General features: G+C 45.8%; 1 protein-coding gene and 1 long non-coding RNA gene across 4 annotated transcripts; one reads left to right on the forward strand and one right to left on the reverse strand.

Annotated features, from left to right (window-relative positions):
* Nucleotides 1–20,927: 20,927 nt before the first annotated feature.
* LOC119951524 lies at nt 20,928–90,326 on the reverse strand. Of its 3 annotated transcripts, none has more exons than XR_005457641.1 (4): nt 89,750–90,326; nt 26,872–27,041; nt 25,823–25,915; nt 20,928–21,703 (listed from the first exon to the last, which is right to left on the reverse strand). It is a non-coding gene; the product is annotated as an uncharacterized LOC119951524 (long non-coding RNA). The 3 variants fall into 3 exon arrangements; XR_005457642.1 differs by lacking the exon at nt 89,750–90,326 and adding an exon at nt 83,451–83,662; XR_005457640.1 differs by lacking the exon at nt 89,750–90,326 and adding an exon at nt 46,845–47,033.
* si:dkey-87k14.1 (leucine-rich repeat transmembrane protein FLRT2) lies at nt 42,806–101,127 on the forward strand. Its single transcript, XM_038774719.1, has 3 exons — nt 42,806–43,145; nt 94,256–94,590; nt 94,948–101,127. The coding sequence occupies exon 3, from the start codon at nt 95,387–95,389 to the stop codon at nt 97,364–97,366; it is 1,980 nt and encodes a 659-aa protein (XP_038630647.1). The 5' UTR covers nt 42,806–43,145; nt 94,256–94,590; nt 94,948–95,386; the 3' UTR covers nt 97,367–101,127.
* Nucleotides 101,128–144,179: the final 43,052 nt, after the last annotated feature.

Raw genomic sequence — 144,179 nt, forward strand, 5'->3', positions numbered from 1 at the left:
CTGCACTATTCCCATATCACTAAATTCCCTTTGTGCCCCAAAAATCGATGGATCTCAATCTTGAATATGCTCAACGACTGAGCATGCAGAACCTCCTGCTTCAGAGAATTCCAATGATTCACAACCCTCTGAATGAAAACATTACTCCTCACCTTGTCCAAGACAGCCAACCCCTTCTGAGACTGATCCCATGTTCTTGATTTCCCAGCTGGGGGAAAAATTGTCCCAACATCCCAATTAAACCCTTTAAGAATGTTCCAAGGAGATTACCATGCACTCTCATAAAGTCTAGCGATTATTGACTGACTCCACTCAACCTCTTCTTATAGGACAATCCTCTCATCCAAGGATCAGTCTAGTGAGCCATCTTTGCCCACCTTCAAAGTCACAGATATCCTTTCTAAGGCAAGTTCAGAACCATACACAACATTCCAGGTGTTGTCTCACCAGGGATTGCAGTAAGATGTATTTACTCTGATATACCAATCCATGTTTAATGTTAGCTAAAAAAAATATTTATTTCCAAATTGTTTGGTGTCCCATGTTAACCTTCTGTGATTCATGTACAAGTACACCAAGGTCTCTCTGAATACTAATATTTCCGAGTCCCTTCATTTAAAATATACCCTGCTTTTTGTTTCGCAAACAAAGTGGATAAAATCACATTTCTCCTCATAATGTTCCATCTGCCATGTTCTTGGCTGTACACTTCATGTGCCGTGCCCATATCCGTTTGCAGCCATTTCATGACCTCCTCGTTGCTTTCTTTCTCACTTTAATCTTTTAGCATCAGCAAACATGGATAGATTATGACACTCAGTCCCTTCATCGAAACATTGATCCAGTGATGTCACATCTCATTGTTTACAGCCTGTCAACCTGAAAATGATCCTTTTAGTCCTACTCTGTTTTCTGTTAGGTAGCTGACCCTTAATCCATGTTCATATATTACCCTCAATTCCAAAAGCCCTAATTTTATATAACATCCTCACATGTGGCACCGTGTTACATGCTTCTTGAAAATCCAAATGCTTGACATCTATTGTGTTTCCTTTTGTTATTGTCCCCTTTACGGTCCCCATGGAGAGCAGAAACCAAAATGATGAAATTACTGAAAACACCCAAATTAAGATATCATTGAACAAGATTTATCTCTTTTTTTTAAAAACGGATAGAAGAGAGACTGCCTGACAGAGTCAGTAAGTAGTTCACTCTATTGAATGGCCTGATTTTCAGCCACAAAGTTCTTCTATGCAGTCTTCCAATCCTTTTCTTTCAAGGATTTATCCCATTCTCTGCAGGCAGCAGCAACCAAATAAAGAGTTCTATCTGCACGATGGCACACGGATTTCCGGAAAATGCACAACTCTTAGCTCCGGTCAATTATGAATCCCGTTTATCTGCACAGAACGTGGCTCATTCTGGGCATTCAATCACTGGGAAGTGAGAGAAACAGTGACAGCAGATCTAAATGTGCATTTCAGCCCCTCAAGAATCCAGCTCTGCTTGCCAGCTACCTGCCTGCCTGCTATACTTCCTCCATATTTCAACTTCTTTCCTGTTGGTAGTTCTTCCAGGTCAAATGGTACCAAGTCACATGTTATTTCTTATTATCCAAAAATTATAATTAATCCCTTTACAAGTGATACAAAGTTCCTTTCAAACATTTTTAAAATAACAGAGTCCCTGAACATTTTGAGTAATTACAAATTTTCCTTACAGTTCTGCTCCCAGGTCAAAAGTCATCACAACCTATCCACCTTAGCTGTTGAAACCTCTGGGAGGCAGTGGCATAGTGGTATTGTCACTGGGTTAGTACCTGGAGTTAATGCTTTGAAGATCTGGGTTCAAATCCCACCATGGTCAATAATGAAAATTTAAATCCATTAAAAGTCTGAGGATTACTATGAAATTATCGTCAATTGCTGCAAAACTCCATCTGATCACTTATGTCCTTTTGAGAAGGAAACCTGCCATCCTTGCCTGGCCTACATGTGACTCCAGATCCACATCAAAATGGCTGACTCTTTGGGATAGACAATAAATGATGGCCCAAGCATGAAAGAATAAAAACACGCAATGAGATTGGTTAATCATGATTTCCCTATCATAAATTGAATCTGTATCAATCATAGTATGATTTTCAACATTTCCTGTGACTCCATCCGCATAATAGGTTATAGCAATATCTGGTCAACAAGTACCAAGATAACTGGTCTAGAAGTTTCCTGTTTTCCCTCTCCATCCTTTATTAAGTAGCGGAGTTATGTATGCAACCTTCAAATCCACAGGGACTATGCAAAAATTCTAAAAGATCAAAATCAAAACCAATGTTATTCAGTATCTCTGAAACCACATTTTAAAACCCTGCAGTATACAGCATCAGGTCCAAGGTTTAGTCTCACTAATTTCTTAAGTACAATCTCTTAACTAACAAGTTGTCCATATTCATTGGACCCTTGGATTCTCATTATTTCTAGAATATTTTCTCATCTGAAAACATAGGCAGAGTATTTGTTTAATATATCTGCTATTTATTTATTCCCCATTCAGAACTCTCCCATCTCTGCCTTTAAGGGACCCAGGTTTACTTTCGCTAATCTTTCTCCTTTTACAACCTATTGAAGCTTTCACAATCTATTTTTATGTCTCTCGCCAATTTAGTTGTATTATTATTTATTTTATTAAGGGGAAATTTAATGCGGCCAATCCACCTACCCTGCACATCTTTGGGTTGTGGGGGTGAGACCCGTGCAGTCACGGGGAGAATGCGCAAACTCCACACGGACAGCGACGCTGAGCAGGGATCGAACCAGGGTCCTCGGTGCCATGAGGCAGCAATGCTAACCACTACGCCACTGTGCTGTCCATATTATACTTTCTCCCTCTTTATCAACATTATTATAATGAGTTCTAATATCCTCACAATATTCCAGTTTGCTACTTGTGATTTGGCATATTTATCAGCGTCTTCCTTTATTGTGTCGCAATCTTTGACTTCACTTCACCTGAGAGCTATAGTTTGATCACTTTTCTGTGGAGATTTTTATTCTTGAAGGGAATGTATGCTGGTTGTGAATTATGAATTGGTTCTTTAAATATTTGCCATTGCTTGTCTACCATCAAGTATGTGAATCTAGTTTCTGAATCGACTTTCGTCAACTCCCACTCACCTATATTGTTTGGTTTGTTCAGATTTAAGATCCTAGTTTTGGATTTCACTCTCATTTGAAATTGTGATGTAACCTGTTCACTCAAAGATCTGAAGACGTCTGGAACATTTTATTAAGGAAGGCTGCTGAAGCCTTAATGAATGAAGTAGAATCAGAAAGTTGTGGAACTTTGCTGTCACTCATGACTCATTGGTCAAAAATTCATCTCTGAAACGTTCAGAATGTTCAAAGAATGGCTGCTGGTAAATGCCAAGTTATTCCAAATCCCTGAAGAGATACTTGGAACAACTGCCTTCATCTGTATTTTGCTATTTGATATGATGTGAGGAAAGATTTTAAATTCCGACATTGATTTTGTGATGATTTAAAAAAAAAAGAAATGATTATTAAACAAAGAGGTAAACAACAATAAAGTCAACTAAAAAGATGGCTAGAGACAGTTACAAAAACCTTTATTTCACAGCTGATTCTCCACAAACCCCCACATCTAATAGCATTTTAAAAGCTATGAACAAAATCCAGTAACAGTTACCACACCAGACAGTTATTTCACTTTGTGTTGCTTCTGAGGTAGAACTAAACAATAGATTTTTCAAGCCAGGCTTTCTTCACAAGCACAGCTTTCTGAGAGTTATAACGGCTATCCCTGCTGTTGGTTGTGGTCTTAAACAGCTACCCTTGCATAGGGTGAGTTCTTCTATATACAGTTTTTCCCTTTTGATCTTCCCTAAGCTGAACTGATCTCTTCAGAAGTCTACCTTCATTTAGTAAGTCTACCTTTTAGAATGTAAATGCACGTCAACATGCTCATGACATCACTCACAAAATGACCACCAGCCGTAGTACGCAGTTTTCTGTGCTGCGACACAGCATGAATGGCATCAGCCACATTTCCCGATTTTGCGCTCTTTTCCTTTGCTCTGAACTCCGCATATTCAGAGAATGCTTGTTCACTTTTTTTCACGCAAATGTTCGACATTTATCCCAAATACAACTTGATCATGAAGCTTTGAATTGACAGCAGAGGAAAGGTTACATGACTGCACTCTTCACTCTTAACTTTAAAGCTGTGATGAAAGAATCTACCAACTGCCCTTTTAGCTGCAGTGTTTTTCTGAACATGTAGCGCTCTTAGGTCTCATTAACCTGCTTCTTGCAGTGTGCATCAAACTTCTGCAGCACTATATTATATTTTGTTTCATCCTCATCGGCAGTAAATTCAAAGGAGTTATAAAGCTCTAATAATAATAGCTTATTGTCACAAGTAGGCTTCAATGAAGTTACTGTGAAAAACCCCTAGTCGCAACATTCTGGCACCTGTTCGGGGAGGCCGGTACAAGAATTGAACCCGTGCTGTTGGCCTTGTTCTGCATTACATTACATTATCTGCTCCAATAAACTCTCTTCAGGAGAGGCGGTTCAGTGACGCAGTGATTAGCACTGCTGCTTATGCCGCTGAGGACCCGGGTTTGATCCCGGCCCCGGGTCACTGTCCGTGTGGAGTTTGCACATTCTCCCCATGTCTGCGTAGGTCTCACCCCCACAATCCAAAGATGTGCTGGTTAGGTGGATTGGCCACGCTAAATTGTCCCTTTATTGAAAAAAAAAATAATTGGGTGCTCTAAATTTATTTTAAAAACTATTTTCAGAAGTTTGTGGCAATAAATGTTCCAGTGCCCCCCCCCCCCCCCCCCCCCCCACTGCAGAAATTGTCACGAGTGAGACAGAAGCTTTGACAGACCATTTAAAGGTCCATTGACCTCGGGTGGGAGTTTCTGACCTTGTGGTGAGGAAAATTGCGCCAATTATTTATTTCAAGGGTTCCAAATAAGTTTTTTAACATTTAAATGGAGTATGTCTCAAATTTCCTCCAAACACAGTAAACAGAACTTTACAAATTTAATGCTAAGAATATTCAAATCTGACACATGCTTGACCAAGTGACATGATGAAGAATGAATTTTCCTTGGAACGGTTTCATAAAATGGACGATAGTGAATACTTGCTAAACATCTCCTCCGATTCTCCTTTCCATTAGTGTTGATTCACTGTCGCCCATTTTGTGCCGTCACCCAAGATCAGAGATGGAGTAACCCATATCAGAGATGGAGTACAGCGCTTGCGACTCGCCGGTCAGGCTGACTGGTGGAGCTGGATGTGGTCCAATTCTTGGGCCACTTACCTGTTCCATGGGCTCATTATCTTCGTTACCATCTGTTTGTTGCTCTGTATCATAGCTACTGGTGTGAAATGCCTATGCAACCGTTTGGGTGCCACTGCATTACCACAGATGCTTCAGAGATCCGCCCTAGACTAAAAAGAAAAACTGGTTCCACCTACCCCTGACCTATATGAGGAAGTGGCATCCTGCCGGAGCCTAGTAGAGGAGGAGTACCTCCGCCTCGCTCTCATTTCCATCTAAAGTATCCTGAGTGTTATGTGATCATGGAATGATCAAAGGGGGGAATGTAGAAGTGGATTTCATTTGGAACTTCGCTGATAGGGTTAATATAACAGTTCTGAAAAGCTCTGTGAAAGAGATGTCAACAGGTCAAGAGATGAAATAAAGGGAGCGTGTTCTGACCCGCATCTGTGAAAGCAGAGAGGTCAAAAAGTCAAAGAATGGAATGAATGGGAAGCGTTACTTTATTGCGGAGATAGCGCAATTAAGCTCGTTTGACCAGTTGAAACAAATAAACATTGAAATGTAAAAGGAATGGGCTTTGGAGTGAGTTGGGCCAGATGGCCATGGGATAAGAAAAACCTTTGTAACAGCATTAATAGTGACTTGTGCTAATGATTATGTCAAAAATAACCTCCCAACCTCGAAGAATAATTCCATATATGTACATGTTCTGGATCCTTGCCAAATCATAGGTGTATCTAGGAATTTAAGGGGACCACCCCTAAGCTGTAAAATGTATAAAAATACAGTCCTTATTCTGGGATTTTGGCACTTCTCGAAGGTGGTTACCCGACTGCTTAGAGATTTGTCCCGGCCGTGAATAAACGAATATTCGTTACTGACGTGTTCGAGTGTTTTACTTCTGGACTGACGATCAGATACGTGAAAGCGCAATTCACATTTGGTGGCCCGTACGGGGATCTCTAGAGGGGTCTGCGCAACTAACCGGCGTAATCGACTGAGCTTGTTCAAAGTAGAGGACGAATTTGGCCCCCAACGTGAGTAAAAATTTCTTTTCCACCTTGGTATTCGCCTACTACTAGTTTGATCGTTGCTCAGCCTTGCCGTTGGTTTGTCGAGAAGCCTCTGCGAGATCCAGGTCAGTCCAGCGAACCCGTTTTAAAGAGGGTAAGTGAGTGAACCCTGCGGTTATCGTCTCTAGGGGCAGCCTGGGACTGCCGCCGTGATTCCAGGCAGCGTTCGCTGGAGTTATGGGCGGGGTTGCCAGGACTGCTAGGGGCAGCCTGAGACTGCCGCCGTGATTCCAGGCAGCGTTCGCTGGCGTTACGGGCGGGGTTGTCAGGACTGCTAGGGGCAGCCTGAGACTGCCGCCGTGATTCCAGGCAGCGTTCGCTGGAGTTACGGGCGGGGTTGTCAGGACTGCTAGGGGCAGCCTGGGACTGCCGCCGTGATTCCAGGCAGCGTTCGCTGGAGTTACGGGCGGGGTTGTCAGGACTGCTAGGGGCAGCCTGGGACTGCCGCCGTGATTCCAGGCAGCGTTCGCTGGAGTTACGGGCGGGGTTGCCAGGACTGCTAGGGGCAGCCTGAGACTGCCGCCGTGATTCCAGGCAGCGTTCGCTGGAGTTACGGGCGGGGTTGTCAGGACTGCTAGGGGCAGCCTGGGACTGCCGCCGTGATTCCAGGCAGCGTTCGCTGGAGTTACGGGCGGGGTACTCAGGACTGCTAGGGGACGATTCCGGGCTGTGGGCTCCGGACGGGACTGCCGCCGTGATTCCAGGCAGCGTTCTCTGGAAGTTACGGGCGGGGTTCTCGGAGCTTATCCCCCGGTATAACCCATACTTTCACCGAAGCATTTTACCTACTTACCCCTTAATGGCATTTGTGTCCGGGGTCCTGCGTTATTGAGGAAGTAAAGTAAGCTAATAACCACTTAAAATCTGGTCTTCTTGAGTTGTATTAGCTGTTTAAACTCGGCAGCTTTCCTTGTCTTTCCCATGACCGAGCTGTCTCTCTCTCTCTCTCTCTCTCTTTCTCTCTCTCCTGTTGCTGTTGCAGAGTGCTGCTGCTTCTGCTCCCTGGGTTTATATTCTCTTTCGAAGAGTTATTAAGTTTTAACGACCGTGTTGTATATGGGCTTGTTTCACTTTGATAGTTTAAAAGTATCTTTGATGTAAACATCTTACTACAACTAATTATTCATTTCAGGCATATCGTCTCCTGTCAGATTTGATTTAAAAATTGCTTTCGTTTTAATAGTTAACTTTTATTTCTGTGATTACAAATCGTTTAATTTTCCAATTGTCTACCGAATTAGATTTCCACCATGGGTAATACGGTAGACACTTGAAATGACTCGGGCAGTGCGCTCCAAACTCTGTGTGAACAATACCCTGAACATTCTAAGCAACTCCGACAATTGTCGGGGGCCCTCCATAAAAGCCTAGGCAAAGATAAATGGCCTCTGGGGGGACCTAAAGATTTGGGTCCTGTCCTGGAGGCCCAACAAGTAATCTGGAAAACCAATCGCGGTTCCACCGCAAAGAAATTAATTGCCTTGTGGATGGGGATACTGTCAGTCAGTGAAAGATGCCTCTATACTGGCTAGCTGGCAGGCAAATGCCTCAAAATTGGGTATTGGCCTCACCAAAGGGGGAATTGTTAAAACAGTAGAGGTCTTAAAGAGGGAATGTAAAGAATATAAAGAACGTAAGAATGCTACTCCTACCCCGGCGCCGGTCAGCAATGCGAAGCAAGGTTGGGAGGAAGGGGACGATGGGGATGAGGAACATCTGTTCAATTGCGGGGGACGTCAGAAGCCTCCCCAGTCTCCACCTAACGCGCCCATTCAGAATCCACCACCTTATGCACCACCGCCCCAACCAGCATATCAACCCCCGGCCATGAGTACAAGGTCGAGAACAAGGGGAAAAGGGAGACCATTCATGCAATTAGTCCAGTTAAAGGAGCAATTGGGAAAACAATTAGATAGTCTTTTCCAAGACCAGGATGAGGACGAGGAGGTACCTCCTCCTCCTCCTCCACCAGCCCTCGACCATCCCTCACCCCCACCATGCCAAGGATCTAGGGCCAATGGTCCGACAGGCGTTGGACCAGTCTGACCCCTCTCTTCTGGAACCCCAACTCCTCCCTGGCGGTCTCACCATTACATACATGTCACAACCAGCTACATCCCAGTCCATTCTTTTACACCATCGCGCCCGGACCGATGCGACTGTTTCTCCCCACGTATGGGCTGCGGATAAGTTTGATGTTGGTCTCGTCCCTACCCAGCCTATCACTATTCCTCTCCTCCCCGATGTTCAGCTCCCTTCGATCCGCCAATATCCCATTAAGGCCCAAGCTCGCCACTCCATCGATGCACTCATAGCTAAACTTCTCGACCAGGGCATCCTAGTTCCTTGTCAGTCTCCGTGCAATACCCCCATCCTAGCGGTGCCCAAACCTGGGAAACCAGATCAGTACCGCCTCGTACAGGACTTACGTGCTATCAATTCTATTGTTCAACCTCTCCACGCCCTTGTTCCTAACCCTGCTCATATTCTCGCCCAGGTCCCTGCAGATGCACTATTTTTCTCCCTTGTAGACCTCCAGCATGCCTTTTTCGCTCTGCCACTCGATCCATCATGCCAGTATCTCTTTGCATTCACTTATAATGGCCAACAATATACTTGGACACGGTTGCCTCAAGGTTTTATTCACTCTCCCACTCTTTTCTCCCGCTGTCTCCAACGCCAACTACAATCCCTCTCCTTCTCCCAGGGCTCCACTCTTGTTCAGTACGTCGACGATCTCTTGATCACTAACCCGACTGAGGAGGGATGTCGGGCCGATACTCAACTTTTACTCAATTTTCTGGCTTCCCTTGGTTACATTGTCTCTCCCTTGAAGGTTACGATTGCTCAGCCTACTGTTAAGTTCCTAGGTGTTAGGATATCTGCCACCTCTCGTTCCTTAGATCCAGACCGGATTCGCCCTATCTGCGATTTCCCACCCCCAACGACGGCCAAGCAGCTCCGTCAGTGGCTAGGCATGGTCAATTATTGCCGTCAGTGGATCCCAAATATTACTCTGGATTCCCGCCTCCTTACCCCCTACACCGATGAACCCGGTACTTTTTCCTTGTCCCCGGAAGCCGCACTGGCCTTTAACCGCCTCAAGGAGGCACTCCTCCAGGCCCCTGCCCTTGGTCGACCCTTATATGATCGCCCTTTTCAGCTCTATTGCACGGTCCTTGCCGACTGCGCCACAGCTGTCCTGACCCAACGCCACGGCGACCGCTGTCGCCCGGTTGCATACTACTCCTCTAAACTCAATCCGGTAGCCCTTGGCTATCCTATCTGTACCCAAATTCTTGCAGCTATCTACAACAGCCTGCAATCAGCTGCTCATATTACCCTCCAACAAGATATCACTGTCTATAGTTCCCATTCTGTTACGGCCCTTTTGGGACAGCTACAGACTCAGCATCTCACGATGGCTCGTCAGAACAAATATGAGATTGCTCTCCTTAATGACCCGAAGATCCAGTTTGCCCACTGCACCACTATCAACCCTGCTGACTTTTTGACGCATCCTCCCACAGACATGCTCGACCCAACTCATGACTGTCTGCAACTGTTGCAGGAAGTCTCCTCGGTTTGAGACGACCTCTCCGATATACCCCTCCCAAGTGCAGATTGTTCCTTTTTCACCGATGGAAGTTCTTCCGTCGGCGAAAGGGGGGATAGACAATCTGGCTATGCAATCATCGATCAAGACGGTGACGTAGTAGAAGCAGCAGCATTTGAAGTTCCCTTTTCTGCCCAACAGGCAGAATTGTTTGCGTTAATACGAGCATGCATATTGGCACAGGGAAGGAAGGTTAATATTTATACAGATTCCCGATACGCCTTCGGGGTAGTACATGATTTCGGGCAATTATGGAAAAACAGAGGATTTCTAACCTCCGATGGTACACCCATCTCACACCAGCAGTTAGTAACCCAGTTATTGCAGGCCCTTATGCTCCCAGACAAGATAGCGGTGATAAAATGCGCAGCGCATACAAAAAGGCACAGGACTGGTGGAAACGGGCAACAGGAGAGCGGACGAGAAGGCAAAAGAAATTTCTAAATCTGGCAAACTAATGGTGCCTAGAATGATGAGGCAGACTAAAACCCCCCCCGGAAAAGTCTCCCTCTGAAAAACCTATGCCAACCATTGCTGACATAATCCAAATGCAGGAGGACGCTCCTGCAACTGCTGTAAATATGTGGAAAAACTTAGGATGTATATGATATCGAAAATAAGCTGTGGGTCACCCCGGTAGGACAAACATGTATGACCGATGCATTAGCAGCCTGGGTGACCGAATGTGTACACTTTGCAACTCACTGTGGAGCTCGTGCCACAGGGGACATATTGTTAAAAAGCTGATGGCACCCACGACTGCAAGAAATGGCCCAACAAATTAGCAGTCGGTGCCTAATCTGTCAACACCACAACCCCGGTAAGGCCGTCCCCTGTGATCCTGGCACAACCCCCTTACCTGAGGGTCCATTTGAGACCCTACAAATGGATTACATTGAGTTGGAAAGATGTCAATGCTATAAATATGTGTTAGTCATTGTGGACACTTTTAGCAAATGGATCGAGGCCTACCCGACTACGGATAACAAGGCCTCGACAGTAGTTAAGGTGTTAATGCGAGAAATTGTTCCGCGATTTGGAATTCCAGCCCGGCTGAGCTGACAATGGTCCCCACTTCATAGGTCAAATCAATAAGGAATTCTGTGCTCTGCTAGGAATAAAGCAACAGTTTCATTGTGCCTACAGACCACAAGCCGCTGGAGTGGTGGAAAGGGCTAATCAGACTCTAAAGACTAAACTCGCTAAACTACAAGCAGACACTGGGGCCACTTGGCTCAAACTCCTGCCTTTAGCACTCTTCCAGCTACGCGCCACCCCCGCAGGAAAAACTCGCCTAAGCCCAGCAGAAATACTATATGGCAGACCCTTTCGAACGCCTTGGGACAGCAGTGTTCCACGGAATGTTCAATTTCATTACATGACTACCGAGATGGCTAATTATATATTAACACTAACTAGAATTTTGAAAGGATTACACTCCCGAGTTCGTGCCACCCAGGAAGAAGTCCCCTCCATTACTCATGACGTCTCCATCAACCCTGGGGATTATGTCCTAATTCGAAATTGGACACGTAAAGGTTTGGAACCTCGATGGGAGGGTCCCCTACAGGTTCTACTCACTACCCCCACTGCAGTAAAAGTGGAGGGCCGGAACGCATGGGTACATATGCACCATTGTAAGTTAATTAAGTATCCATGATGTTCTAAACTTTTCCTTTAAGTCCTAGGAACACGAGTACCAGGATGAGGCCCCTCTTCGCCGTCACAATACTCGCCACCCTGCTCTCTCTCGCTGCATCCGAAAGAAGGAGATGCCTGTACGGAAGCCGACACCCACCCATGTGCCGGGAAGGAACTCCACGATGTGGAACAACGACAGATCTCCGATGGATCACCACCGCTATCAGAAACTGCCCGACCACCGTTCCTCCCGACGACCAGAAGCGCCGATTCCTGATTACGTACATGGTTCTAATGTACGATCGCCGCACATGCAGGTGGAACCACCGGTGCATTGATAAGGACAGGGTACAAATTTTACCATCAAGGACTACTCACCCCTACTCGCCTTCCAGAAGGAAGCGGGCAACGCACCATGTGACTGCAAATTCATTTCTGTTTATGTCCTATGTCTATGCTAAGAAAGTGGGTGTCTCCTCTTGCTGGGTATGTACACAGGTCCCGACCCATGCCCATGGAGGCGTTCCCTTGATATCTGTTCCTTTCTCGATCGAACAGACGGCTGAATGGGTTATATTCTAGAACAGGACAGTAACTAGTCACTCTGCCTTACCAACCAGGGCCTCCAGGTCCTCCTCTGTAAACCACAGGGAAGCAGCCCAAGAATGGCTGAGTGCCGGCTACCCTTTGCGGGATTTTTTTTGGTTGGCGACAGCCATCTTACTCAGCAGATCGCACACCCCCGTTCTTCAATATCCAGAACCCCCAGACCGGAACGGTCTGCTTACTCCGGGAAGTACGAACTCCTGGAACAAATGTGTTAGGAACCAGTTCATGTAAGTACACTTTTAGTCTTACTGACTGGAAAGGCCACGCCATCATCAATAACATTATTAATCACAGGGGGCCCTGATTGGACTCAAATATGGACCTCCTCGATGGTAACTAGCCTCACCTCCTATAATGGCACCTACTTCATTTGTGGCCATAAGGCTTACCCCTGGCTCCCCACTGACTGGGCAGGGTCGTGCTACTTGGGTTTCGTTGTTCCGGGTACTACACACTATGCCCAGCTCGAACATCATCCCCACTTTCGAGCCCAGAGGTCAGTACCACCGTGGGAGGTGGTGACTTCCCTCTTATGGCCCCAAATAGGCGCCATCTGGTCCCTCAAGAAGTACACGCTCCTCCGCGACCTATTGGAACAGGTTGCAAATGACACCGCGGAGGGACTTAGTGAACTCAGTGCAGAGTTGGTAGCCGTACGAACGGTAGCCCTACAGAAACGCATGGCCCTGGATTACTTACTAGCCAAAGAAGGGGGGACCTGTGCTATCATAGGGACCGAATGTTGCACTTACGTTCCAGACAGTTCAGAGAATATCACGCGTCTGGTAACCCATATCAGAGATGGAGTACAGCGCTTGCGACTCGCCGGTCAGGCTGACTGGTGGAGCTGGATGTGGTCCAATTCTTGGGCCACTTACCTGTTCCATGGGCTCATTATCTTCGTTACCATCTGTTTGTTGCTCTGTATCATAGCTACTGGTGTGAAATGCCTATGCAACCGTTTGGGTGCCACTGCATTACCACAGATGCTTCAGAGATCCGCCCTAGACGAAAAAGAAAAACTGGTTCCACCTACCCCTGACCTATATGAGGAAGTGGCATCCTGCCGGAGCCTAGTAGAGGAGGAGTACCTCCGCCTCGCTCTCATTTCCATCTAAAGTATCCTGAGTGTTATGTGATCATGGAATGATCAAAGGGGGGAATGTAGAAGTGGATTTCATTTGGAACTTCGCTGATAGGGTTAATATAACAGTTCTGAAAAGCTCTGTGAAAGAGATGTCAACAGGTCAAGGGATGAAATAAAGGGAGCGTGTTCTGACCTGCATCTGTGAAAGCAGAGAGGTCAAAAAGTCAAAGAATGGAATGAATGGGAAGCGTTACTTTATTGCGGAGATAGCGCAATTAAGCTCGTTTGACCAGTTGAAACAAATAAACATTGAAATGTAAAAGGAATGGGCTTTGGAGTGAGTTGGGCCAGATGGCCATGGGATAAGAAAAACCTTTGTAACAGCATTAATAGTGACTTGTGCTAATGATTATGTCAAAAATAACCTCCCGACCTCGAAGAATAATTCCATATATGTACATGTTCTGGGTCCTTGCCAAATCATAGGTGTATCTAGGAATTTAAGGGGACCACCCCTAAGCTGTAAAATGTATAAAAATACAGTCCTTATTCTGGGATTTTGGCACTTCTCGAAGGTGGTTACCCGACTGCTTAGAGATTTGTCCCGGCCGTGAATAAACGAATATTCGTTACTGACGTGTTCGAGTGTTTTACTTCTGGACTGACGATCAGATACGTGAAAGCGCAATTCACACACTCAAAGAAGCCAATGACAAGTTAAAACTGAGGCAAAATCTTTTACATTTTTTGGCGCTACCCCCATGTGAATGATTTGACTTCTCTCTTTTCGTATGTTGTGTATTTCCAATATTTTTGTTTTTGTTTTCATTTTGTATTGCTTTGTATTGCTTAAGAAGAAAATAGGCCCTGCCAAAGTAAACAGCTATTTAAATGACTTGCCACATCTTCCAGAGGGAGACGTACCATGGTGTGGCTATTAAACGCTGTCCACAGTCATCTTATGTAGTCTTCTAAGCCAGGAATGCCCAACTTGCAGTCAAAAAGCTACATATGGCCCCAGAGTTCTGGCAATGCAGCTGACACTATTTAGTCAAAATTCTTACTCGCTGTTTTGTTCGTCTGAATTTTGCAATCTTGGGACATGCAAAGGCCTTTTCTTAATGTCATTACCTCACTGGTCTGTTGTAAATTGGAACATCTAAACAAGTTACTATCAATTATGTGAAAGATACATAAGTTAATGGCATAATTGATTTGAACTTTAAATGCGTCTGTCAAGACTCTCCTAACTCGAGACTTCCGGTTGCGGCTATGACCAGCTAAGTCGCACGTTTGGCTGCTCCTGCGAGGAAGGTGTTTTCGGGCCGATTGGAGTGCCCCTAACGGCGCTGGAACGACAATTCCTGGTGGGGGAAGGTTCCCAGAGGAGAACCCTGTAAAATTTATGGTCGTCACCCGAAGTGGGGCAGAAAAAAAAGCGGCAGCAGCTCCCCGAAAAAAGCGGAGGAAGAAACCCAAAATGGCGGCCGGCGGCGCACCCGAGGACTGGAGGAAATGGGCGGAAGAGCAGCAGGCCGTTCTCCTGCGCTTCTTCACGGAGCTGAAAGTGGAGCTGCTGGAGTCGATGAACGCGACGACCACCAGGCTGATGGGAGCCCAGGCGACCCAAGAGGCGTCAACTCGGGAGCTGCAGCAGGAGATGGCTGTGAGGGAGGAGGAGGCCACGGTCCTCGTGGGAAAGGTGGAGGTGCACGAGGCACTCCACCTGAAATGGCAAAACCAACTGGAGGCGATGGATACCCGCATGAGGCGGAAAAACCTGAGGATCCTGGGCCTGGCAGAAGGGCTGGAGGGGTCGGACCTCCCGAGGTACGTGGCAGAAATGCTGGGCTCACTGATGGGGGCAGGGACCGTCCCTTCGCCCCTGGAACTGGAGGAGGCCTACAGAGTAGTGGCCAGGAAGCCAAGAGCAAACGAACCCCCGAGGGCGGTGCTGGTTCGGTTCCAGCGACTCAGTGACCGGGAGAGGGTGCTGAGGTGGGCCAAGAGAGAGAGGAGCAGCAAATGGGAGAACTCGACGGTGAGGATCTACCAGGACTGGAGTGCGGAGGTGGCAAAGCGGCGGGCCCGGTTCAACCGGACGAGGGCGGTGCTGCATGCCAAGAGAATCAGATTCGGGATGCTACAGCCAGCGCGCTTGTGGGTGACCTATAAGGACCAGCACCACTATTTCGAGTCCCCGGAGGAGGCGTGGGCCTTTGTCCAGGAAGAAAAGCTGGACTCGAACTAGAACCAGGGGATACTTGGCGGTCGTTGCCGCTCTGGTACTTTAAGCTGGACACGTGGCTTTCTTTTGGTTGGATTTTTATTTGGCTGTATTTTTGGACCCCTTTTTTTCTCTTTACCAGGTTTTTTTTCTTTTTTCTGTTATTTATAATGTTATGTTGGGGGGGCGGGGTGGGGGGGGAGTACCGGGTGTATGTGTTTCTTGTGGGGGTTCTTTTTATCGGTGTGGGATCGGGGACGGGGGTGGAACTGAAGATGGAGGGGTGGGGAGTGGCAGGGCAAAAGCGCGGGCTTTCCTCTGGTTTCACGCGCGCGGGGCAGAGGAGGGAGGAGGGTGGGAGGAAGGGGCGTGGTCAGCAATGGCTCCCTTTCCCACGCTGGAGCGGTGTCAGGGAGGGGTGGTAAGGGGGGGGATGTCCCCCACGCCGGGAGGAGTCGGATTGTGGCAGGGGCAGCCAGGTCAGCGTAAACCAGCTGACTTACGGAAGTACTATGGAGGGTGCATCGCGGCTAGGAGGGGTCCTAGCCTGGGGGGGGAGGGGGAGGGGGAAGGGGGGGGCTACCGGGTTGCTGCTGAAAAGGCCAGGGAGGAGAAGTTGAGGACCGGAGGGGTGGGGGGAGGGCGCCATCGCCATGGGGAGCGGGTCAGAAGGGGAGGGCTGACTTGGGGCGAGCAGGTGACAGGATATGGCTAGTCGGCAGGGGAGAGGGGCGGGCTGCCCTTTGACCCGGCTGATCACTTGGAATGTGAGGGGGCTGAATGGGCCGGTCAAGAGAACGAGAGTAATCTCGCATTTGAAGGGACTGAAGGCGGATGTAGCAATGCTACAAGAGACCCATTTGAAGGTGGCGGACCAGGTCCGCCTGAGAAGGGGGTGGGTGGGACAGGTGTTCCACTCAGGACTGGACGCAAAGAACCGGGGGGTGACGATCCTGGTAGGGAAGAGGGTGTCGTTCGTGGCGGCGGAGGTGGTGGCGGATAAAGAGGGTAGATATGTCATGGTGAAGGGTAGGCTACAGGGGGAGAAAGTGGTGATGGTTAATGTGTATGCCCCGAATTGGGACGACGCTGGCTTCATGAGGCGCCTACTGGGCCTCATTCCGGACCTGGAGGCAGGGGGCCTGATCATGGGGGGGGACTTCAACACAGTGCTGGACCCCGTGCTGGACAGATCGAGTTCAAGGACAAGTAGGAGGCCGGCAGCGGCAGAAGTGTTAAAGGGGTTTATGGAGCAGATGGGAGGGGTAGATCCCTGGAGGTTTGGGAGGCCGAGGGCGAAGGAGTATTCCTTTTTCTCCCATGTCCACAGAGTCTATTCTAGAATTGACTTCTTTGTATTGAGCAGGGGACTGATCCCGAAAGTACGGGAAGTGGAGTACTCGGCCATAGCGGTCTCAGACCATGCGCCACACTGGGTAGATTTGGAAATGGGGGAGGCGCGAGACCAGCGTCCGCTGTGGCGCCTGGATGTGGGGTTGCTGGCGGATGAGGAGGTGTGTAAGAGGGTCCGGAAGAGCATTGAAAGATATCTGGACACTAATGACACGGGGGAGGTGCAGGTGGGGATGGTCTGTGAGGCCCTGAAGGCGGTGATCCGGGGGGAGCTGATCTCCATACGGGCACATAGGGAAAGGAGGGAGAGACAGGAGAGGGAGAGGCTGGTGGGGGAGCTTTTGGACGTGGATAGGAGATATGCGGAGGCACCAGAGGAGGGGCTGTTGGGGGAACGGCGCAGTTTGCAGGCTAAGTTCGACCTGTTGACCACCAGAAAGGCAGAGACACAGTGGAGAAGGGCGCAGGGCGCGATTTATGAATATGGGGAGAAGGCGAGTAGGATGTTGGCGCATCAGCTCCGCAAGCGGGATGCGGCTAGAGAAATTGGGGGAGTGAGGGAGAGGGGTGGGAACGTAGTGCAGAAGGGGCCAGAAGTAAATGGGGTCTTCAGAGACTTCTATAAGGAGCTGTATCGGTCAGAGCCGCCGACGCGGGGAGGGGGGATGGAGGGCTTCTTGAACAAATTGAGGTTCCCCAAGGTCCAAGAGGAGCTGGTAGAGGGGCTGGGGGCGCCGATAGGGTTAGAGGAGCTAGTCAAGGGGATTGGGCATATGCAGACGGGGAAGGCGCCGGGGCCAGACGGGTTCCCGGTGGAATTTTACAAAAAATATGCGGATTTGGTGGGCCCTGTGCTGGTACGAGCCTTCAACGAGGCATGGGAGTGGGGGGCTCTGCCCCCGACAATGTTGCAGGCACTGATCTCTCTGATCTTGAAGCGGGACAAGGACCCCGTGCAGTGTGGGTCATATAGGCCTATCTCGCTCCTGAATGTGGACGCCAAGTTGCTGGCAAAGATCCTGGCTACCAGGATAGATGATTGTGTGCCAGGGGTGATACACGAGGACCAGACGGGTTTTGTGAAAGGGCGGCAGCTTAATACGAACGTGCGGAGACTGCTAAACGTCATCATGATGCCGGCAGTGGAGGGTGAGACGGAGATAGTGGTGGCATTGGACGCGGAGAAAGCATTTGATAGGGTGGAGTGCAAGTACCTGTGGGAGACGCTGGAACGGTTTGGATTTGGGGAGGGATTTATTAAATGGGTGAAGCTGCTCTATTCGGCCCCGACGGCAAGTGTAGTGACGAATGGTAGGAGATCGGAGTATTTTGGGCTCCACCGGGGGACCAGACAGGGGTGCCCCTTGTCCCCCCTGCTCTTCGCACTGGCAATTGAACCGTTGGCGATGGCACTGAGGGGCTCAGGGGGGTGGAGAGGGCTGACAAGGGGCGGGGAGGAGCACCGGGTATCGCTGTACGCGGACGACCTGCTGCTATACGTGGCAGACCCAGAAGGGGGAATGCCGGAGGTGATGGAACTGCTAGCAGAATTTGGGGACTTTTCGGGGTACAAGCTAAACTTGGGCAAGAGTGAGGTATTTGTGATACACCCAGGGGACCAGGAAGAGGGAATCGGGAGACTCCCGTTTAAGAGAGCAGGAAAGAGTTTTAGATATTTAGGGGTGCAGGTGGCAAGGAACTGGGGGACTCTCCACAAGCTGAACTTCTCCAGGCTGGTGGAACAGATGGAGGAGGAATTTAAAAGGTGGGACATGGTGCCGCTGTCGCTGGCGGGCAGAGTGCAGTCCGTTAAAATGACGGTCCTTCCGAGGTTTTTGTTTTTATTTCAGTGCTTGCCCATCTTCCTCCCTAGGGTCTTCTTCAAAAAGGTGACGAGTAGCATCATGAGCTACGTGTGGACGCACGGCACCCCAAGGGTGAGGAGGGTCTTCTTGGAGCGGAGTAGGGATAGTGGAGGGCTGGCATTACCCAATCTTTCGGGGTATTACTGGGCGGCAAATGTATCGATGGTGCGCAAGTGGATGATGGAAGGGGAGGGGGCAGCTTGGAAACTAATGGAGAGGGCGTCCTGTGGCAACATAAGCCTGGGGGCCCTAGTAACGGCGCCATGGCCGCTCCCTCCCACGAGGTACACCACGAGCCCGGTGGTGGCGGCCACCCTCAAGATCTGGGGGCAGTGGAGGCGACACAGGGGGGAAGTGGGAGGTCTGATGGAGGCACCGTTAAGAGGGAACCATAGATTCATCCCGGGGAACATGGACGGGGGATTTCAGAGCTGGCACAGGGTGGGCATCAGGCAGCTGAAGGATCTGTTTGTAGATGGGAGGTTTGCGAGCCTGAGAGAGCTGGAGGAGAAATTCGGGCTCCCCCCGGGAAACATGTTTAGACATTTGCAGGTGAAGACATTTGCTAGACGCCAGGTGGAAGGGTTTCCCTTGCTCCCCAGTAGGGGGGCGAGTGATAGGGTGCTCTCGGGGGTCTGGGTCGGAGGGGGGAGGATATCGGACATCTACAAAGTAATGCAGGAGGCGGAGGAGGCATCAGTAGAGGAGCTGAAAGCCAAGTGGGAGGGGGAGCTGGGAGAACAGATAGAGGATGGGACATGGGCTGATGCCCTGGAGAGGGTTAATTCTTCCTCCTCGTGTGTGAGGCTTAGCCTCATTCAATTTAAGGTGCTACATAGAGCCCATATGACGGGGACAAGGATGAGTCGGTTCTTTGGGGGTGAGGACAGATGTGTCAGGTGTTCGGGAAGTCCAGCGAACCATGTCCATATGTTTTGGGCATGTCCGGCACTGGAGGAGTTCTGGAAGGGGGTGGCAAGGACGGTGTCGAGGGTGGTGGGATCCAGGATCAAACCAGGATGGGGACTTGCGATCTTTGGGGTTGGGGTGGAGCTGGGGGTACAGGAGGCGAGAGAGGCCGGAGTACTGGCCTTTGCGTCCCTAGTTGCTCGAAGAAGGATACTAATACAGTGGAAGGACGCGAGGCCTCCAAGCGTGGAAACTTGGATTAATGACATGGCAAGCTTTATTCAGTTGGAAAGGGTCAAATTCGCCCTGAGAGGGTCGGTACAAGGGTTCTTCAGGCGGTGGCAGCCTTTCCTCGACTTTTTGGCTCAGAGATAGGGTACAGAGGTCGCAGCAGCAGCAACCCGGGGGGGGGGGGGGGGGGGGGGGGGGGGGGGTGGCAACAACGGCTGTGGTGGGTTACTTATGGTTGAAATGCGGGCAAATTTGCTCGCAGTTCATGTTTGATGTTGATTGTTGATTTGTTTGTTTTTGGGGGAGGGGGGAGGGACAACGCGCGCGCAAGTTCGGGCGGGGGGGGGGGGATATTTGTTAAGAGGGAATATTTTGTAATATTTTATAGTTCGTTGGGGTAAATATCTTCATGTAAAAAATTCTTTCAATAAAAATTATTTAAAAAAAAAAAAGACTCTCCTAACTCCACCTTAATATTCGGCAACACTAACACCCTTGGCTCGTATTTTTCCCGTTTAAAAAAAAATCATTTACTGGATGTGGGCATCACTGGTAGACCTGCATTTATTGCCCATCACTAGTTGCCTTTCAGAAGTTGATGGTGAGCTGCCTTCATGAATCACTGCAGTCCCTGAGGTGGGTGTCGGTACACCCACTGTGCTGTTAGGGAGGGAGTTCCAGGATTTGACCCAGCAGCAGTGAAGGAACGGCGATATATATCCAAGTCGGGATGGTGAGTGACTTGGAGGGGAAACTCCAGGTGGTGGGGTTCCCACTTATCTGCTGCTATTGTCCTTCTAGATGGTAGCAGTCGTGAGTTTGGAAGCCCACCCACACCCCCACTTGCATCTAGCGGATGAGTCTTTTTCGTGCCCTTTATTGTACTCTATCAGATTTATTTCCCATCATGACCTTTGTTATCGGGCCTGCCTGTGCCATCATTTACTTCTGTTAAAAAAAAACGGCATTCGTTCTGAGGAAATTAGTGGCTATCGAATTATTCTTTGAGGAAAGATTTTCTGTGAGTGCCATATCCTACTCTAACTGTGTGCCTGGTAAGTACGAAAGAATTCAGATTGATCTGAAATGGTTTAACGTCCCAGTGTGCAAACAGTACTGACAACGAATAACACATCAAAGCAGTTAATGTTATTCCTCTAGGAAAACTGAGCAAAAGTCAACAGGAGAACAATATTAGGAAATACTGTACCATCTGCTACTGAAATCAATAGTTTGTGTTTTATTATTTTTGCTGAGTCAGATTTCCCTTGACAAAAACAGAGAAACCTTTCCCCTTTGATAGCTTCCTGCCTCCATGAAAACATCCCCCTCTGCACAGCGACTGTCACAACAGCAGGGCTGGTAATCTAATACGGCTGCTGGTGATTGTCCCTTTGAAATCTCCATTATTAAGCTGCGAGAATCTAATTACTAGACAATTTGCCCTCTCGCAGCCCTGTGACAGCAGGAGACTGTGTACTGAAGCTAATGCTTTATTTGGAAGTCACGTGATTCCTTAATTTTTTGGTTGCTATACAAACACTGCTCTGTAGGCACGTAAAGCTTTGTCCTTGCGCACATTCTCCACCTTTATCCCTGTCAGAGGCTGCCTTTGCCTGAAGATTTTTCCCTCCAAATTTCTTTGCACCTGAAAGCAGGAACGTTTGATAGGAGGCGATTCTGCTCATGCAACCTTCCTCTGGTATCTTGCCAGCCGTCTAATCCTTGTGACTGAGCCTCAAAGTAAACGTTTTGGCAGGGTAAGGAAAGAGTCTGCATTAAAAAAGAAAAAGGTTTCATGGCTTCAGAACTTTCCAAATTGCTTTGCAGTCAATTTTGGACTTTTGAAGTGTAATCGCTGGTGTAATGGAGGAAGCATATGGCAGCCAATTTGTACACACAAGGACCCCACAAACAGCAATGAAATAAAATAGGGCAGTCAGTCATTTTTAGTGATGTTCTCTAAGGGATTACCCCACTGTTGTAATCCCCACGAAGACCATGGGGGAGCGTTGATTGATGTCCCCATGGGCTTCATGGAGTACGAGTTCCCCCTATTGAACAGGCAGAGGTTCGCCCATGAGGGACTCACCAGTGAGACTTTAAATCCTGTGTCCCAGACCCGGACTGGCATTCCCAATGGTCTCGGATCGGGGTGCTAGCTTCCATGCCACAGATGCATGGAACATTTCTGTTCAAGAAAAAACATTTATTTCATTTAGCCTGGCCTCGACTGGAATTATTACATTGGTGATGGGAATGGAATTCCAAGCAGCCTTTACAGCACAGAAAACAGCTCCAGTAAAAAAACCCGTACATTTCCTTCTCTGGCAAACCCATGCCGGATGACGCAAACGTAAAAGACTGGACCCAGTATGCCGAGTGCAGGCGATATTTCGTTTGCGCCAATGGCATTGAAGGGGATGAGCAACAGAAGGTAAATGTCCGAACAACGTGCGGGACCCCGACGTTGGGCATCATAAAAGACCTAACTTACCCAGCGGCCCCTGACACTAAATTTTTGACGAACTTGTGGACCTGGTGCGTAACCATTATGAACCAAAGTCATCAATCATCCGACAACATTATTGTTTTAATGCAGTTGGGAGAACCCCCGGGGAGTCTGTTACAGCATTTCTTAGTCGATTGCGGAAGTTCACAGAATGCTGCAAATTTGGCCCATTCTTGAATGAGATGCTACGTGATAGACTGGTGTGTGAGATTGACAATGTCACAACCCCAAAAGAATTGCAGCGGAGTACAACCTAGACCTGAAAAAGGCCACTGAGATAGCCTTGTCCCTGGAGAATGCCGAAAAAGAGGATTAGGAAACGCTGGGAACATTGGACAGTAGTGTCCTCCGGTTGGGGGGAGGGTCCTTGCACAGAGAAGCCTGCATTTTCCAGTGAAGGCTTTCACATGCACCAACCCATGATTGACCGAACATTCTGTCGGGAACCCTTATAGTCTGAGAAACAACAGGATAATCCCAGATGTATCCAGGAAACTTCTCCAGAGGGATACAAGTGTCAGCCGTTGGACTGTTATAAGTGCTGCAAGAGGACACAACTTATGCAAGGCTCACAGAATCAGCGATATGTGAACCACCCAGTCAAGAAGTCAAAGCCAATTGAGGTCCATAGGTTACAGGTATACCAGTGGTCAGAGGAGGAAACAATGCAGTTGAACTGCATCATCACAGTTAAGGTTGCCCCAACAATTAAATGGCTGCTTGTCAACCATCATTATAGATGGAGGTAGATACAGGAGCTGTCATTGTGGAACAAATATTCTATCACCTCTGAAAGGATATTCTGCCGAGTGCCCAGGACAGTATTATCCTTTGGGAATACTGAGTAGTCATCCCCTGCCCAGGTCGATGCCCAATCCTGATGGAGTTCCATAACAGTGCCCTGGTGTTTACAAAACAAAGATCCTCATGAGAAACGTAGGTCAGGTGGCTCAGGCTCAACTCGGGTATTGAGGTCTTGGTGAAGCAATGCTCCTTGTGCCAGGAGGACCAGAGGCTCTAGCCTTTGGCCTCTCTACACCCATGCGAGTGGCCAGGAAAACCATAGGTACAGGTACACGTGGAGATCACTGCTCCGTTTTTAAGGTCAATGTTCCTAATCATGATAGAACCTCATTCTAAATAGAGGGAAATACATTGCATGGCCTCACCAATTTCTCATGTCACGAGAGAGATACTCCAGCAGAGCTTTGGTATTCACAGCATACCAGAGGCTCTCGTCTCCGACAATGGTGGAGCAGGGAGTTCCAGGCCTTCTTGTAATCGAATGGCATGAAGCATATTCGGATGATGCCATACCACCCATCGTCTAATGGTCTGGTAGAACGGGCAGTAAAGACTTTCAAAAATGAGATGAAGAAACAGCTGATTGGAACCATGGCCCGAAGGTTGGCTCGATTCCAGTTTAACTACCCAAGTGTGTCACACACCACAATGGGAATCACCCCAGCAATTTACTGATGGGATGGTGACTTTGCACCCCCCTAAACCCGCGAGCTCCAAATTTGACAAGGAGTGTGGTGTCCAGACAGGAGAATCAAAAGAGAAATTACGACACCAGGAGGTCTGAGAGATTGTTTAAGGCGGGGGCGTGGTATACGTATGAAACTTAGGGGATAGCTCCAGTTGGATCCCTGAGTAGGGCTTGTCTGGGCCTGTCTACTATCGTTATGTTTCAAGAAAAAGTTTTTTAAATGCAGCTGTACTACTTTAGCGGTAGGGTGCCTGCTCCAGTTGAAACCACTCCTCCAATTCCGATCACGGTAACCTCTGGAGCCAGGCTCCAGCCCGCAGGGAGTCCGAGGGTCATTTCCCGCAACAGTGAAGACTCGGGGTCTGATATGGAGGCTGAAGTGACTGGTCTGCCTCTACGGGCCAGTACTGAGGAGCAACCTGCATCAGTGACCCTCAGGCGCTCTGTGAGGAAGCAACAGTCACACACCCCAATCCAGCTCCACCTGCCACAGACTTGAGGTCGAGCGCTAAAAGGCAGAAAAGGCCTCTGTCACCTCAGCAACGGGGATGAAATGGACCTGAGGGGAGACGGATACTACAGCCTCTAGAAAGACCATGGGGGTCGGTTGATTGATCTCCTGGTAGGCTTCTTGGAGCACTAATTCCCGTATTGAGTGGGTGGAGACTCACACAATGGGTTCTCGCTAATGGGCCTTTAAATCCTGTGTCCCAGATCTGGACGGGCATCCCCAATGGTCCCCGGCCGGGACGCTCAGCTTTGTATGCCGCGGCTGCGACTTTACTTCTGTTCGAGAGAAAACCTTTATTTCAGTTAGCCTGGCATCTGCTGGAATTATTACACCCTCCATAATGTGGTCTGTCGCTACAGCCAAACCTAGATAGGCCGGAGTGGGGTGGGGCCAGGGTTGGGTTGCTCTGAGCATTCCTGCAATGCTGCACCAGGCCACCTCCAGTCAGCCTCTGGCAATTGGTCTGAAGTGGGTGTTAACTGAGTCAATTGCTACCCTGGCTCATGGATAGGTAGCCCTGCCAAACACCCATTCTGCCTATGGGAAATGGCCCAAGGATGGACAGCTTGGAAAACTGCACGCTGGCTGACAGTGCTATTTCTAAGCGCCTACTCCCCTCTTGCCCCAGCTGGGCCTAAAAATGCAGCACTCACTATCGAATCCTAGGAACCTGGAATGCCAACAATGCAGAAAGAGGCCATTCGGCCCATTGAGTGTGCACCGACCCTCTGAAAGAGCACCCTACCTCGGCAACTCACCCGTAACTCCACCTAACCTGGGGCAGCACGGTGGCCTAGTGGTTAGCACAACCGCCTCACGGCGCTGAGGTCCCAGGTTCGAATCCCGGCCCTGGGTCACTGTCCGTGTGGAGTTTGCACATTCTCCCCGTGTCTGCGTGGGTTTCGCCCCCACAACCCAAAAATGTGCAGAGTAGGTGGATTGGCCACGCTAAATTGCCCCTTAAATTAGAAAAAATAATTGGCTAATCTAAATTTATAAAAAAAAAAACTCCACCTAACCTGAACATAAGGGTCAATTTAATATGGCCAATCCACCTCACCTGCACTTCTTTGGAATGGGGGAGGAAACCGGAGCACCCGGAGGAAACCCACGCAGACTGGAGAGAAACTGCAAACTTCACACAGACAGTCACCCAAGGCCGGAATCAAACCTGTGTCCCTGACGTTGTGAGGCAGCAGTGCTAACCACTGTGCCGCCATCTTGCTATCTCGGTGATTCTCCATAAAATAACCAGTGGACCAGAAAGGTGAAGCCCATACAGATGTTTCTAAAAATACAAACATATTCAATGACATGTTTTACTTTACTGAGTCCAACTACCCGAAATGTCATTGTGCCCGTGAAAATGGTAGCTACCGAATGCTTTCATTGGATTGCTTCAGAGTTCCAGAAGATGGTGATGGTGCAGCTCAGCTTAGCAAACAGGAAGAAGGCTGGCCTGACGGGTCCCTGTATAAATAGACACTTAACAGTTCAACAAAAAAAGAAACAAACTCAAATATTGTAACAACATTTTTTTTTACAATTTTGAACAGGTCCAGCTTGTGAACATAAGTTACTTGAAAATGAAATGAAAATCGCTTATTGTCACAAGCAGGCTTCAAATGAAGTTACTGTAAAAAGCCACTGTGTTCCATTAAAGTAGAAATAAGGCACTGAAATTAATATTAATTTTACACAAGAGGATGAAATAACCTTAATAAGTAATCAATGTTGTTACAAAAAAATGTATCTTGTCCACACTTTCCTGTGTGTGGCCGGTCAGTACAAGTAAATCTAAACGTGACATCCTGTGACAGTCAGTTTCTTGACCAGAAATTAAGAGTCTCGGTTTTAGATAACAGGGAGAAAATAATATTATTACTGACTGATTTCGGGATACTCGTTCCAAATCATGTTTTTGCTCTGGTATCCAAACAGCATCCATCTTTAACTGTTTTACTTTATCACTCCCCATTTCTTTCATTATCACAAGCAATCTGCAAAATGTAAATCATTGTGTCACATGCGTATTATTTTTTCCCCCTGGGGAGTGAGCAATGCAGCAAGTTGGAAAGTTGTCCTTTCAAGTCTCAGCGTGGCTCAGTTGGCAGCATTCTTGCCTGAGCCAGAAGGTTGTAAGTTCAAACCTCACTCCAGGATTTGTGGACATAATCTCGGCCGCCACGTTTCATGCAATGCTGAGAGATGTGTTGCCTTCCAAGTGCACCATTAGCCCTATTTTCTAAGTTAGGTGGATTTACAATACTCCTAGTTAGAAACTAGGAGCAGGAATAGGCCATTCGGCCCTTCGAACCCGCTCCTCTGTTCAATATTTGAAGATGTTCAGAGAGTTCTCTTGACACCCAAGCCAGCATTCCTCCCCCCAACCATCATGATCGGGAACAGGTTAGCTGGCCGCTCACCTCATTTGGTGTCTGTGGGACCTCGATGTCCACAAACCGACCGCCAAATTCTCTGGCGACCCGACAGTGGCCCCACTTCAGAATAAATCATCGCTTGTGAGGTGCTTCGGGATGTTTTCCAAATGTGGTAAAGTGCAATGTAATTGCAATTTTGTTCTTCTCCTTGTCTCCTGAAAGGTCAAAACATTCAGTTTAGGGAACCAACAAAGCTGCAAGCAGTAAAGCAATAACAAAAACCACTTGTACAACATCTCTAATGTAGTAAAACATTGTTGCTGGATGTTTCACGGGTATTATAAACCAAAGGTAACATCAGGTCACATCAGGAGATTTTAGGTGAGGAGATCAAAAGCTTGGTCAAAGATGTTGGTTTTAAGGAGTGCCATGCAGTAGGAAAGAGGGGTAGTCAGGCAGAGAGGTCTGGGTAGGGCGGGGGTGTATACCAGAGCTTAGGATATGGACCACGAAAGGCATGGCCACCAATGGTGGGATGATAAAAATAGAGGATGCTCAAGAGGCCAGGATTAGTAGAAGCAGATATCTCAGATATTTGGGGGTTGGAGGAGATTACAGAGGTATTGAGAGGGGGAGGGATTTAAAAACAAGGATAAAAATGCTAAAATCAAGACATTGCTTGATTGGAAGTAAATGTAGGTTGGTGAGACTGGGGAGTCGGGGACTGAGTGTGAGTTAAGGCACGGGCAGTGGAGGTTTGGATGACCTCAAGTTTAGGAAGGTAGAACTCCAGCCAGGAGTGCATTGGGATAGTCAAATCTAAAGATAATAAAGGCATAAATTAGGGTTTCCGCTGTAAATGAGGTGAGACAGGAGCCAAATCAGGCAACATTGTGGATGGAGAAATAAGTGGTCATTGTAACGTGGTGAATATGCAGTTGGAAGCTCATCTTGGTGTGAAATATGGCACCAACACTGTAGTCAGACTGGTTTAGTCTGTAGGCAGGGAGATGGATAGATCCAGGAGTTAAGAAATGGAGGAAAGGAAGTGACTCCATCCTTGGGTTAACAGCTGGAAACTATGGGAAGAAGAAAAGACTAAAGGGGGTTCAGGAACTGCGACATTGAGGTCTTTGGAAGGAACAAATTAAAACAGGATAAGGCGGAATGTGTTTTGATGTGAGCACAGTCAGAATACAGGAATGATGTGATTGTAGATTAAGAGAAACATGGGAGACTAGGTCAGACAAGCACTCAACATAAACATTGATAGTAATGTATATTGATATAAGATATGCTCAACATACAAGCCATCGAAGGTAAGTGGGGAAATCAGATGGAGCAGTTCAAATTTAGCTCTTAATGAACACAGACACAAGCTAGCAACATATAGATCACTTTGATTGGCATGAAAAATGGTAAAGTGACCGATGCAACATGTTAGAGTTTGTTTGGGGTTTGCCACCTGCCTCATCCAGGAATGCTTGTGACTGTCATTTGTCATCAAGATGGAAGTGTTTCAGTCCCCAGACATTCTTCATTTGAATGAAAACACATGCAAAACGAACGACCCAGCATTATACGTGAAAAACACAATAATGAAACAAGTGGACATTTATGTGTTCATGGATATGTTTATGACATAAAATGTTTGGTGCTGAAGTAATAACTGATAGTAGAGTAGGACGATTTCTTCACTGAACTCTGGATGGTAATGTCACAAGCCATGTGCTGCATCACTGCAGTCCCAGAGGACCATAAGCTGTTCTCTCCTTTGAGAGCTGACTGGTGGTGATTTAAACTGAGCGTCAACACACCTCAAGCGAGAGGCAAGGTTGAGAGGGCAGGGCCTTCATGAGTAACTTCAGCCGGTACGGGAATTGAACCCACAATGTTTGCGTTGCTCCGCATCACAAACCAGCCAACCAACCAGAAGCATCCTTCTCAAAATTTGTTTTTGATTTAGCTGCTCTCAGAACACCGAGCCAATCTACCCATGTAAAGTTGTTCTACTCTTCGGAACAAATACAGAATGAATGCATTTAAAATGCAGTTGCCCACTCTCATGTTCTCAGTGGCATCTTTGAATGACATCAGAAAGAAATTTGAAAGTGCCATCTCTTCCCATCCCTCTCTAATTTCGCAACATCTTCCTTAAAATGCACATTGGACAGGGAGGTACACCAGTCTCACAATCAGGTTACGAGCAGTATTGAATGGGACTAGCTACACCACTTGTATAGAAACATAGAAAATAGGAACAGGAGTAGGCCATACAGCCTTCGAGCCTGCTCCGCAATTCATTAAGATCATGGTTGATAATCCAACTCAGTAACCCGCTTTCCGCCTATATCCTTTAACCTCTTTAGCCACAAGAGCTATATATAACCATCTTGAAAACATACCAATGTTTTGGCTTCAACTGCTTTGTGTGGTAGCGGATTCCACAAGCTCAACACTCTTTATGTGAAGAAATTTCTCCTCATCTCAGTCCAAAATGGTTTACCCGTATCCTCAGAGTGTGACCCCCCCCCCGGTTCTGGACTCTCCTGCCATCAGGAACATTCTTCCTGCATCCACCCTGTCTAGTCTTGTTAACATTTAATAAGCTGATATGAGATTCCATCTCGCTCTTCTAAACCCCAGCAAATATAATCCTAACCGAATCAAGATCTCCTCATACGTCAGTCCCGCCAGCCTAGGAATCAGTTGGTTGGACAGATGGTTCATGATGCAGAGCGTGGCCAACTCGGATTCAATTCTGGCATGCTGGTACAGTGGTGAGCATTGCTGCCTCATAGCGCAAGAACCCCGGTTCAATTCCGGCCTTGGGTGACTGTGTGGAGTTTGCACTTTCTTCCCATGTCTGCGTGGGCTTCCTCCAGGTTAGGTGGATTGGCCATGCTAAAATTGCCCCTTAGTATCCAAGGATCTGCAGGTTAGGTGGGGTTATAGGGCTAGGGTGTGCGATTGGGCCTCCGTAAGATGCTTTTTCACAGGATCGGTACAGATGTGGTGGGCCAAATGGCCTTCTTCTGCACTGCAGGAATTCTATGGTTCTAATCCCCGTACCACCTGAGGTTATTCATGAAGGATGGCCTTCTCAACCTTGCTCCTCAACAGAGGGAAAGCAGCCATAGGTCGTCTGGAACTATGGCGACTTTACTTACTAATGATGAAAATAAAACAAGGAACTTTGTGAATAATAAGGAAAGGGGCTGGAAGAGACAGTGAAAAAGTGAGAGAAATCATGAGGAAAAAATGGGGCAGAAATTGAGAAAATTGGATATGGGTCTTCAAAAAATAAAGCACATTGGGAAAACAAATGGAAGTAGTGGAAGAGAAATGAAGGGAGAGGTCTGGAAAAAATAGAGGAAAAGAGATTAACAATCCAAAAATACACAACCACACAGAAACAGGGAGAGAGAGAGGGAGAGAGAGAAAGCAGAGTGTATTATGTACAGCATGGGTGGCATGGTGGCACAGTGGTTAGCATTGCTGACTCACATCACCGGGGACCCGGGTTCGATTCCGGCCTTGGGTGACCGGCTGTGGTGAGCTTGCATGTTCTCCCCGTGTCTGTGTGGGTTTCCTCCCTCTGCTCTGGTTTGCTTCCACAGTCCAAAGATGTGCGGGTTAGGTGGATTGGCCATGCAAAATTTCTCCTTAGTGTCCAGGGATGTGCAGGTTAGGTGGGGTTATGGGGGTGGAGCAGGGCTGGGTGGGGTGCCCTTCAGAGTGTCGGTGCAGATTTGATGGGCCGAATGGCCTCTTTCTGCACTGTAGGGATTTTACGATTCTATGAAGTGCTCTATTCATTATTTATAATTTTGTTTACTGTATTTTTGTCTCTGTCTGTCTGGATTCTTTTATTTTCATCCGTGCCTTCATCTCCTTTCCTGTTGTTTCACTCACATGTTAACTGTGCCCTTGGCAGTCACGATTAAAATGTTCGGCAACAGTCAGCATGATGTGAGCTGACAAGAGGAAGGAAGAAAACAAGGGATAAGGAAACTCCGAAAGGTGAAAGAGAGAAGGGAAAAATAAAACAAGCTGGGGAACAAAGCAGAAATGATCCAAGCAATATTAAGAGAAGGCTGACATAAACAACAAGAGTAAGGACACAAATTGAGGCAGGTTGGAACAGAAGAAGGATTCTAAAAAAAAATGTAACAGCCTGGAATGTAGGCGGGACAGATTGCTCATGACGGGAAAGGGGATTGGACAGATTAGGAACAGTATACAGGGAGGTTGTTGGAGGCAGTATTCCAGTGGCAGTGCTCAGAGCTGAAGGAATCCAATCACCGCCTGTGAAGCAAGTGGGACTGACTCCTCTTCCTTCTATATTTGAGATCAGTGAAGTAGCAGCGTGCCCTTATATTTGCATTCCGCAGGAGTGCAGTCAGACAGAAGGGGAAGCTTATCTGGGAGCCAAGAAAATGCACAGCCCTGGCTGACAGTCAGAGCACAAGCAAATCAAATTCTATTGTACTGAGTTTCAGGGAATTTCTCATACACTATTACTGACTCTGCAGCCTTCTTGATGCAACAGACCTACAGGGAACTTGGCCAACAAGCACTGGCCCTGCAGCGCTCCATTTCAAAGTCAGGTGAAGAATAGTGACCAAATATTAACCATTGTAAACTTGTACTGAGCCAGAAAATCTTGCTCATAATTTAAGATTGTTGAAGCCGTATTGGTCCACTCTCATATTATGAGAGCTTAAGCAGTCACGAGGCTTTATAATTATAAACTGGAACTGTTTCCAGCAAGGTGATCTTCAAATAAGACACTTCAAGCTCAACACAGCACAAAGTAACAAAACGAAACAATCTGAGCTTCGTAACTCATGGCAAATTTTGCATTGAACTAAAGTAAAAAGTCGCATTGCACTAACTGGAATGAGCATTGATTTACTTCAGCCTTAGAAAAATGCATAGACTGATTAAAATGTGTTCTCCAATGGATAGAATTCAATTAGCTCTGAGCGATCAAGGTAGTTTCCGGAGATGGTGAGCCTTGATGAGATGCGATTCCACTGGAGGCAATAGCGATTGCCCTGAAAAACATGCTTCAAGGAGACTGGCTGTGAAACACCAAAGCTAAGTCTGCTTCCATTCTCATCCAGTGTTCAACTCTGTACTGCTTTCAGCAGGAGACGTGGTAAAATGACCAGGGGTAGAAGGCCTGAGTTTCCACTCCCCATTGTCCATATTCCAGGGTAACTGAGCCCAGCTGTAGCCCCTCTAATGACACCCCAATTGAGATCTGTTAACAGAGCACAGAGGTTTCTCAATGAGTATTGCTCAATACCACTCTGGATATGCATCCACTCATTGAGTCATTGCACAACCTTGCGCAGGCAAAGCATATCAATAACATCAGTTTTATTTTGTGGCAAATGTAGCGTGTGAGCTGCATACTTATGTGACTATTGATATAGTTGCATTTTTATTGAAATAACATCATTAGATATCAGGGGGTAAATCTAAAGGCGTATCAACTTTTGGGAACAGAAGCTGCCTAATTAATCACACAAACCATTACTTTTAATTGATCTCAATCTATCTACCCACCTTCTCATCAGGGGGTAAGGATTCTTCCATTCATTATGAATAACAACACTGCAATTGATGTGTTCACCATAAAATCAAATGAGAACATTTTTACGATTTAATTTACATTGTTGCTCCACACAAGCACCATCCTCCTCAAACTCTTCTCTCTAAATGATCACGAAAATTTCTGGTGTCTGCCTCATGAATTTCCTTGTTAAATTTGCGCACAAATCTATTGCAAAGACAGAGGAAAGAAAGATGTGCGTTTATGAAGCGCCTTTCACACCCTGATGGTAAACCTTTGGTGGGTAGCGATAGTTCTAATAATAGTGCAAAGTATTGTTATTTGGTATCATTATGTGCGCAAGGGATGTTGATGCTTGGCAGGCTGAACGATAATTTGTCAGTACTCATCAAACAGCATCGGCTTACTTGCCTCAGGTACATCCATTGGTTGGAGGGTGGTCACACACCCAAGGTCGTTTTATATGGTAAGGTAGCCGGAGCCAGCTGGCAGGGTGCCCAGAGCTTAGCTCCCTTGATGCTTGCAAGGATGAAGGCTCTGGACGTTAATTACTGCGTCTGGAGATCACTAGCTGATAAAAGAGGAAAACGGTCACATCTCCTATGGATTGGAATGCATGACCATGACCGGTGGTCACATGGTTTGGCAACCAATACCAATGCTGGAAAGAACAACCCACAGCACACTCGGTAGCTTCATGTGAGGTAGTAGTGGCGGAACCTGCCTCTCAACAGTTGGGCTCTTCAGCAATCAGCAGGGATGTGTCATATGAAGACACCCCAACTGAAATGAATTTATTTGCTGTGTGCCCACAACCTTTTGCTGGATGGAAGAATGCCAGAAAGGAAATCCACACCCTCAGGCATGCAATTAAATATTTTTCTGAAATGCGGCCACTTCGTAATGTAGGAAATCCGGCAGCCAGTTTGCTCACAGGAAGCTCCTGCAAAGAGGAATGTGATCGTTTTTTTTTGGTGATGTCAGTTGAGGGATAAATATGGCCCAGGACACTGGAGAGAATTCCTCTGCTCTTTGAATTCCAGAATTCCATGGACTTTCCTGAAAGGACATTTTGCATTTAGGGCTTCACCTATCTCCTTAATCAAATAAAGACAAAATACTATGGATGCTGGAGATCGGAAATAAAAATAAAAAGTGCTGGAAAACCTCAGCAGGTCTGGCAGCATCTCTGGAGGCAGAAACGGAGTTAAGGCTTCAAACTCTTTCGGAACTTGCTTCACAACGTTGGCTCTAATCTTTATTCTTATTGGCTGGGGCAATGAGTACAAGAGTTGGCAAGTCATGTTACAGTTGTATAAAACTTTAGTTAGGCCACATTTGGAATATTACCTTCAGTTCTGGTTGCCACACTATCAGTAGAATGTGGATGCTTTGCAGAGAGTGCAAAGAGGGTTTACCTGGTCACAAGGGTGTTGGTTGTGCACAGGTTGTGCCTGGTCTCAAGGGTGTTGGCTATGAGGAGAGATGAGGAGAGATTAAATAAACTCGGATGGTTTTCATTGAAAAAAGGAGGCTGAGACCTGATTGAGATCTACAAAATTACGAGAGGCACAGTCAGGGTGAATAGTCAGAAGCGTTTTCCCAGGGTGGAAGACTCAATTACAAGGGGGCACAGGTTCAAGGCAAGAGGGGGAAAGTTTAGGGTAGATGTGCGGGGAAAGTTTTTCACACAGAGGACGGTGAGTGCCTGGAACGTGTTGCCAGTGGAGATGGTGGAGGGAAGCACAATAGCAATGTTTAAGATGTATCTTTTTTTTTCTTTTTTTTTTAAATTTAGATTACCCAATTATTTTTTCCAATTAAGGGGCAATTTAGCATGGCCAATCCACCTACTCTGTACATTTTTGGGTTGTGGGGGCGAAACCCACGCAGACACAGGGAGAACGGGCAAACTCCACACGGACGGTGACCCAGAGCCGGGATCGAACCTGGGACCTCAGCGCCGTGAGGCGGTTGTGCTAACCACTAGGCCACCGTGCTGCCCTGTTTAAGATGTATCTTGATAGATACATGAACGGACGAGGAATGGAGGGATACAGATCATTTGGGCAATAAGTAGTAGGTCTGAATAAGGAATCTGAATCGGTGCAGGCTTGGTGGGCTGAAGGGCCTGTTCCTGTGCTGTAATATTCTTTGTTCTTTGTGCAGTGCTGATATTCAGTGTTATGCTCTGCGTTTTCCTTCTTCTTTTCATTTAACTTTTCAGATCGCATTCATTTCTTTGTCAGTTCCCCCCAAAGTAATTCCAATTATTTTCTGTTTGGTGCTGTTCCTTGTAACATTGATGCCTGCAGCATGTGGCTGTGCTCTGAACACATTTAGTAAACATTTCAGTTGTCCAACAATATCAAGAAAAGAATAGGTCGAGCACAAAATCAAACAGGGCACTTGAGATTTGCTTATTTTGTGCAGATATAACTGCCAGTGAAAACCTTCTTCCGTGGAACATTCTCTTGCAACTGCCTGGTTTGCAGGATAGGTCTTATGAGGAAAGTTTGAGGGAGCTAGGGCTTTTCTCTTTGGAGCGGAGGAGGATGAGAGGCGACTTAATCGAGGTTTATAAGATGATGAGTGGGATAGATAGAGTGGACATTCAGAGATTATTTCCTCGGGTGGATGTAGCTGTTACAAGGGGGCATAACTATAAGATTCAGGGTGGGAGATATAGGAGGGATGTCCAATGTAGGTTCTTTACTCAGAGAGTGGTTAGGGTGTGGAATGGATTGCCTGCTGTGATAGTGGAGTCGGACACTTTAGGAACTTTCAAGCGGTTATTGGATAGGCACATGGAGCTCACCAGAATGACAGGGAGTGGGATACCTTGATCTTGGTTTTGGGCAATGCTCGGCACAACATCGAGGGCCGAAGGGCCTGTTCTGCGCTGTACTGTTCTATGTTCTCTGTTCTATCCTACCAATCCCCCCAACTTTCGCTTCCTGGGTCAGGCTAAGGCGAATGAAAACTGTGCCTTTTGCTTTAATTTCGCTTTCACAGTTGATTATCTTCAGTGACACTTTCCATTGTTTAGTGCACTGCCAATCATTTCCAGATCCAAAAACCAGAATCTTATACATCCAGGAGTATGACACTTACTTCATACACCTTTTAAGTTGATTAATAAAATCCTCAGTCCACGGTGGACAATTTTGACTCTGGTTAATAATGCAATATGGATGATATTGAATAAAAGCAAATTACTGCGGATGCTGGAATCTGAAACCAAAGAGAAAATGCTGGAAAATCTCAGCAGATCTGGCAGCAGCTCTAGGGAGAGAAAGGAGCTAACATTTCGAGTCCAAATGACCCTTTGTCAAAGCTGAGATGGATGATCTTGATGCAGGCATCCATTAACTGCAATAGAAATTAATATAATTGCCCATTGAGTCAACATTGCCCATTTTAAACTGTCACACAAAGTCAAAATCCACCACACCCCCGACCCTGTAGGTAAGGTGCTGGGATTTTGAGCAAAACTGACAAAAACTGTTGTGAGGATCCGTTCTGCTCCTCGTGGGACCGAATTTATGGCTTATTGTCTCAGAGATTGTAATTTCTGAAATCTTTGCTATTTGGTGTTTTTATTCTGCCATTTTATAACATTCGTGTAAACTCAGCACTATAATTTGGTTGGATAATATCATAGGCAGGAACTTTTTCTTAAAATTTATATTGGGAGGGCAGCACGGTGGCGCAGTGGGTAGCACTGCAGCTTCACGGCGCCGAGGTCCCAGGTTCGATCCTGGCTTGTGTCACTGTCCGTGTGGAGTTTGCACATTCTCCCTGTGTTTGCATGGGTTTCACCCCCACAACCCAAAGATGTGCAGGGTAGGTGGATCGGCCATGCTAATTTGCCCCTTAATGGGAAAAAATTAATTGGGTACTTTGAATTTATTTTTTAAAATTGGTATTGAGACACCATTTCTCAGCTATACCAACAATAAAGGTCTTGATTCTGCATTCATATTGTTTTTATATAACAGGCACAGCGCCTCAGTATGGGGCACATGTTATGCAATCATGACAGGAAACTGGTTGGGCAGTAATTGGTTGCCATCTGAGAGAAGATGTATTCTGTGATCACAGGGCAATGAAAAATAGTCTCCTCTGTGAATCAACACTAAGCTTGCAAATGTTCATTCTACATATCAATTACCAGAATGTAGAAATGGAATATATCCCAACGTTGTGGGGATAGAGAATTAGCAGGTATAATGTAGACGGGAGCAGAAAATGCCCAAAAAACATTGGGCTGGATTTTCTGCCACCCTTTGCTGGTAGCGGAGATCCCGATGTGGTGGAGAATCCCACGTCAATGCCTTGGTCCCCCGCAATAATCTATACACCCTGCGACAGCAGGAGGATGAAAATGGGTCATTTAAACCCATTTGCATCCAATTAACGGCTGGACTCCTGATTCTTCATGCCTCCATGATGCTCCAGCCCTCTTGGCTGGGGCTCACACAGGCGTGGATTGGTACAAACATTTTCCAGCATGGCCTTGATGCGGTGGACCTTGTGGTGGGCTAAAGGGATTCATATTTAATGTGAGTTCCCCCAAAGTCCATCAGAGGGCACCCTCCGCCCACAGCACAAATCTTGCTCACCCCACCACCCAACCTCCCCATCAGTCTCTCCCATCAGACACCCCCATCACAAATACCCATCAGATCCCCCCATCAGTCATAAACAATGAAAAATCACTGCTTTTTCACTTACCTGTCCCTCACACCTGCTGCCTCAGACAGAGATGTAGAAAACAGCAGTTGGTACTTCATAGAAATCCAAAACCATATCACAATGCTTTAATCCCCCTCAGATCCTTTGATCTGTGTGGTTTCTATTCACTTTCAAAGATAAATATTTTTTGTAGGCTATAATTGACATGGAAATGGCTTCCAGACTGCCAGATGTTTAGATTGTTTATTTTGATTTCCCTTCAGGCCTGAATGTGTCTCAAATACCCTGCTATGAAGCTAACCACAATATTTATAAAGATCTAACAGATAACTACTTTCACTTATTTTTCTCTGCAGAAAGCACTTAACTGCTTTTAATGTGGTGATGGCCTGTCAATCACAGGTAGATGTTTAAAACCATTGTGGTTAGCTTCACAGCAGGGTACTTGAGATGCATTCAATCAAGGGATCACCTTGGATCAGATTGGGGCCAACAGCATAGGGTTCGATCCCTGCTCTGGCTCAGAGGGATTTGGGACCTGCCTTCTTGCCCTGCACACTGTAGAAGTGCTTGCACTGTGGGTGGAATACCCTTTGGGCAGAGAAGTCAAGAGGAACCAGCATAGGGAGAGCATTTTCATATTTAAGAAGCCTCTGGCCTGAAGCAGGCTAGAGTTCTCTCATTGAAAAACCTGCCTAAAAATCAGATAAGTTCAATGTTGATGGTGTGGCAAAAGTGTTGTGTTCTAACACACCCAATTTTCAACTGACGTTTGGGCAGCATAGCTGCTCCCGACGTGTGCCTATTTTGAGTGGATATCACAGGCTGGCACAGGGATTCTGTGGGGTTCACTGGTCTCTGGTAGAAGCTGGTTCTCTTCTTCACGTACAAACCCTCTGCATGTGTTATTTGAATGCAATTGTTCATTCTCTGATTCCGAATAGGTGAAAGGATGGTTAAAATGAGCACAGAAAAGAATGGGGGCAATCAATGAACTACTATGAGAGAAATTTAAAGATGTGATGATATGCTGAAATAAATGAAGAGGACATCAAGATAGGATGAAAATGATCAGGTTCATGAAAAAAGAGTGGGAGCGAATGAGAGAAAATGAGAAGAGAAAGTGTAACACCTGCCAAACCACATCATATTTGGCATTCATCCAACTGAGCAGGAATGTCAAATCTTATACCAGTCAGGGGCGAAATGTTCTTGTTGGTTACTGTTGCCTTGAATAAGATCAGCTGTATTTGGATGGGGCTGCAGCCCCTGCAACTACTATTTCTGCACAAAATTAATATCTCCCATTCCTTTATGGCATTGTATGCTCCTGAAGTAGTGACTGTTATAATCCCGGTTAGTGTTCTAACTGATTAGGAAGATCAAAAAATGGTCGACCTGTGAAACCACCTGAAGCCTATCTGACCTACACTATTCCATTTTCATCCATATGTCTATCCAGTGACCACTTAAATGCCCTTAAAGTTGGCGAATCTACTACTGTTGCAGGCAGGGCGTTCCACACCCCTACTACTCTCTGAGTAAAGAAACTGCCTCTGACATCTGTCCTATATCTATCACCCCTCAATTTAAAGCTATGTCCCCTCGTGTTGGTCATCACCATCCGAGGAAAAAGACTCTCACTGTCCACCCTATCTAACCCTCTGACTATGTTATATGTCTCTATTAAGTCACCTCTCAGCCTTCTCCTCTCTAACGAAAACAACCTCAATTCCCTGAGCCTTTCCTCGTAAGACCTTCCCTCCATACCAGGCAACATCCTAGTAAATCTCCTCTGAACCCTTTCCAAAGCTTCCACATCCTTCCTATAATGTGGTGACCAGAACTGCACGCAGTACTCCAGGTGCGGCCGCACCAGAGTTATGTACAGCTGCTGCATGACCTTGTGGTTCTGAAACTCAATCCCCCTGCTTATAAAGGCTAGCACACCATATGCCTTCTTAACAGCCCTATTAACCTGGGTGGAAACTTTCAGGGATTTATGAACCTGGATGCCGAGATCTCTCTGTTCATCTACACTACCAAGAATCTTGCCGTTAGCCCAGTACTCTGCATTCCTGTTACTCCTTCCAAAGTGAACCACCTCACACTTTTCCACATTAAACTCCATCTGCCACCTCTCAGCCCAGCTCTGCAGCTTATCTATGTCCCTCTGTATCCTATAACATCCTTCAGCACTATCCACAACTCCACCGACCTTCGTGTCATCTGCAAATTTACTAACCCATCCTTCTACACCCTCTTCCAGGTCATTTATAAAAATGACAAACAGCAGTGGCCCCAAAACAGATCCTTGCGGTACACCACTAGTAACTGAACTCCAGGATGAACATTTGCCATCAACCACCACCCTCTGTCTTCTTTCAGATAGCCAATTACTGATCCAAACCGCTAAATCACCTTCAATTCCATACTTCCTTATTTTCTGCAATAGCCTACCGTGGGGAACCTTATCAAACGCCTTACTGAAATCCATATACACCACATCAACAGCTTTACCCTGATCCACCTGTTTGGTCACCTTCTCAAAAAACTCAATAAGGTTTGTGAGACATGACCTACCCTTCACAAAACCGTGTTGACTATCGCTAATCAACTTGTTCTTTTCAAGATGATTATAAACCCTATCTCTTATAACCTTTTCCAACATTTTACCCACAACCGAAGTAAGGCTCACAGGTCTATAATTACCAGGGTTGTCTCTACTCCCCTTCTTGAACAAGGGGACAACATTTGCTATCCTCCAGTCTTCCGGCACTATTCCTGTCGATAAAGACGACGTAAAGATCAAGGACAAAGGCTCTGCAATCTCCTCCCTGGCTCCCCAGAGAATCCTAGGATAAATCCCATCTGGCCCAGGGGACTTATCTATTTTGACATTTTCCAAAATTGCTAACACCTCCTCCTTTTGAACTCAAAAGTCCTGTGGCGGAATTCTCAGTTCTTGAGACTAAGTATTGGCACTGGGGCAAAACTACTAGGACAGCAAAACTGGTGCTGCACCTGGACCAATTCAGCGACCATTAGGGGACTAGCACCGGTGCCACATGGTGCCGGACCCGGGGTTGATATTCAGGAGTCTGACAAGCTGCAGCCGCATATACACACAGCACTCCGGACACACAGTCATCTCAGTCAACAAGGTGGCACTAGTTATGCTGAAGCGTGCCCATCCCCTTAATGGTTTTGGCTGAGGCTAGAGGCCACTGGAGGGACACCAGTACACCCATGGCACTAAGTTCAAAGGCGGCAGTCAGTAGCGTGCATAGCTGCATGGCTGCCTTGCTGGCTGTGGGAATGGTGTTCCATGTCCATCCACCCTGACCACACAGCCCACCTCCTGGCCACCCCGCTACTGCCCCCAGCCTTGGCAGAAGCCCCCAGCCAGTGGTACGACTGTCAGTACACTATGGTGTCATGAGAATGTCACTTTAAGAAATGTCTGTCTGCTCATGTTACTTCAGTGATGTCAGAGTGTGGGTGGAGCTGAGTTCTGGCTCTGCTTTTTAGTTTCACTTTGAGAAAAGCTTGGATGTGTCTGTGTTTTTTTGGTTTTGTTTTTTCAGTGTTGGAGCTGAAGCCAAACAAAGCAGGTGCACTGTTGATCTCTCTGCCATGAAAAGACTATCTCTTGATCATTTGGTGAATTCAGAATTATAAATGTTTTGAGTAGTGAATGTAAACCTGATGTGCTTCTGTTAAAAGGTGTTTCTTTTGTCTTCTGGATGTTGTTTGGGAAGTTATTAAGGATTACTTAGTGTTGTATTCTTTGGGGTTGTATTTGAATTGATGGTTGCTAAGATGTTCACTGTATTTTTAAAAAGGTTAACTTGAGTTCGTAGAATAAACATTGTTTTGCTTTAAAAAATATTTTTCTATTTCTGCTGTATCACACGTGTAGAGTGGGCTGTGTGCTCCCCATACCACAATCTATTCAAAGTTGTGGGTCAGGTGAACTCCATGATACACTTTGGGGTTCTCTAAACCCTGGCCCATAACAATGGCAATGTTGGACACATTCTGTACCCACTCTGTCCTCCTCAGCAGCCATAGTACTGAAAGTTTTCACAATTTTTGAAAGCAGAAATGTACCTCCTCATTGGGTAGTCCCCCAGTGGAGGCAGAGAATCGCGGAGCCCCCAGAGACTACCAGTTCAGGCCTGCTAATGATACGCAAATGGTGTTTTACCGAACGTGCAGAGTACAATGCATTAATGGCACTGTTGAGACACTGGAGAATTGTGATTTAACATGAACCCAGCGCCCGCTGCAACGCCACAATTTTGGTGTCAAAACCAATTCTCCACCCAATCACATTTCCCGATTCCGGCATCGGCCGATGGAGAATCCAACCCATAACTTTTACTTTTTTATATAATGCGGTGGAACAGCGTCACATGAATGCTAATTAGTTTTAACAAGAAAAAAACATTTATTAAACATGAAAATATTGGATTATGATAGAAGACTCCTTTACCCTCCTTACTTCAATAATTCAACACAGATTTTAAGAGTAACATGGATTACAAAGTACATCTTGCGATACAATGGTCTCATTAACGCACAATGTCCCTTTTAAGCACACAAGATGAAGATGGCAAAATACACTCCTCTGTGAATTCAAGTGAATGCTGTGAATTTCTCCTCAAAATCCCTCCACATGATTCTGTTACCATGACCCACCTTGTCTCACTGAACTCTGGCTTCTATTCGAATGATTTCAATTTCTGCTTTCAAAACTTACAATTTCGAATCTTCTTTTAAATTCTGCTCCCCATCCGTTGTTTCCATCGAGATTTCACTTTCAGGTTTTACACCTCTCCTTTCAGATTTTCTTTGTCTTAAATACTTTTGCACAACTTGAATGTTGAGGCACTGGTATCCACAATTATTTCAAATGTCTCCAAACTGTAGTAATTTCTCACAAACCTTAACACTACTGCAAATATCTTTCTGGCCTCTCAATGTCTTTTCAACTCTTTGTGACTTTACTGTTACAGTAATCTGTTCTGACTCCCAGTTCCCTGTGTTCAGTTAACTTCAGACTTCTTGGAAAGTTTTCTTCAATTTTTTAGTTTCCTTAACTAGCTGTACTTTAGATTTCCAGCATCAGTTTTCTTAACTTAGTGTGGCTTTGCTTCCAGCAAGGCTGAAAGAGATGTTCCCCCTTCAGCCTTCTAAAACCAACTGTGATTAGAGCTGTGAGAGCTGCCTTCTCTCTTAGTACCTATCTCCAACTGCAATCAAATTAGCTAAACTAAAATTAAGAGTTTCACTACCTTACAAGGCCCCAGTTGCTAAGCAATGTCCGCACACCTATGCTGGTTTATTAACTCTTCACACCACAGCCCTCTCTAAGCACAATAAAAACACATTTGGAATTTAACCAACTCCCACGCAGACAAACATCTTTGTCGAGCACGAATCTAACTGTAGGTTTAACCCTTCTGGGCACAGAAATATTAAATGAAACCTACTTAAAACTAAACTTTATTTCAAATGTTTACCAATACAAATGTAAATCCCTTAAAACTACCTTTGTTTCCTAACAGGGCTCAGAAGGTTCCCATGAGGTTACGAATTCCTTTGCAATGGAGTGACTGCAAGCAAGGTTGCTCTGCTAGTGAACGGAGAGAAATAGTCATTATTGAGTGACTGATTCTAACTCAGCCAAGTTGCCTCTGCTGCAGCAGGGACACGCACTGAGGCTGCGGATAACATCCTCCTCCACAGCACGGTACCGTGTAACCTGACTCCACCCGTGAGCTCATCAGACAGACAGCCCTGGCAAAAGCCACCGTTTCAGGACCCTATGAGCGGCCTGCAAGAGTTCAGTTACACTCGTGTCTTGGTGAGATCAGCAAGTGGGCGTTCAGACTTGCTAGTCCGAGAGCGCTTGAACTTCATTCAGTTCCCCCAAGAACTCAACAGGTTTGCCCTCCCGGGAGAGTGAAGTGGATCTCTGTGCGAGTGCAACGAGCGGCCGGATCTCGGGAGCGGCTGCGATCGTTTTCAGGTAAAAAGCGCTCGTGCTGTCACCACTTGGCAGCAGAAAGGAGGCAGAGGGACCCCCGGCGATTGTATTCTGCTCCGGGTAAAGCTGCAGGCACGCTTCCACATTCATAAAGTGTTGAGTGGAGTTAACTTTAGAAGCCGGGTTAAACGACGCGCTCAGTCTTTACATTGAAGCACAGACAAACTTTCTATACACGCGGTGGAGGCGAGAAGATTTCTGCACCCATTTCTGAGAACTTTTAAGTAAGTTTTTACACCAATGCGATCACAGGCTCACCCAAACCCAGTACCGAGTGCAATTATCGTGGCCATTTAGTGTGACAACGTGACATTTCAGGAGTCTGTGATAAACGTGTGAGATTAATCCATTTCCCCTCTTTTCCCCCCAAATTGCTGTTTCCTTGAAGTGTCCTGCCGTCCTCACTCGCGTTTTCTCCTCGTGTGTGAACTATCCATCCCGCACATTCATCCACAATTTAGCATTTGTATCAGATTCCCATTTTTCTTTCAGTTCCAGGACTTGCACAGTGGCAAAGTCGCGGAACACCTAAAGTCATGGATTGCTGGCTGCAATAATCCCGGTGTGTGTCCTGGGATGGGACGGGAGAGAGGCTCGCGCTTTAGGTGTAGTCTATTGCCAGGACCGGGACCCACTATTCCTATTTCTGCTGTCTATTTCCGGCACTTTTCCCCTTCCTATTCCCACATTGTAAAGCTTGGTGTCTTTAAATAGAAAACCCTTGCCTGTCAAGGTCTGTCAACGCAAGCTCTAGGATTCTGAAACCAAAAGAGAATGTTTTGGGAAAAGCCAGCGGGTTTGGCAGTACCTGGGGAGAGAGGGAGAGGGAGAGGGGGGTGTGGGGGACAGGGTTAACATGTCCAGTCCAACGTGACTCCTCTCAGGAGCTCTGGGAAGGTAAACTCGCGTTTCCCTCTCCTCAGAGGCTGCCAGTCCTGCTGAATCTCCCCCCCCCCCCCCCCCTCCAATCTCCCACCTCCCCCCAGCCTTTTCTGTCAAACCTTCCCGCACCTTAAAAATTAAATCAGGGGCGTAGAGGAGGAAAGGAACTCATGGTTGTTAAAGACACACAAAAAATAGAATTCCCTAAACAAGAAAGATGGTCTGATAGCTTGTCAGAATCTTGCTGCCAGTGGAATCGCGCCCACAATCCGAGGCTGAGGTCACTAAACTAACCAGGCGTCTAAATTGTGATAAAATCAGCTGTTACAAACTGTTGCACAAATACACGTTTCAACTCTTAATGTGGTATTATCCATTTAGACAGACACGGATCTTGAACTAATATACCAGGAGCAAGGAACCAAATGTTTCAATTAAGATTTTTTTATGATAGTCGTGGAAGCTTTGTTACTTTCTTTTGCCAATGGTTAAAGCCCTTTCGATCCCCGGTGAGTAACCGCTGAAAGAAATGTCTTCATTGCCAGTCTCAAATATCCAGTAGAGTCAGGCAAACAAGATTTGGCCACTAAGCAGGGTCGTTTTTTGCTTTTGTTTTAAAGTTCCCTCAGTAATTTGACCTTTCATCCACTCAGTCCATTTTGTTAAATCGCCAACAAGGACTTGGCCACGAGGGGAATTAGTCTCTCAGTCCTGCCTTGGGACCGCGCACCCACAGCACCGATAAACTGCCGCTATCGCTGCTATTTCGTCCTTTGGCCACACGCCCTGCACAGAATCAAAACGTTTTCATCAAATAAGCTTGAGGGGCGCTGGGGTGATTTTGTTTTGCGTGTGTGAAAGAAAACGGGTCTTTAAAATGGTGAAGGGGGTTGACAGCGAATGTTTCCATTTATAAAGGGGAGTACAAAATGAGGAGGGGGTTGGCATCTCTAATGAATCTAATAAGGCATTCAGGGGAAATCTCTTCAGGGAAGAAAGTGGCGGGAATGTGGAGCTTGCTACCACATTGAGCAGTTGAGGTGACCGCCTTTGATTCATTTAAAAGGAAGCTCCATAAAGGAATGGTTGGGGTTACAAAGAACAAAGAAAAGTACAGCACAGGAACAGGCCCTTCGGCCCTCCAAGCCCGTGCTGACCATGCTGCGACTAAACTAAAATCTTCTACACTTCTGGGGTCCGTATCCCTCTATTCCCATCCTATTCAGGTATTTGTCAAGATGCCCCTTAAATGTCACTATCGTCCCTGCTTCCACCACCTCCTCCGGCAGCGAGGTCCAGGCACCCACTACCCTCTGTGTAAAAAACTTGCCTCGTACATCTCCTCTAAACCTTGCCCCTCGCACCTTAAACCTATGCCCCCTAGTAATTGGCCCCTCTCCCTGGGGGAAAAGCTTCTGACTATCCACTCTGTCTATGCCCCTCATAATTTTGTAGACCTCTATCAGGTCGCCCCTCAATCTCGGTTGTTCCAGTGAGAACAAGCCCAGTTTATTCAACCGCTCCTCATAGCTAATGCCCTCCATACCAGGCAACATCCTGGTAAATCTCTTCTGCACCCTCTCTAAAGCCTCCACACCCTTAGTTAATGTGCTGTTAAATTAGATGAAGTGAAGAGGGCAAGGTACAGCGAGCAGCATGGCCCAAGATGGACCGAATGGTCTGTTTCTGCGGTGTTGATTGTATATAATCGATGCAACGTAATCGGTTTAGCGAGCGGTACATATACATTAACGTTTTCGAAGAATGGTGCAGACAGTGAAAGGACGAGGGGGGAGAAAAGACACAAACTCCCGGGTGATAGATAACAAATAAACTGACTGACAATGAAACCCAGAGAGGAACCGCACTTACAAACTAAATCCAGTCTAATAAATATTAACACGGGACGCACAACAGAAAGTCCTGAAATAAGAGGAACTTCATTCATTTTCTTTCCACCAAAGTTGACGCATGAACTACTGGAAAAACATCAAATCCAAAATGCCAAGGCCTGGCTAGATAGTGTTCGCGCTGGTAATTTTGCACTCACGGGTTTAAGGTGGGCTCGGGCAATTAATACTTTGCAAAGTCAATATGCTTGATGGGCCATTGTGCCAATTTTAGACAAAAGGCAAAACATTTCACTTGTGGGAAAGGTGTCATTTTACTTTTATAAAATGTTGAAAACCCCTGCGCCCTTCGAGTTTATTTATTAAAGCATTTTGACTCTGCACATGGCCATAATTCCATAATTCGTGAAAGGCAAAATGTCGCCTGATTTGCCCAGCTGTGCTTTAATAAGGACTTAAAATATTTAGTGTTGTTCCGTGTGACAGCTTGGATTATTCCAGTCTGTATATAAAGCTATTTAAGGCTATAATGCACATGGAGTCTCCATGGCATGGTTGGATGACAGAGATGTTGAGAGTCTGCTGGGGTGGGGAGATTCTGTCCTATGCTGTGCTTTTTGTTTGGGGGGGGGGGGGGGGGGGGGGGGTTGGTAGCCTGATGGGTGGAGACAAGTTAATGACAACAAAACTCCTCCAGAATGCATTGGCCTGATGATTACCGTGGTGATATGGTGTTGTTTTCCTTCCCACCATTCATTGTTTACTTGTTTAGCCATGTGCCCGACAGAAGCCACACATTCCAAAAGCGATACGTGGTGCTGCTTTCTTTAAACTATTTTTGGAATCTCACCAGATTATTCCCCGCCACTTCTCCCTCTCTCTCTCTCCCTCACACATACCCATTTTGTTTGTATTTCTTTCGGGCTCTCGTACATTTTTTTTGACATACCTTGTCGCTTCCCTTTCACACATTAAACGACAAGTCAGGGCCAACTGTAACATTTCCTATCGATCCGAGTTCCCAGCAGTTCACCCTGTCAGCGCCCTTATCTCGGGCCAGTCGGCAGCGAGAGCTGATACATGCAGGCCATTTGTCTGGCAGCGAATCTGAGGCTGGCTGTGAATTTCAGAACGTGCTTCATCCCAGTCTGTGCTAAAGATAGCGAAACGCATTCGGGAGAGGACTTTTCGCACAACCTCAGCAGGCGCTGGGCATCATCAGGAGATACTCTGGGCCTCTGGCTGTGGAGATGTCCTGTGTCCCGTTAACGTTTGTATTTCGTCCATCCAGCAGAAGCTGCAGCCAATACTTCCTGCAGCTCCATCACTGTGCAACATGAGGTGACACTCCAGATGCCCTTGTTTTGTTTACTTTACAATAGTGTTCGGTAAAATCCATTTCAGATATACAAGTAATTTGTTCCCATCAATTGAACAATTGGGTCGCTGATATTGTTCATCTTAAACTTTCAAAGATTTATTCGCTTTATAAAATAGTTACAGCAAATTAATCCCACCCATTGGCACAGTTCACAAGTACACGTCGGAAGCTTTATACCACGGGGAGGCGCTAGCCTGGTGGTAATGTCACCCAGCGTGGTGCTCTGGAGATTCGAATCCTGCCACTGCAGATGGTGAAATTTGAATTCAATTTTAAAAATCTGGCACTGAAAGTCTAAAGTCCATTGGCGTAACCATGGGGTTCATTAATGTGGTAGTACAGTGGTTAGCACTGTTGCTTCACAGATCCTGGGCCCAGGTTCGATTCCCAGCTTGGGCCATAGTTTGTGCAGAGTCTGCACGTTCTCCCTGTGTCTGTGTGGGTTTCCTCCATCAACAATCATCAACAATGATTCCCAATTCCATTCTTCGCAGAGTAGCTGTAAAGTACCAATATGTTCCTGGTTCCATTATCCCTGTTGGCCATTCTGGTTCCATTATTCCCATTGGCCATTTGGCGTCATAAGCAGCCTAATTCTGCCAATGGCCCCTAACAACTGCACTGCAACAGATAAAGCTTACAAACAATCATAAGAACATTTCATCCCATCAATTTACAAAGAATGGCCAGTGACTATTTTACTGCCCACATCCTGCAATTCTGATTATTTTTCTGTCCCATTAATGTCAGAGAATGGTACATATTCCAACTTCTTTTATCACCTAATGACAACATAAAGCACTCCAAGACCTGGAATAGTATAAGTCCACATTTTAAGATGCCTCATGCAGTGTCATTTGCCTTTAATGTGGTGGACATGTTAGGGTCAGAATGCACACTTAGCATGGGGACTTTTGTTTTCACGTTATTTTACACCAGGGCCAATAGTGCGGGCATGATCTGATTGGTGCCATTTTTAAGTAGCCTCTCCCACTTACCAAAACTTTCTCCCACTTACCGATTCTCCCACCTGCATCTACTCTCTCCCTCTCGCCACCTCACTCTTGAGTCATCGCTCACAGCGAGGGCGGGGAAGCAGTGAATGGGGGAGAGAATTGTCCTGCAGGTGAAAGTTAGCGAAGGGGTGGTAAGTAGAAAGATTTAGCACGTTTCTTTTAGATTTTCAAATGTATTATATTTTACTAGTTGCTTCATTGCATTTACGAATTTAGTAATGTACATTGTTTCAACATATAGGTTATAATGTTTCCATTTTTTATGGGAAAAGTCCCTCAGAATGTAACTACAGCTTTTACATTGATTGTGCTGTGAAAATCTGATTTGCTTAAAGTTGCTTCATTTCCAGTTGTGCTTTTCACAAACACAACTACAACTGTAAGTGAGGGAGTACTGTAGTATACTTCACGTGCAGAGTAAGGTTCCCTCTATGTTGTCCATTAGCCATAGCCACCAAAAGAACCCTGTAACCAATTTGTGTGCTGTTACTGCTGCTTTCCATGCGCCAGTCGTCCTTGTGACCTCTCTGAAATTACCACTTTATTACTAGCTACCCGTTTTTGTGACTGGTAGACTGTTTCCAGTGGGGTTTCACAGGGCTGAGTGTCAGGGGCCCTTGCTATTTGTGATGGACATTAAATGTAGTGTGTATGATCAAGAAGTTTGCGGATGACACAAAAATTGGGAGGGTGCTAAATAATGAGGAGGATAGATAGCCATAGACTGCAGAAGAATATTAATGGACTGGTCAGCTGGGCAGAGCAGTAGCAAATTAAATTCAACCTGGAAACGTATGAGGGAGTGCACTTGGGGAGGCAAAGGATTTAACAAGGCAAAGGGTTTCACTATGAATGGTAGGAGCCTGGAAAGTACTGAAGATCAGAGGGACCTCAGAGTGAATATCTGCAGATCCCTAATGGTGGCAGGACATGTCGATAAGGTGGGGTATTTGCCTTTATTAGGTGAGGTATAGAATACAAGAGCATGGTAGTTATGCTGTAACTGTTTAGAACATTGGTTCGGAAGTACTGCGTGCAGTTCTTCTACCACAATATAGAAAGGATGTGATTGCACTAGAGAGTGTTCAGAGGAGATTTTCCAGGATGCTGCCTGGCCTGGGGGTTCTGAGCTATCCGGAGAGATTGGATAGGCTGGGGCTGTTTTCCTTGGAACAGCAAAGGTTGAGAAAGGACCTGATTGTGGTGTATAAGATTGAGGGCATAGATAGGGTGGATAGGAAGGCATTTATTTGTTTAGTAAAAGGGTCAATAACCAAGGGGCATAGATTTAAGGTAAGAGATAGAAGGCTAAGATGGGAGTTGAGAAACTTTTTCACCCAAAGGGTGGTAGGAGTCTGAACGCACTGCTTGGAAGGGTGGTTGAGTCAGAAACTCTCAAAACATTTAAGAAGTATTTAAATATTCACTTGAGCTGCCACAACCTCCAGGGCTGTGGGCCAAATGCTGGAAAATGGGATTAGTGTAATCAAATCTATGTTGACCAGCATGGACACGATGGACTGAATGGCTTGCTGTGCAGTAAATGTCCATGAATCGATGAAAACCCTCCCTGTCAATGTGGAGGAGAGGTTTTCATTTTATCAACATAGGCTGGGCTTAATCCAGGTCCCAGAGATGAAAGAAGATAGTATGTTATCTTTGTGGCACCCTATTTCTAGAATGCACTGCTTCTGAAATATACTTGCATTGTGTTTCAAACATGTCGTGATTTTGGAATAACATGAATTAGATATTAATTCAATCCTAAAATAGCAAAAAATCATCATGTAATAGATTTACTAGCAATCTTCTCTGTGGTAGCATTATGATCATATGTGCTCAAATTTAACCAGCATGTACATCCCAATCTTGTTATTTTAATAAGATCTTGCATTGTATCTAACTGATCCAGATAATTAAACAAATAAAAGTGCAAACATTTCTCCAAGTAGATTTTTCAAGATTAAATGTAGTTCAAAATCTTGGTCAACTGAAGCCTAGCAAGTTCTACTGACAACAATTAAGCTTCTTATTAGAGCTTCCCACAGTCTTCACTTAACTCAGCTGTAGTTATCTCACAGGAACAAATGAGCTTCATTGTGTAATTAGTTTGGAAGAATAAGCAGACAAACAGGAGGGTGCTTCTCGGGAAAACAAACAATCAATGTTCTGAAACTGCTGCTGTTGGACTTCAACAAGGCTCACAATGTGAATGAAGCTCATTACTTATCGACTTTTCCAAGTAACAGATAAAAGGAAAAAAATTGCAGTGATTAAACAACCTCTGGCCTTTACTGTTGCTACTCATGGGGCCTTTCTGTGCAAATTGCCTTATAAGAGTGACTGTACTTCCAAAGTACTTCATTGGCTGTGAAGCACCTAGGATGTCTTGAAGTTGTGAAAGATGCTATAAAATGCAAGTCTTTTTTCAAATCAATATCATCAGTGTTGTGGATTTTATCAGATTTCTTTAACTATTGTAACAGCTTCTAACTCTTCTCAAATGGGGGCCATTAGACAAGAATAGGCTTAAACAACAGGCAGCCTAAAATGGCCTGTAAAACAATTTATGATTGGGATTATCTTCATGATCTGACAAAGTTTCACCCCTTGCCCCCAGAGACAAGTTGGCACACCATTTACAGAACAGCAAATTCAGGTTTGATTCGGATTGTACTTTGCCTTCGTGCTTGGTGCTGAGAAATGACTCAGATAAACTTAACAAATTATATTTCTGGCACCTTTTAGATACGATGGAGAAACTCCAATCCGTTATAACGTATGGAAAGACAGAAATTATAACACAGAAACAGGCACTTTGAATAAATCATGTGAACATTCACCCTCCGTGTGCACAGATGGTTCTAATTACATCGACCTGCCCTGGTCTCATATCGCTTTATTTAGTTTTCCTTCACCCACCTTTAATCCAATATAATCTTTAATAACAACATAGTTTCTGCAACAGTCACAACATTCAGCATACCATATCCTACCCTTCTATAATCTGCCAATGTTTGCACTATAGCTATGGCCCTTCGCCTATGTCTCTCATTACTTCAATGGTTCAAGTCTGCTGGCTTTGGGTTCTTCCCTGCCTGAAAGAAAACTGTCCTTAATCAAATGGCTGGCCCTTATTAAATTTAGAAGACTACCTACACATCTGATTGGGGTGCAGAACGGACGTGGAGTTTCTCTGGGCTCCACTTACCTAGCTTTAGAATAACTTGCCTGGAATTGAGTTGATCCTCAGCTCAGCAATCTGATACCCAAGACACCTCGGGCCACAGTACTCCGTGCTGCTGATGATTCACCTGCCAGACTGATTTACTCATGAGGGACAAAAGGGTGGATTTGTTACTGGGAGACTGGAAATCAACGAACTCCGATCTGGAGAACCCTGCCAGCAAATATCCCAAAATTTCAAAGTAGATGAAAATTTTAAAAATTGTCAGTGTTCAATTCTGGATACCCATGCAGTCTTAGACAATTGTATTCAAGCAGTACCCCTGGGTGAACCTCTCGGCATGGGCAGTCTTGAACCATTGGTTTATGCTGATGGAACTCCAAGTTCCCTAAGTTTAGCTGAGCGAGGTTTCTCTATTTACGAAGAGACTAGGTTGACCACAAAACAAACTCCAGCAATAAAATTAAATCTAGTCAAACAAACAATGCACATCAATATAAGATATGTTATTTCTGACCTACATTAACATCCGGTTCCCCCAAGGTCTCATTTATAAAAGCCCAAATGGTCTTCCCACTTCCCTATCTAAATAATCTTCTCCAGCCCTTCAACCCTCTGAGAGCTTTGTGTTCATGCACCAATTTTGGCCTCAAGTGCACACTCCATTCCTTTTTGCCACATACACTACAGCAGAGTCTTCAACTATCTACATTCCAAACACCCAGGATTCTATCCTTCCCATCTCAACATTTTTCTCTTCGTTTAAGAGGCTTTGCTAAGGCCAACTTCCTTGACCAAGCTTTTAGTTGTCCCTCTTAATACCACCATCTGTGGTTCAGTGCCCATTTGTTTTTGATGACATTTAGGTGAAGTGTCTTGAGATTCTTTTTTACATCAAAGGCACTTTATATATGGAACTTGTTATTGTTATTTATGTGATCAATTGATTCGGATATTGATTTCAACATTATGTTCCCTCACAGGCCTTCAAACTACTGAGAGCAAATTAGCTCACAAATGTTCAAAGACTAGTTTTGTTTGCAGTGTAGTTTCACCATCCTAAAAACACCCTGGAGCCCTTCATAGAGGGGTGAATAGACACTGGGCAGTGATAGCTTCAGGGTAAGTGACTGAAACCAAGGTCAAAGAGATGGCTTTTTAAAAATGTGTTTGAAAGTAGAGAACGGGAGAAGGTTAGAGGGATTTTTTAGAGAGTTCCAAAGCATAGGATCTAGATTTCTGAAGGGAGTTTGGAGAGACCAATGGATGTGAAGGAGCAAGAAACAGTAGAGTGGAGGGTACAGACAGTTATCTAGAGCTAGAGAATATTGATGTGGAGATGTCGGCGTTGGAATGGGGTGAGCACAGTAAGAAGTCTTACAACACCAGGTTAAAGTCCAACAGGTTTGTTTCAAACATTAGTTTTCAGAGCACTGCTCCTTCAGGTGAGGAAGGAGCATTGCTCCGAAAGCTAGTGTTTGAAACAAACCTGTTGGACCTTAACCTGGTGCTGTAAGACTTCTTACTTGAGAATATTGGGCAGAGTTGCAGGGAAGGATTGAACCTCTGTGTGAGAACAGGATGCCAATGAATGTTGGTTAAGTTAGGACAGGGGTAATAGAGAAGGGTGACATGAATACCTGCTCGGTTGTGGATGGAAAAACTTCAGATGATTGGTATGGGCCAAGTGTTGGCAAAATGGGATTAGGGAGGCAGGTCAAGTGTTTTTCATGTGTTGGTACAGACTCGATGGACCAAAGGGCCTCTTCTGCACTGAATTATTCTGTGATTCTGGAGGTTGGAATGTGTCCCATTCCCAAAAACTGGAACAACGACCAATCACCATCCTATCAGTATACTCTGTCCTCAACATGGTGATGGAAGGGGTCATCGACAGTGCTATCGAGCAGCTCTCACTCAGTAATTAGCTGCTAATTAAGGCTCAGTTGGGTTTTGCCAGGACCCCACTTGGCTGCAGACCTGATTACAGCCTTGGTCTAAGCATTAACAAAGGAGCTAAATTCCAGAGGTGAAGAGATTTACTGCCTTTCACAACAAGGCAGTATTTGTCCAAATGTGGGAAACCCAAATGAAAGTTAAATCTATGAGAATCAAGGGTAAATATCTGGGGCACAAATTAACAGGAAAAAAAAAACATTCCTATTTTTGCATGTTTAGCGGGCTGTGGTATCGAGAACCACCCCGTTATCAAACAAGATTCAGTTTTCCTTTGGCTTCGACGAGGAACTCCCCATCGAGGCTACACTTACCTTCATTTTAAATGCTGCCCTGATCTCTGGACGCCCCACCGTGCTCTCTGGACACCTCAACACACAAACCTAACTCTTCAGCCCCCCTCACAAGGGCAGGGTACTACCGAGTCCTATCACTGACAGTGTCAACCTGGCACCAGGGTACCTTGGCACTGCCAGCCTGGAAACCTGGCAACAGTGTGGTACAGCCAGGGTGCCTGGATGGCAGTGCTAACATACCAAACTGGTAGTGCCAAGGTGCCCGGTTGCCAATGTACCACTCTGCCCAGAGACCGACCATCCAAGGACCTCTGTGTGGGGTCTCTCAGTTGCCATTATGCCTTGTCCACATTTGTGTGGCTTAATGCTAAATGGCACCATGGCGAGGTCGCCCAAGTGCAGGTATTCTATTCGGGGCCTTGGGAGAATCCGGCGCAGACTACCTAACTGCTCACTTAAATATGCAAATCTGGATCTCATCTAGTGAGGGTGAGATCCAGATCGCAAAGTCTCTTGAGATCTGGTGAGGCATCCCGAGCATTGCAAATCTCACGCAAGCTTGTCACATCCCTAGTCAGGCGCGACAAGGTCGTTTGATCGGGCCCCTAGTGTTTGAGGTGCTACCAAGCACAGAGGAAGATGATTAGGGTTGTTGGAACCTAATCTGTTCCTTTCTAGGACATCACCGTAGGAGTTGCTCAGGGCAGTGCTTGAGGCCCAACCATGAACTGCTTCATCAATGACTTTTCCTTCCATCATGAAGTCAGAACCGGGGATGTTTGCTGATGATTGCAAACTGGTCAGTACCAATTGAAACTCCTCAGACACAAAAGGTATCCATATGCAGCATTCAGGCTTAGGCTGTTAAGCAGCAAGTAACATAGATGCCAGGCAATGACTCTCTCCAATAAGAGAGTGCAATCTCCTCCCTTTGCTGTTCAATGGCATTGCAACAATTGTATCATCCTACGATTAGCATCTGTGGTGCGGGGCGCTTGGGGGTTGGGGATGGGTGGCTGTGGTTGGCGAGAATTATCAGCCAGAATCCGAACTGGACTAGCTACATAAATACTGTGACTCCAAAAAACAGCTCAAAGGATAGGTATTCTGTGCGAAGTGACACACCTCCAACCTCGGTTTGTTCTCACTGGAACGACGGAGGTTGAGGGGTGATCTGATAGAGGGATACAAAATTATGCAGGGCATAGACAGAGTGGATAGTCAGAGGCTTTTTCCCAGCGTAGAGGGGTCAATTACTAGGGGGTATAGGTTTAAGGTGCCAGGGGCAAGGTTCAAAGGAGATTTACGAGGCAAGTTTTTTACACAGAGGGTAGTGGGTGCCTGGAACTCGCTGCCGGAGGAGGTGGTGGAAGCAGGGACGATAGTGACGTTTGAGGGACATCTTGACAAATACGTGAACAGGATGGGAATAAAGGGATGCGGACCCAGGAAGTGCCGAAGATTTTTATTTATTTTATTTTTTTTTAAATTTAGTTTACCCAATTCCTTTTTTTGCAATTAAGGGGCAATTTAGTGTGTTCAATTTACCTACCTTGCACATCTTGGGGGTTGTGGGGACGAAATTCACACAAACACGGGGAGAATGTGCAAGCTCCACACGGACAGTGACCCAGAGCCGGGATCGAACCTGGGACCTCGGCGACGTGAGGCAACAGGGCTAATCCACTGCGCCACCGTGCTGCTCCCGAAGTGCAGAAGATTTTAGTTTAGATGGACAGCATGGTCGGCACAAGCTTGGAGGGCCAAAGGGCCTGTTCCTGTGCTGTACATTTACATAAGAACATAAGAACATAAGAACTAGGAGCAGGAGTAGGCCATCTGGCCCCTCGAGCCTGCTCCGCCATTCAATGAGATCATGGCTGATCTTTTGTGGACTCAGCTCCACTTTCCGGCCCGAACACCTTAACCCTTAATCCCTTTATGCTTCAAAAAACTATCTATCTTTACCTTAAAAACTTTTCTTTGTTCTTTGTTCCCCCAAGCATTTCGGTCACCTACGAAGTATAAATTAGGAGTGTGATGGAATAGTCTCCATCTGGCTGGATGAGTGTGGCTCCAACAATACTCAAGAAGCGCAACATCATCTGAGACAGAACAACCCTCTTGATTGGCACCCCATCCACCACCTTAAACATTCACTCCCTCTACCACCAGCCAGGGCCTGGGAGAGAAATCATAGATCCTTCTGCTTCTCTACCCTGCCCCCCCCCCCCCCCCCCCCCCTCCACCCTCCCATCCCACCTTCAATTATTGGGGGTGAGTGAAAGGGAGAGGGAGGAAAGATCAGAGTCCAGAAAGAGGAATGCAGGTTATTACACCAGGGAGTTTTCACACAGGTGCTGTGGGATCTGTAATCTCCTGCTGAAGCAGCAAGAGAGGTTTGACAGCCTGCGGGATTCTCTATCGGCGGGATCCTCTGCTTCGCCGGCAGCGCAGCCATGCCTGCGGGTTTCATAATGGCATTGGGTGGCCACAATGGAAAACCCATTTGGCCAGCTGCAGGAACGTCAAATCCCTCTGTCGGCGGGAGAGCGGCGTGCCGGAAAACGGGGCAGGCGGGACGGAGAATCCACCCCAGCATCTCTGTCCATGTGGTGCTGAAGGTGGGTGGGCTTTAACCTGGAGGCACTTGAATTTTGGAGCGAGAGGTGTTTTGAAGACAGTGGCCTGATGCTGATGGCTTTACTAATTCTCTACCACCTTTAACACCAGGTAGAGTCATTGCAGAATAGAAACTCCCAGCCCAGCCCTGAGACCGGCTGAACAGGAACACATCCACACAGCCCGTTGATGTTTGTGGTGACTGCTATCACCCAGTCTGATTCCCAATTACTCTTGCGCCTTGCCCTCCCTCGCTCTTCACCTGAGTCTGGCACCTCGCCTCTCCTGAAAGGGCGACACATCCCAGAGTGTCATGTGGCCCAATATATGACCACTCCCAACTGTCCACTGCAGGCCATGAGGCACAATACACATGACCCCATCCCCACCAATCATCTTCCACTGTTCCACAACATGTGACACACATCACTGCCTGCTCCTCCTTACCCATCACAACCAATCAATACTTCTGCAACATGTGACCCCCTGTCACCACCTTCACTGCTGCCGGACGTGAGACCTCGTCACCACCAACTGTCAACTGGTGCCTGCGATTTGCTTGGCGCTGCCAATTATTGCCTGTTTCCTAACCGTTCCCTTCATTTTATACGAGAAAAATTTTAATTCAGCCTTGAACTTCTGCATTTCTTATTCTGCAAAGATTAAATTGGGCATTCTAAGTGCAATCTGCCAGCAATAAAGACATGAGTCACTCATTTTCCATTTCTGTTTTCCCCATTAACCATGTTCAGTATCATGAGCCTGGGCCTCCCTAATGCATGGGTTCTAGTGTTCTGCACCTCGTATAACCATCTCTCCCGGGCCTTGCCACCAGCGCACTCTGGCAGCAATGTGCACCATCTATAAGATGCACTGAGGCAACTCACCAATCCTTCTTTGACAGAATGGCCAAAACCCATGTCCACGGAAGCTAAGGGCTGCAGGGACATGAGAGCACTGCCACTTGTGAGTTCTCCCTCCAAGTCACACACCATCCTGACTTGGAAATATATCACCCTTTCTTTATTGTCTGTGGGTCACAATGCTGGAACACCTTGTCTAATAGCACTTTGGAAGCATCTGTATCTCTCAGAAGGCAGCAGTTTAAGAAGGTGGCTCGTACCAACCTCCCAAGGACAATTAGAAATGGGTATTAAATGTTGGTCTTGCCAGCTCCACCCACATGCCAGTGAATGAAGTAAACAAAATCTTGGGAGGCCAGTAAAGAAATAATTTGAGAAGTTGAATCTGGAGGTGATAAAGATTGGACTGAGGGCATCCGTGCTGACGCGGAAGAGCATGGGTTAGTGGACAGGTGGGTGGTGCAGATGTGGAAATAGGGACTCTTGGTGGTAGATTAGAAATGGTGCTTGAAATTCTACCGAAGATAAAATAAAGACATTCAGGTTGCATTGAGTGAGCAACAAGGGAGAGATTTTAAAAGGTGCGCCACATGATGTCTTTATTCCTGCCACTGCAGTTGCACGCAACTCCTCTGTCTGTTATTTTACTGAATTAATTAACCATTTCTAAATAACTGGGTTCACTCCTGCATTGAAGTGGCGCACAAGTGAAGTTTTGTGACATTATTTAAAGAAGGTGAAATTTTACAGGAGGCCATCTTGACTACAACCTCTTAGAGACTCGTATATCTCTCTTTTTTTAAGTTTATTCATCGAACTGTTGCATGGTCGAATGACAAGTATGTTTAAAAATTCCAAAATTCAATGGAAAAAATAAACTTTTACGTGTGAAGAATTGGTGTGAATTTACAGCAAAAGGTGTAAATGGGGTACGAGATGCTATTCTGAAGGAGTGGGAACAGCTGTTCGCACTGCAAGGCATATCTACTTGTGAAAAGTATCAAGCATATTAATTAATTGATAGTAATTTTACCTTTATCCAGGTTCCCTGCATAAAAACAATCCATTTGCAGTTGCACTATCAAATGTAGATTAATGTATTGTTATACTGCATTGCTGTCGTGGCCGAATCTCATGAGTAGTTTTATTGAAATGCAGTTGTAAACAATCATATGTTAGGCCAGGTATCTTTCTCAAACTATATCAATAATTCTATTCCTTACATTGAGTGTTCTCATTGTTATAATTTGCAGAAAATTAAAATCAAATTTCCTTTTTTCTGAATTTTTGCTTTGTGGCATATAAATAAATAAAATAAATAAATAATCTTTATTGTGCATATTGCAAACAGCAGTTTATCTCTATTGTATTGATGGCAACTGACCATAGTTAAAAAGTAAGAACTTGAAGTAGCAGTATTAAGATGGAAAAGCATCCTGAGCTGCTTCGTAGATGTGTAAGGAAATGGAACAAAGCAAAAGAATGGGTTGGGACATGTCGAAAAGCTTCATCTTTTAAAAAAAATTTAGAGGACCCAATTAATTTTTTTCCGATTAAGGGACAATTTAGCGTGGCCAATCCACCTAACCTGCACATCTTTGGCTTGTGGGGGTGAAACCCACAAACACAGGGAGAACGTGCAAACTCCCCATGGACAGTGACCCAGGGCCGGGATCGAACCTGGGACCTCGGCAGCGTGAGGCAGCAGTGCTACCCACTGTGCCACCGTGTTGCCCCAAGCTTCATCTTTTTGAGAAGAACCTTAAAAGAAGAGATGCGGGTGGGTATTTTGTAGAGTTTCAGAGAGTGGGAGCTAGGCACGCCTCAGAGTGAGAGAAAAGTGGTGACCAGAGTGAGAGGATGGGAGTTGGAATGGCCTTTAATCTGGTTTTATTCTGGATTTTCTGGTTTTCAAGTGGGCTGTCCCCTGTGCAGTACCCAATTTGAAAGAAGTTAGGCAGCGCAGCAGAATGCCCCGTCGGCTGGATCCTCCGCTCTGCCGGCAGTGCACCCACATCCACGGGTTTCCCGACAGCATGCGGTGGCCACAATGGGGAATCCCATTGGCCGGCTGCCGGAATGAAGGATCCCGCTGCTGGCGAGGATGTGCCACATAGGAAAACGTGGTTGGCGGACTGGAGAATCCCGCCCAGGGAATATTCAAGTTTTGAAGATGGTAATTGTCATGTTTTTCGTAGAATATAAAAGACACCAATCACTCGAGGAATTGGGTAAACATGTGGGTTCATTTATTGGGACTAGGCACATGACAACAGGTAGACACGTGTAACTAAGATGGGGAAGTGTAAGACCAGGGAGAGATGTAAATATAAGGATGGTCATTTTAAATTTGAATTGTTGGCAGAGGTAAGTCAGTGTGGTGAACAGTTGATGTTTGAACAGACATTACTGGAGTGTAGTGTATGGAAGGTCAGTCATGAGAAAACTGAAGTGATCGAGTCTAAATGTGATAAAGGCAAGGATGAAAGTTTCAGAAGGGCAGAGGGTGTTTGCAATGGCTAAGTGAGAAAATGAAAGGAAAATGTAGCAGAAAGGTGGAAGTTGGCCACCTTTATGATGGAGAGGAAATGTCGAAAGGAGCTCAGCTCAAGTTTGAACACGTTGCTTAGGTTGGGAACAGATGGGCTCTGTCTGAGACAATGGCCAGGGCACAGGATGGAACCGATGCTGAGCATATGGAGCTTGTGCTGCAGGCCAAAGTCATGGCGTTCAGCTCTTCGCCAGGATGGTTTTGGCAGAGGATACTGAAACCCAGTAGAGCTCGATGTAGTCAAGCCAGATTTAGCCATTGCTTCAAGTATTGAAATATCTCAGATTGAACTCTTCCTCCACCCTACTCCATCCCTCTATTATCAAAATTAAACCAGTTCTGGAGATCACATTGAGCATGCCCTTGCTATCTGTAAATCACCGTGCATTCTATATCATGTGATTACTGTCAAACATTGGTCCAGCTCCACCTTGGAAGTGGGTAACAGCCAGGATCCACTGTACCAGCTGACAAGCATTCTAGAGGTCCAACATGTAACATGCAATTGTCCATCACGCGGTATAATCCTGTTGACTTCCTAACTGTGTTGGCACCCACTTAACAGCTGAGGGGTGGGTGGTCTGAAACTGAGAAACTGCTCAAGTATTTTATTTGGCAATAGGGAGATACTAGACTCCCAATACAACTCTTCCCCTGGCCTCCCATTTCAAAGTTTAAACATTAATCACAGGATCATTTAATTCCTAGTGAAGTATTCACATTTTCCCCAAGATGCAGTAAATAAAGTCGCAAAGCTTTGCACTTGACTTTTGGGGAAAAATAAATCCCCTAGTCAAAGGGTTAACACACAGATAATCTGAAGTACCTGGCTCACTGTGCTGGGTGTTTACCTTCAACCGACCAGGTGTCATGCTGTTCAGTTTGTGATGATGAATTGTTTAGATTTCAGCATTTGCTGTGCAACGTTGCGCATGGCCAAAAAGAGAGCTTCATTGTACCGGAGTTTATAGTTAAAACCTTGAAACAGCCAGGGGTTGGAAGCTGCCTGTGGCAAAAAATCTCGATGAATATTAAACAAAGGCACCTGACAGAGTTTTCAAATAATTGTGAAGGAACTGCACCTCAAAACCAAAATGTCAAGTATGCTGTAGTTATTTTTTTAAATTCGCTGTATCTAATGAATCATTTATCCTAGTTAAAATTAAATATTTAGAAGTTCGCACTGTATACATCAATAAAGGGTGTAAAAACTAATAATAATAATCTTTATTCGTGTCACAAGTAGGCTTGCATTAATACTGCAATGAAGTTACTATGAAAAGCCCCGAGTCGCCACACTCCGGCGCCTGTTCGGGTCCACTGAAGGAGAACTCAGAATGTCCAATACACCTAACAAGCACATCTTTCGGGACTGTAGGAGGAAACCGGAGCACCTGGAGGAAACCCACGCAGACAGGGGGAGAACGTGCAGACTCTGCACAGACAGTGACCCAAGCTGGGAATCGAACCCGGGTCTCTGGCGCTGTGAAGCAACAGTGCTAACCATTGTGCTACAGTGCTACCCTATAGAGGGTTGAATCAAATATCTGTGAATCTGTGAGACTTTTTGCCGCAGAAGGCTGTGGAGGCCAAATCACTGAGTGTCCTTAAGACAGAGATAGATAGGTTCTTGATTAATAAGAGAATCAGGAGTTATGGGTTGGAGGCAGGAGAATGGGGATGAGAAAAATATCAGCTATGCTTGAATGGCGGAGCAGAATAGGCCTAATAGGCCGGGTGGTCTAATTCTGCTTCTATATCTTATGGTCTTATGAGAAAGGAATAGACTATTATATTGGTATGGGAAGATGAATTAGGTGGGAGCAAGGTGTGTGCAACATAAATACTGACAGACCAGTTGAGCTGAATTGTCTATTTTTGTGCTGTAATTTTTATGTAATTCTAATTTCTGCACAGGTTTAGTTAACCTCAGTTTGTGGAATGACCAATTGATCACCATATCTTTGGGTGGGGAATCAGCCAGGCCTCCTGTTCTCTGCAGTATACTTGTTAACCACCACTGTTAAATCAAGATAAGAAGATTTTTCTGGATGGATTTTAATTCTGCTCTGTGCTCCTGAACTTGGAATTGCATTCCATACTTAAAAGTGTCCTCCATGCTCAAAACTCACTGATCGCAGAGCGCAGTGGGTTAGCTCTGCTGCCTCACGGTGCCGAGATCCCAGGTACGATCCCGGCTCTGGGTCACTGTTCGTGTGGAGTTTGCACATTCTCCCTGTGTCTGCGTGGGTTTCGCCCCCACAACCCAAAAGATGTGCAGGCTAGGTAGATTGGCCATGCTAAATTTCCCCTTAATTTAAAAAAATGGGTACTCTAAATTAAAAACAAAACTCATTGATCGTAATACTTGCTGCATCTCCTGATTTCTCCAATTTCCAAATACTGTTACGACTGAAATGTTTAGAAAAGCAAGCACGCTGTGAATGCTAGTGATGTTAAATAAAAGCAGGAGATGCTGGAAATACTCAGCAGGTCAGGCAGCATTGGTGTGAGAATCACAGAGCTAATTTTTCAGGTTGATGATCTTTTGAAAGGTCAGTGATCTGAAATGTTAACTCTGGAGAAGACTGTCCTTGCAGCAGAGTGGAGCTGGGAGATTGAAAATGGTGCAAGTGGAGGGACAGTCAGGACATTGAAAATACTGCAAGAGTGCAGTGAAAAATCTGAGTTTTTTTAATCTGTCCATGGGATGTGGGAATCGCTGGCTGGGCCAGCATTTTCTGCCCATTCCGGAGGGCATTTAAGAGTCAACCACATTGCTGCGGTTCATTTGTAGCCACATGTAGGCCAGATCAGGTAAAGGTGAAAATGAAAATCGCTTATTCTCACAAGTAGGCGTCAGTGAAGTTACTGTGAAAAGCCCCTAGTCGCTACATTCCGGCGTCTGTTCGGGGAGGCTGGTGTGGGAATTGACCCGTGCTGCTGGCCTGCCTTGGTCTGCTTTAAAAGCCAGCGATTTATCCCAGTGTGCTACTTCCTTCTCTAAAGGATATTAGTGAATCAGATGGCTTTTTCCGACAATCGAGAATGGTTTCATGGCATCCTTAGACTTTCAATTGCAGAATTTTTAAAAATTGAATTCAATTTCACCATTCACCATGGCGGGATTCAAACCCGGGTCCCCAGAGAATGACTCTGGTTCTCTGGATTACTAGTGCAGTGATAATAACACTATGCCACTGCCTGCCCCTAGTTTAGAGTTTGGAGTTCCTTAGGGGACAAGAGTGATGCCAGGAGAGTGGGATCAGCTGACTGGATGAATACAGTCAGATACATCATTGCTACTTTTATCCCTTATCGTTTGTAAGGTCTTATTTTGAAGCTTATCAGTTGTAAGTGTTTTTTCTGTAGTAACAAGGTTTAATTTAATTTAATTGGGTAAGTCATGGCAGGGAGCTCAAAGCTGTGGTGTGCTACTCCTGCTGTATGTGGGAAGCTACAACCATTTCCACTGCCTGGGGCCAGCTATGTGCAGGAAATATCTACAGCTGCAGCTCCAGGAAGCCTGCGTTTTGGAGCTGGAGTGGCGGCTGGGGAAACTTTGGAGCATCCGTGCAGTGGAGAGTATCGTGAATAGCATGTACAGACAGGTGGTCACACGGCAGGACAAGACTCCACCTGCAGAAAGGGAATGGGTGACCACCAGGCAGAGCAAGGGGACTAGGCAGGCAGTGCAGGAATCTCCTGTGGCCATTCCCCTGCAAAATATGTATATCGCTTTGAATACTGTTGAGGGGAATTGCCTCTCAGTGGAAATAAGCAACAGACAAATTTGTTGCACCATGGTTGGCTCTGCTGCACGGGAGAGAAGCAAAAAGTTTGGAAATGCAATAGTTATAGGGGATTCAATTGTAAGAGGAATTGATAGTCGTTTCTATAGCTGCAAGCGTGACTCTAGGATGATATATCGAGGAGGTCTCAGAGTGGTTACAGGATATTGTGGAGGGGAGGATGAACAGCTAGTGGTCATGGTACACATGCTACCAAAAACATAAGCAAAAAAACAATGAGGTCCTAAAAGCAGAATACAGGTAGTTGGAAAATAAGCTGAAAAGCAGGACTTCAAAGGTAATGATCTCAGGATTACTACCAGTGACACTTGCTAGCCAGAGCAGAAATAGCAGGATATATTAGATGAATGGATGGCTGAAGAGATGGTGTGAGCAGGAGGGTTTCAGATTCCTTAGACACTGGGACCGGTTCTGGGAAGGTGGGTCCAGTACAAACACCTGGGCAGGACCAGGACTGATATACTGTGGGGAGTATTTGCTAGAGTGGTTGGAGAGGGTTTAAACTAAAATGGCAGGGGAACGGGAATCTATGCAAGGAGTCAAAGGAGGGGGAAACAAGGACAAGAACAAAAGACAGAAAGCGGAATAAGAAAAGTGATAGTCAGAGAATTCAATGGTCTTAATCAAACAGAACCACCGTGAAAATAATGTGAACAGGACATGAAATATTAAAAAAGACATGCCTTCAGGCTGTCTGCCTTTACGCGCAGAGCATTTACAATAAGGTGGATAAATTAATTGTGGAAATAGATGTGAACATATGATATAGTTAGCATTATGGAGACATGGCTGCAGGGTGACCAAGATGGGAACTGAACATTCAGAAGTATTCACTATTTAGGAAGGACAGATAAAAAGGAAAAGGCAGTGGGGATTGCATTCCTGGTTAAAGAGGAAATTAACACAATGGTGAGGAAAGATATCGGTTTCAATGATGTGGATTCTGTATGATTAGAGCTGAGAAAAATCAAGGGACATAAATGTTTGTGGGGGTTGTATATAGACTCCAAACTGTAGTGGTGATTGGGAATGGCAATGAACAGCAAATTAGAGAAGCATGCAATAAAGGAACATCTTATGAGTGATTTGAATCTGCATATAAATTGGGCAGATCAAATTAAAAACAATACCATAGAGGAGGAAATCCTGGATTATCTACAGGATGGTTTTCTGGACCAATACATTGAGGAACTAACTAGAGAACAGGCCACCCTAGACTGAGAATTGTGTAATGAGAAAGGAATAATTTGCAATCTAGTTGTGTGACGCCCCTTGGGGAATAGCGACCAGAATGTGATGGTATTTTTCATCAAGATGGAGAGTGATGCAGTTGATACTGAGACTATTAGATAAAGGAATCTGCAATGGTATGAGACACAAGTTTGCTATGATGGATTGGGGAATGTTACTTAGAAGGATGACAGTGGATAGGCACACTGTCCCAACTGAGAACACCCCACTATGAGGTCGCTGAAGTAGCCTCTCTTTTCAGATCTTTCCAAACCCTTTTTCGGGCCCCCACCCTTCATCCCCCAACCTTCCGGAGGCCACTTCATATCCACCCTTCACCCACCCACTCTTCATACCCCCCCTCATCCCTCCTTTCATGGTCATGGCCTCCCCTCAGGCCCTGACCCTTGGCAGTGCCACCCTAACACCTGGGAACCATGGCACTGCCTCCCTACATTCCAGGAAATGCTCCTTCCAGTGCGGCAATGCCACACAGGCACCTTGGCAGTGCCAGGGTGGCAGTGCCAAGTGGTCAGCCTGGTTGTGCTAAGGTGCCTAGGTGCCAGGGGAGAGCCAGGGAGCCATCCTGCCCTTGCCCAACCACCCAAGAGCCTCCAATGGCCTGGGAGACCCCCATTATGTGTGCACCAGTACTAATCGGCACCTGCATGACCTATCTCTGGGGAGCTGGTTTGATCACAGGCCATTAGATTGAGCAGCTATCTTATTAATGGGCGGGTCCGAATCTCACCAACAAGAGCTGGCCGGTTAGATCGCAAACCGCTGAGTGCCTGGCACGGTTCCTTGTTTAGGCCTCTCCCGCTCTCTAACCAGCCCGCATGAATCCTTGCTGGGTGAAAAATGGTTCTCAAATCATGCCCAGAGGTACGATCGAACAGAATCAGCTTGGATTTACGAAAGGGAAAGCATTTTGTTTTAATTTAGAGGACCCAATTATTTTTCTCCAATTAAGTGGCAATTTAGCATGGGCAATCCATCTACCCTGCACATCTATGGGTTGTAGGGGTGAGACTCATGCAGGCATGGGGAGAATGTGCAAACTCCACACGGACAGTGACCCAGAGCCGGGATCGAACCTGGGACCTCGGCGCCGTGAGGCAGCAGGGCTAACCCACTGCGCCACCGTGCTGCCCTATAACTAGTAGAGTTGATGAGTCGGTGCCAGTGGATGAGGTTTATTTGGACTTTCAGAAGGCTTTTGACAAGATTCCGCACAAGTGATTAGCTTGTAAAATTGAAGCACATAGGATTGGGATAGTGTTTTAAGATGGATTGATACAGTATAATGTGGATAATTGTGAGGTTATCCACTTTGGTAGCAAAAACAGGAAGGCAGATTATTATCTGAATGGCTAAGGATTGGGAGAGGGGAATGTGTGTAAAGACCCGGGTGTCCTTGCACACCAGTCGCTGAAAGTATGCATGCAGATGCAGCAGGCGGTGAAGAAGGAAGTATTATATTGACCTTCATAGCGCGAGGCTTTGAGTACAGGAGCAGGGATGTCTTGCTGCAGGTGAGACCTACACTTTGAATATTGTGTGCTGTATTATACTCCTTATTTGAGGAAGGCTATTCTTGCTATGGAGGGAGTGCAGCAAAGGTTTACCAGACTGATTCCCGGGATGGTGGGATTGATATATGAGGAGAGATTTGAGTCAGTTAGGATCATATTTGCTGGAGTTGTGAAGAATGAAATCTATAAGATTCGAACAGGATGAGACAGGGTCGATGGAAGAAGGATGTTCCTATTGCTGGGGAAGTCCAGAACCAGTCTAAAGATAAGGATTCAGGGTAAACCATTTAGGACTGAGATGACGAGAATATTCTTTGCCTTGAGAGTGGTGAGCCTGTTGAATTCTCTTCCACAGAAAGCAGTTGAGGCTAAAACATTACATGTTTTCAAGAAGGAATTAGATATAGCTCTGAGGGCTAAATGGATCAAAGGATATGGGAGAAAAGCGGGAACAGGTTACTGAGTTGGGTGAGCAGCCATGATCATATTGAAAGGGTGCCACACTGGTTAGCACTGCTGCCTCACAGCGCGAGGGACCTGAGTTCAATTCCGACCTTGGGTGCCTGTCTGTGAGGAGTTTGCATGTTCTCTGAGTGGCTGCATGGGTTACCTCCAGGTGCTCCTGTTTACTCTCACATTCCAAAGATGTGCAGGTTAGGTGCATTGGCCATGATAAATTGCTCCTTAGTGTCTAAAGTGGTGCAGAGTAGGTGAGGTTACAGGGATAGGTTCGGGAAGTGAGCCTAGGTGGGGTACTCTTTCAGAGGGTCGTGCAGACTTGCTGGGCTGAATTGCCACCTTCCGCACTGTAGGGACTCTATGGAGTGGCCGAGCAGACTCGATGGGCCGAATGGCGTACTCCTATTTTCTATATTTCTACGGGCTGGATTCTCCTTAACCCTGCGCCGTTTGACGCAGGGGCGGAGAATCGTCGTTTACACTTGAATCGGGCCCGGCGTTGCTCCAGCGCACGAATTATGCAGTACGCTTGGAGGGCCATTGCCAGAGGCCCTCTCAGCGATACTCCGGTCCCGACCGGCCAAATTCCCGATGGTATGGTTCTAACCACGTCTGGCCGGTCGGGACTCTCGTGCGGCGATTGCGGACTCAATTCGCGGCTGCCCTGGTGGGAGGCGGGGGGGGGGATCAAGCACCGGGAGGTGGGCCTTATGGGTGGCCAGGGCGGTGATCGGGCAGGTCATATGGAGCATGAAGCTTCCCGGGTCCCTGCCAGCCCCTGCTGGTAGGTGAATTGGTCTTGATTTTTTTTAGGAAAGTCTGGAGTGAAACGCCAGCGTTTGTATGCCGGCGTGGGGGACATAATCTCATTTTTGGAGAATCCAGCCCTATATTTCCGTTTTATTTCTGAATTGTTGAAATTGCTTTTCCTCGCATTCTTCAAGATATGCAGAGTAACAAAGTAGTGTCGAAATGTTTAAATGCGCGTGCAATCAAACTACAACAAGGTGCTAATTCTCAAAGTAATGTGTGAAGAAACAAGTTAAACATTTTGGATCGACAGCCGAATCTGCAATTTCTTTGATTTGAATTTGTGGGACCATTACAACCTGGTCAAATCCAATTACAATGTACAACATGAAAAATACTAGGAGATTTGGCCGTTCATGTTGCTAAGTCAAGTGCTCATAATTAGAACTTTATTTACTCAGTTAATGGGACCAAAAGCTGCCAAATTGCCTCAAACTCTAAAATAGATGGCTGCAGAGATATTTTGGTTGTGATCTTTCAAAACTCCTTAGATACCATATCGGTGCTCATGGATTGGAAGGGAGTAAATGAAACGCTTCCATTGTTTGAAACAAGAAGAGGACGATGCAAAACCTCAGCAGGTCTGCTAGCATCTATCAGGTGGGAAACAGAATTAACGTTTCTATCCTGATAGATGCTGCCAGACCTGTGGAGATTTTCAAGTGTCCTCTCCTCTTGTTTCAGATTCCAGCATCCGCAAATATTTTGCTTATTCTTATAGATGGTTAGCCTGGCACCAGTAGAAATGGTCATTAGGGATACGATAAAGTACTTTGAAAATCACAATGTGATTATGTCAAGTCAACAATTATGCAAGTGGACTCGGCCTCCAAAGTTGAACGCAGAGAATCAGCCACTTAGTAAAACTACCCAAGTGTTTCTGGTAATGATGGAACCGTGCCTCGTGAAACTAATGAGCAAAAGCAGAGGCGCAAAAAAAAAGACCTCTTGCCTGGGAATGCAAAAGCCTGTCCGAATGAAAAGAATCGCAGAATGGTCACAGTATGAAAAGAGGCCATTCAGCCTATCAATTCCATGGCAACTCTCTGCAACAGCAATTCAGCTGGACATACACCCTCTCTCACCCTTTTTCCTGCAGCCCTGCAAATCATTTCCTTTCTGGCGCTCTTCAAAGTCCCTCTTGAAAGCCACGATTGAAAATGTGTGCTTTCACCAGACTCCGGCAGTGAATTCCGGATCCTAACCACTTGCTGCTTAAAAAAGCTTTTCCTCGTGTTGCCATTGGCCCAAGGTATACAGTAAAATAATCCATACAAAAATAGTTCCTTTGGATTCAAACCCGAAATTTCTCTGCTTCTGTTACAGAAATATTGCATGAAGTTTCAGTAGTGGGGTTAAGTGTTCGATATTAGCAGTCAGTAACAACATACACAAGTATATGTGAACTCAACCAGTCTTACTTAATCCTGTACAGTCGCTCTATTTGAATAAAACAGAACTGAATAATTGGATGTGGAACTGGAGATGGACCAGAATGTGAATAATGTGAACTCTAGCTTGTCTAAGTGTTACTATTGCATTTTTAATACCTCTTGAACTAATAGACTCAGTTTTACATTGTACTTGAAGAACTGGACTGCTGACAATGCATTTAGTACTCCTTTAGTACTGCACTAAACCTTCTGACTGCAGGACACCATCAACTAAGGCAAATTGATGGCACAAACGTAATTCATCTCATTCAATGGGATTGGGATAATTAAGTAGTAAGTCTACGGAACTGAAGATGCAATGTTACGTTAACAATTGTAAGGCACACTCAATCAAGGAACAAAAAAGATGTTCATCACGAATGGATGTTAATTTGTTCAATGGAAAGTAGCATAGGACTCAAACCACCTCCTGAATATATCTGGTCAGTATGAAACTTGCCAACGAGTTTTATCAAATACTGGGATACACCTGAGGTGACCTGATTATATTAGATGAGGCAACTTATTTTTGTCATCTAATGATCATATGGTAGCACACGTGGCTCGCACTATGACTTCACAGCGACAGGGTCCCAGATTCGATTCCCCGCTGGGTCACTGTCTATACGGAATCTGCACGTTTTCCCTGTGTCTGCCTGGGTTTCCTCCGGGTGCTCCGGTTTCCTCCCACAATCTAAAAAATGCACAGGTTAGGTGGATTGGCCATGCTAAATTGCCCTTAGTTTCTAAAAAGGTTAGGAGGGATTATTGGGTTATGGGGATAGGGTAGAAGTGAGGGCTTAAGTGTGTCTGTGCAGACTCGATGGGCCGAATGCACTATGTATCTATGTATATGTATTGTTCATACCATAATTATAACATAGCAAGCACCTTACTTCTAAAAGGACATTGACGGTGAAAGTTCACAGGGGAGTGAAAAGGATTATTCTGCATCTTAAAATTCTAAGTTATGAAGAGGGCCTCACAAGAGTTATTTTACTTTCCACTGGCGGAAAGTAGCTTAAAGCATAATCCATGTCTTCAGAATACTGACAGGCATTGATGATGTAGATTTAAGTAGATTGTTTAGCTTGGACTGCAGCCACCAAATCTAGAAACATGAAGGCAACCTCAACACACCTTAATAAACCTGCAGATGAGAAGAAACAGTGTTTTTTTCTCAGAGTAATGGATATGTTGAACAGAGTCTCAACAAAAGCTATTAATTTTGAGTTTACCAGCAAAAGGGCTGCATGAATATTTAGCTGGAAGTGGTGTTAAAGATTTGAAAACATAAAACAAAAGTGTCAAACATTCTTCTGAGAGAAAATGGTTACTTTGCTATTGAGATCAAAGAAATTCCACATGATGAAAAACACATCGGAGTAGAATATTGTAGGTTCAACACCATCTTAATGAAGCTCATTGGTTATGGGGGCAGTTCTGAGATTTATTTTGAGGGAGTGATTGGAAGACCCCAGAATCTTTCACAATATTGGCAAAAATATTGTCTTCCTGATTAGAGCGCTTGCCTTTTGTTATAACTTGATGGCGATAAGGTGACAGAGCCAAAGGCTCCTTGTGCCATTTGATTCTTCCTTTTTTACCATTTGATATTTTCAATGACGAAGCATTGTAAAAGTAATTTTAACTTGTGACCATAGTTTAAGATGGTCAATATTGGATTGTCTGCCTATAATGCACTGTTTTTTTTACATTGAAGTCTATGGAAAAGGAAGTCAGCTGGGGCGTAAAATGGGAATATAATCCAATATTGTTTATCATAGAATCATAGAATTTACAGTGCAGAAGGAGGCCATTCGCCCCATCGAGTCTGCAACAGCCCTTGGAAAGAGCACCCTGCTTAAGCCCACACTCCCACCCTATCCCCATTACCCAGTAACCCCACGTAACCTTTTTGGACACTAAAAGCAATTTAACATGGCCAATCCACCTAACCTGCACATCTTTGGACTGTGGGAGGAAACCGGAGCACCTGGAGGAAACCCACACAGACACGGGGAGAACGTGCAGACTCCGCACAGACAGTGACCCAAACAGGGAATCGAAACTGGGACCCTGGAGCTCTGAAGCAACAGTGCTAACCACTGTGCTACCATGCCACCCCTAATTTCTTTTTGAATTTTAAATTTATTTTACATCATTGCCAAAAGCTATAAGTATCCTATTGATCTCCTGGATAAAGATCAGTTTCAAGTTCATTCCAAATGCATCCAATGGGTCCGGACAGGAGATTTTCAGGTATGCAGATGTTCTAGTTGTATATTCAGAGCATGTGGCCGTGGATAAGGTCCAAGTCTGTTCAGCAGTGATATTTGACAGCAAGAGGGTAATATACTCTAAGCTTTCATAGAATTACATGCAATGTACTGTACTGAAACAGGCCAATTGACCTACAATATCTGAGCCATTGTTTCTGCTCCAATGCTCCAAGGGTTAGCTGAAAACACATGGTGGAGGCCCGCTTGGAGCAGAAACTTGAAGACAGCTGATTGAGTGAAAGGCTCATATCATCATCGCGCTCCAGATGAAACTCTGAGAATTTTCAACGTTAGTAATCTGGACAAGACAAATAGCAGTTGTTCTGTGCAAAATATTTGTGTTGATTTAATTATGGACAGCTCACCCAAATAAAACAAAAGAAATAACCGGCTTGTGTTGAGACTGCGCATAATAACATCTTGCGGCAACATTGAAAAGATATTGCAGTGTGGCAAGAGTGTAAATTTCAGTCACGAGTCCAGGAAATGAGAAGCAGAGAGAGAACCCGACGTAGCTGAGCAGAGCTGAGAGAAGAAAGCCAGAATGTTATTACCAATGTTAACAGTGGAATCCTGCTGTGCATTTTTACATAATGATAGTGGGTTTAATCTCTGCAAGTGAGGAATAGTGCTGAATGTTTCCTATTGTGGGTACATAGTTTCTGAATGAAGAAACCACATAAGTAACAGCAGATGCTTGAAGTAACAGACTAAGTTACTTCAGTACTATTTATGTCAAGACATTCAAATAATGTCAAATTGCCCGTTGGCAAAGGAGGTGGCAAACACCCAGATCTTGTCATAATGTCCCAGACAATACACAAGTGCAGACATGCTCAAAGTTGCAATTTTGTTCAAAGACAGAGTGCAGGTTATCCCACTGAACATGTATGCCTTATTATGCCACATTCTCTGTTTATTACATTGCGAAACCGTGAGGAATATACAAGAGACCACTTTTTTCATAGGCATAAATTTATTTTTTGGTTTTCCAAGAGTTGATTGTGAATTATGAAGGGAATGATTACCTTAAATAAAAACAGACACTTTTCCAGAGTTTGATGTCCCATTTCGGATGTGGCAATGTTCTGGGATGGGTGTCACAGGGTGGTGGCCCATACAATGCCTGCAGAGCTGAAAGAGACCATTCGGCCCAGCGGGTTTGCACTGACCCGCCAAAAGGTTACCTCGGCCCACTCTGCCACAATGTTCCTGCAACCCAGTAACCCCACCTAACCGTTGGACACTAAGGAGCAATTTAGAATGGCTAATCCACCTAACCTGCTCAGTTTTGGACTGTGGGAGGAAACCGGAGCACCCGGAGGAAACCCACGCAGGCACTGGGAGAATGTGCACCGACCGTCACCCAAGGCTAGAATCGAACATGGTCCCTGGCGTTGTGAGGCAGCGATGCCTTTCTGTGCTACAGTGCCACCAGCTACACTACATCCTAAGCAACATGTCGGTGATGGCCTCCACTACTTTGACAGAAGGCAGCATGATGTTATAAAAATAAACATGGCCCACCTTAAAAAAAGACTGTTGCTTTCCCATACATTGAGACAAATACAATTTTCCAGTGAAATATCTGATTAGAATTTAGCTGTGGATGTTCAAACACATCAGTATAATGCCTCTTTTATACTGAAAGTGTTGATACTGTACCAACGCCATGTGTCTATCAGGCAGAGTGCCCAGATACACTGGGAACTTGTAACGCTTTGAGGAAAATACTGGAGCTCCAGATGTGAATGCACAAAGTCATGAACAAAACATGATTCGCTGACCTCCTGCTCTGTTGCTGTATTTTTGACTGAGTGGAAAGAGCCAATGAAGCAGTTAACCCTCTTGATTCGGAATGAAATAGCAGTCTGTACCATGAATTTTGTTCAACAGAAGATGAGCAAATTGCAAGCGACTAGTGACTGCAATCAATTTTAACCAGTTGCACATCTCCCTGCTCATACACCCATGAGGAACACGGCCCAGGTGAAATTGTGCTGTAGGTTTCACGTCCTCTTTCGATCCCACTCAGATCCGAGTATGTTGATGGAATTCTTGAAGCCTTCTGGCAGCTGTCTTTGTGCAGTAGCCAGAAGGCTCGAGCCAATGGTCATTTCCTCTGCTGCAGGCGCCAACCCTAAGTTTTAAGTGCAGACCTGTACCTGGGGAATGCTCAGCCAATGAATCCATGTTGGAATCGAGCCAAATCAGATATGCCGCAGTAGGGTGTATTCCATCTGACCCATGCCTTGGGGATGACGTGGATAGAGGAAAATCAAAGTCCAGGATAATGCCTAATTACCTGCATTTTTTTTTGAAGGGAAAATGATCAACAATACTTGCATAGTCACATCAGTATCCACTGCCAAAAGTTACTTATTATTTATACCCCAATGATATTAGTCTAATATGCACTGCATGTTTCATTATTTTAAGGAAGTGGCTGATTTAGAGGTGTGCCTTCATTGATTTCTTCTCATTATCAATGGCTTTCTCAACCATTAGTGTAATATTTTGCTGCTGCCGTGTTAAAACTGTAAATCAACATGACATTTATCTGTGGGAGTCTTCCTTCATGGCCAGTGGCTGGGGGATTAAATCAAATGGAAGAGATTGAAATATAATGCCTGTAAATTGGATGGAGCTGCTCAAGATGTTAATTAGAAATCTTAACTTTACTGGGAGAAATTTGCAGGGCCAAGGGGAAAGAACAGGAGGTCCGGACTAACTGGATTGCTCTTTCAAAAAGCCGTCACAGGCATGATGGGATGAATGGCTTAATGAAGCAGCTCATGCCAGCGTGGTGCATCTACACCAGGCTTGCGCTGATGTCTGATGGGAATGTGACAGCAGGTGAGAGGCAAGATATTCTGCAGCTCACCTCTGGGTTCCTCAAAGCTTTTCCCCCATCGAAAAGTCATTGAGATTAAATACTCTCCACTTGCCTGGATGAGTGGAGCTCCAACAACACTCAAAGCTCAACACCATCTTTGCAAAGCAGTCCACTGATTTGATACTCTGTCCACTACCTCAAATGCTCACTCTCCGTTACTGTCAGCAGTGCAACATCTACAAGATAGATTGCAGCCACTGTAGCACAGAAGTTAGCGCTGCTGCCTCACAGCGCCAGGGACCCGGGTTCAATTCCGGCTTGGGAGACTGTCTGTGTGGAGTTTGTGCTTTGTCCCTTGTGGTGAATTATACGCATCGTTGTATTGTGTCCTTGTGGGCTCTGCATGTGAGCCGTTGCGCGGCTCTGCCCATAGGGGAAGATGAGGAGTTTGTACTGGGCTCCACCCTTTGCTCCGCCAATGGCTCCACGCATGGCTCCTCCCACTAACCGGAAGTATAAAGTACTGCAGCCGTAAGCCTGCTCTCAGTTCCTCTGGTCTCAGGCTGGTTTAGTTGTAAGACTATTAAAACAACAGTTTACTTCAAATCGTGTGTCTTGTGAATTGATAGTGGCATCATCCCTATGTCGGCGTGGGTTTCCAACGGGTGCTCCAGTTTCCTCCCACAGTCCAAAGTTGTGCAGGTTAGGTGAATTGGCTATGATAAATTGCCCCTTAGTGTCCAAAGATACGCAGGTTAGGTGGGGTTACTGGGGAGTGAGCCTAGGTAGGGTGCTCTTTCAGACCATTGGTGCAGACTCGATGGGCTGAATGGCCTCCTTCTGCACTGTAGGAATTCTGTGGCTCAAGGCTTCTCCCGATGAATTCTTGGCACCTAAAGGCAGTAGAAGCATGAGGTTACCACCATCTGTAAAATCTTGTTCCAGATCACATACCCTTCTTCCTTGGAAATATAGTATTGTTCCTTAATCATCACTGGGTCAAAATCCTGTAATTCCTTCACTAACAGCTTTGTGGGCATACCTTGTCCTTGGAGGCGTTGGCGACCGTGTTAATTAACTGTGGTGTTTGTTAGGGTTCTGGTATCGGTGATCTAAGGCCAGAGGATTCAACTGACAATAAAGCAGGAATCCGCAGATAGTTGCTGGCTTGGGATTACCTGTTCTTGTGTTTGGCTCTGCTTCTTGCTTTTGAAAGAGGCTGCACCTTTACCCCACGGACTACAGCAGGTCAACAAGGTTGCTCAACCCTCCCCCCCAACCCCCCACCCCAAACTTTTCTCAAAGGTATTTGAGGGTGGGGAGTAAATGCTGGCCTTGCCTGTGGTAGCCATATTTTTCTTGTAATTTACAGTACTCAATTATTTTTTTCCAATCAAGGGGCAATTTAGTGTGGCCAATTTGCTTACCCTGCACACCTTTGGGGTCGTAGGGGTGAAACCCAAGCAGACTCGGGGCGAATGTGCAAACTCCACATGGACAGTGACCCGGGGCCAGGTTCGAACCCGGGTCCTCGGCGCCGTGGGGCAGCAGTGCTAACCACTGTGCCATCCGTGATAGCCATGTCTTGTGAATGAATACATTTTAGAGAAAAGAAACACCAAACACTGGCAGACTTCTGACTCCAAATTCAGCCAGGACCACCCTTCGTGTTGGCTTGCAAGAACTTGAATAGAAGGATTCCCAAACCTCAATGACAGTTCTATCTCTCAGGTTGCATTAGTCCGCCAGGCTGCCTTTTTTAATCATTGAAACAGTGCCCTGGATTCAGATAAGAAGAATTAAATAATTCCCTGATACTTTGAAGTGTGGTGTGTGAAACTTGAGATTCAAAACACTTTACAATAACATTTCCTGTGAAAACGCTTATGGCGTCATTGTTGTGTAAAAACGCACATTATATCAGTTAAAATTCATTTGATGGTATTATTTTCCAAAAGTATAGGTATGCATCCCCTTAATTAAACATTTGACGAGTTCATGCAAAGGTTAATTAACTTACTAAAGATACGGGATGATCAGTTGTCTATTTAATGATGGTTGACTATCTTTTGTTTCTTTATGCTGATTTCTATGTAGAACACAAACATTTCCATTACACAGCATGTAGCATATGAAGTGTGATGGATAAGGAGTTGTTTAAAAGTAATATTTGGGTGGATGTATGCAAACCTAGTGGTGTACGGAGGCAAGCTTTTGTCTGTTTCCATAACTAGTTATTTCTGGAACAGGTCTCTGGTCTATTGCCTGAGGCTTATAGGATGAGAGGTGCCATATCAAGCATGGCTGACCAGGAATTTCTTTCACTCTTAACCGCCAGTCATTTGCATGTTTGGAAGTATTTTCAGGTTGACTCTCAACCTGTCTGACTGCGTTATGAACGCATCTTCCTTGGCCATCGAGTCCTGGGATGGGACTCCAACGGGACTCCAACACAGAGCTCAGGCTCAGAGGCAGGAACGCTACCCACTGCCCTGTAAGACTTCAATATTGTAGTTACATATTAATAAATTACGGGGCAGCATGGTGGCGCAGTGGTTAGCACTGCTGTCTCACAAGCCGAGGTCAAAGGTTCGATCCCGGCTCTGAGTCACTGTCCGTGTGGAGTTTGCACATTCTCCCCGTGTTTGCATGGGTTTCGCCCCCACAACCCAAAGATGTGCAGGCTAGGTGGATTGGCCATGCTAAATTGGAAAAAATTAATTGGCTACTCTAAAATTTATAACAAAAAAAATTAGAATAAATAAATAAATTACCATTATTCATGGTAATTCAGAGGTGAAGTTGCACCCAGGGCTGGTTAGGGTGTGGTCATAAAGCATAGGTAGCCATTAGAAGAAACACCAATAAGAACACAAAGCTAGTGTCTTTTGCTTGGTTTCTGGAAATCAGATTAACACCACAGTTACGTAAATGTATATTTTTTTGAACATTGCTCAAATGAGAAGATTTACTGGGAGTTTTGAAGGAACAGTTAAGAAAATTCCTTGGGCTTGGATTTTGCTGAAAGGAGCAACGGAATGTACAGTTGTCCAGAGACATTTTGTGGACTTGTCGGCAAAGATTTCCGAGTTTTTCTAATGTGGTGCCCTCTACAGGAGAACTGCGGTATCTGTGAGCAGGGCAAGCAGCAGGGAGATTCTTCAATCAATCAGATTGAACATTTCTGGGAGACACGCAGACTGCAAACCAGGAAGTTATTTTTTTTATTTAGAAAAGCAAATATAAGTTACATTTGTATCACTGTACGGGAAGCGAAAAAAGATTGAGACAAACACATGGGATTAAGGGAGGAACACAAAACAGAAAATCAGAAAGCTAAATAAATGATTCCAGTTCTCATTTTTTTTTTAAATCCGCAACAATAATTTTCTTTTACAATGTGACACCACTCTCATAAAATTATTTTTTTCAGGGAGAGAGGTTTTGCAGCAATAATAATCACCACATTATGCCATTGAAAATTCAGTTACTCCTATTGAACAACCCCTAGCTTCTTAATCTGCGGGAACAGTCGATAATTAGCCTAAACTTGCACTTTTACATGGTTCTGTGTGCAGATTCCTTTGACAAAGACTTAAACAGCACCCTCTGTGGAGAAGCCAGGTAGCACTGACAGCAACATTGACTGATTTGGCAGAGGACAAAAGTTGCTGTCAGTTTTACCAGATATCACCCAGCACCAATCTCTTGCCATTATTAGTTTGGCAAAATGTGAACCATAATTGTCTTCAGAAACATAATTGTATCAACAAACATTATAGACCCAGTATCAATATTGGTTTGCATACGTCCACCCAAATATAAAGCCGGACTCCCAGCTGATCAGAATTGAAAATGCTATATCTTTGATAAGTGGGGGTCGGGGGTGGAGGAGGAGGGTTGTATATCAATATTCTGCAGCACAGTAGAAAACACTACCCAGACAGTTGTGATAATCATTTGCTGGGCATGTATTAGGATCATGTAGATTATAATGAGGTGTTATTTTTCTAAATGATCCCTTTGTTTTATTCATTTCATGCCTTTGAGCTTCAAACTAACGCAACTTCACATCAGCAGAGTGACCCTAAATCCAGCTAACAAAGCTGACCGCAATACTACACTGGTTACAAAATGACTAGCAATATCCTTTGGGTTACCATTGACCAGAAACTTATTTGGACTAGCCATATGAATACCAAGGCTGCATGAGCAGGTCAGAGGCTGTGAATCCTGCAGTGGGTAACTCACCTCCTGAGTCCCCAACGCCCGTCCATAGAAGCCATAGAATCCCTACAATGCAGGAGGAGGCCATTTGGCCCATCGAGTCTGCACATTCCCTGTGAAAGCGCACCCTACCTAAACACATTCCACCATCCAAACACTCCAATCCCACCTAACCTGCATATCTTTGGGCACAAAAGGACAATTTCAGCATGGCCTAACCATCTAACCTGTACATCTTTGGACTGTGGGTGGAAACTGGAGGAAACCCACACAGACACGGTGAGAACATGCAAACTCCACACAGTCACCTAAGGCCGGAATCGAACCTGGGTCCCTGGCACTCTGAGTCAGCAGTGCTAACTACCATAAATGAGACACACGTCAGGATTGTGGTAGAATACTCTCCTCTTGCTTGGATGAGTGCAACTTCAGCAACAGAAGAAGCTCAACAACATCCAGGACAAAGCAGCCCACTTGATTGCCAACCCGTCGAAAAACATTTGCTTCATCCACCATTGATGTACAGTGGCAGCAGAGTGTGTACCATTTACAAGAAGCATTGCAGGAACTCACCAATGCTCCTTGGACAGGTCCTTCCAAATCCATGACCACTACCATCTAAAAGGACAAGAGCAGCAGACACATGGGAACGCCACCACCTGGAAGTTTCCCTCCAAGCCACTCACCATCCGAACTTGGAAATAAATTGCCGTTCATTCACTGTCTCTGGGTCAAAATCCTGGAACTCCCTTCCTAACAGCACTATGGGTGTTCCTACACAGCAGGGACTGCAACAGTTCAAGAAGGCAACTCACCACTACCTTCTCAAGGGCAATTAGGGATGGGTAATAATTGATGGCCTAGCCAGAAAAGCCTACTTACATCCCTTGAATTAATATTAAAAAGTAAACATAAGACTAGTGTTTCACTGTGAAACATCCTCTGTTAATCCTCTATCACATGAATTTGTGGTGATTTCATGGTCTGCGTTGACTATATACTACAGTTCCTGAGTTCTTGTTTATCTTAATCAGTTTAAGTATTCACTGATTCATGTGATTGGTGGTTGGTTAAAGCTGTATTGAAATGTATATGATGAATTATGGTCTGCATTCAATCATCTTACTTTAAATTATGAATTTTTCAAAAGATACTGGCTGGGATTCCCTGACCCGGCGGCGAGTAGGAGAATCCCCGGTGGGACGCGAGAACCATGCCCCGCCGCCTCGGCGTTGGCTTCCCCATTCTCCGGCGGCAATTCTCAGGTGCCCGCGAAATGCCCGCCGCGTCGGCTGGGGGCCATTGACAACTCTCCCCCCCCCCCCCACCCGCGGCAATTCTCCAGGCCTCAATGGGCTGAGTGGCCGATGGGTTTGTCTGAGTCCTGTGGGAGTGGGTTACTTAGGTCCCACACAGCGGGAACTGGAAGGTGCGTCTGCGTCCTGGAATGGTGGTGGGGGGATCCGACCCCGGGGGGGGCCACGCCTACCGATCAGCGGGCAGGCTGGTTCCGTGGGGGCCTATTTTACTACACGCCGGGCCCCAGTAAGGCTCCGCCATATTGCCCGAGGGCCGATGCGGAGAAGGGAAACCCCGCGCATGCGTGAAAATACGGCGGCCATAGCGCACATGTGCGGAATTACGCCGGCTGTTCCAGCGCCAACCTAGCCCCCTAGGAAGGGGAGAATTCCTCACTTTCGGGGACCGCTGACGCCGGAGTGGTTGGCGCTGCTTTTCACACCGGCGTGTGGACATAGCCCCAATATTAGAGAATCCAGCCCACTAAGTTTGTCTTACCTTAAAGTAAATGTTAAACTCAATCATTTCCAGAGAATGCTCATCCATGGCCTAATTTTAATCTGCCATGGATATTCTTGTGTTCCCTAATGTACAGTGATCGGAAGTACAACGTGATTTTCGGAGATAAAACAATCCCTCCATTCGCTATTGTTAAGGGAAAGTATATTGTATTGTTCATGAATAAGAGTTTTGAATAAGTGCTGTTATCTGTTCCTATTAAATGTTTAATAAAGGCTCATCTGGTGTTCAATTCACTAATCTCCACAAAAAGTAAGATCACTTAATTGTGAGCCTGTTTTCCCAATGTCAGTGGAGGGCAAAAGGTTCACCTGAAGACTGGAACAGCTCCCTTGCTCTTTCATTAGTGACGTGGGATCTATTAGCTTCCCTTGAGACGGCAGTCTTGAATACAAACTCCTGCAAAATAAGGCATCTTCAACAGTGCCCGACTCCTTCAATGCTGTGCTGAAGAGACAGCCCACATTCTGTACTTAAATCTCTGGATTTGTTCTAAATTTGCAATAATCAGAGTTGTTCTTGGCTGTATTCATGGCTTCATTGTCGGGATTATGAACCATAAACTTTCACCTAAATTTCACCACAGGCGACCCAAAAAGATGTAAAACAGTACATAGGACTGTACATCGATTAGTCCCTTCGTCTGAGGTCACTGTCAGAATGAGAATCTCTCCTTGTGCACTGAAGATTTCTAAAATTGAGCTCAAACTCAAGTCTATAAATATTGATTATCAACATGAACTGATCTCAGCAATAAAATACTAATGGAGTTTCTTATGCTTGCTATGCTTATACTGCGCTTATATGGCTACTGGCTAACTAACTTATTATGACCTATATTTACGCATCCATGCATTATAGAGGCAAGTTTTTTTTTAAATGTCCCAAGTCAAATTTTGTTTTGAGTAATGTGCTTCAATAATGAACTCTGTAATACACAATGTTTAATGTACAAAGTAACCAGTTACATCTGTTAAAAATGTAGACATTTTGGCCAGACTATAAAATAAAGTCCAAAAATGAGAAGGGAAAAAGAACTGGCTTGACTTGTTTCTGTGTTGCTGTGCTAATTTTCCATGGAATGTTGGCTCACAAAGCACATTTATTTTATTTGAGTCAAAACTCTATGGAAACTTCTATGGGGTGGCTGCAGAAAGCAAACCAGAACTATTGATACAATCTTGCCCAGAACCTATTGCAATGAAGAGACACACCGCCCAGTCCATGATCTGATTGTTGAAAAATACAAACCTACGCCCTAATTTTTTAAAAAACAGAACCGCTGCATTGCCATGAATGGAGGAAAACAAGGACAGGAGTAGGCCGTTCATCCCTTTGACCTGTAAGGTTAAATTGTAGCTGATCTGTACCACAAACGTATATACCCAGCTTTGTTCCATATCGCTGGCACAGACATAATGGACCGAATGGCCTCCTTCGGTGTCATAGAACCACAGAATGGTTACGTTATAGAATGAAGCCACTTGGTCTCTTGTGTCTGTGCTGGCTGGAACACAGGCCATCCAGCTTAATCCCGCATTCCTACATTTGGTCTGGAGCCCTACAGGTTACAGCACTTCAGATGCACATCTAGACATCTTTAAAATTAATTATGGCTTTATAACTTCACTGCCCTTTCAGGCAGTGCGATCCAGACCTCTATAACCCCTGGGTGAAAAGACTTTTCCTAATCGCCACTCTAATCTCTCCACTAATCACTTTAAGTCTTTGCCCCTCAGTCACGAACCTCTCAGTGAAGGGAAATGGGTCTTTCCCATCTACTTTCTGCAGGTCCTTCGCAATTTTGTACATCTCAATCAAATCTCCCCTCAGCTTCCTCCGTGCTAAGGAGAACACGCCCAGCCTATTTAATCTTTCTTCATAGCTATAATTGTACAATCCTGGGCACATCTTTATAAATTTCCTCTGTACCCTCACTAGCACAATGTCATCTGTCTGTAATGAAGGGAGAATGGACAGTCTAACATGGTGGTATAATCTACTCAAGTAGATGTAAATGGGGTGGTGGGGACAATCGAGTGGGGAAATGCCATCGGTGTAAAGCCTGTTTTAGGCCTCCCGCTTGATTCTCCGCCCTCTCTGTCATTCCTGTCTCCCGAAAATGGGGGTGGAAAATTCCCCCCATCTCAATATTTTCATTGTCCCTCTGATTTTTTTCCTGGTTGCTCTCAATAGTTCTGTAGATTAGTGTTCAATTCCAGAAGATACCAGGACAAACTTGGAGTGTTGGCAATCCTAACAATCTATTTACCATTGTTATGGAGCAATGTTGGATCATTAAACTAGGGAACACGATTCAAGAATAAAAGGTCTCCCTCTTAAGACATAGATTTTGGAATTCTCTTCCTCGAGAGCAGTGGAGGCTGGGTCATTGAATTTATTCAAGGCTGAGTTAAATTGATTTTTGATAGACAAGGAAGTCTATAGTCAACACACAGGAAAGTGGAGTTGAGGCCACACAGTTAGATCAGCCATCACCTTATCGAATGGTGGGGCAAGTTCAAAGAGCCAAGTGGCCTACTCCTGCTCTGAAGTCCTATGTTCCTAATTCCTGAGAGTAGCCTTGAAGCGAGCCACATGATTTTCTCAGATTCATCTCCTCCCCCTCCAGGTGCACTCCTCAACCAAGATCAACTATCTTTAATATTTAAACACAATTAAACATGTGGTGCATTGCAAGTGCCTTCACAAAAATGTCAATCTATTGCCTACTTTTTTACAGCCTTATGCCCTATTTGTAAGCCTGTAACTCCTGACCCGATCAACTGAAATTGTTTTAAATCTCGACTAATAAAAATATTTTTATCGAGTACAAATCACAATTATCGTAAGTCTCCGTGAATTTTATTTAAATCCCAGTTATCCCCTCCCCTCCCCCTCTCTCTATCTTACATCAGTGCCTCTTGCTGGGGTAGAGTTCAATAGCTATTGGTGTGGTAGGAAATTTGTACAGGCAGTGATTTTTATGAGCCGTTGCAAATTTCCCAGTGTTCGAAGAAATTAGCCATAAATCAGGACAGACTTCTACAAACATCCAGGGAAATCGGAACAAGCATGTACAAATAAACTGCTTGTACAAATTTCCTGTCACACTGTCAGTACCTTAGCAAACGGCTTTTCTTAATGTGTGAGCACACAAGGCACTTCGTATGCATACACAGACATGCACAGACACACACACACCAGTCTGGCAGTTTAACTAGCGACACAAAATACTCACGTGTGAAGAAATCAGGCTGGATCTTCAGTAATTCACGTCCTGCTCTTACAACATCCTCACGAATAGTGTTTAACAAAAGCAACTGTACAGCAAAGAGACTGATCTATTTCTTCTTCCTCCTCCGTGGCTGAGGTATGCACAGGCCAAATGCAGAGTCCCAATTCTGCTTGATCTTTCTGTTTGTAATATGTATTTAAAATGTTTTAATAGGAAATGACAAATTTGCCCCTTGGCAGAGGAATCAGGTGTTGCACATTCACTAACAGACAAGCTAACATCATCAAAGAAATGGGCCCAGAATTTCCATGGATGATTTGCCCCGCAGAACTTCAAACAAGATCATCTGAAAGCCTTGAGTAAACAGCATAAAATCAGCACTTTTAACCATTCATGTTATTTCTCCCAGATTCCTTCCAATTTGCCTTTGGAAAACCCCATGACAATTCTGGGCAATGAGGCGCCAAAAACAGGAAAGAACCAAATCTGAGGCTGGCAATGTGTGGGGCATGAGTCGTGCATGGGCAGATAAATGGGTGACCATTTTGCCGTAGGTGGCTGTCGAGTTTTTGTTCTCGCTCTGTTTTTGCTATTCCAGAGCATATCAACAGTTTCACAAATCTCCTTTGATAAAACTGAACATGCTAATCTTTGGAATTCCAGTTTTATTGTCCAGCTGTTCTAAACTAACAGTAAAGTGACTCCGCTGTGAGATCAATATCTCAGTAAGTTCATATGCACCCACTTGGATTTGGTAGCTCAAGCAGCTTTTGTGACCTTGGGAAGGATGCTGAAAAGATCATCATTTCCTGAGCATTGCTATTCCACAGTTCCAGACGTTCCCTCACTGGGTGACCTTTTGTTGGATTTTCACGACACTCACTGATGAACACAACCTCCTTGTTGAAGCCTAATATTTTTACAGCTTGTTGCAGATGACCAGGATGTAGCCAGATGAAGCAGTGATCGGAATTTCTTTCCACATTTAATTTGCTACTGACTGAGTTATTTTACTTAAATAAATAACACCAAACAGCTTGGATGAACACCATCCATTTGGTAAAAATTAAATGCCATATGTCTTTTAAACTACGGCTCCATCTGTACATTGCTACAAACGGCAGGACTGTATTAGCACCCTCATTGGAAATAATGGTATAAATCTCTTATTGCTTTATTACGTTGAGAGTTTTGGCTCTGCTGTTTTGACTTTACGTTGAGTAATCTTTCTAATTAAACATTTCTGTGCATCACATCTGATCACTTTGCTGATTTTCTTCCACTTCATTGGCTTGGGTTCTGTACCTTTCTCCCTTCTAATTGATTACCCTTTTGTTGTGCACTAATCATATTGCCTAAGATCTTTCTTCCTCGCCACAAGGCCCTTTTCATTCACTTTCCACCAAACGACTTCACGTTCTGACAAGTAGTATGACATGCCATGACAGCTTACTGTATGCATAAAATGCAATGTTTAGCACCTAACATTTAAATAAAACTCAGCCTTACCCATAAATTGGGGCTAGTAGAACCACTCAGCTCCCTCACAAACTATCCAACACACCTTAGGTTGGCGCTAAGCATCCTAGACTTTGATGGCATCGTATGCTTGAGAAAAGCAATTAGGTGTCTTTTTTTTAGCACAAAGTTTTGTTATTTACTTATCTACGTAGCATTGTGGATAGCACAATCGCTTCACAGCTCCAGGGTCCCAGGTTCGATTCCGGCTTGGGTCACTGTCCGTGCGGAGTCTGCACATCCTCCCCGTGTGTGCGTGGGTTTCCTCCGGGTGCTCCGGTTTCCTCCCACAGTCCAAAGATGTGCAAGTTAGGTGGATTGGACATGATAAATTGCCCTTAGTGTCCAAAATTTCCCTTAGTGTTGGGTGGGGTTACTGGGTTATGGGGATAGGGTGGAGGTGTTAACCTTGGGTAGGGTACTCTTTCCAGGAGCCGGTGCAGACTCAATGGGTCGAATGGCCTCCTTCTGCACTGTAAATTCTATGATCTATGATCTACCAAAAGCCATTATGGAAGTAAAAGGCGTGAAAGGGAAGTGGGTAAAAATCTGGAAAAAGAAAGTTAACATATTAGGGAAAAAGGGTGGGAATGGGACAAAAATGAATACTGCCTAGAAAGGACTGGTACCAAATGGTGGCCTCCTGTGCTGTAAAATTCTACAATTAAAATAATTACATTTCTCAGCAATTACCACATGCACAAAAGAACTTGTATGTTTTTACATTGAACCCGTGGTGTACCTCACACATATTAGCAAAAGTCTAACCTTTTTGGACAAGTATCTAACCACAGTGGAGATTGTGAAAAGACAGACTGAAAATGACTACATTTAGTGATTTGTGAAACATAAGAGGTTGGGACAGGGATCCTCTTATTTGGCATTTAGCTGCACTCATGCAGTGGTGTTGTTGAGAGAGAGCGAGTGAATATGGCAGAAATCTAGAAACAGGTAGAGGACCAGTTGAACAAGAAGCAAGACGACAAGGGGGAAATATCCTATTTTGAGGGGTAGTGAGACAGAAATTGTTGAGGGAGTTCACTCTCCTGGAGGAGGTGGTGGAACAGAGATATCTTGTTGCACAGAAGACACCTCTGACTTTAGATGGAGCAGGTGCTCTTTGGGTTCTCTTTGGGTGCTCTTGTATAAAACAGTGTGTCTCCTAACTTACTGTGAGCAGTGCTGTTGTAGATCCACTACTTTCTTTAAACATACATATAATAGTACATTTAATTAGAGGTATGCCGTAACAAAGTTCGTCTGCCGTTAGTCATTCAGCTGCTGCAAGGCAAATTGAACTTTAAATATTGGAAACAGAATTATAATGAAAAAGTAACAGTATCAATTTTCTGTAGAGGTTATTGCTAATTCATGTACTGCTATAGTAGTCACAAAGTAAAATGAGCTATGTGATAAATGAGTATTTAATACCTTGAAATTATGCCATGTGAATATTAGCTTACGGGTCTTAACACATTCATAAAAATTCCTTTGTTCACTGTTTCAATAGCGAGGTTAGTCAGTTTTAAACTGGTTTTGGCCCCAGACGTAGAAATTTTGTGCAAATGCCTTGTGTTTGCACGTTGAAATTTGCACAGCACAATTACAAGGCCTGAATCTCGCCAATTTGGTACAATATCAGATCAATCTAAGCCAGGGTTTGCTTCATCCTTGACTTTTGCAAGGCTGTATAAAGGGAAGGAAATTTTCTGTCTCCCAGACTGATATTGTAATCATGAAATACTCACTGATTATACCATAAACAACCACTCTAACCCCTGTTCGAAAATTCATGCAACGTTAGTGACATTAGCAGCATTAGTGACGTTAGTGACAGTAGTAGCAGGACTGACATCCAGAGTAGGAATATAAAAGGAAATGTGAAACCTGAGGACAAAATGCACAACACATAAAGAATGAGCAATATAAACAGTACAATTAAAATGAAAAACTGACAGTGATCCCTTCCATTTAGCTCCAAGCTCTAAACTAAATTGTGTTTCAGAGTTAAATGGTTGACCTGAGAAAACATCTGACAGCGTTGATTCTGAAAGTTGCAAATTGCTCAGACATCCGTTCTTGGGGAAAAGGGCTTGAGAATATATAATGATTATGGATATCGAGGTGCAGAACCTTAAGCTGTCAACATGAAAATATATTGGGCATCACATGATCATGACATGACGGCATTCAGAAGGCAATATGAAAAGTTAGCACTTTGCTCGAAACGTCACTGTTCATGTATTTCTCTAAATGTCATTCCAAATGCAGGGACATTACTGTATTCTGTACTCCACCAGCGGTTGTCAGCTTCTACCACCATGTCTGTGCCCGCTGTGACTCCTACTTTAAATTCTTCCATGCTCTCTCCATGTTTTCAAAAGCCATCAAAAAGCTCTCTCCAACTAACTTTTAGTGACAACTTAGGTTCCCTCCCACCACCCACCCCTTCCCCGAGTTGCTTTCCCTCTCCTGTGTACAGGACCGGGAGGTGATTTCCCACTGAACTGAAAAATGCAAATTACTGATGTTTTGCTGAGGTGACGAGTGGCTGAAGCTTTTTCAAACTAATTAAAATGCTTGCTTCGATACAATTTTCTTTTAACTCCTGAGAGTGTTTAAAGTGACGTTTCAGGTTTTTCAGAAGAATACTATTTCTAAAGGACTGGGTGTACGGGTAAACGGATCAAGGTGGACTCATTATTTTCCTTGATATTATACAGTATTTATTCCTGATCTCGAACCTGCTGCGCAGGGCATAATTTCAAAATTTGCACATGATACAAAAAGTGGAAGTATAGTGAATCATGAGTATAATGTAGAACTTCAAATGGACATGGAATGGACGGACAAGTGGCAGACAAAATTTAATGCAGAGGTTATGAGGTGATTAATTTTGGGAAGGGGAATGCAGAGATAGCATAAAGCGTATGGTTCTAAAGGTGCAGAGGGACACAGATGTATATGTGCGTAAATCATTGAAGTTGGCAGGACACGTTGGGGGATCTCCTCAATGCTCACCCTGAAAAGCATCTGGATGATTCACCTTCCAGCCTGGTTGGCATGTGAAGAGACAGGGGCCGCAGCCAGCTAACCTACTGTCCAAGTTAGAACAAATACGTTTAATTCCTGGACAAAATGGTTGCCCTTAACTAGCAGGAAACAATCACGGTGGTTGCATGAACAGAACCAGATTAAAAGATTGGGGAGGATAAGATTAACCATCACCAGTCCTGGTGAGATTTTATTTGAAGTAGATACCACTGTGTCTGTGCCCAGAAATTTAAGTTATCATTTTCAAATATGACTTCCTTTTCACTGAAAAAGGGCAGCACGGTAGCATGGTGGTTAGCATAAATGCTTCACAGCTCCAGGGTCCCAGGTTCGGTTCCCGGCTGGGTCACTGTCTGTGCGGAGTCTGCACGTCCTCCCCGTGTGTGCGTGGGTTTCCTCCGGGTGCTCCGGTTTCCTCCCACAGTCCAAAGATGTGCGGGTTAGGTGGATTGGCCATGCTAAATTGCCCATAGTGTCCTAAAAAGTAAGGTGGGGGGGGGTTGTTGGGTTACGGGTATAGGGTGGATACATGGGTTTGAGTAGGGTGATCATTGCTCGGCACAACATCGAGAGCCGAAGGGCCTGTTCTGTGCTGTACTGTTCTATGTTCTATGTTCTACGTTGAGAGCGCTTTTAATAAAGCATATAGCATCCTGGACTTAATCAATAAAGTTGTAGAGTACAAAAGCAATGAAGCTATGATAGTCTGTATAAAATCCTGGTTTGGCCTCAGTTAGATTATCGTCCAGTTCTGGGCACCACGCTTGAGAAACTATGGGAAAGCATTAGCGAGGGTGCAGAAAAAACTCACATGAATAGTTCCAGCAAAAAGGAACTTCAGTTATCTGGAAAGATTGGGGAAATTGGGATTGTTTTCATTGGAAATGGTTGAGTGAAGGTTGGATAGAGATGTACAAAATCAAGAGGAATTTGGACAGGGGCGATAGGGAGAAATTGTTCCTGTTGGTGGAAGGGTCAGTAACAAGGAGACATAGATCTAAGATTCTCAGCAAGGAATCCTTTTTCACAATCAGTGGTCAGGACCTGAAATGCATGGCCTGAGAAAGTGGTGGAGGCAGGGTCAGTTTAGGCTTTCAAAATGGAATTGGATCATAACCTGAAGAAGACAACTTTATCAGTCTATGGAAAAAGACAGGGGAGTGGCACAAGGTAAATTGCTCCTTCAGAGGGCCAGCACAGGGATAGAATCCCAACAGTGCAGGATTGCCATTCGGCCCATCAAGTCTGCACCCACCCTATGAAAGAGCACCCTACCTACGTCCACCTAACCTGCACATCTTTGGACTGTGGGAGGAAACCAGAGCACCCGGAGGAAACCCACGCAGACACGGGGAGGAAGTGTAATCTCCACCGAGGCTGGAATCAAACATGGATCCCTGGTGCTTGAGGCAGCTGTGTTAACCATTGTGCCACCATACCATATGATGGGCTGAATGGCCATCTTCTGTGCTATAACAATTCTATGACTAGAGGTTCGAGTAAATCCAAAGAATTATTTAGAAGATTCCATGAAGCTTTTACTTCTGACCTGATCTATCTACCTGGCTATCGAGACTGTGCAGCATTGCGAGGCTGTAAGGTCTCTGTGAACCACCGTATCTCATTATTGCTCTTATGCACATGCACACTTTTGGGTGCTTATCCAAGTTTGGACCTCTCTGTCCCACCCGCTAATCTATACCAGCCATGCCTCAGTGGTTGGCACTCACCTGAGTCATATGGTTGTGGGTTCAAGTCTCACTCCAGAAACATCACAAATCCAGATTAACAGCCAGTCCAATATTGCGGGAGTGCCACACTGCTCAAGGTGGCATATTTTGGCTAAGATGTTCAACTGACTCATATCTGCCTTTTCCGAATGGCATAAATGCTCCAATGACATGATTTTGAAGAATAGCTGATACTTATCACTCCATGATCATCAATAAAAAAGGTTTATCTGTCATTGTTACATTGCTGCTTCTTGGTATTTGTAGTGTGTAAGCAGGCTGTCACACATGCCTGCATTACTATTGGAGTACACTTCAAAATTTACTAAATTGGTTGTAAAGCACCTTGGGATGTCCTGAAGTCACGAACAGGTGCTAAACAAATGGAAGTTTGTTCGTACACATGGTTCCATACTCTGAAATGGTGACTGTTCGAATGGTTGGGTGATGGCTCCTGTTGTGTGTCACTGCTCTCATTGTCATCATAAATACTTCTTGAAAGCTGGTTGCAGCTGCTGGAGCTAAAATGCAAACAAAAAAAAGGGACTTAGTGGCAGAGATGGACGGTTAGTTTCTGAATGTAGCAGCAAACCTGTTGCAATGACAGTCCTGGTTCAGTTTGTAACTCTGCTGCCCCCTGAGTCAGAAGGTCATGGGTTCAAATCCCACGCTGGACTTCAGCACAAAAATCAGGACTGACGTCTAGTGCGGTACTGAGTGAGTGCTACACTGGCACGAGATGCCATCGTTCAAATGAGACATTGAACTGTGATCCTGTAAAAGATCCCATAGCACTATTTCAAGCAGTAGGGAAGTGTTCTGGTGTTCTGCCAATATTTATCCCTCAACCAATATCATTAAAACAAATTATCTGGTCATTAACACATTCCTGTTTGTCGGAGCTGGCTGTGCACAAATTAGTCTGTGTTTCCTGTATTACAGCAGTGAATACACTTTGAAAGTACTTCATGGGTTGTAAAGCATATGGCAATGTCCCAAGGTTATGAAAGTCACCATAGAAATGCTGTTTTTTTTTTAATTTTTGCATCACATGGGAGGTTGGTATTGAAGGAGGGAATGATGGTTTCAACCCTTTCAAAGCTTCTCCATGCCAGATGCCTATCACACGGCAGCACAGTGGTTAGCCATTTTGCCATTTTGCTTTACAGCGCCAGGGACCTAGGTTCGATTCCCAGCTTGGGTCACTGTCTGTGCGGAGTCTGTACGTTCACCCAGTGTCTGCGTGGGTTTCCTCTGGGTGCTCTGGTTTCCTCCCACAAGTCCCGAAAGACGTGCTGTTAGGTCATTTGGACATTCTGAATTCTCCCTCTGCCTACCGGAACAGGTGCCAGAGTGTGACGACTGGGGGATTTTCACAGTAACGTCATTGCAGAGTTAATGTAAGCCCACTTGTGACACTAATAAAGACTTATTATTTAGGTGGGAACAGTTCACGAATGGTGAGGTTCTCCTTTTCCTGGGGCTGCTTACTCCCTATTGTGATAAGAAAACATATACACTATCTCCAAAAAGGCAGTGTGTTCCGTGTTGGAGGTGCGAGAGAAGCTGATTGTCAGGGTGAAACAGTATTACCGGTGCGGGAAAATTGGGAGCGGTGTGAGGAAGGACCAACCAGAAAGAGTATCAGATGCAGAGGACTGTCAGAGATATTAAGAAGATGGAGAGAAATCTGCCACAGTGGTTGTAGCAGCAGTAATGGGAATATGGGAGGGGGCCGAGTGGGATAGAGCGGTCTGAACTTGGATATGCATCCAAAAATGCGTGCATGTGCATTGGAAGAGATATGGCGGTTCAGGGAGACCTTTCATCCTGCACATGCTGGATAGCCAGGCAGCTGAGACGGATCAGAGGTAAAGGAAACTTCAAAATAATCCTTTGGATTTTCTCAAACCTCTAATCATAGAGTGCGTACTGGGGCAAGACGTAATGAATAATGGGCAAAGTAGTGAATAGTTATCGAGTTAGGAGGCTTACCTTTGCTCACCTGGTGAGATCATTACATTTCTGGGGATGGGTCCCCACATGCCTGCTCACCCCAGTCAGGTCCACCAACCCTGAGGGAAGGACCTACCACCAGCCTGTGAAGGTTAGGGATAGCCTTCCCCACATGTAGCAAAAGTCACATCTGTGGCAGGATACTCTATTCAACCCTCAAAAAAAAGTGGCTGCAAGGCCGGGGAGTTGAAATGTCCACGAAAAAAAAGAAAGAAACAAACAAACCAGATCCCTGAAACTGAAAAGCAAACTTCCTCTTTTTTGTTCCCCCCGCAACCAAAATGCGCCCTCCGCATTTAGAGAGCCGAGTACCTGTGTGTGTGTGTGTGTGTGTGTGTATGGGGGGGGGGGGGGGGGGGGTCCGTTCGTTAACCCATCGCTCGGGATGTTTGATGGGCTCTCGGCGCAGGCAGCTGGGTGGAGCAGCCAACTCCAGCCACACAGTAATAACGGTGACCCTCAGTGAGCAGACACTGCAGCCTTCTTGGCGCCGGGCAGATGTGTTTGTATTTCTGGGGGGGGGGGGATCGGATCAGTTGAGCAGTCCGCGGAACATCTTTACAGAACAACATCTTTATCCAGTATCGGTGTTAATTCATACTCATTGAGAACTGGGGTGTTTCAAAGTGCTTTATCTTTCTTTCTCTGTGTGCAACATGTCAATGTATCTTTTTGTGTCTTTGGTTGGACGGTGAGATTAAAATCATTACGACAGCTGCGGTTTGCACCCCCCACCATCCCCACTAATGCCTGCTCACCGCTCCTGCAGCAACAGGGCTGCCTCTGCCTGTGTCGCACTGCCACCTCGCTCCAACCTACCGCAGTGCAGACACACACAGTCTGTAATCTCGCCTCTCTGAAACAGCACTTGCTAACTAACGGCGGGAGCGGAGCGCACGTTAACCACCTCCCCCCCCCCCCCCCCCCAGCTGCCCTGACAGGCTTTTTCTCTGCCTTTTTTTTTTAAGAAAGAGAATTAACCCCCACCCCAACCCAATCTCACCCTTTGGCTGCATTTTCCACCGGACCACACTTTGATCTTTCCCTCACCTACAGCAGACACAGAATCCTTAACCGAGATCCCCGGATCCCCCCTCCCCCCCCCCCCCCCCCCCCCCCTTGTCTATTATCTGGAGAGAAACAGCTCTCGGGAATCTCCACCCCGGGAGGACAGCAGCTCACTCCCCCAGTCCATCGGCGCATCTTCAGGCGTTCGCCGCCAAGCCATGAGTGGAAAGTTGCTGCAAACTGTGCATGTGTGAGGGTGCATTCTGAAATGCGCACTGACCGTGCAGATCCGAGGACTTAAATCCTCCCCTCCCCGCTTGAATGGAATTTAAAACATCTCAATAGACACTTTTAAAGGAACCAACACGCGAGAGAGAGAGAAAGAAAAACAAGGAACCCCTCTCTATCAATCCCGGCCGAATGATCGTCTGACATCGAATTATTTGCAAACACGACTCCCTGTCACCGCGCCAAAAGGGACAGGCAATCAGGGCATTATTATTCCTGGAGGAAATGTTCGATATATTTTTTTTGTCTTTTCCACCATTTCGGGCCGCATAGAACGGGCAAGTCTTATCGTGTATATATTTTTTTTAAAGAAAGAAGGACCCGCTTAAGATGGTTCATTCGATCGCAAAGTAAATTGTTTGGAAGGTTTGAGAGTGACACTTGCCTCCCTCAGGTTGGAATCGGTCGAAGCCCGGACGCCCTCTGTTGAATAATGATCAGCGATTGATAAAGGGGGGCATCGATCGTCGAATTGATCAACTTTCTCCCCCCAACCACCACCTTATAAAGGCGAGCGTCCCTCTAATACTTTCGTTTGCTGTCAGTTCCGAGATTGTGGCTGACTGCTGAGGAAACCTTGCCTCGCTGTTAATTTTTTAATATATATATATACAAACTTAACAGTAACCCCCCGACCCCAATTTTTCTCAAGTCCCATCAGCAATTTGACTGCTGAAGGTCGGGGGGGGGGGGGGGGGCTTTACTGCCCCTCCTCCACCCAGAGGAAATTTGGGGTGGGGTGGTGTAGGTGAAATAAAAATTGTTCATCGAACAACTCCACAGTTTGTCACACACACAGAGAAAGGAGCGGACAGCGACGTGCTGAGGAGCTCCAGCGTCCAGTCCTGCCAGCTTGGGGAGAGGTGGGGGGGGGGGGGGAGAGCTTTTGTTGCTGGAGCGGAGAAACCTTCTTCAAATGGAAGGTGGGAGGGAGGAAAGAGAGAGAGGGGAGGGTCTCTGAGAGAGAGAAATCGCTGTCAGCCGAATTCATTACTGTAAACATCTCCCAGGGGTTTTGAGAGGGAAGGGAAGACTTACATTTGCAATAAACAGTCTGATCAGACGCATCATTACTGGCATATCAGTGTGCGCACCCAGGAATTCAGGCTGGGGCGCGGGAAGAGTGTTAAAGTGGTCGAGGCTCTTGTCTTTTTAATCACTGGGTGCCTAACGTACACATCCTCTCCTCCCCAGAAGAGGAACCGCGGCAGAGGCGGCAGCACTTGAGGGGCTCCGGTGCTCTGAGAGAGCGAGAAGAGACAGACAGACAGACAGAGAGGTGGGGGGGGGGGGGGGGGGAGTGAACGCATGGCCGGAATGGTGAAGCAGAGCCCTCCGCTGGGCTAAGCAGAGAGACGTTTGTTCAGTGATGACAGAAGCCGAGTGGAGAACAAGTCAGCCTCCCCCCAAACTACTGGGACCGTGCCACACTGGCTCAGAATCCAGGGCTAACCACCAGACCAGGAAAATCGTGAAGAGGACGAAAGGCAGAGTATGGCCGAGGCACAGTATCGGACAGCAATGTGAAGGTAGTTAAAATTCTGTTTCTTACAGCAAACCGTTAGGATTTTATATTGCAACATATTTTTTTTTTAATTATCTGGTGCTAACATTCATCACTGATAATAATCTCAATCGCCACTGCTTAAATCTTAGCCAGTCTCGGGGTTGATGTTTTTTTTTCTCTCTCTCCTCAACTAGCTTTTTAATACTCTTATTTTTATTAACTGGAATGAAGTAAGCTGAAGGCAGTTAATGGTATACTGACAGCCCATAGATTTCTCCAGCAGAGGCAGCTCTAGGTTTGAAAAATGCAGCTCCCAGAGTATGTGAATCCAAATGAACTGTTCATTTATTTCTTGTGTGTGTTTTCTTTAATGGAATAGGATTCTAGATGTGCAAGGCGAGCTGCGATGAAACCCCTTTCTGACTTGGAGCAGCAGCGTGTGACGAAGGGACTCCAGATTTAATAAACCCACCGAATGCTGCTTGGGCTGCCTGCGTGCATTTATATGTGCAATTCCAAATTGCCAATCTCCAGCGAAAGCAGAATGTGATGTGCTTTGGTCCTTGCCAAGTGTCCTCGTTTAGATGGAAGAATTTTCAGAGCACGGCTCTGGTTAACAAATCGCTGCTTCCACTATTAAATCATTTTTAAAAAGCCACAGACTAGGATTATTCTCACCAGGCACATGTACTGTCCCCTCTCCCAAGTGTTTGGACGAAGCAAATACCGGCTTTCCATTCACAGGAGCTGCCCCTGGCATTGTGGATTTTTTAACCGCCTGCTGTTTTACAATTAGAATTCCTTAATTGTTAAGAGTGATGGGAATGTCACGGACCAGAGACTGTTTCATGGACTGGATTACTTTATTGCAGTTATGGATTATGTTTCTATTGGGACTGTGTGCGCCAGTAACTGAGGCGGATTTTTGTCCTTCGGAGTGTCGTTGTGATAATAAATTTGTTTACTGTAATGACCGTGGCTTGACATCAGTGCCTACTGGGATACCAGAGGGCGCCGCTATTCTCTACCTCCAAAACAACGCTATCAACAATGCTGGATTTCCTCTTGACTTGCGAAATGTGCTCTCTGTTCAGACTGTATACTTGTACGGCAATGAGCTGGATGAGTTCCCTGTAAACCTACCAAAAAACATGAAGGAACTCCACTTGCAGGAGAATAATATCCAGACTGTCTCCAAGGAAGCTATTGGCCAGTTGCAGAAACTCGAAAAGCTACATCTGGATGACAATTCCATCTCCACTGTTGGCATTGAAGATGGTGCTTTCCGTGAAGCCACCAACCTCAAGCTGCTATTCTTATCCAGGAACCATCTCAGCAGTGTGCCCATTGGGTTACCACTCGGGCTGGAGGAGCTACGGCTGGACGAGAACCGGATCTCTACTGTGTTGGAGTTGGCCTTCCGGAACCTGACCAATCTCCAGCGCTTGGTGTTGGACGGGAACCTACTGACTGATGGAGGGATTGCCGAGGGAGCGCTGGAGCAGCTGATGAAGTTAACCGAGTTCTCGCTGGTGCGGAATTCTCTCACCGTGCCCCCGCCGAACATTCCAGGTGGCAACTTGGTGAAGCTCAATTTGCAGGAGAATCAGATCAACCGGATTCCAGTCACTGCCTTCACTCAGCTGAAGCGGCTCGAAAAGCTGGATCTTTCTGGCAACCAGCTCCGTATGCTGCTGAAAGGAGTGTTCGATGGCATGACCAGCTTGAAGCAGATTCTTCTGAGGAATAATCCGTGGTATTGCGACTGTAACATAAAATGGGTGACAAAATGGCTGCAGTCACTTTCGTTTTCCATAAACGTGCGTGGGCTGATGTGTCAGGGACCTGATAAAGTCAGAGGAATGGCGATAAGGGATCTGAATATAAATCTAGTATCCTGCCCAATTACCACTCCTGCTCCTCACGGCACACCCATCCCCCCTGCCCTCTTGCCATCTGACATGGTGACTGACATCTCCACCACTTTTGACCCTGCGACCAACACCTCCATTCTCCCCTTCGCACCGGGGCCAACCTCTCTGGTACCTACAGGGGACAAAGAATTCACGGACTCTTTGCCAGTTGGCCAACTGCGACTCAGTGTTCAGTTCGTGAATGACAGCTGCATTCAAATCAGTTGGCTGGCCATCTTTGCAGTGACCAAGTACAGGATCACGTGGGTGAAACTAGGTCACAGTTTAGTCGGTGGCATTATGAACGAGAGGATAGTTAGTGGAGACACAGAGCAGCTGAGCTTGCTGAATCTGGAACCCAAATCGACCTACAGGATTTGCATGGTGCTGCTGGATGCCTCAAATAGCTTTCACCCCGAGGATGATACAGTTTGCTCAGAAGCCACCACTAAGCCGTCGTCTTTTAATACGAACATGGCCTCGAGTCCCGAGCAGGCGACCCAGCAGGACCTGAGCTCCCCTTTACTGCTGGCAGGCCTGATAGGGGGAGCAGTGATTCTCGTACTGGTGGCGCTGCTCAGCATTTTCTGCTGGCATATGCACAAAAAGGGGAAATACAATTCACATTCATGGAAGTACAATCGAGGACGAAGGAAAGACGATTACTGTGAAGCTGGCACTAAAAAGGACAACTCAATTCTTGAAATAACTGAGTCCAGTTTTCACATAGTCTCATTAAATAATGAACAAATGCTTAAGGAGGATTTTAGACTGCAGTCAGTATACCCTCCAAATGGAGCGATTAACTTTACGGACTGCCACACCAGAAGCAACAGCAGATACTGTACGAGTCAGGCTCCAGATTTGGAACAATGTCATACATGACCAAGCAGTACATAGACTCTGCAGTTATAGGACTTTCTAGAATATATTTGTGAAATATTGTCCTGACAGATTGCGTCTGCCTACTGTGTAATTTATACAGTGTAAAAAAAAATTGCTATCTTTTCTATTACAAAAAAATAAGTAGCAACAATTTTGTAATGCAGTCAAGTGGTTTAAAAAAGAGATTAAGTAAGCTGTATAGTTGCTGCTGTACAATCAAGGCCTATGTTCATAAAGGATTTTTTTTTTAAACGTTTGACAGCATTTAATGACGTAGTTTCACAGTCGGGGTTTAAAACATCTTCTGAACAGTTCCACTGGCACCTAATTTAGAAACCAACAAAGACTTGACAGTCAATCTGATCTTCCAAGGCCGTCCTTCCGTAATGCTTGCTCACCTTCCTGTCTTGAAATTGCTGTGCCAGTTTTACCTTGCTCCTCCTGCCCATAGCGAGCCGTGAGCCTATTAAGTGAAGCAAACGGCTTCAGAGGACACTCCATCCGAGCCCAACATTGGCCTTTTTTCCAGCAGTGGGTCACTACATAGCAATCAGACGTGATAACTTTTGATTCTTTCTTTCCCACACACAACACACACCCCCACCGCCTCCAACCCCAATCTGTAGCCCAGGGCATTGCAAACAGTTTTAACATCCAAATATTCAGCTAGCACCAACAAATTCAGCTGGAACTGGAAGTTGAATCCGGTACCCTACGTTCACCATTGCTGGAAACCACATCACACATCTTTTTCATGACCCTTTTCAGGAGCTTAATTTGATCCTTCAGTCGACTGTTCAGAACTTTCACTTTATTGTATGTACAATATAATTTAATATGCTTCTAGCAGAGCCTCTTTAAAACTCTACTTAAACTCCGACCTTCCCTTTTATTCAATGCTATGATTAGATTTCCCCCAACAATAAGATCAATTAAGTTTTCTAGAATTTGAACTGCAATAGTCAATATTTAATATATTTGAAGAGCCTGGTGGTTTCATAGTAATGAGGTCAGAATCCATGGGGAATTTACTGCAGTCACATTTTGTGCACATTGTCGATTAACAGAAAACAAATAAGGTTTATTCTCAAACAACGTGGTAATTAATTCAAAGGGTACATACTTCTCATTGTTGATTTGTTAAACCTTTGCAGATCTTTTTTTGAGACTGAGACGTTTTCAGGAACACTTTAATAAGATTAACAGCACTTTGGCCCAGAGCGAAGCAAACCATGCTAACAGTGAAGCATTAGGATGGCAACTCGCTGACCAATTCGGAGCCGGTGAAACTAATTGTATGATAAAATCACATCAGCATTCCATAGGGTGCCCATAGATAATATTTACATTTGCATCTCCTCCATTCAAATGGAAGCCATTTCTTACATTTCACCCTTGCCGCACAAATGAATGGGCCACAATTGGGGCATTGAATAATAATTATCACCAGATATTCAATTGATTGTTGGGACAATTGCTTAAGTGCTCAGCTACATCACAGTTTGACAAAAATGGCATTGTGTCTTAGTTTAGCGTGCAGACGCTGGGTGGGATACCCCATTCCGCTGGCTGCGCACCTACATCTGCGGGTTACCCGGTGGCGTGGGGTGGCCACAATGGCAAATCCCATTGGCAGGTGGCGGGAATGGAGAATCCCGCTGACGATGAGGGCACGCTGCCAAGGTACTGCAGAATCCCGCTCGATATTCTTCACACAAACATATTGCTGTCATTCTCAACAAATCTTACTCAGATAATTCAGCTTGGCTAGTTTGTTGCTGATACCTTTATATTCTAAACTTGAGGCATTTCTGTATTTTTCCCTTTCTCTCTGTCTATCTCCCTGTGCCTTCCATGCCACGAGCAAGATGTCCTGTTTCCTTACCCCCACCGGACTTCTACCAATGCTGTTGGCAGCCTGAGGGGAGGGTGTAAACTCCACCATGGCATGACCAAGATCAGGAACTCGCCATGCATAAGCACAATCTCAGCCATGTACAATTCTATGGTGTCACCACCAGAGCGCCCAACACCTCAGACTGTGTGCCACAGTTTCCTGTTTAATTGACATGAAGGACAGCTCGTTAACTGAAGAAATGTGACTCCATTTTAATATTAAGAGCACTGCATTAACAGTATTCTGTACAATGTATGAATGATAACAATATTCTGTAGAGTGCTGAAAGATAAAATATTCGCACAGTACCTTATCCTGGACATTCTGATGTTAATGAAAGCTAAAGAATTAGCAGTTCACTTAAGTTTCTGAAGATCATCTGTTTAATTGGTTCAATCTGATGAATCCACACAAACATTGACCCCATTGAGATGTTCATTTTCTGTATCTTCCATTTGGCAGCGACAGTTTTGAAGTTGAGCCAGTTTTGGGAATGAGCAATACTGGTAAATAGGCATTACATCGAAGGTGAACAGAACAATAACAAACATCCAGATTCATTTTTGTAAAAAGAAAATGCCTACAGCAAAGAATGCATTAAAATGTATTAAAATCAACAACTACTTTTGTAATACAGATGTCAGAACATGTTTGTGCAAATGACAGTGGCATTTTAGTTTAACTTTTTTTCTTTTTGTTCCAAATTTTCCATCGTGCAAGGAACCAAAGTTCATTATCTTGCGCCCTTTTGGTGTATCATGTATGTGCCTTGAATTTAAATCATAATGTTAAGTTCTTTAAACCTCCTGATTTTCCCCACCCCCAGCCTTTTATTTTGCAGAGAATGTAAGAATACATTAAAGAAACAAAGCTTTTGTGAAACAATAAACAGCTATGAGAATTGAATATTTCAACAAAAAAAATCATGTGAATCATTTTGATTTCAGGTAAAGATAACCCTGTGACCTTTATGTTTGTGCAGTCTTGCAGTTGTTCTCTTTGGTTCTGAGTTGTTACGGAAGTTGTGACTTAGCGACCGCTTTTTACCATTTTAAAGTACTTCTAGAAAAAAAAGACTAAAACAATTGTGTTTTTTTTAATGAGAACTAGTACATTTTTGTAGTAATTTAAACAAATACAGTGACCAAGCAATTTGTTTGTGGAAGTAAACCTTTGTGGACCAGCACACAATAACCCCTGATCTGGTTATTTATTCCCCTTTTAAAATAAAAATCACCTGAGCATTTATTAAATTGGAGTGTTACCGTATACAGTGCAGCACATTCCTTCAGATCCAACATGTAAGGACCTGTTACCATAATTGACAACCAGTTAATCCTTATTTTCTAACAGATCAATGCACTGCTAGCTTTTTATTTTTTTACGTAGCTGCTTCAAAGCCAATGTTGTGATAAAAATAAATCCTTTAAAAATATTTTTTCTACTGCAAAAGTGAATTGAAAAATAACACATTTTTTTTTACAATGGGTGAAAGAAACATACATATCTGAACACAGAGGGAGTTAAAGGGAGCAAGGTCACTTGTGCTCAGCATTACTGTTTAGCCTTATCTAGAGCAGAAAATCTCACGTTGAAAGTTCAACAGTGCGTTTTATGTTTTGTATATATTTTTGTCTTGTCAAGGTGGGAGAAAGAAATCTCATGCTTTATATATAAAATGGCTACTTGATGTAACTTATAATAATGCACAGATATACTTGTTATACTGACAGGTTGCAGATTCCAGAGATACTCTGTACCTCACTTGCATATTCCTTACTTTAAACAAATTCTCTGTATTTCTAAAACAGTGTTTGAAGGATGTCCATAACCAAAATACAAAATAAAGTATGGTCACAACATATACAGTGCTGGCATTAGAAACAGCTTTATGTTATTTGGAATGAGCGGGAGCTACTGAATGGGTCAGGCTCGCAAATCTTTGCTTGCATCCTAATCAGAAACTAGCAATTTCATTGCCACTAGAAATCGGGTGTGAAGTGGAGCAGCAAATCTTACTGTGCAATAATTATAGGGCTACATGGGAATTGCGGATGCTGCTACACCAGGGGTGACTTGCCCGATAAAATTTAGTACAAGACAAGTCTGATTTAGTACAGACAAGTCTGATAAAGAGCTTCAGTTTGCATCTTCACCTGCAAAAGCAAAGTCCCCCTGATGTTTGTGTCTTGTCCAAAGACAGAAGACTGAATTGTTACCTGTGCTCATCCACCAACGAACATGTATTTTTATATTCTGTCTGCATAATTCGATGACCTCAGATCACAATTATTTCACTCACTCCCTGCAGTGCTGGCCCTGGGTTTGTGATAGAGCCTTGCATTTGCCTAGGACTTCGGAGTGCCTTTGACATCTGCCAGCCCCTGGAAGATCCCTGGTCATGCCCTGCACTGGGAGCAGGAAGAGATTTGACCAGACCTTCCCATGAGTTCAAGCATCTCCATCAAGCACACATTACTGTTCCACACCCTCTCTCCCTCACCCCCTCCAAACCTGTTGAGGATTGCAAGCACAAAATACATTTCCTTCCCCAGCCTAGGCCCCTTTCCCGCAGTAGGACAAACTTACGGGAGTCAGCACACCTCATCGCTCTTGATTAACTGGCCTCTTAGGAGGAGAAACAGGAGTCCTAGGGCATAACCCTTGAGCCCTGCTCTTCACCCATGGAAGAGGTGACCTTATGAAACATGTGCACAGGTTCCATCCTTACAAGACTGAAACAAATTGTACTTTTCTCGTATGTTCCCCGAAACACCCAAGGAAATACCTCGTTAACAGCTATTTTGCTTCAACCACTATTGAATGATAATGCAATATGAAAGAGGACATCACTGAAAAATTGGGCTACAATGCAAAATGATACTGAGTTTCACAGAACATTGGCTTCTTCTGGATGGAATATTACAAAGGTATTCAACCTCCATATATCAAGCAAAAGCACTGAAGACACATTTAAGCTCAGGCAGGATCATCCTTTGTAACACAGAATACAATGGATCTTTTTAGTTGACATTTGATTCGCAGGAAGTTTTCAGTGCATTGAAATTGTGGAAATGTACAAATAAATACAAATATCTAAATTCTAATTGAAGCCATATTATTTTTTCCCTCTTATTTATTACTTAATAAAAATCCCACACACTTTAATTTCCTTTGTATTCCTCTCAGCAGTTCTAATATAGTCTGGAATTCTCCGATTGTTGGGATTTTCTTTTCCCTCTTTACCCTCACCAGTGGGTTTCCCAGCGGCGTGGGGTGGTTTCAAGGTGAAATCCCATTTTGAAGACGTGGGAAGATAGAATCCCGCTGCCAGTGACCGACGCATTGCCGGGAAATACCTGGCTGGGGGACCGGAGCACCCAGCCTATAATTTCCACATCCCAGATCCACGACGGGCGCTTAATTTAACAGGGGGTGAAATTCTCCGCCTCGAGACGCCGCAAACCACGATTGAGCGGAGAATCGAACGTCCGGCCAATATCGAGGTCTGCGGCCAGCACCAAATCGAACACTGTGGGGTGGATTCTCCGATTTTGAGGCTAGTCCCCATGCCGGCATGGGAACGGTGGCATTTTATGAGAATTTGGCTTAAACGGCCTCCGATCCTCAGTTTGGCTGGGGGCTAGCGTAGAGTACCCGGCTCTAGCGGGTACCCTCCGGAAACCCTCAGCTAACCCATTAATGGGATGGGTGTGGCCAAGCTCAATTTGTGACCCAACAGGTGCTGCCACTCCTCAGTTCAATGGTCAGAAGCATAGCCCCACTGCAGGAGAAGCAGGAGAATAGCAGAGCTCACCCCAAACAAAGGAGGTGAAACCCTCCTTGGAACACTGCCCCTCTCAAGACCGAGGTCTCACCAGTGACATTATCACCTAGCCCACTCTGCAGGACCACCAGCATTTTCCAGCCCTGCCTGCCCACTGCGTCACTGCTCACATCCATTCTGCCCCCAGGCAGTTTGTCACAACCTGTGTGTCACAGCCAGGACTGACATCACACTGCAGGTGAGCTCCCAGCAGATGCGCCGTCTCTCATTCACCCCCATCTGCAGGCCCTCCCCACACACAAGCCTCCAAGCATGGGGCTGGTGGTGGTACAATGTCCTGGTGGGCTTGGTCCAGATTTTATTTTACATTGTCCGCTGCCCGGGTGTATAGAGCATTCATTACAGTACAGGTGCACCTTCGTATGGATGTCTGAGATCCCAGACAGGTCCCCGCTTGGCCCCTGGAAAGAGGCATAAAATATCAGGGCGACCGTCACCTTGACGGCCACCAGGAGCGGATGTCCTCTCCACTGCACAACCAGGTACCACCATGCTCCGGGATAACAGCCAGCCCAGTATGGAGACCCACAGTAGAACCCACTGGGGAGGCAGGACAGGGACCGCAGAGCCTATCACTGACACGGGTTGTGGCACCCACCAGTACTCCTACTCCTATTGATAGGGACGGGTGATCAGGATAAAGGCTTCCCAGTGCCACTCACTGCTGGGGGCAGGAAGCAGTGTTGGAGGCAACATATCGGGTGGGCACGCCTAAGAGTTGGGGTTGGGATTGAGGGAACACATGGAAGATGTAGCTGAAGTGCAACTGTTGAATCAGGATGTACAAGGGAATACTATTCTTGCTAACATGTCTCCCTTTTTGCCCCCTGCAGAGGATGAATCTTGGACTTCAGCCAGGAATGCTTGCTATCTACCTGGCCATTGCGGATGCATGGAGGCTGGAGGCACGGGCTCAGCTCGCAGTGGACCCTGCACAAAGGGAGCCTGCCCCAGAAGAGCAGGATCCAGGTGGTGAGGCTGGAGATCCGGCCGTCCAACAGGCCGAGGAGAAAGTACAAAGAAGGCACAACATCAGGCCATGTTTATAGCGTCTTTCAAAGACCTGCTGGACTGCCTGTGCTGCCAAAGGCTCCAGCTGACCAGGGAGACCATGCACTACCAGTGTCAGATGATGGTGTACCTGGCACCAGGGGGGTTTGGAGGAGGACATCCGCTCCTGGTGGCCGTCAAGGTGATGGTCGCCCTGATATTTTATGCCTCTTTCCAGTGGCCGAGCGGAGACCTGTCTGGGATCTCAGACATCCCTACAAAGGTGCATCCACACTGTAATGAATGCTCTATACACCCGGGCAGCGGACAATATAAAATTCAACCTGGACCAAGCCCACCAGGATGTCCGGGCAGCAGGATTTGCCACCATTACTGCATACCCCTGTCTCGGGGGTGATGGATGGGTCACATGCCCTCCTATGAGGACCAGCTCATCAGGAAATGCCCTTCATCAATAGGAAGGCCTTCCATTTCCTGAATGTGAAGCTGGTGGTCACACACCACAGTCCAAAGATGTGCAGGGTAGGTAGATTGGCCATGCTAAATTCCCCTTTGAGATGGGGTTGCAGCAAAAGGGCGGGGGATTGGGTCTGGATCGCGTAGACTATAGAAGGCTTGATGCAGAGTCGATAGGTCGAGTGGCTTCCTTTGTACTGTAGGGATTGTATTCTATTATTTTTTGAATATAAATTGAGAGTACCCAATTATTTTTTTCCAATAAAGGGGCAACTTAGCATGGCCCGTCCACCTGCCCTGCACATTTTTGGGTTGTGGGGGTGAGACCCACGTAGAGACGGGCAGAATGTGCAAACTCTACACGGACAGTGACCCAGGGCCGGGATCGAACCCAGGTCCTCGGCGCCATGAGGCCCCAATGCTAACCACTGCGCCGCTGTGCCTCTCCTCTCCTCTTCTCTTCTCTCCTCACATTCAGGAAGTGGAAGCCCTTCCTATTGATGAAGGGCAGTTGTGACCATGGGCTGGACATCATGCAAGTCTGCCCCCGATACCTGGGCAGCATGAATGACGCATAAATCCTGGCACACTCGTCAGTTCCCGGCACCTTCGTTGCCCTCCCTCGGGTGAGGGGTTGGCTCTTCGGCGATAAGGGTTACCTAATGAGGCCTTGGCTAATGTCCCCTGTCCAGATGCCCCAGACCAACATGGAGGACCGCTATTCCACGATGTCCATGGAACAACCAGGAGGATAATTGAGAGGTGCATCAGCGTCCTAAAGATGTGCTTCCGGGGGCGTTGAATATAGCCCTAGTAGGGTCTTGAACATTGTGGTGGCCTGCTATGTTCTGCATAACATTGCACAGCAGAGTGTGGATATGCTGGAGTAGGAGAAAGAGCACCAGGCCCCATCTGACGAGGAGGATGAGGGGGTCGGCCAGGAAAATCTGGGCATGGAGCCCAGGCTGTCATGACTGGCCACCCAACAAGTGCTCAAGGGTGCTGCACATGGGAAATCCTCATCACCTACACATTTGACAACTAAAACACATGGCCACCTGCAGCTCTGCCACCCTGTCCCACTCCTTCATACTTCTTCCCCCCACCCCTTCCAAGTGGTGCCCCCTTCCCCATAGCCATTCATATCCTCCCCTGTCCCTCCTCCCTTCACTCCATCCCACCACCCCAGCTCCCTCTCCACCCTCCTAATATCCTACTAGCATCACTTCAGGGCGTGAACACGGGGTTGGCAGTCTCAGGGGGTCTTGTCCACAGGGTGGAGGCTGATGACGACTCGCTGTGAGATGAGCTCTGGTGCTTCTCATCGTTTGACAAAGTCTGACTCCTGTCTTTAGGATCACATTCCACTGTCTGCCTGGGTGTTCCCTGCATGTGTGCGGGCCACTCCACCTCACAGGCCCTTTGGGGCAGTCCTCTGGAGGGCCTGGACCTGCATGGGCCTGGTCAACCTTTGGGTGTGACAGATAAGATGGGCCACCTGCTCTGTCTGCTGCGCATGAGATGTGCCAGTGCCAGGTTGGGGGAGGGGGGGCAGAATTCAGAAGTGTTGAGGTGTTCCAGCACCGCCCCTATGGAGGCATCACTTCCTCCTCCTTCAGGGTGCTTGATGGCCTCCACGGGACGGGGGTGTGGTGGGTTAGGGGTTGGGGGGGTGCGGTTATGGAAACGGTGAACTGGGTCACTCACTGCGTAAGTTGTTCTACAAGGCGGCATCACACTCAGGGGGTGGCACAGTGGAACAGTGGTTAGCACTGATGCATGGGTTTACTCCAGTACAAAGATGTAAAGGTTAAATGGATTGACCAGGCCAAGTTGCCCCTTATTATCCAAAAGGTTAGGTGGGGTTACAGGGTTACGGGGTTATTGGAATGTCGGTGAAAAGGTGCTTAATGGGGACTATGTACATTATTGTACCCTGACCCCATCTCTATCCTATGTGTTGCACCAGTGCCACTTATTTGGTGTCTAACTTCCTTATTTTACATGGCCGACTGCTCCTTCTAGGTCACTGACAGTCCTGAACACACCCTCATCTCAACCAGGGTCATGATGCCCGCTATCATGGAGCACAGATAATGTCATTCAGCGAGTATGTCATATCTCGCTGTGCCTGGCCCAGTCAGCACCCGGCAAATATTCCAGACATGACCCTTTGTGACTGGGTCAAGCATTGGAGCACTGTAGCAATGTCCGTGTGGGCCCGGTACATTCTGCCTGTGACTGGGCTCTCCTGCCCTGAGCCTCAGCCATGGACAGCACAGAGTGCCCCAAGCCTTGGATGTCTTGACCCATGGTTGTGATTTTTGACTCGAGGCTTCCATCGCGGACACCACCCGTTCAGTGCTTGCCTGCGTGCCACGCATTGTCGGCACCATCTCCTGCACCTGAAGGAGGTATGACTCCTCCAACTGCGCCCTCTGGTGCTGGAAAGGTGCTGTCATCCCTCCGGTAGACCAGGCTCTGCGCCTGCATCTCCACCAGTGATGGGATCATTCTTTCCAGAAGCGCAATACCTGTCCGAGCTACAGCTGGTTCCTGGGATTGGGCAGCCCTCCGACCGCCCGCTCCCTTGGGAGTTCCTAACTCTTCCTAATGGGCTGCAGCATGTGTGACGTGTACATCAGAATGTGACCCTGGAGCCTCTTCACTAAAATTTCCTCCTGAGGTGATAATATCTGCGTTGCTGGAGGGTGAAAGTGAATGCAGTGGTGAGAGGTTGCCGTTGTCCCTGCACTGGTCCTCCAGGGTGTGCTGGATTGCGGCTGAGGGCGAGGGACCCCAGACGGGCTGGCTTTATCTGATGACAATACTGCAAGACAAAAGACAAGACACATGGTGAGATCTTGGGAGAAGTGGTCTGGGGAAGAGGGGCGACTCATTTGCTATAGGGACATCATTTTGCATTGGGACTCAAATGGTTGTCACATGCTGATCTCCGCCTCAGAGATAGCCCTCTCCGGATAATGCCATCGCCCTCTGTTCAGCGGAGGTGAGAGGCTGGAGGTCGGAATTTCCCTTGCGGTCTTCTCCCGCTCCCTTTTGTTATGGGCCGTCTTTTCCTGGGGGATGCAAAAAGGACACGGTCAGATGCATGGAGGCGGATTACACAGTCGGCCTGTAGCTGGTGGCATGTGTGTGTGAGGCACCTTGCCAAAGAAGACGGTACAGGTGTTGAGTATAGTGTAGGGTGGGATGTGAGGGAGATGCAGGCAGATGGGTTGTGATTGGCCTGTAGGGTATGGGGTTGATGTGAGGAGTGTGGGACAGGTGTGGTGCCAGAGGAAGAGAGATGGTGACTCACCTGAGCTGTCCTAAGGAGATTGCTAATCTTCTTGTGGCACTACTTGCCAGTCTGTCTGGTGAGCCTCACAACACTCGTCACCTTTGCCCAAGCCCGGTCAAGGATAGCAGGCAGTAGCCTCCTGTCCCGCCTCTCCTCCACCATATCCAACATTCGGGGATGCTCTTCTCTGTGCTATCACCTGAGCTGGAATGAGTGTACTGAGTACTACTCAACTAAGGGTACTGATGTCACCTCTACTACTACCCAACGATTAAGCTTGGTAATCCTTCGAGCAGGTACAAATCTCCACCACACAAATCAAAACCTTTACTCATGAACTATGGAGCAGGGTTGGGGAGGTGGGAGTGACAGGGTAGGGGAGGGGAGGCATGGCAGGGGGGTAGCAGGGATGGGGAGGTGATAGGGAGCAGGGTTAGGAGTGGAGGGGAGGGTTGATGCAATGGCAGCTGACCCTGTTATAGTCTGGCTCCTTGCATTTCAATTGTGCCTTTCACGTCCACAGGAAACCCCAGAATTCTTTGCAACCAATGATGTAATTTTGATGTGTTGTCACTGCTGTAGTGTCACTATGGTGGCAATTTGTGCACAGCAAGATCCCACAATCAGCGCTGTGATAATGATCGAATGCTCATTCTTTGTGATATTGATGAAGGACACCAAGAGAATAACTCTTCTGCTCTTAATTCAAATAGTGCCATGGGACCTTTTACCTCAGAGAGCAGTCAGAGGCTTGGTTTAAACATCTCGTTGCTCTGGCAAGACACCACTTCCTTCAGTACTCCACTGGGAATGTCCACTTAGAATTTTGTGCTCAAGTCAGATGATAATAGAGTGAAAGTACAATCCTGATTTATGAGATCCCGGTGTGGAGGAGGGCTTCCTCGTGAACCTGCTCCTGGGCCTGGCCAGGTGGCTACATTTGTGGCCATGTGCCCGGAGAGAGGGAGCGATTGGTATCTACTGGCACCATCCCCGATGGGCACCATGGAGGGCTGGGGTGCCTCATCAACCCCCTTAATCACATTTTTGTTTAATGTTTTCAGTTTCATCTGTGATTTATTTTTTTGTTTAAGCAGTACCCCTTTAGGGGGCTGTTGCTTTAATTTGTTCCTCAGTTTATTTGATTTAGTTTAATTGGTTTTGATTTTTTTTTAAATAGGAGTGGAGTAACAGTATAAGGAAATGGGACATAGATGTATATAGCGATAATATGGGCAGCACGGTAGCATAGTGGTTGGTACAGTTGCTTCACAGCGGCAGGGTCCCAGGTTCGATTCCCAGCTTGGGTCACTGGCTGTGCGGAGTCTGCTTGTTCTCCCCGTGTCTGCGTGGGTTTCCTCTGGGTGCTCTGGTTTCCTTCCACAAGTCCTGAAAGATGTGCTTGTTAGGTGGATTGGCCTTGCTAAATTACCCTTAGTGTTCAGAAAGGTTGGGTGGGGTCATTGGGTTATGGGGATAGGGTGGATGTGTGGGCTTGGGTAGGGTGCCCTTTCCAAGGGCCGGTGCAGACTTGATGGGCCAAATGGCCTCCTTCTGCACTGTAAATTCTATGATTCCATGATTCTATGAACTGAAATTCATGTAAAACTATTCAATGAATATCACAGCCAATAAGCAACTTTCAAAGGGACGACATTGTTGAGAAAAAGTCAAGAATGGCAGACAAATTTGTGCATAGCAAGATCCCATATGCAGCAATGAGATAAATGGTGAGATAATCTGTTTCAGTGATAGTGGCTGAGAAATAAATGTCGACCAGAACACTGGTAAAATTCCTCTGCTCTACTTTAAGCAGTACAGTGTTATCTATTTCATTCACTTGAGAAGGGAGATGGGGGGCCCAGGTATAATATGTCACCATTGCATCTCTCAATGCTGCAGTGAAGTGACAGTCCAGGTTACAGATTGGATTTTACTGAATTCCTGTCGTCTTGGCTAAAAAGAAAACTTCAGTGGGGGTGTGTCCACGGTCAATCCCAATGGTGAATCTACAGCAATTTAACTCTGGGAGCAGAGCTAATTTGTTAAAAAAATTATTAATTCAGGGGCTGTGGGCTTTAAAGCGAAACTTTCTCCCCTTCCTTCAAAAGAATTCCTGCCTGAGAGAGCTGCAGATCACTCAGATTGGCAGGCAGCCCCGTAGTCGCAGCAGCGCCAGCCAGGAGTAGTGGCCATTGCTGGGACTACAGAAACTCCCCACTGCACCAAGGTGCCCAGTCAAGTCTTGGGTCAGCGATCGCAGCAAAGTGGAGGGAGGGGGGGGGGGGGGGGGAGATGGGGTGAGGGCATTGAGGAGGATAGACTTAAGAGGCAATGAGGGGGCGGTGTTAATGGGGGATTATCTTTGGGCAGTGGTGTGTCTCTCATGGACATGGGCCTGCAAATGAGGTTCTCACCTCTTCCGTAGCACTAGCCCACACAGCTAATGCCGCCAGGCTCCCCACATGACACGTGCCTCCCCCGATCAGGGGAAAATATCAACGGTGGCAGGATGAGGCCCTTAAGTTGCCATTAATTAGCTACTTAATGGACTTAATAGGCTCAATGGCGAGCAGGCCACCCAGTGCTTCCCCAGCACCCCCATAATATTTCCGACAGGTCAGGGGTAGCAGGGTAGTTGGAGGGAAGACAACCTGCTGGATTTTATGTGCCCCACTGACAGGGGAGCGTAAAGCAGTGTGTTGAACCCCTGGAGACGGGTTTCTATTATAGCCTTCAGACTTACAGGCAAGAGTGGTATTACTCAGGTAAAACTGATTCCTAAATAATGTGATCGCTCCTATTGCAAACTGAGACACAGGTATTGGAGCTGAAAGGCCTCCTTCATTGCTTGGGAGATATGCAAATTAAGGCTTGTTTTGAAGAATTTTAATGCTTTTCTCAATTTGCGGAAATCAATAGCATTTTTATTATATTCCATAATTTTATGATGTTTTGATCAAATCCAGTTTCCAGAAGTCACAACACCAAAGCATATTGAAGTATCAAGGCATGTAATTTAGGAAAGCTTTTCCACTTTAGCACTCCCCGTGCCTCCTTGGAAACTGAATAATCCAGCCTGTGGATTTGCAATCCGCTGTTGATGCCTTAAGCCACACCGGTTCTCAATGTATTATCATGAGTGGTGCTGGAGGCACCAAAATGGACAAATTCTTAAATTTAGATTATTTAAAATATATAGGCCATGAAACGTGGCTCTGTAGTGTCACAGTTGTCAGAGCAATGGAAGCCTGAAACTTCAAAAAAATGTCACCCAGACCACTTCTGGCACTGCCCACTTGGCACACTCTTGTAGTGATCTGTACATCTGTACATATATCTGCACATACACCAGGGACTGCAGCACAGATGTGACAGCCACAGCACCACTAGAGGGCAGCATCAGAGATGGGTATAAAGGGTCGAGCCCAAGGGAGGATCCGCCTCTTTGAGAAGCACAGGGCTAGTGAGCAGCAGCAAACAGGGACAGCTCAGCATAGGCAGTTTACCTTAGTTTCACTGGTCATACCTCTTGACTATTTTACATTTAGTTGAGCTCTGGAAGCAGAACCAACCTTTGAATAAAGTGTTTGTGTTAACTGTAAGTCTACAGTCTTCATTTAGACTTAGAGCATAACATAACTCTGACTATAGATCCTCTGGCGTGGGCATGCTACATGTGCGCTGAAAGCATGTAAAGTGGGGGTGACTCTGCTGACAAACAGCATATAATGCCGCTTGAGTGCCTGACCGCCACTATCAAATCTCTCTCCTTCCGTCAAAGCCATGTTCCAGAAGGTGCTGTAGCCTGTGTGCGCTCCTTAACAAGACGTGCATGCGAACTGTACGTCATGCGAATCACGCACACTGATCTGCCTCTCTGAGCATGTAGTCAGTTAGCACCACATTCCAGACTGGGCTGTGCACCACAATCATGAGCAGGCAGTGTAACGTTTTGCATGCTGCCTGCCTCAATGGGATTGGGTGTTGAGTAATTGTTCACTGAAATCCCTGCACCTGCAAGGGCGGCACAGTAGAACAGCGGTTAGCACTGTTGCTTCACAGCGCCAGGGTCCCAGGTTCGATTCCCCGCTTGGGTCACTGACTGTGCGGAGTCTGCATGTTCCCCCCGTGTCTGCGTGTGTTTCCTTTGGGTGCTCCGGTTTCTTCCCACAAGTCCCAAAAGACGTGCTTGCTAGATAAATTGGACATCCTGAATTCTCCCTCTGTGTACCCGAACAGGCGCCGGAGTGTGGTGGCTAGGGGATTTTCACAGTAACTTCATTGCAGTGTTAATGTAAGCCTACTTGTGACAATAAAGATTATTATTATTAAATGGGCCATTCCAAAAAGATTTCCCAAATCCTTCACCCACACAGCTCTGAAGAAGTCATATGTACCCAAAATGTTGACTCTATTTGACCTCTCCGCAGATGCTGCCAGACTTGCTGAGTTTTTCCAGCATTTTCTGTTTTTGTTTCCGATTCCAGCATTCGCTGGTGGTTTGTTGTCATTTGAATATACAGTTCAAATCCAACTGCATATACACACGGGATCAAATTGGGTACTTTTTTCTGAAGATAGCCGGCTCTACTGCATAAATCATGTTTTCTTCATTTTCAGTTTCTATTGATGTTCAGTAAGAAATTCTTAGATGTTAAATTGGCTCAAATTTATTATCATCCAAAATGGACAGTGGTGCCAGCAAAAAAATAAACCTACGGCCAATTGCCTGTCAAAGTATCGTGGACCTCACTTCCTCTCTCCAATGTGTACTTTGTTTTTTGTTTAATCCTCGCTTGTCCTTCTGCCTCATGTTAAATTATACCTTGCAATGAAGCCATGCCATATATTTAAAAATAGAAAATTAATTTAGCCTCAATTAGTTGAAAACGTGAAATTTATTTTCAATTTTCTTTTTCATCTTCCGAGCCTTTGGCTGAAAATGAATTAAAATGAATTACTCTTTTGTGTTATTTATTGAAGTGCTACCATTTACTTTCAGAAGTCAAACCTAACCAAATAATTGTGGAATATATTGGGCAATGGGTCATTCAGCGACAGGTATCATTTTCATACTGTAAGTTGTGTTACAATGAGTTGCTTTAGTATAACTTTCATCCTGTTACATACTGTGAGAAGGTACTTTTAAGTATTTGGGAACCATCAAATATAAGTAAAAGCAGCATTAACATTCCGTGAGACTTATTTTACCTTACAATAAGAATGGATAGTCCAGTTGGAGGGAGGTGTCAAAAATGCGACTTTATTATTGTTAATTACTCACTTGAATACACTTGAATAAGAACTGATTAAAAACTTCGAAACACAATACCAAACAATACATAAAAAAGTCAAGCACATGGCAAAAAGCATAAAGCATGAAAAATTAATCATTTTAACACGAACAAACAGGTAGATGATTCAAAAATTCAGGAACAAAGACCTCGACCACAAGGTCCTACTTTTAAGGGAGTTCTATCTCTGGTTTAACCCCTCATTTACTTTCATTGGCTTCTAATTCATAGCTGAGATTCCTGGTTTGTTCAAATAAATGTCTGTTACTTAGGGGATTATTTGTCAATCAAACATTGTATATTACTCAAGATTGACTGGTGCCTATCAAAACTAGCTGAGCGTCTGCATGCGCAGTCTTAGGAAAAGTACTGCATATGTTTTTCCACAGTTTGCTATGTCTCATAGTTTGGTGGAGAACTTAAGAATTGAGTAGTTGATTAGTCAGAGGATAATACATTCTCAGTGCTGAATACACTGAAATACGGTGGTTAATTCATTATATGAGACACTGACTGAGTCCCCACAGTAAAAACAGGTGTAATATTTAGCTTCTTCAACTATATGCATTCAACTAGCCCCTATATGAATAAAACTATGAATAAAGCTAGACTATCACACTCATTGGTGTCATTTTACTGTCATTCACATTAGCAGCAGATGAATCTGAAGAACACTGATGGTTTTATTTTTCCACTCAGAGTAAAAGTTGGCAATTGAATGAAAAAAAAACTTCAATTTGGATTTCCTTTTCAGAAGGACTGGAGATAATGAATAATTTAGGATTTCCCAAATTTTTCTCTTCCATATTTATAGAGCACAGTGCTTTAAACTAACTGTCTGTGACTTTGTATTCAATAGGTTCAGGGCTGGATATTACTGGCCCTATCTGTCTGTCTCTGCCTACAGGTACTATGGAGATGGGCTGATGGCAGAAGGGGTGATAAAATGGCATCAGGAAGGAAGGCCGGTATGTTCCAGCCATTGAGGGATATTCTCAGTGGTGGGAGTAACAGCTGCTTGGAATGAGCAGCAAATTGAGACATTCAATTGGTCTTTTAATAAGGGCACGGGGAGTCTACACCAAGTCAAATATGAAACAAAGTTTTATTTGCGCAAACGATATGCACATTCCCCAGTAGATCCTAACCGTGTTCCTGCTGAGGTTAGTGCCTTACTGGCTGACCTTATATACGTGGGTTAATTGAAATATTCTGCCCCTAGTGGGGGAGCTCGTAATCCACAAGGAGCATGGAGAAGACAAGCATTCCCTCCCCGTAGGTTCAGTGCGGGATATTACAGGTCTATTGTCAGTCACCAGCATTTTGCAGAATTCAAAATGGTCTCCTGTCACGTGGTGAGGGCAGCCTCTTAGCAGCATCCTGATTTGGAGGGGGGCGGGGGGGGTTCTGTTCCAGATGCTCCATGCTCCAAGGAAGAGCCTATTGGCAGGACATGTGATTCCAATGCCTCTGCTCCAATCACCAGGGCTACCTGCCTGACGACGGCACATCAATTGATCACTTACTGGTCCTTTGAGGGCACCTCAACATTGAAGTTGCCTCTCTATCTCCTTACAAGCTCAGCAGTGGCCATCTCTTTCAGTGACCCTCCGATTGGAGTGTAGATCAGTTGAGAAGATTCAAACTGTTTCTGAGGCAGATTCTCCAGAATTCAAAAGCTTCACTCTGCTTCAGGCCAGTGTGAGATCTGCTCCTCACACAAGACTGAAGCTGCACAGATGCTAATTTTCCAACCTCCAGTGGCACCTCTCAGGGAGCGGATAGAATGTTTGGACAATTATAGATGTTAAATCCATAGTTTCCTGATAAACCATACACTGCTATTCTGTTCAGCTTGACAGTGGATCTGATGACCGACCCAAAAGCCGGGCATTCTTGCCTTCGTAGTTTTCCTTCAATCATCAGCTAATTACTTGCCATCAGGAATCCCATCCCTTTGAAGGAGATAGATCCGACCCCAGGAGTGCCATCTAATTAGAGAGTCAACAGCTAAGCAGTCTCCATAGTACTACTGGTGGCCACCGCTGAGGCTACTGAGTAGCAGTGATACCATGAGAGCAGGCCATGTTCCCGACCAGATTAGTAGGGTCAGAGCTCACTGGGAACAATGAGGCAGGCCACAGTCAGGGGAATGGTGGATTAATTTAACATTAATTATTAGTTTAACTTAAATGATTAATTTTAACTTAATTTAATTCTCAAGCTAATATGGCAGAATTAAGTTTGAAAACAATGTGGTTCAATCCAAAACTGGGGTCTTAAATCTAAACAAAGGAAACTAAGGAAGATAAGAGGAGCAGGTTGGCTGTGGTGGATTTGGAAAATACACGGCAAGGTCTGTGGCAGACAAGCAACTACTAATAGTTAAATAATTAATACATGATGTACAACAGATATACATTCCTTTAAGGCACAAAGGTGCAATAGGAAAAGCGAGCCAACCGTGGCTAGCAAGGTACGTTAAACATTGTTTCAGATCAAAGGGAGAGGTTTATAAAGTTGCCAGAAATAGTAGTAAGCCTGAGAATTGGGAAATATTTTATCATTGAGCAATGGATGATTAAGAAGCTGATGAAGAAAGGAGAGTTGAATATGTATCAAAATTAGTAAGAAAATAAAAAAATGGACTGATCCACATATCCCATATGTTATGGGCCAGGGTTTAGAGAATCCCAAAGTGTATCATGGAGTTCACCTGACCCACGACTTTTACTAGATTGTGGCATGGGGAGCACACGGCCGACTCTACAGGTATGGTACAGCAGAAATCGAAAAGTATTTTTTTAAGCAAAACAATATTTATTCTATGAACTCAAGTTAACCTTTTTAAAACATACAGTGAACATCTTAGCAACCATCAATTCAAATAATCATTACTTTCCTTTTAACATCCATAAGACATTTAAAAAAAACTTAACAGAAGCACATCAGATTTAAATTCACTACTGAGAGCAGTTATCCCTCTGAATTCACCAAATGATCAAGAGATAGTCTTTACATGGCAGAGAGAACACCATTACACATTCTTTGGCTGCTGCAGCTCCAACACTGACACAAAACCAAAAAAACAGACACACCCAAGCTTTTCTGAAAGTGAAACTAAAAAGCAGAGCCAGAGCTCAGCTCCACCCACACTCTGACATCACTACAGTAACGTGAGCAGACAAACATTTCTTAAAGTGACATTCTCATGACACATAGAAAGGTCAGGCATAGCCAGGACGCGTATGGATTCCCATAGCAGCATGTTTTGTCTGGGAGAATTCAGTGGAGTCAAAGGCTGAATGGCATTTTCTGCACTGTAGTATTCTATGATTCTGTTGCAAGTGGGATTAGGTGAACAGGCTAGGGCCTTTCATGCTCTGGTGCAGACTCGATGGGCCGAAGGGCTTCTTTTGCACTGTGGCTGTGTGCGATTCTGAAAGGAGAAGTTGTTCAATTTGAGATCAAGTTAAGTGGGGGATAACTAGGTGCCCCTTCAACAAAGACCTGCAGAGCTCTCAGGCTATCCTGGGGGTGATGGTGGTGTAAAGGGATTGGATGTCTATGGGTGAAACGGAGATGGTTAGAGCCAGGGAAATGGAAAGTATTCAATTTGTGGAAAGCATTGGAAGGATCACAGATATAGATGGGAAGAGAAAAAAATGTCAGAATAGCAAGAAATCAGTTCCATCAGGCAAGAACAGGCTGATACAATGAATCAACCAGGGGTATTCCATTGTGGATTTCTGAGTTCGAAAATAGTTGCATGTGGGATTATAAAGTTGAAGACTGTGGAGGGAAGATCTCCAGAGGAGACGAGGACAAAAACATGTTTGAATATAATCAAAGTGAAAGTACAAAAGAATACAAAATATAAGAGCAGGAGGAGGCCATTCAGCCCTTCGAGACTGCACCACCATTCAATCAGTTCATGGCTGATCGTCCACTTCAATACCATTTTCCTGCACCATTCCCATATCTCTTGATGTTTCTAATATGTTTGAAATCTATTCATCACTGCCTTGAACATACTCAACAACTGGGCCGGGATTCTCCTGGAATCAGCGGGGCGGCCTGTACCAGCGCCAAAGAGTGGCGTGAACCACCCCGGCGTTGGGCCGCCCGGAAGTTGCAGAATCCGCCGCAGTTCCGAGGGCTAGGCCGGCGCTAGAGGGGTTGGCAGCGCACCAACCGGCGGCGACGGGCCTCCGCCGGCCGGCACTAGTTGCCGCATACGCAGGAACGGCAGCGTATTCTGGCGCATGCGTAGAACCGCTAGCGTGTTTCCTGCGCATGCGCAGGGGGTTTCTACTCCACGCCGGCCATCGCGGAGCCTTACAGAGGCCGGTGCGGAGGGAAAGAGTGCCCCCATGGCACAGGCCTGCCCGAAGATTGGTGGGCCCTGATCGTGGGCCAGGCCACCATGGAATCCCCCCCCCCCCCCCCCCACCGAGGACTCTGCAAGCCGCCCCTCCAAGTCAGGTCCCACTGGCATGGACCTTGTCTATTTCATGCTGGCGGGACTGGCCGAAAACGGGTTGCCGCTCGACCCATTGGGGCCCAGAGAATTGCCGGGGGCCAGCGCGATCCCCGCCCCCGCCTGAAAACCGGCGCAGGAGAATTCGGCAGCCAGCGCTGGAGCGGCAGGATTTACGCCGCCCCCCTGCCAATTCTTCCACCCGGCAGGGTGGCAGAGAATCCTGCCCCTGAATTTCCACAACCGTTTGGAGTCGAGAATTTTAAAAGTTCACCAGCCTCTGAGTGAAGAAATTTCTCCTCATCTGACTGCTAAATTTCCTGCATCTTATTTTAAGACTCTGTCACCTGGTTTCGGAACCCCCAATCAGGGGAAACACCCTTCCTGCACCTACACTGCTGAGCTCTGTAAGAATTTAGCAAGATTCATTTTTCTAAACTCCAGAGAATAAAGGCCAAGCCTATGTAATCTTTCCTCATCGGGTAATCTCTCTATCCCGGGAATTAATTTGGTGAACCCTAGTTGCACCAACTTTGTGGCAAGTATGGGCAGGATTTACCGGCTGTTCACGCCGACGGGAAATTCCGGTCCCACTCTGCACTGGTTTCTCGGCGATGAAGGATGCTGTCAACGGGAAATCCCATTGACAACAGCGGGACCAGTAGATCCCGGGGGCAGGCCGCCTCCACCACCAAAATTCACATGTCGGGATGGCCAGTAAATCCTGCCCAATATCTTTCCTCAGGTAAGGAAACCAAAACAGTGTAAAATACTCCAGGTGTGGACTCACCAAGGCTCTACATAATTGTACAACAATTGTTATTCCTCCACTCAAATCCTCTTGTAATAAAGGCTTTTTAATTGCTTGCTGTGCCTGTATGTTAGCTTTCAATTACTCACGAACAAGGACATCCAAATCCCTTTGAAGTTCAACACCTCCCAGTCACTTAGCCATTAAGAAATACACTGCATTTCTGTTTTTCGAATAAAGTAGATAACCTCGCATTTCTTCACATTGTATTCCATCTGCCAATTTTTTGCCCACTCACTTAGTCTCTCCAAATCCTCTTGAAGTGTCTTTGCATCCTCCTCACAGCTCCCACTCCCACCTAGTTTTATGTCATCTGGAAACTTGGAAATATAACACTTAATCCCTACATCCAAATCATTGATATAGATTATGAATAGTTGGGGCCCTGGGAACTTACAATTCAGATGCAAAATTGCTAGCTGATTCAAGATCATTATTGTTAATTGATTGAAAGAAACACTGGCAGCATAATATCCCTTAATGCCATCTTTTAAAAAAAAATTATTTTATAAATTTAGAGTACCCAATTTATTTTCCCAATTAAGGGGCCATTTAGCATGGCCAATCCATCTAGCCTGCACATCTTTGGGTATCGGGGGCAGTAGGGCGTGGGTCTCTGTTGAGAAAAAAAGGGAGGAAATGAATGAGACTGAAAGTGAATGAGTGCTGAGCACAATTCTTTGAGTTTATTTTCTCATTTTAATTGACCCTATTTGATCTTCACCTATTGATTCCAATAATCTGCCTATTGTCTGGCTCTACTCCAGTGCAAACAAAATAAAATCTCCCGGACTTTTTCTGTAAGATCAAACCCATCACCATAAGGAACGGGTCTCATTAATTACATGAGATGTGCACAATCGTTAATGCCCAGGTTGAATAAAGGAAAGCAGGTCACTAAAGCTTACTTCATTACATAATGAAAATTCTTACAGGAGCTGTATGATTGATAAATGAGTGGTCAGTAGAACACCTTGGCTGCAACATCAAATGTTTATCAAATTCAACACGTTGTGAAAAATGTAATCTTATACCAGGTAAGCATCAGCCAAAGCTTCAAAATGTTTCTTCTGAGGCTTACAGTGCAATGCCTGCATGCATGTGGAACAATTGATGTGAGGGCAGTGTATCCTCACCAGGGATTCATGCAACATTAACGCATTGAGCAGAACTGAATGATTTTCATACTACACGGCTTTCCCCCACCCTGAAGTTGTGTGAAATTGGATGGTTTTGATGGAAGGAAATTCCGTTGAATTTGAGATACATTGCACATATTCAGCAGGCCCCCTCTGATCTCACCAGAACTTCAGTGACCCACATGAAATAAACTGCCACCATTTAGTCACAGCAGTGCCACCGTTTATTGTGCTTGTCCTCCAGATTCTCGTTGTAACTCTCACCCAGGCATGTGTTCATTGCTCTGTGATAGAGTTCACTGCAAGGAGGGAAGAAAGGTTTGCATTCACATGACGCCCTTCACTACTTCAGAAAATCCAAAAGCATTTTGGTGAGGTTCTTTTTGAAATGAGGTCGCCGCTGTCATGGGCAGGGAATACGTCCCCTAATTTGTCCATGGCAAGCTCCCACAAGCAACAGTGTGATAATGACCAGACAGCCTGTTCTTTATTGTTGTTGGTTGAAGGATAAATGTTGGCCAGGACACGGGAGGGAACTCAACAGTCCGACTTCAAAGTCATGCCATGAGTTGTTTTACGTCCACCTGAGACGACAAACATCTCATCCGAAAGATTAGATACAGGGTAAGCGTCCCTGATGTACTGGAGCATGTGTGCAGTGCGCACCAGATAGTGTCCCAGAAGCTCCTTCACTAAAGTGCCAGCCGAGGTGAGTGTCTCTGGAATGGTGGAGGGTATTAGAGTCAGCTCTGATGGAAAATCTGTGCCTTTCCCGGACTCGAGCTCCGGGGTGTCCTGGGATGCTGGCTGTGGGCTCCCCTCTGTGTCCGTGTCGTTGGTGTCCTCGTTGCTGGTCAGCATACAGGGAGGCCCTGGTTGTGGCTGGGTTTGGGTGACACCTGAAGGACCTGCCCCATCACCAGAAGGCCCTGGAAGAGAGATGATTGCATTGCGGCCTGGGGGTGGGGGGGGAGAGGGGGTGATCGAGATGTGTTGGGGGGGGGTTGTGTTTAGGAGGTGGCGTGTGGTGGTGGATGGTGGGGTGGTGGTGTGTGGAGGGGTGATGGTGAGGGTGACAAATGTATCATGGGGAACTGCAACTCACCGGGCTCAGCTTCCTTGCTCAATGTTGTCCTCCATCCTGGCAACTGCCCTTTCTTCGGGCCTGCCGGCCTGCTCCAGTGCCCGCTGCTCTACTGTGATGAGGGGCTGCAGGTCCGGCGGTCCCATTCCAGTCTTCAACTCCTGGCGGTTAGGCGTGGCCTTCTCCTGGGTGGAAACAGAAAACGCACTGTATTAGACAGTGCAATGCATGCAACCCAGTGGGTATGTAGCTGGTGGCTTCAGTGGCCATGGTACTCAGCCATGGCAGCGGTATGGGTTCTGGCATGTGGTGCAGGGTGGGGATTGTGCCATCTCCGGGTGTGGAGGGGTGTTGGGTTATGGGTGTATGGGTCTGGAATTGGTGCTGGGGCACAGTGCTGCCTACTCACCCTGGCCGACCTGAGGAGGTCGTGCAGTTTCTTCCAGCACTGCAGGCCGGTCCAGACGGTGTTGCTCACAACACTCACCACCTCTGCAACTTGCGTCCAGGCATGGTGAACGGCGGTGGCTGGCAGCCTCCTTCTCACCCCGAGGTACAGGGTAGCCCGCCTCTCCTCCAAGGTGTCAGTAGGGTCTCAAGTTCAGTGTCCGTGAACCGTGGTGCCGTGCGTCTTGCTGCCATCTTGTCGGCTGGGGTGGTGTGTGTGGGGAATGAAGTGTGTATTTGCGGCTGCAGCTTGTTAGCCTCCTGAGTGTCCATCGTGAACCCTGCAAATCCCGCACCATCTCTCATTGGAATCAATTGTGTTCCTCATGACGCCGGTTCTCGCCCCTTTTCGGTCATTAAATTGGGCCAGGTGCGGCGCCGGTTTTGATGTCATATAAATCCATGAATCCTGCCCCGGACTCAACACAGGGTGGGATTCTCTGCAGCTGATGCAGGAAGTGGGAGACGCGATTGGGCGAAGAATTGGTTTTGATGCCAAAATCATGACGGGCGCAGGTTTCACACCAAATAACATTTCTCCGTTGAATCGACAGTAGCGTCATTGCATTCCAGAAGTATACAATATACGTACATACAGGACAGCATGGTAGCACAGTGGTTAGCACTGTGGCTTCACAGCACCAGGGTCCCCAGGTTCAATTCCTCGCTGGGTCACTGTCTGTGCGGAGTCTGCACGTTTTCCCCGTGTCTGCGTGGGTTTCCTCCGGGTGCTCCGGTTTCCTCCCATCGTCGAAAGACGAGCAGGTTAGGGGGATTGGCCATGATAAATTGCCCTCAGTGTCCAAAAAGGTTGCCATGATGTGGAGATGCCAGCTTTGGGCTGGGGTGAGCAGAGTAAGAAGTCTTATAACGCCAGGTTAAAGTCCAACAGGTTTGTTTCAAATCACTAGCTTTCGGAGCACTTCACCAGGGCCAAAGGGAATAGCGGGGATGTGGCCAGGAGGTGGGCTGTGGGGTCGGAGTGCATGGGCACAAAATACTATTAGCCGCAGCCTGCAAGGCAGCCATGCAGTTGCGCGCGCCACTAACAGCCCACCATGAACTTAGAGGCACAGGTCATATAGGTGTTCCCCCAGGCCAACCCCATAGGCACCCTCTGGCCACAGCTGACTCATTAGTGGGATGGGCACCCTCCAGCCTAATCAGTGGCATCTTGTTGGCTGGGTTGAGTGTGTGTGTGGGGAGTGAAGTGTGTATGTGCAGCTGCACCTTTCAGCCTCCCGAGTGTCAATCACGGATCTGACGAAACCTGCACTGTTTCTCATTAGAGTCGTTTGTATTGCAAGTGGTGCCACTGAATCGATCCAGGTGCGGCGCCAGTTTGTCTGTCATGGAACACCACAAACCCTGCACCGGCCTCAACTCTTAGGGCTGGATTTACCGTTTTAGAGGCTAAATGTTGACGCTGGCGTGGGAATTCTGGCATTGTACGACGTCGAACCCTCATCGATCCTGAGACCGGTGAAGGTCTAGCAGCTGTGCCGAGTGATAATCCCAGCTGCCACGATATAAACGGCTGGAGAATGGTTGGGTCCGTGGCTGTGCATGCGCACGGCGATGACCTGCAGCAGTTGCGCCGTAAAACATAGTGAGGCCGTGCACGGACCCGTCTTGCCAAATAGTGTCCCACTGTCCACCCATGGCCACCCCCCTTCAGTAGCCCCCAGTCCTCGTGGAAGCCCCCCCCCCCTCTGGCCAGCAACACAACTCCCAGATGACTGTGGTGGTGCTGGACACAGTCCGCAGCCGCAACGCCGGGTTCCCGACTGCTGGGACTACACGTTCCTCGCGCAGTTGGGAACTCGGCCCATTGGGGCGGAGCATCGGGGGAGGGCCTTCAGGTGACACGCCAGAGCTGTTCCAACGGCAGAGGATAGGAAACCACCGTCAAACCGGCACCACCCCCGGTTTGGGCGTCAGAAGGGATTCTCCGCCCGATCTTTCCTAACTTCTATTTGCTTCTATTTGCAGGATCTTCCCTGCTCTGTGCAAAGTTTGATCCAATAGAGTGAGTGCGTGTAACAGAGTAATGGCCGGGCTTTTAAGAATGTTAGAGTGGGCAGCAGCGGATATTCTAAAATTCTGTCTGACGAGATAATTGGTTGGAATATTAGAGGCAGCACTCCCACGATTTCCCAAGATGCAATGCTCCACCCTGAAGGGTGACAGCGTGTGACAGATCAACAGTTGAGTAAACACATGGGCGGAATGATCCTGCCCTTCCTGCTGACAGGGCCTTCTGGTCCCGCCGAAAGCAACCCTTCATGGAGGGTTCTCCAGACGCGAAATACCACAGACATCAGCAGGAATGGAAGATCCCACTGGGGGCCAATGGCGAGCCTCCTCTGCCACTGGAACGCACGCCATGTAGAGTTTGGGAGGGGGAGGGGCGCTGGAAAACCCACCCACAGAGTAACAACTGAGTACTTAATGGACATTTAAGCTAACAGATGGCTGGAAATAAGGATCTTTAATGTAAGTTTTTATTGCCAGTTTGAAAATAATTCTCCCCCATATTTTCAGAATTTTGGTATCAATTGCATGGAGAATAGAACATTGGTCATAAATGGATTCTGGGTAAATTCAGTAAAAAATTGTTTCTAATTCTGGCCATTGTGAAATCTCAAGGAAACGAGCAAGGGCTTTGAAACGATACAGTCAAGATAAACATTGTTCACAGTCATTACTTTTATCGGGTTCCTTTTGAAAACTAATATTCAAAGTGAATTGAAGAACCAAGTTCTGAGTTTCCACAGGGTTTTTCCCAAACTTCATCCTGAATCTTGACAGGAAGTCAGCGGACACCCACAGAGGTTTGAGGAAAGTGAACATTCTTCGCCACACAGGCTATCCTTGCTCCAGATCTAGCTTGGAGTGAAGGACTGATAAAGAGGATCATCCCGTCAGCAGTGGCGGAAGATGATCCAAGACGTCATTATAAAAAAAGAACATTCGAAAAGGCACAGCTTTTATTTATTTTCCCGCTGAAAATCTAGACTTTTGCTTATATCATGAATGCGATGCATGACATCTCTGAACCGGGTAAGCAGAGGGGCACCGTTCACCAATTCATCATCATCACCCCCCCCCCCCCCCCCTCCCCCCCCCGACAATCCCACAAACAAAATCCAATAGTGTGATTTGAATGGTTTCTGCAAATTTTGGAGAACAGAGAAGAGCCAATGGAAGTGTGTGATCACTGTCCAAGAGTGTGCAATATCTGAAACAGCTTCTGGTTTGCAACTCATTAGAAATTGTACAAAATCCAGAACGGGCAGCACAGTAGCCCAAGTGGATAGCACTGTGGCTTCACAGCGCCAGGGTCCCAGGTTCGATTTCCTGCTGGGTCACTGTCTGTGCGGAGTCTGCACGTTCTCCCTGTGTCTGCGTGGGTTTCCTTCGGGTGCTCTGGTTTCCTCCCACAGTCCAAAGACGTACAGGTTAGGTGGATTGGCCATGCTAAGTTGCCCTTAGTGACCAAAAAGTTTAGGAGGGGTTATTGGGTTATGGGGCTAGGGTGGAAGTGAGGGCTTAAGTGGGGTCGGTGCAGACTCAATGGGCCGAATGGCCTCCTTCTGCACTGTATGTTCTGTTTCTATGTCGTAATCACCTTAGATTCATTAACATTTGCTTGGGGATGCAGGACATATCGAATAATAATGGTCGGCTGGGAGTGTGGTACAAAACAAATGATGCAATTGAACAGTTCTGAACTCCAAACTGACGACAGTGACACAGACTAGCTGCTTTCTCTCATACCTACCTTTCTTTCTGCATTGGGTTTCAAATTTGTTCGCCAGTGTAGAAACCCTGAGGCAATCTTCCTCACACTGTGTTTTAGAGCTTGTCTGTTTGACTGAGGCTAGCGTGCTCTTTGTATTGGAATAAAAACTAGCGACAGTGAGATGCACATCCTGATATAAGCAAATAAAGCAAAATAATATCACCCGTGAAGTAATGAGGTGTGACAAGTTTTTTAAAATCCTGTTTGTTACTGCGTTACATATAGATATTATTGGATAACTAAGCCCTGAACAACTGTAAGTCCACTGTTGCACTGGAAGGCAGGCAGGACAGGGCAACCAGTCATCAGCCTGGCCGAGCATTATCCCAGTGATGAGTTTGTTTATGTAAAGGAGGAGGGCACCAATATCATTTGTTGTGCTTCTTGGATGGTCAATGCCCCATTGGGAATAGAGGCAGGAATGCTGGAGCAGGAACTTGCTCTTTCATGGTTGTGAGGGAGGGACGGAAAAGGAAAGGAATTCTTAAAGACAGGAATATTCTTTAAAATAGCCTTCAGTTGCCCCTACTATACGGCCAATCAATCATGTTGCAAAGTGGACAATGTCATTATGGACCACACTTTGTACTGTGCTTCAGCACGGCTGCCTGCACCATTCACGTTGGCTTCAGGAGCAGAACGACAAGGATTTTCAACATCCACGCTGTCTGTTCCAACTCTCAGGATGAGAGGAATATTGGGCATTGGAAGTGCCTAACTGTACCAAACCCAGCAGCCCCTAACTGCACTTGGGGACATGGGGGGAGGAGGAAAATCAGATGGGAAGGATACAAAACAATCCATTTCCGGGGGAGCCACCATACTAGCGAGCAACCTGGTGCATAGGAATGAGAAGTGGGAGGGGGACACGACGCAACTCCCAGCAGGGAGGGAGTACCTGGCAAAAGGGGAGATGGGGGCAAGTGGCAAGGGAAGGGATGGAGGAAGGCAAGGGGGTAAGTAATGGGGTGTGGGGGAAGGGATGGGGGGACCACAAGAGCAGAAGAGCACAGGGGGAGGGGGGTGAAGGGGGGAGGGGAAGAATGGAGGAGAAGGGGGCAGAGGATAGGATATGGTTATAACCGGTCGCACACGGAAATGGCTGGGAAGAATAAGGCAATGGCAGTAATCTTAGGTGACCCACAAACAAAGGGAAACCGCAGCATGCAGGGGCACGTCCACAAGGTATGGCTGACATCACAAGAGGAGAGTGGGGAACAGAGACCCCCCATCAGAATAGTCACCTGGAATATGAGGGAAATCAACGGACCGGTGTAAAGATTCAGTCTTCACCCATCCAAAGAGCCTGTCGTCGTCTTTTTACTGGATATACATCTGAGAGAGAAGGATGACTGAGGGTAAGGAGAAGCTTGGTGGTACAGAACTATCAGGTGTGCTTTGACTCAAAGGCCATATTAAAGGAGGTGGCCATACTGTTTAACAAAAAAGTAGAATTCACAGTGATGAAAACGGTGACGACCCGGGGGGGGGGGGGGGGGGGGGGGGCGAATTGTAATGGTTATCATGAACCTGGAAGGGGCCCGGGTGGTATTCATAAATATATACACCCCAAACTGGGACGATGCAGAGTTTGTAAAAATATCAATGGCAGAAATCCTCTTTGAAGACCAGTGACTAGAGGGGTAGGAGGAAATCGGGGATGGGGGGGGGGGGGGGGGGGGGGGCGGATAAGCTAATAAACTGAGAAGGGAAGTTGGGGAAGGAGGAGAGGGGAGGAAGCCGCAACAGACATGTCACCCAGCGAGGAGAAGGAGAAAGCTGCCCAACGCACTAAGGATCCCCCCCCGGGGGCCCATGGGTGGCAGCACATCAATGCTGCCATGCAAAGGGTGTAACTGCGATGCCAGTGCTCATCTCCAGTCTTGCCCCATTCCGGGGGTGTGGTACTCGCTGGGTATCCACTGCCTCAGGCCTCAAAGGGGCAGCCCTGACCATATCCACACAAGCTGGTCACTGCAATGTAAATAGACCACTTACCTCTTTTGTCATGTGTTTTTCGTTTTTGCTCTCTGTCTTTGTTTGACAACACTAATATAAATTCCGACCACATGTTTAGAAAAAGGGTGTAAATGATTTATAATCTCAGTTATGAGTAAAGCAACTGTACAATTGAATGGTATGGTGTTCAGACTTACCTGTCATAGGAGCAGAGAGATCTCGGAGTTCATGTCCATAGATCTCTGAAAGTTGCCACCCAAGTGGATAGAGCCGTGAAGAAAGCCGATAGTGTGTCAGCATTTATTAACATGGGGATTGAGTTTTAGAGCAGTGAGGTTATGCTGCAACTGTGCAAGACCTTGGTTAGATCACATTTGGAGTATTGTGTGCAGTTCTGGTCACCTTATTATTGGAAGGATGTGGAAGCATTAGAAAGGGGGAAAAGGAGATTTACCAGGATTGGTTTAGGGTAGATTGCCTGGATTGGAGCGTAAGTCTCATGAGGAAAGGTTGAGGGAGCTAGGGTTTTTCTGATTGGAGCGAAGGAGGATGAGAGGTGACTTAATTGAGGTGTATAAGATGATGAGAGGGATAGATAGAATGGACGTTCAGCGAATCTTTCCTCGGGTGGATGTAGCTGTTACAACTATAAGGGTCATGGTGGAAGATATAGGAGGGATGTCAGAGGTAGGTTCTTTACTCAGAGAGTGGTTGGGGCATGGAACGCACTCCCAGCTATGGTAGTGGAGTCGGACACTTTAGGAACTTTCAACTGGTTATTGGATAGGCATATGGAGTGCACTAGACTGATTGGGAGTATGTTGATTTGATCTTAGTTTCAGACTAGTTCGGCACAGCATTGTGGGCTGGAGGGCCTGCACTGTGCTGTAAAGTTCTATGTTCTATAAATGAAAAACTCCAACAAAAACATTTTTTATAAGAAGAAGAGCGCACTCTTTTTTTCTGCCAACACTTTGAATGGCAGGCTAAAGGAATTACAGAGAGGCAACATTGATCCAACCGGTCAGAAGTCCACCTGAACCACTTCCTAACCCTGACAGCAAACTCCTATTCCATTCTCCCTCATGTGTTTATCTAGCTTTATCTTAACTGCATGAAAGGGGCAGGGGTCTGGTCCCATCTTAAATATCCTTCCTAGATTGGGTGATTTTGAAGCTGCAAAATAATAGTTGCTTCCTGGATTGGTGGCGGTTTGTGATTTCATGTTGTTGACTTCAGGAAGAGCAGGAGAAAATCCAAAGGCAGCACGTTTTCACCTGGTTACATGGTTGCTGGCTTCAGAAAAGAAAGACCCTCAATAATTCAATTCATAAATCTCAGCACACACAATGTGAATATTATTATCCCAACCCACAACACAGGTCCAGATGAAATTCCTTTGTTTGTGGTTTCAGTGGAAGCATGAACCTGTTGCTTGAGATTTTGAAAGCCACAAACAAAGGGATTTTGTCTAAAATATTAGCTGTTGGTAATATTCACATTTTGTCATTTAAATTGAAATGGAAATCATGTGGTTCCTGAATGTGTGGTCTATCTATGCTCAGTTGCACTCAGAAAACAAGTTGGAAAGCTACACTCCTCCGGCATGTCGCTACATCGCACTTACGTTGATTACTGTGTTATCTCATTCTTATGACTTCACGAGGGTCATAAAAAGATCTGAAACACTGGCCTCTACCCTCTTTGCTTTGTTCTGCAGATGCTACCTGACTCCCCTGAGTTGCCAATTCTCCAGCACTGTCCTGGAATCTTCAGGGATTGGAAATTGGATGGGCATTTGGAGGAAATAAGCTTGCAGGACTATGAGGATAGAGCAGGGGAATGGGACTTGCTGAATTACCCCACAGAGAGCCAGCATCGAATTGATGGGCTGAGTGGTGTTCTTCTGGGCCAGAAATGGCTGTATTGGTGGAATTGGTTTCCATCTATCCCACTCGCCACGCCCCCCCCGGTAGCACAGTGGTTAGCACTGTTGCTTCACAGCACGAGTATCCCATGTTCGATTCCCAGCTTGGGTCACTGCCTGTGCGGAGTCTGCACACTCGCACCATGGATGCGTGGGTTTCCTCCAGGTTCTGCGGTTTCCTCCCGCAAGTCCCGAAAGACGTGCTTGCTAGGTGAATTGGACATTCTGAATTCTCCCTCAGTGTACATGAACAGTCGCTGGAATGTGGCGACTAGAGGATTTTAACAGTTACTTCATTGCAGTATTAATGCAAGCCTACTTGTGACACTAATAAAGATTATTATTATTGTGGCTGGCAGGGGTGGACAATCCCGAGCGAACTGTAATATCAGTTTCCCAATGGCGGGTATCAATGGCAGGAACTTATGAACCCAACTGCTGTGGTGAGATAATGGCAGGTCGTTATTCCTACCTGAGGCTATTTGGAAGTCCTTTTGCATCCCATTGGTGCCAGAGCATAGCCATGCCCCTACGTAACCTCTCTTTCTCGTGCTTATTGTGTGCCAATTTGTCCTGCGCAATGATAGAAAATGGTTTGAGAGCACCGGGATGCAGTGACACACACAATCTGCCAGTCAACAGCAGCAACTCTCCGGCTACTGTCTAGTATGTAAAGTTCCCCCAACCAAAATTACAAGGGTTCTCTGGCAGCACCTTCCAGAATGTTGTGCCTAAAAAGAATAGGCATGAGGAGGCAAGGCATCTATTGCACTTATTGGTGTCCTCTACACCAGATGCCCCCGATCCACCTTCTACAATATGAACTATCTGTGTGATAGGATCAGTGAGATGCAGTTTCCTCTGTACTTGTAGACTATATGGACTGCAGTATCACTATGAGGCATCAGTGTTTTAGGTTGAATAGGCCTTTATTGATAGGCAGCAGTAGCTTGTCCACTGAAGGTCATAATCCTGTTCCAGCTCTGTCAGGTAAATTGGAGCAATAGAGTTCCCTTATCCTGGTGATTCCTCTGGCTGTCCTCTGGTGTGTACTAATCGCACTCAACCCCCTGGCAACTGCCTCCCATGCAGGGTTGGTAAGTCAGCTGGACCTCTTCCTTCCATCACTAGGGTACAGGGCATTCCTCCTCTCCTCTGTTGCATTATTAAATACGTCACGCAGCTTGCTGTCCCCGGGCCATTTCCTACACTACCGTCCAGAAGCAGCGAGAGCACCAGCTGTCCAGGTGCCTTGTAAATGTGGCATCCGGATATGACAGTGGGGTGCATGACATCCTGCCTTCCCTGCCACATAAAATGTCGGGAAACACCCGGTTACATAATTAATGAGCCCAGCATCGGGTGATTTGGCATCATTTCCCACTGGGCTCCCCGGCAGGGAAAACTCTCAATTCCTATCCCCACCATGGGACTTAGGCCCGGAGTGGAAAATCCCGGTCAATGACTGGGGATTATGGATGAGCACAATCCTGAAGAAAAATTATCGGGCAGTTAGAAAATAAATGTTAATTTAGTTATGAAAATAATACATTTAAAAAAGGAAATTCGATTAAGGTTGAGAATTGTCCAATCAGGCAATGAAGATTGGATTGGATTGGTTTATTGCCATATGTACCGAGGTACAGTGAAAAATACAGATCATTCTGTACATGAAAATACATAATAGGGCAAACATAAAATACATAATGTAAATACATAGACACAGGCATCCGGTGAAGCATACAAGAGTGTAGTACTATTCATTAGAGAAGACGTGTGAAGAGCTCGGATCAGTCCATAAGTCCATCAGTCATAAGGGGTCGTTTAAGAGTCTGGTAACAGACTGTTCATTTCCCAATTGGCACACAATTGTCAGGTGATGAAACCTCACAATAACTTACATTTGGATAACACCTTTAATTTAATAAAATATCCCAAGGTATATCACAGCAGCGTCATCAAACAAAGCTGGACAATGAGCCACATGAGGCTCCTGCATTCCCTCCAAAATCTCACCTTTGCTTCAGCCTCTTCCTGATGGAGTGTCTTGATGTGTTTGGTGCCTTTCTGAATGAACCGTCACCATTTTAGTTGGACAGATGCCAGGACCTCCCATGATTTAGTGAGAAAGTTTGACCACTTCAGCAGTACAACTTAATCCCCAGTTAATGCACATCACCTGACTATTATTACGAACCTAATTAATATCCAATTAAATTTGGATGGCACGGTAGCACAGTGGTTAGCACTGCTGCCTCACAGCGACAAGGAGGGGTTGGCATAGTGGTATTGTCGCTAGACTCGTAATCCATGGACCCAGGATAATGATCTGGGGTCCCAGGTTCAAATCCCACCACAGAAGGTGATGGAATTTAAACTCAATAAAATATTTGGAATTAAAACATAATCACCTACGGATATTGGTTGTTGAATTGTCCTGTACTTTAACTATGTTTGTATATGAAGCATTGTCAATTTTCGTAAAACCTCATCTGGTTCACTAATGTCCTTGAGGGAAGGAAATCCGCTGTCCTTACCTGGTCAGGCCTACATGTGACTCCAAACCCACAGTAATGCGGTTGCCTCTTAACTGTCCCCTCAAAGGCAACATGGGATGGGCTATAAAGTACAGCCTGTGACACCCACGTCCCACGAACAAATAAAAAAAGGGACCTGTGTTCTATTCCGACCTCGGGTGACTGTGCAGAGTTTGTACATTCTTCCCATGTCTCCGTGGGTTTCCTCTGGGTGCTCCGGTTTGCCCCCACAGTCCAAAGATGTGCAGGTGAGGTGGATTGGCCATGCCAAATTGTCCCTAAGTGTCCAAAGGTTGGTGAGGTTACAGGAATAGGGTGGGAATTGGATCTATGTAGATGCTTTTTTAAATGGTCGTTGCAGACTGGCCCCCTTCTGCACTGTAAGGATTCTATGATTAACTGCATGAATAAAGGTCACAACTGCAGATGAGCTGAGACAGTGGCAGGTAGACAGGCAACGTTACAGAGGTGGATGTAAGCGGGGCTGGAAATGGAGCGAATATGGAGTGTTAAGCTGAGGTCAGGGTCAAATTGAATGCGGTGGTCGCAGATGATCCTGTTCAGCCTCAGGGAGCAAAATGGTGTCAATGTCTAAGGAATGGGGTTTGTTCGGGGACTGAATTCAATGACTTTGAACTTCCTAATATTTAGCTGAAGAGAATTTCTGCTCCCTGCAGTACTGGATGTCAGAAAATGACTCACAAATCAGAGACAATCGAGCAGCCAAGAAAGTGAGGTAGAACTGTGTCATCAGTGTCCATGTGAAACCAAATGTGTTTCTGACACGGATGATGACACATCTCTAGGAATATATCCAAAAGATCATAAAACAGAATCCCTACAGAGCAGAAGGCAGCCATTCAGCCCAGCGAGTCTGCACCGGCCTTTTCGAAAGAGCACCTACCTAGACCCAATCTCCCGCCCTATCCCACCCACCTTTGGACACTTTTCAGCAATCCATCATGGCCAGTCCAGCTGACCTGCACATCTTTGGACTGTGGGAGGAAATGGGGGGAACATGAAGGAAACCCACGCAGACTGTGTAGGGTGGTCTTTCAAATGCAGACTGGCCCCCATTCACAGCATGAATGAAGGAGAATGTACAAACTCCACATAGTCACGTGAGGTCGGAATTGAACCCAGGTCCCTTGCGCTGTAAGGCAGCAGTGCTAACCGCAGTGCCACCGTGCCGTAGATGTTGGACTTGCTGAGTGTTTCCAGGATTTTACTATTTGTCTTTCAGTGCTCCAGTATGTTTGTTTTGTTGTCCTTTCAATCTTTTTAGGGGTCTTAATGATCAAGCATTGGAGGAAAAGGTAAAACCATCTAGAATCATTACTGTTTTCAATAAGTTCACAGGCGACGGCATTTAGCAACTCATGATAGGTTACAGACTCCATCAAGTGGGCTGACTAACTTGTCAAGTCCGGATCGAATCAGATGACTAATTGCAACATTAATACAACACTGACTGGTGTTAGGGGAACATCTGTTGTACTGAAAACTGATACATTGCTGCAGGTGTCTCAGCACTCTAAAGCTTCTGACCAGAGTCAATTCCTGCAAAAGCAAGGAGCAGCCTTGCTGTGACCACTGCTCAAAGTCGACATATGGGCCTCCAGTTGCCGAAAAGTCATATTATTTCATGGGAATGAATAAACAGTGTAAATGCTCCCATTATATTGATTGTGTAATTGTATTCTCTGCAGTGCGAAGTGTTGAAAGGTATTTCTCTCCAGGTTTACGGAGTGGCCAATTGGGAAACTTGGCGACATCAACGGCACAATTGTATACCCTTCATTTACAATCCTGTTGACCAAGATAAAACAAAGTGCTACACTAGTATCCCTTGAAAACAAGCTGACCTGGCTGGAATGGAACTTCGCAAACAAATCCTGAATGTAAGCTTGCAATTCTGCTTGTCGGTGATACAATGTGAAATAAAAGACGCTTGTGTTATGGGTTCACAGGTAGAAGGGCATTGCAGTGTCTTTTTTTATAATGTGACATATAATTTACCTTCCTTAAATTGTTCTTCAGAGTATTTTGAAATTCTAGTATTCAGTTAAATGTCCGCAATGCGCCTTATAAGCATAATACCCCTTACAGCAATCCATTTGAACCCTCGCACTGTGGCAGGATTAGGCAGAGTGTTCAGAAACCTTGTTTAAAGATGGTAAAAAAATGTAAATAACAAGATAAAAAAAATGCCCGTGGAATAAATCTATATGTTGACACCCCTGAGTTTTTCCTACCTTCTGAAAATAAATTGCAAATTTAATTTAGAGTATGGTGCTTTTCCCTGAATTTGATCATACTGCATTTGCATTGTGTACACAGATATATAACTAATTGTGGGCATGCTTCATATACAAACATAGTTAAAATACAGGACAATTCAACAACCAATATCCGTAGGTGATTTAAGTTTTGAATAACCCTTTCAGGGCCCATGTCTCCATCAATGATGAAAAACAAACTTAAAATAAAGTGGACCTGGTGTTAGGAGATTTATTTTTAAATTGAAACATGGAATTGACTCTGGGTGAGAGCACGGCAGGTGAAAATCTTGTGTTATGACAGGAGGGGGTTGAATTTAAACAGCCTTGATTTTTCCTCTCACTACCCATCCGCAAACAGAAAGTTTTTTTAATATTTTGATTTCCCCTTTATAAGAGACAGCATATTTCCAAATACCTCAGCTTGGACGTGATGCAATTTCTATTAATAACCCCACGACATGATAGGCTGAACTCAGAGGGTTAGTTTATTCATGCACACTCAAAATGCAGGATGGGGTGTTGCTATGAGGTCCACTGTGCATTCATGCAATAATTGAGTGATGGAGAAAGAAAGATTTTACAGGGAAAAAGATCACAGTGTGAAGATTTGTTGCTTCAAGTGAGCCCAGAGTCCAGAATCAAATGTTCAATGGTAAATGCCTTCACAGAGGTTGGCTGGCTGAACTGATGCTGGGTAGTTTACTTTTCCAATAGAGTTGACTTCCACAATGAGCTAGGCATGCAGAGATGAATTAGTCTTGTAGGTGATGGTACAGAGGTTCTGAAGTTCGAGTTGTAGCAGTATAGATGGGAGCCAGGCATTCTGACCTGGACAGAGCCTTCTTTTGTACTTCTGCTTGGTAGATGAAAGAGGGCAGACTGATATGCAGTACAGCAATCCCTCAGCTAGAGGACTAATGTCACATGATTCCCACCTCATCTTTGACAAAGCGTATATTTTCCTTTGTCTGGGTTCCTGAGTTGGTAATTAATAATTTTGAAGAAAGGTTTCAGGGCTCCAGTAGAAAACTAATAGATATCTAGTCAACCCAGGCGTCCTGGCCTGGCTTATGAAGTGTAGTTGCCCTTTGGATAATTCCTTTTGAATTTGGTATCTGCAGCCCACAGGGGTAATTTCCAAATATTCAGAGATAACGAGGTGCGAGCGCGGTAATACTGTCAAAGAGCTCTTAATGTTTGAGCGTCAAAGCCAAACATAACTTCAGCCATTTTAAAAGTTTTAAGATCCAGTTTTTAAAATTTTAGAATGTAGCTTTGAGGATATATGCAGCCTTATAATATGAGGAAATGAAATTCAAATACTGTTTAAATCAAAGGCGTCCGATTTGTTTCATTCCAGAGACATGGAAACAGGTGGGGTAAAACATAAGTTTGGGGGCCATGCCTCCACTGTCTGCACTGTTGGTGTTTGAGCTAAAACAACAATGTTAGTTCAATAATGGCTACCTGCAGCTGAGCATGTGTCTGTTGCACATGACAACACATGAGAGTTTCTTCAATTCAAGAATGTCATCTGCACAGTCTCGCTCGCCAACTGCTTCCTCACACACAGTAGCGCAAAGTCATTCTTAGTCATGCCATCATATGAGTCCAGAATCTCATTAATTTTGGAATAGTCCATAGTACTCATGGGTCTCATGGGCAACATTAGCTAAACAACGCCTCAAAAGCACTTGGTCCCATCATGATGAGGAAATATTTATTTCATCCTCATCTCCTATTTCATTCGCCTTTCACAAAATTTGTAACCTTTATTTGTAATTATACCAGTCCTCTTTGGCAGGGTTAAATTGCTCCATTTTCCCTAAATATGCCTTCAGTGCCACTTTTTTCAATTGCACACCATGCTGCTTCACTGGCACCTGAATGTGACATGTCGGCGTATCCTTCACGTGGCTCAAACCTCCACAAAATCAACTTTAGGAGTTTCCAAAGTATGTCGCAATGTTCTTCTTTCCTTAATTTCTCAAACAAAATGCAAAACAGATTTCAATCCTATCCTTGTTGCTATATTTCTATTGTGTATTGCGCTGCGTAAGACAAACACATTTTCAACTGCAGGCAGCCATTATTGAAATAACTTTATTTCCACCTCGGCAACAGAGAGGGCAGCAGAGAGAGCAATATAATAAAATGTTTGTATTACAATATACTACAGAGCAGTGTATCGAGTGTTATAATCCTCCAATTTAGACATGCATTGTATTGAATGGTGGTTCCACATATGTGATCTCCAACAGTTGTCTTGCCAAGGATTAAGCATCCACGCCCCTCTTATCGCGATAATGACAATCAGTATAGAGGAAAGCCATACTCGGGAAATCCTTTAAAGTCTCGACAACCTTGAGACATACCAAAGTCACCATCCAGTTTCATTGACCTCCCTCTGCTCGATTCAGGTCCTTGTGTATATGTGTGGGCAGAATTGGAGTTGGGCTCGATAACTCAAAGCTCTATGAGCTGTCATTCAGCATCAGGCTTACAGATGAAGTATGGTGATGTTATGGATTGGACGAAGAGTCTGCAAAATGAAATCCCAGTGCGAGTCATTACTTCCATGGAGGGAAGGGGAGACAGAGGAAGGCAAAAAGAAAACAAACAGGGAATTAAGGTGAGCTTGCTTTAGAAATGCTTGAACTTTTTAAAAAATGGATTCTAATGGTGCATGTAAATCAGGACTTGGTCTGGTAAAGATTTCTCTACCTACTGAGAATGTGGAACTTGCTACAATGTGGAGTAGTTGAGAGTTGGGAAGCAAACAATATGGTTGCCTTTCAGGGAAAAGTCGATAAACAGATGAGGTTGAAAGGAGTAAAAAGATATAAGCAAAATAAGCTTTTGATAAAGTAAGGTGGAAGAATCCTCAGATGAAGCATGAACAATGTCACAGGCCAGTTCAACCAAATGACCTGTTTCTGTTGCATGAATTCTATATAGATCACCATGGTAATGTCACCTTTTACATCATTCTTGTTCCTTGGATAAAATGAACACAGTGGAGAAAGATTATACACATCTCCACATAGCATGAGATCTCAGAGATGTACAAGCAAACCATGATCAGCACAAATTGAAAGCATATCTGCTTTTCCGTAAAATGCTGTGTGACGACTTTAAATATACTTTGCAGCAGGTCTGCTTGCACACTGAGGATAGAGTTGCTTTTTCATATCCATTTGCCTCATCTCTATTAGAGCTGTCATTACCATATGTAAATAATATATCCTGTGACACACTGCCACCTTCAGTCACTGCAAGAGGGAAAGAGTAGCCACCAAAGTGTCATGCATTGTATCTGAGATTTTAAGAAAAATAACATGCAAACATCTCTGGTGTGATTTTAAACAGTATTTATTTATGTTTGTACACGCTGCAACCACTCTGTAGCACAGCAGGTTACAGATGCATTTTATTATACCACCTGCGTACAATGTGGCTTTTTTTTGGCGCCTTGCAGTTTGCTTTGCAATTGATTTTACAGTTCACACTTCCCTCACTAATTGAATGGCAAAAATCTGACAATAATCCCAACACGTCCACGTAAGGGACTATCAGAAGTTATGTGACACGGTTCACTTCCCGTGTAGTACCCTTAAACTGAACGCACTTGCAAAACTAAAGAAATGGTAACATTGTGAAATCACTTACTAGTTGGTTCAGGGAAAATAAAAATGTGCGAAAACGTGTCTCAGTCTGGGCTGTCAGACAATGTATTTCACCACACTCCCCTCCTATTTGTTCGTCTTCCCTTTCATCCTCCCAGGCGTCTCTCATGCTGTTCTGCGGCCTTTTGTGGGGAAATAAATGCTTAGAATTGGCAAAACTGTCAGTAAATAAATATTGGAAAATAAATATGTAAAAAAATTTTGGGCAAATGAACATGGGAGTGGGAGACAGGTCTAAGCAGATAGCTTTTGCAAACAGCCAATATGCTCACGATGAGCTGTATGGCTTCACTCTGCTGTAAAGTTGTATGAACTGCACTCCAATTCTCTGCACCACCCCGCTTCCCCGCAATACTATATGTCCGGTTGAGATGGGCACATTACTGTGCAATGAGCTCTTGGTCAGTTTGAGCAAATAAAGAATCACTCCGAGCATAAACCGTTTGCACTAAAAGTGACCAGAAGGGGACAATTTCAGTCCCACCATGCGGGCAGCGAGCACCATAACGATGCCACCCCTCTCTCTGATGTGGAGATGCCGGCTGATGTACCGTCAATTACCACGAGACGAGAATGGTGAAACAATCGAGGCTTTATTGCACAAGATGTTGTGTCTCCTGCAGCTGGAACCAGAATGGGAGCAGCGCAGGAGAGCATACACCTTATACATCGCCTACTGGGAGGAGCCAGCAGGCTGGGATTTACTGTGGTACCTGTAATACAGTGGTAGTACCGTAATACATGCAATGTGTTTCCAGTGGTATTTACCACATTCAACCACTGTTTAAAAAGAAGTCCGGCGGGGGTGAAAAAAACATTATAGATTGAGTCTGTCGGGGGCTCCGACCCTCCACTGCGATCGCATCAGTCGTGGTGGTGGTGTGGGCGCCGATGTGGTCACCTGTGACTCGGGGAGTATGTTGTCCTCTCCTTCATCACCCCTTAGTGGATCCAATGAGGGGACAGATTCTGCTGGGGTGGGGACTGCGGTGAGGTTCCCTGGTCGGAGGATGGGTGGCGCAGGGGTGAACGAGGAAACCGGGAGGGGGGGACGGGGGGGAGCGGTATCAGGTCAGGGGTTGTGGGTGGGGACCCAGCGGGTGCCAGGTCCTGGAGATAGACTGTGTCCTGTCACCCGTCGGGGTTTGCCACGTAGGCGTACTGTGGGTTTGCATGGAGGAGGTGGACTTTTTCAACCAAGGGATCCGATTTATGGCTCTGCACATGCTTCCAGAGGAGGACGGTTCCAGGAACTGTCAGCCATGTTGGGAGCGAGACCCCGGAGGTGGACTTCCTAGGGAAGGCAAACACACGTTCGTGAGGGGTCTCATTAGTAGCGGTGTACGGAAGCGGCCAGATGGAGTGGAGCACGTCGGGGAGGACCTCCTGCCAGCGGGAGACCAGAAGATTTCTAGACCGTAGGTCCAGCAGGACGGCCTTCCAGATCGTCCCGTTCTCCCTCTCCACCTGCCCAATTCCCCAGAGGTTGTAGCTGGTCGTCCTACTCAAGGCGATGCCCTTGCTGAGAAGGATTTGACGCAGCTCATCACTCATGAAGGAGGATCCCCGTTCGCTGTGGATGTAGGTGGCGAAAGGGAACCGGGAGTACTCATCAATTACGTTGAGGAAGTATACATTGCGGTCAGTGGAGGGGAGGGGCCTTTTGAAGTCCATGCTGAGGCGCTCAAAGGGGCGGGAGGCCTTCACTAGGTGCGCTCTATCTGGCCGGTAGAAGTGCGGCTTGCACTCTGCGCAGACTTGGCAGACTCTGGTTACAATCCTGACCTCCTCAATGAAGTAGGGCAGGTTGCGGGTCTTGATAAAATGGTAGAACCAGGTGATGCCCGGGTGGCGGAGGTCATTGTGGAGGTGGCATTGAAAATCAAGACCTAGTAACAGGACACACAGAGATATGAGAGGACGTAGAGCCTGAAGTTGCTGTACTCTACGACCTGAACGGTGAGGGTTGCGACACAGTACCCCCGGATTTGCAAGGAATGGGATCTGGAGGCCAGGGAGATTTTCTGGGTGACGGGGCGTACCGGGAGGGAGCAGCGCCTTACCTTAGCAGGGTGGATGAAACTCTCTGTGCTCCCAGAGTCAAAGAGGCAGGTCCTCTCGTGCCCATTGATCTTTACCGTCGTCGTAGCGGTCGCGAGGTTGTGGGGCAGAGACTGATCAAGGGTGATGGAGGCGAGCTGCGGAAGATGTTGCGAGGTCCCGGGCTGATCAGCGGTGGCGGAGGTATCAGCGGGCCGCAAACGGCCAGATGAGCAGGGGTCCTGGGGGCACAGTCCAAAATGGCGTCGAAGATGGCGGAGCCCACTGGGCGCACATAGTGGGTGGCATCAAAGATGGCAGCACCCACGGGCCGCACGTGGCTTGTGGTGGGGAATATGGCTGCGCCCCTGGATCACACGTGGGGTGTGTAGCAATGCCAGGCCTGGAAACAGCGGCGACCGACCGGACCTGACAAACGGAAACAAAATGGCCCTTCTTCCCGCACCCATTGCAGGTCGTGTTCCGCACCAGGCAGTGCTGCCTGGGATGTTTGCTCTGGCCACAAAAATAACATTTGGGCCTTCCGGAGTTGGCTGGCTGCCGCACAGTGCAGGCTTACGGTGTACTCGAGTCGGCAGCTGGTGGGGCCCACGATGCCCACGAGGGTGCCGCGCGGTCGGAGGTGTAGGCCTCCAGATTACGGGAGGCCATTTCTAGGGAATTAGCAAGCTGCCTAGTCTCTGCAAGATCGAGCATACCCCCTTCCAATAGTCGCTGGCGAACATACGTAGACATAATGCCCATGACATAAGCGTCTCTGATTAGCAGTTCGGTGTGTTGGACCGCTGAAACTGCCTGGCAGCCACAGTTCCTACCGAGAATCTGTAGAGCCCGCAAGAAATCATCCAGCATCTCCCCGGAGTTGCCGTCTCGTGGCCAGGAGGTGCCTGGTGTACACTTGATTCACCGACTTAATATAGTGTCCCTTTAGTCGCGTCATCGTTTCTGTGTAGGTGGGCGCATCACGGATGAGGGGAAAAACTTGAGGGCTCACCCGTGAGTAGAGGACTTGGAGCTTCTGTGGGTCCGAGAGTACTTCAGTGGCTGCTCTGAGGTAACCTTCAAAGCAGGCTAGCCAGTGCTCGATGGTGGATGTGGCATTGGCTGTGTGAGGACTCAGCTCCAGGAGGTCAGGCTTGATTAAGATGTTCATCTTTTAAAATCTTGTGCAATAAATTGATGTACCATCAATTACCATGAGACGAGAATGGTGAAACAATCGAGGCTTTATTGCGCAAGATGTTGTGCCTCCTGCAGTTGGAACCAGAATGGGAGCAGCGCAGGAGAGCATACACTTTTATACTTCGCCTGCTGGGAGGAGCCAGCAGGCTGGGATTTACTGTGGTACTGAGGAGGTTAAGGGGAACGCACTCGCTGTCACCAGTTTGCTTTTGCCCGAGCAATTACATTTGCATTCTCTGAGTTTCGTACTGGAGAGCGTTTCCACGCACGCGACTTCTTTCGGGTGGGGAAGGTGCGGCGAGAGTTGCATATTGCAGCCTCTTCGATGCAAATAATCTGAGCCTGGAGTGCGCTCTGAAATGTGCGGCCGTTTAGTTCATCGGAAAGCACACGGGAGCCTTTCGTGAGGTGCAATTAATTCACGCAAGAAAATCTATTTCGTTGCCTCGATAAGAATTGAGCCTCTGGCTTCCAGCTGCTGTGAGCATAAGAGCCATATTTCCTCGATTAGGCACAAGGGGGCTCCGTGCATAAATACAGCCCATCTTCATTTTTGCTGCGCTATGTGAGAGCTCACACCCCATAACGCTGCAACAATTCAGCAACGTTACAATATATGCCTTGCATTCCCCCCCCCCCCCCCCCCATCACCTCCGATCACATTTTGTTTTATAGAATGAGGCATTCCCCGCCCCCCCCCCCCCCCCCTAAAAAAAACCTTTTAAAACTAATTTTGCTGACATACAGGGTACATCCATCATTTTTACCTCAGTGACCAGGGACAAACTCGAGGGCGAAGCACCAGCAACAACATTATCACCGTCCAGCACCCCCTGGGGGAAGAGATTGCAGCCTCGGAATCCCGCGCGCGTTGGGGCATCAAGTTTATTTTTTTGATCAGGTAAATATTGCCGTCAGGGTTTTCCAGGACCCATCAACAATTGATCGATTGTTGTTTCAAAGAGCCAGAGGGGCGGGGGTGAAGGCATCATCTTAACTCGTTTATCTTTTCAGACTTGCGAATTTGGTTAGATTGCGAAGGAAATTCGGAAGGCTTAACACTACGCGCGAAGGTTGAGGTGGCCACTGTTATGACCTGCGGGGGAGGCTGGGGTGGCATTGCGGGCACCGCTGGTCATTGTATGTCGTGGAGCCATCGGTTATGAAGGATCAATGATCTTTCATGGAATTACTGCAAGTTTCATTGATCGACGATCAGCAGTCGATCACAGTGATCAGCATGGAGTGGAAAGTGAAAGGATATTTTTAAGATTGCGTGTCTGTCTGAGATCATTTACCATTTATTTGGCTCTTATAACAATAATATTTATTAGGCTTACATTAACACTGCAATGAAGTTGCTGCAAAAATCTCCTAGTCGCCACACTCTGGCACCTGTTCGGGTACACAGAGGGAGAATTCAGTATGTCCCATTCACTGAACAAGCACGTCTTTCAGGACTTGTGGGAGGAAACCGGAGCACCCGGAGGAAACCCACGCAGACACGGGGAGAACGTGCAGATTCCCCACAGACAGTGACCCAAGCGGGAATCGAACCTGGGACCCTGGCGCTGTGAAGCAACAGTGCTACAGTGCACTGTTCTACTGTGCCGTCCAACTGCTGTGTGCCATTATATTCTACCAGCTAGTTAGCATGTGTATAACATTAGAATACCCGCTTCTTTTGGTAATTGGAGGCCAGTTTTCCTTTTGAAACACTTTCTCCCCAGTTTCTCCCCAAGTTGAAAGGATTGACCCAGCAATTGCAGGCCAACTTCAGTGGTGGGCAAGCGACCAGAAACAATTATCTAGGATAGAATTACTAGCCACATGGAAAAAATGTGGGTTGATTGAAAAAAGCCAGCATGGGCACCTTGTTTTAAAAAATACTTTATTAAAGATTTCATCGCTAACATAGACGGTCCAAACCACAGCCCAACTCTGAAAATGGTTCAAACATGGTTACATTTACCATGCTAATAACTCAAAAGATCAGAGAAAAAGGAAAGCAAGCAACAGCATGGATTTCTAAAAGGGAAATCATGTTGAACTAACTTGCTGGAGGTTTTTGAGGAGGTAGCAGAAAGGGTCAATGAAGGTAATGTTGTTGATGTGTATGTGGACCTTCAGTGCCACACAACAGACTTGTGAGAGAAGTCATAGCTTGTGCAATAAAAGGGACAGTAGCAATGTGGATAAAAAGTGGCTGAATAATACAAGGCAGAGAGTAACGGTCAATGGATATTTTTTGGGCTGTTCAAAGATTTGTAGTGGTGTTGCCCAGGATTCGGTATTGGGACTGTTGCTTTTCCCCCCATTATATCCCATTCGCCAGATATTAATGATCTGGATCTTGATGTGCAGGGGACAATTTCAAAGTTTGAGGATGACACAAAACTTGAAAGTTTTGAAAATTGTGAAGAGGACAGTGTGGAGCTTCATATGACATAGACAAGTTGGTGGAGTGGGCAAATATATGGCAGACAAAGTTCAACATGGAGAAATGTGAGGTGATGCATTTTGGTAAGAAGAACATGGAGAGACAAAACAAAATAAAGGGAAAAATTCATAAGAGTGTGCATGAGCAGAGGGACCTGGGTATATATGTGTGTAGATCATTGAAGGTGTCAGGGCAGGAGGACAGAGCAGTTAATAAAACATACAGTATATTGGGCTTTATTAATGGGGGTATAGAGTACAAAAGAAAGGAGGTCATGCCGATTTTATACAAGTCACTAGTTTGACCTCGGCTGGAATATTGTGTACAGCTCTGGGCGTCACAATAGGAAGGATGTGAATGCATTAGAGAGAGTGCAGAAGAGGTTGACAAGAATGGTTTCAGAGATGAGAAATTTCAGTTGAGGATGGATTAGAGTGGTTGGGATTGTTCTCCTTGGAGAGACAAAGGCTAAACGGAGATCTGATAGGGATATTCAAAATCATAAGGGCGCGGGACAGAGTAGATAGAGAGAAACTGTTCTCTCTCACAAAAGGATCAAGAGCAAGAGGACACAGATTTAACGTGATTTTCAAAAGAAGCAAATGTCTTGTGAGAAAAAGCTTTTTCACACAATAAGCGGTTTGGAACTGGAATGCACTGCCTGGAATTGTGGTGGTGGCAGGTTCAATCGAGGCATTCAGGATGGCACTGGATGATTACTTGAATAGAAAGAATGTGCAGAGGTATGGGGAAAAGGCAGGGGAATGACACTAAGTAATCATGCTCATTTGGAGAGCTGATATAGACACAATGGGCCAAATGGCCTTCTGCATCATAACAATTCTGTGATTCTGTGATTTTCTCCCTGCTGGCTACCCGATACTACACATACTTATCCAGCTGAAAAAGCAGGAAAACCCCTGCTGTAAATATTTCCGTGACTGTAATCAATGTACTTCCTTGACGGGCTTGTATGAGGAGGCCCAACTCTAGGTGGGAAAGGCAGACAATGGACCTATTTACATTGAGCAGCTGAGTAGTGAGGGACTTCCTCAGCTCTGTGGAGTGACAGAAGGAGGCCTGTTCCTTGTTTATTCAGCAGGATCAACAAATTTATCAGCCTTTGTCAAAAAAAAGTCCAAAAGCTATAAATCACTCCTC

Source organism: Scyliorhinus canicula, chromosome 2, assembly GCF_902713615.1.
Source record: "Scyliorhinus canicula chromosome 2, sScyCan1.1, whole genome shotgun sequence".
Classification (NCBI taxonomy): Eukaryota; Metazoa; Chordata; class Chondrichthyes; order Carcharhiniformes; family Scyliorhinidae; genus Scyliorhinus; species Scyliorhinus canicula.

Coding starts and splice junctions, on each gene's coding strand:
- si:dkey-87k14.1 (XM_038774719.1), top strand. CDS start 95,387: ATGGGAATGTCACGGACCAGAGACTGTTTCATGGACTGGATTACTTTA.